Source organism: Phascolarctos cinereus, unplaced genomic scaffold, assembly GCF_003287225.1.
Source record: "Phascolarctos cinereus isolate Bilbo 61053 unplaced genomic scaffold, phaCin_HiC Scaffold_1;HRSCAF=81, whole genome shotgun sequence".
Classification (NCBI taxonomy): domain Eukaryota; kingdom Metazoa; phylum Chordata; class Mammalia; order Diprotodontia; family Phascolarctidae; genus Phascolarctos; species Phascolarctos cinereus.
The window spans coordinates 191,083,870-191,228,048 of record NW_027555514.1 but is presented as its reverse complement, the minus strand read 5'-3'; the positions used below and the strand labels follow the sequence as shown (position 1 = coordinate 191,228,048).

At 38.6% G+C, this 144,179-nt stretch overlaps 2 protein-coding genes and 2 pseudogenes across 2 annotated transcripts in view; 3 read left to right on the top strand and 1 right to left on the bottom strand.

Annotated features, from left to right (window-relative positions):
- Nucleotides 1-1,109, top strand: part of LOC110218775 (putative polypeptide N-acetylgalactosaminyltransferase 8) — an 18,233-nt gene extending 17,124 nt beyond the window's left edge. Inside the window, exons 8-9 of the mRNA XM_078150092.1 lie at nt 298-435; nt 969-1,109. Coding sequence (XP_078006218.1) covers nt 298-435; nt 969-1,109 — 279 coding nt within the window. The remainder of the gene's footprint in view (nt 1-297; nt 436-968) is intronic.
- Nucleotides 1,110-34,041: 32,932 nt separating this feature from the next.
- LOC110218671 (putative polypeptide N-acetylgalactosaminyltransferase 8) lies at nt 34,042-64,400 on the top strand (annotated as a pseudogene).
- Nucleotides 64,401-70,338: 5,938 nt separating this feature from the next.
- LOC110218672 (putative polypeptide N-acetylgalactosaminyltransferase 8) lies at nt 70,339-100,005 on the bottom strand. The gene is given in 11 exon segments (XM_078150089.1): nt 70,339-70,494; nt 72,066-72,233; nt 79,768-79,863; nt 80,370-80,507; nt 82,219-82,294; nt 82,296-82,402; nt 83,493-83,607; nt 84,247-84,444; nt 85,846-86,026; nt 92,320-92,486; nt 99,716-100,005. Coding segments are annotated over 11 exon segments (1,692 nt in total).
- A 15,313-nt stretch (nt 100,006-115,318) lies between these two features.
- Nucleotides 115,319-117,185, top strand: LOC110218739 (calcyclin-binding protein pseudogene; annotated as a pseudogene).
- The last annotated feature ends 26,994 nt before the right edge of the window (nt 117,186-144,179 follow it).

Below are 144,179 nucleotides of genomic sequence, written 5' to 3'. Positions count from 1 at the left end.
TGTAGAAAAACAGGCCTTTTCATTAGTTTAGAGCCACGAAACCTTATGGGCAACATAGAATGATCTCTACACGGCAGATCTAGCAAATATCCATGTCAAGTGAGTTGACAGATTTTGAGAGCTCAAGCTACTGCTGCTCCCCTCTCTCCAGGAAAACTCCAGAATGTGAAGGTTGCCCACACATCCCTGTACAAATACTCATTTGCCCTCAGGAGTGATCATTAATCTTGACAGTGGTCAAGAGGTTATGTATTTGGAGGCACAAGTAGATCCCTGAAACATATTGTTTCTTTGCAGAATCATGGAATAGACTTTGGAGAGGTGTCTTCCAGGATAGAACTCCGCAAGAAACTGAAGTGTAATAGTTTTGAGTGGTACCTCAGAAATATTTATCCAAATCTGATGCCACTTCAGAACATTGTTGGCTATGGAGCTGTGAGTACACAAGGTCCCCAATATACTTTCTTCCTGGGATCCTCTGTCATTTAATTTTTTTCATGATCCACTTTCTTGAGTTTCTTCTCAATTTTTATCACTCTTTTGCCCCCATAACCAGGATTTCCTTCATTTCATAAGAATACCACGCTCATGCATTTTGCCTCATATTTTTACCCTAGACCCCACTTTTTTCTTTTCAATGTCTCAACTGACCAGGCTATTTGTTTAAGAAATACCAATCATCTGGCTTTAAGCATATGTATCTTCCCAAGAATACCTTTAGGGGCTGGTGCTGGGGACAGGTCACTGTTCCCAAGATATGGGAGCCCCAACCAGTGCCACTCTGTTACCTCCTTGTCTCTTTCTCAATAGCTAGAAAATTGTTTCTGGATCCCCACATCTTTGATTACTTTTTAGCTATACTTCATCTTGTGATACTCAACAGTATGAGAAGGCAAACCCTTGACAGATATTATGCACTTCCTTCCTCTGTCTATACTCACCATAAGTGGCATATTTTATTCCTACAGATGAAAAATTCTGTGAATGAAAAGATCTGCATGGACCAGGGAAACATCCAAGGAAACATACCAGCCATGTATAATTGCAATGGGTTCAGACAACAGGTATTCTTCATAGATGGGCATCTCACTACTGGTTGTAACCTATAGCTATGGCTGAGCCATAGCTCAATCCCTTGTAAGTGTTACTGGGTTATTGGGGTTCAGGAGATCTGGAGTTTGGTTTTGGGGGAACATTCAGGGTGAAGGAAATCAATCAATTGGTAAGTATTTATTGTGTCATAATATATATGTATATATACATGTGTGTATACATATACATATAGATATACGTATACATGTATGTGTGTGTATATATATACACACACACACATACTTATATATATAAGTATATATGTGTGTGTATATATATACGTTTACATACACACACACACACACACACACACACACACACACACACACACACATATATATATATATACACACACAAGACAGGTCCTGGGCTAGGTACTGGGGATATAAACATAAAAGTGAGTCAGTTCCTGCCCTCAAGGAGTTTACATGCTACTTGGGAGAGTACAGCAAATGTCAGAAAGTAGCAGTCAGGGAAGGGAGCATTAGTCTAGTCAGTCATAGGCACTATGAGTGGAACTATAGTACAATAGATTATGATCCTCTTTTGAGTGGCAGTGGTAATATTGATTGGATTGTTGTTCCCTAAACAAGAGATGAAAAGTGAGGGAGGGGACAGTATATGTGTACCAATAGGACATATGGTAAAATGTCCATGCTGGCATCTTTTATATCTAGGTGTTTGAGTGTATGGGATGGAGCTTTGTCTGGGGCCAGCAAAATATTACAAATTGATATAAGCATTGATTCAGCCTCAAATCTGGTTCTCTTCTGCCCCAGAGTGAGTTTTAAAGCTCAATATCTGTACTTTAAAAGTAGTGCTTTGTACAAAATAGGCACTTAACAAATGCTTAGTAAATAAAAGAAGCCCCTCTCTAGATTCTCTCAAGAAATGACAGAATGATTTTTTATAGTATTTTATTTTTGCCCCAGTTACATATCAAGAAAATTTTTTAACATTCATTTTTATAAGATTTTGAGTTCCAAATTTTTCTCCCTCCCTCCCCTCTTCTAAAAATGGCAGGCAGTTTGATATAATTTATACATGTACTATCATATGAAAATATTTCCATATTAGTCAGTTGTGACTAACCCACAAGAAAGAATAAAGTAAGTGAAAAAAATGCTTCTGTCTGCATTCAGAGTCCAGTTCTTTATCTGGATACGGATAGCATTTTCATTCATGAGTCCTTTGTACTAGTCTTGGATTGTGGTGTTGCTTAGAAGAGCTGAGTCATTCACAGTTGATCATCACACAGTGTTGCTGATATGGTGTACAATGTTTACCTGGTTGTATTCATTTCACTTTGCATCAATTTGTACAAGTCTTTCCAGAATTTTCTGAAATCTGCCTTTTCATCATTTCTTATTACACAAATTCCATTACATTCATATACCACAGCTTGTTCAGCCATTCCCCAATTGATGGGCAGTCTCTCAATTTCCAATATTTTGCCGCCATGAAAAGGGCTGCTTTAAATATTTTTGCACGCGTAAGTCTTTCTCCCTTTTTTGTGATCTCTTTGGGATACAGACCTGGTGGTGGTATTGCTGGATCAAAGGGTATGCACAGTTTGGTTGCCCTTTGGGCATAGTTCCAAATTACTCTCCAGATGGTTGGATCCACAACTCCACCAACAGTATATCAGTGTCCCAATTTTTTCATATCCTCTCCAATATTTGTCATATTTTTTTTGTCATATTAGCTAATCTGACAGGTGTGAGGTGGTATCTCAGATTTGTTTTAATTTGCATTTCTCTAATCAAAAGTACTTTAGATCACTTCCTCATAGGCTTATATATAGCTCTGATTTCTTCATCTGAAACTATCTGTTCATATACTTTGACCATTTATCAATTGGGGAATGACTTGTATTTTTATAAATTTGGCTCAATTCTCTATATATTTGAGAAATAAGGTCTTTATCAGAGACACTTGCTGAAAAGATTGTTTCCCAGCTTTCTACTTCCTTGCTAATATTGGTTGCATTTGTTTTATTTGTACAAAAGCTTTTAAATTTACTATAATCAAAATTATATATTTTACATTTTGTAATGCTTTCTATTTCTTGTTTGGCCATGAATTCTTCTCCTCCCCATAGTTCTGATGGTAGACTATTCCTTGCTCTTCTAATTTGCTTATGGTGTCATCTTTACATCTAAACCATTTTGACCTTATCTTGGTATAAAGTGTGAGATGTTGGTCTATACCCAGTTTATGTCTTATTGTTTTCCAGCTTTCCCAACAGTTTTTGTCAAATAGTGAGTTCTTGTCCCAAAAGCTGGGGTCTTTGGATTTATAAAACACTAGTTTACTATGGTCATTGACTATTGTATCTTGTGTACCTAATCTATTCCACTGATCTACCACTCTATTTCTTAGCCAGTACCAGATAGTTTTGATGACTACTGCTTTATAATATAGTTGGAGATCTGGTTTTGCTAGGCTACTTCCTTTTCATTTTTTTTCATTAACTCACTTAATATTCTTGGCCTTTTGTTCTTCCAGATGAATTTTGTTGTTATTTTTTCTAGCTCTGTAAAAATTTTTTTTGGTAGTTTGATTGGTATGGCACTGAATAGATAAATTAGTTTAGGCAAAATTGTTATTTTTATTATATTGGCTCAGCCTACCCATGAGAAATTGATATTTTCCAAATTATTTAGATCTGACTTTGTGTGAAAAGTGTTTTGTAATAGTGTTCATGTAGTTGATATATATTTGATTTTTTGTGTTTGATATTTGACATTTGATAATTGTGTTCGTATTGGATTTGTCTTGGCTGGTAGATTCCTAAGTATTTTATATTGCTTTCAGTTATTTTAAGTGGAATTTCTCTTTCTATCTCTCGCTGCTGGGCTTTATTGGTCATATAAAGAAATGCTGATGATTTATGTGGGTTTATCTTATATCCTGCAACTTTGCTACAGTTGTTAATCATTTCAAGTACTTTTTTTGGTTGATGCTCTAAGGTTCTCTAAGTGTACCATCATATCATTTACAAAGAGTTTTGTTTCCTCATTATCTATTCTAATTCCTTCAATTTCTTTTTCTTCTCTTATTGCTATAGCTAACATTTCTAGTACTATGTTGAATAATAATGGTGATAATGGGCATCCTTGCTTCACCCCTGATCTTATTGGGAAAGTTGCTAGCTTATGTTCATTCCAGATAATGCTTGCTGATAGTTTTAGATTGATGCTGCTTATCATTTTAAGGAATAATCTCTTTATTCCTATGTTCTCTAGTGTTTTTAATAAGAATGGTTACTGTATTTTGTCAAAAGCTTTTCAGCATCTATTGAGATAATGATAGGTTTTCTATTGTTTTTGTTATTGATATGGTCAATTATATTGGCAGTTTTCCTAATGTTGAACCAACTCTGCATTCCTGGTATAAATCCCACCAGGTCATAGTGTATAATCCTTGTGATATATTGCTGTAATTGCCTTGTGAGTATTTTGTTCAAAATTTTTGCATTGATATTGATTAGGGAAATTGGTCTATAATTTCCTGTCTCTGTTTTAGCTCTTCCTAGTTTAGGTATCAGCACCATGTTTGTGTAAAAGGAATTTGGTAGGGCTCTTTCTTCATCTATTTTTTGAAATAGTTTATATAGTATTGGAATTAATTGTTCTTTAAATATTTGGTAGAATTCACTCTGCAACCCATCTGGCCTTGGGGATTTTTTCCTAGGGAGTTCATTAATGGCTTGTTCAATTTCTTTTTCTAAGATGAGGTTATTTAGGCATTTTATTTCCAGATCTGTTAATCTAGGTAATTTATATTTTTGTAAATATTCATCCATTTTGCTCATGCTTATTGGCATACAATTGGGCAAAAATATTTCCTAATGGTTGCTTTAATTTCTTCTTCATTGGTGGTGATTTCGCCCTTTTCATATTTGATATTGGATATTTGGTTTTCTTCTTTCTTTCTTTTTTTAAATCAAATTAAGTGATGGCTTATTTATCTTGGTTTTTTTTCCCCCATAAAATTGGCTCCTAGATTTTGGTGCTCGTTTGGGAATTTTTAATTCATTCTTTTTCTAGTTTTTTTAAGTTGCTTGCCCAATTCGTTGATCTGTTCTTTTCAATTTTGTTGATATAAGAACTTAGAGAAATAAAATTTCCCCTAAGTACTGCTTTGACTGCATCCCTGGAGAATGCCTGTTTTCCTTGGGCTGTGCTGAAGCACTTGGAGATCCGGCTGCTGGAGGGTGCCTGCCCACCTGAGGCAATGCTAAAACACATGGAGGTCTGGCTTATTTTCTTGTCTCACTGTTTCCCAGGGACTAGGTGGTGGTTCCTGGAGCTGGTGTCTGCTGGTTCCTCTGGCTATGCTAAGGCACATAGGGGAAGGGAGTCCTGGTGTTGATGTTTGCCTGCACCTCCACACTAGGGCTCAGGATCTCCCACTGGTTTGCTCAGGTGCTTCCTGTTCTGGACTGTGTTCATCTTTTACCTGAATGAGATGGACCTTTATTGCCAATCCTCCAACCTAGACTAAAAGACTGCTCCACCCCATCTTTCTGCTGGTGCTGCTGTTCCAGGATTTGTTCTGGGGTTCTATTTTATGATTGTTTGGAGATGAATATTGGAGAGCTACAGTAATTTGCTGCTTTTTCCTGTCATGGCTCCCAGAAATCCATCCCATAGAATGATTTTGTCAGGTCCATGGTGGAATGAAATGTGAACTAAAGGTTAGTGGCAATGACTCCATGTCAGTGAAATATGAAAATATAGGGGAGTGAAGTTGGAACAAGCTGGGGTAGCCAATTGGGCCAGTAACTTGGCCAGTTCTCTCCTCAGACTCCTCATCTCTTCATCCAATCAATGTAAGTACTAGCATTCAACATTAGTCACATTTCACTTTCCCTATATCATTACAGTGGTTGCCATCTAGATATCTATGAATTCATCCAAATCCTTTCTTCTCCTCTTGTCAATTCCTTATACTTCTCACTCCTATTTCTCCTTCTTCCTTCTTGCCTTCCGTAAGAGGTGGGAAGATGAAGTCAAGTCCTTTCTGTCTAGAGAAGCATACAGGCCAAGAGAAGTGAGAAAGCAAGAATGTGAGTGTGAGCACAAGGTTTCCAAAGAGATTGAAAGGGTGCAAATCAAGAACACAGATGGAAGGAGTTATCAAAGTTGAAGTCATGTAGCTAGGACCTCATGCTCAGATCTCTATACTTCCAATTTCATCATGTTTAGCTTAAGGAATATTTTATTCTTTCCTATTAGAGTTGTTGGAACTCTGGTGTAGTAAGAAGGCTCAGACCCCTTTCACAGGTTTACTCTTTTCTGGGGGAATCAGCTGGGACTCAATGGTATAAAGTAGACTGTGAAAGGAGCCCAGGATGGAATGGGCAAATGCATTGTAGTTCCCTAAGAGTAACCACTGAATCATTTATCCAGATTGGGTGCATTTTATTGAAGGGTAAATGTCTAGTAGTATCTATCCTCTGTTTCTTTTCAGTTTATATACTACCACTTAACTGGAGAACTCTATGTTGGACAGCTATACGCAGAAACGTATTCAAGTGATCTATGCCTGGCAGACCCTGGAGAAGGATGGAGGCCAGAATTAGTGGCATGCCAAAAAGCAACAGTGAAAAAGTTGAACATGTATTGGGATTTTAAGCAGGTAATTCGTTTTACTGATGAGGACACTGAGGCAAACAGGGTTACATGACTTGCCCGGAGTCACACATCTAGTAAGTGTTGGAGGCCAGACTCAGAAAGATGAGTCTCCCTGACTCCAGGCCTGGTGCTCTATCCACTGTGCCACCTAGCTGCCCCAGTTGCCTAAGTATAGATAAATTTAATCCAACAAACAAATTGTACACTATTTAGTGCTCCCTTCTCAAGTATTTTAGCCCCTAGCTCACTATTTTCCTCTCTTCTCCAACTCCTGACCTTATACTAAAGGATTCCAATATTTATGTTGATGCTCTTTGAAACTCCCTAACCTCCCAGTTCCTCAGTCTCTCCAAATCCTATGACCTGTTCTTATGCTCCACCTCAAATACACAGATAAGCACATCTTGGATCTCAATTACTCACACGTGTTCCAATAATTTGGACAATTCTTTGAACAAAAACTCTGACATTTCTCCATTCTCTCCATTCTATCTCTCCCTGTGCTTCACTCTCCTAAACCTGATCAGCACTTTTATTGGTGATTTCACAACCTTCCATCTCTATCCTGACTTCACATTCTTCTCTGTCCCCTAATCTTGACCCAAAAGTGAACCAATTCAAAATCCACACTGTCCTATATTCTTGAATCTCTTGCCCGCCTGTACTATTGCTTCTTATCTGTTGCCAAACCCGAGCCCTGGATTTCTCTGAGCGTCTGTCTTCTCCATCTGTGTAGCTAAATGGAGATGGAAGAAGTAAAAACAAACAAAACAAAACAAAACAAAACCCAACTATGCTGATTGCATCAACTTCATTTATGCTAACTTCAATCAGGCAACACCAAACTGCAGAAAGGCAACCTTTTTATTTCTCCCTAATTTATTCCCTGTATCACTCTACACAGAAGTTATTCAAAACCTTTTCTTCTTTCCTCAAATCTCCCCCCACTTCCTCAATCCTTGTTTTTTCATGTAAGGACTGTATCTTTTACTTTTGTAAGGGGGCACCCCTTCCAAATGTGGACCTACCTGCTGCATTTGACAAAGAACTCTTTTCTTTTCAATCTATACTTTCTCATCATTTCCCATAAGTTTAATTATCATCTCTGTATAGATGACTCACAGATCTATCTGTAAAACTCTAGTCTTTCTTCATTCCCACATCACTGGCTGTCTGTTGGATATCTCAGAAGAGATATCCTCTCAATATCTCAAATTCAGCATATTCAAAACTGAACATTATTTTGCCCCTCAAACCATCCCTTCTTCCCAGCCTCGATATTTCTGTTGAAGGCTGGGCTCATCATTTTTCCAGTCTTTCAGCTTCATAACCCCTACATTCCATCACCCCACATAGACAGTCAGTTGCCAGATTGTAACATTTCTACCTCCATAGCATTTTGCATCTGAACCATCCTCTCTAATCAATGATCACCTTAGTTTAGGCCCTCATCACCGTTCACCTAGACGATTGAAACATCCTACTAAATGATCTTCATGCCTCAAGTTTACTCCCCTATATGGCTTTCAACATAATTTCTCTTAATTGCAGAACTGCCCATGTCACTCTCATATTCAATCTTGAGCAGTTACCTCTAGGATAAAATATAAACTCTTCTCCTGAGTTCTTAAGGCATTTCACAGCCTGATTCTAACCTATCTTTCTCATATCTATATCTAAACACACACAAACACACATATAAATATATAGACACATATATATCCCCTTCTTATACTCTGCAGTACTTCCAAGGTGACCTTTTCTCTATTTCTAGCACGTTGTCTTTCATCACCAATCTGTATGCCTTTGTAATAGCTGTCCTCCATATCTGTAATATTGTTTTTCCTCTTCTTTCTTCAAGGGCTCAGGTGCCACCTTCTACATGATGCCTTTCCTGATCCCAGCAACTTATCCCCTTCTTCCCTTCTCCTCTATCTATCTAATATTTAATTACTTTGTATTTCTTCTATTTATGCTTATTCTGTATATAATTATACATGTGTATACACTATAACAAACTTATTTATAATGCAACAAACATATACACATGTGTGAAAAATGTATACATATACATTTAAATGGAGAAGACAACAAATACATACACAAACACAGATATTTATTGCTTCATTTGAATGTAAGCTCCTTGATAAGAATAATTTCATTCTTTGTATTTGTATCCGTGGTGCCTAGCAGAGTGCCTAGAATATGATGGGCAGTTAATAAATGCTTTTTGATTGATTGGAATCTTACTATGTTGGACCCATTGTGTTAGGCAAGGTGGGTATAAAGGTAAGAAGTTTTCTGTGTCTTCAAGAACCTATTATTTATGAGAGAAGAAAAAACCACAATCAACTGTAGGATAGGATTATAAGTTTATTGATTTAGAGATAAAAGGGAGTTCAGAGACCATCTAGTTTAATGCTATTGAGAGGGTACTGGGCTTGGAATCTGGAAGACTCATCTTCATGTGTTCAAATCCAGCTTCAGACACTTACTAGCTGTGTGACCCTGAGTAAAATCATTTAACCCTATTTGCCTCAATTCTTCATGTGTAAAAATGAGCTGGAGAAGGAAATGGCAAACTATTCCAGGGTCTTTGCCAAGAAAACCCCAAATGGTGTCATGAAGGGTTGGGCATGACGTAAAAATGACTAAACAACAAAGTTTAACACCTTCATTCTACAGATGTGGCAACTAAGGTTCAGTGAAATGATACAAATTGTCCAAGGTTGTCAGATCTTATGGTTCCTATCTTTCCAACATCTTTCATGTACATCTCTTTCTCTCTATTCATACAGCCACAACCTTAGTTCAGGCCCTCATCACCTCTCTCCTATACTACTGCAATCTAACAAATCTCCTCCCCTCAAATCTCTCCTTATGCTAAGATATTCACACTCAGTTGCCAAGGTGATTTTTCTTAAGTATAGATCTGAGCATGTGACTCTTTTCCTAAATGAACTTCAATGAATTCCTATTACATCCAGTATCCAATTCACATTCCTTCCTGGTGTAGTGAATTGTCTTGGACTTGGAGTCAAGAAAACCTGAATTCAAATCCAGCCTCATACTCTTACTAGCTGTGTGACCCAGAGCAAGTCAATTAACCTCTGTTACCTCAGTTTCCTCAACTTTAAAATGGGGGTAATAATAGCACCTACCATACAGAGTTGTTGTGAGGATTAAATGAGATAGTATTTGGGAAGCATTCAACACAGTGCCTGGCACATAGTAGGAGCTATATAAATGTTTATTCCCTTCTCCCTTTCCCCTCTTTGACATTTAAAGCTCTTCACAATTGGACCTCTTCCTACCTTTCCAGGCTTCTCACACTACGACCCCTTCCACGCATTCCATGATCCAGTTACACTTGCCTATTTACAATTCCTCCAACACAATATTCCATCCATTTCTCATCTCTGTACTTTTGCCCTGACTGTTCCTCATGCTTGAAATGTCCTCCTCCCTCACCTTTGTCTCTTACTTTCCCTGGCTTCCTTAGAGTATAAGCTCCAACCCCACCTTCTGCAGGAGTCCTTCCCTAGTTCCCCCAACTATTAGTGCCTTCCCCTCCGAGATTCCCTTCATCTACCCTCTCTTTATCTTGTATTATCTAGCTATTTATATGTTATATCTCTCATTAGAATGTCTGCTCCTTGACAGGACGGACTATCTTTTGTCTTTTGTTATATCTCCAGTGCTTAATGAAGCACATAATAAGCACTAAATAAAGGTTTGTTGACTGACTAAACTATATGGGGAATCAGGACATCTTCAAGAAGAGTCTTTTCAGCCTCCGTCAGAGGATTATGGGTAGAATGTTGGGTAGAATCAGAGAGGCTGCTTTTCTTAAGATTCAGAAACAAGATGGGTTAATGTTATAATTTGAGGTCAGCACTTCTCTCCCCTCCACCCCTTTGGAACATCTATACACTAGAAGTTTGTGATTTCTAGTCTGGAAGACTAGAGACTCACAGTGGAGTCTCACTGTGAACTGGAGACTCACAGTGAATGTATTGGTGAATTTGTTTACCTTCTATTTGAATCTCCTCTAAGGTAACATGTGAGAGTCTCTTATGAGCGCAGTTCTAGCCATAGCAGTGACCACGGATATGGGAAAGGGAGAGTTGGAGATACCAGCACATGAAGACTGGGCTATTTCAATGTTATTGCCTCTTGTCTCTTCTTATCCAGGGAGCCTCGATCACCAACAGGGACACCAATCGGTGCTTAGAAGTCAGTAAACGTTCCTCAGGTTCCCATATCCTTGTTCTCCAGAAATGCACTGGACAAAGATGGACTATCCAACATACTATCAGAAATTGGGGGGTCTCAAATGCCCTCAGTAAAAAAGGAACTGGCAGGTAACAACATGAGGGACCCTGGATCTGTGGATACATAGCCCTACAATTGAGAAGACTGTCTGCTTTCAAACTTTGTTCTGAGAAAGATGTCATCTTATATACGTGAATAAAAGTGCTGACACCAGCATAATGTAAAATGAATGTCGTGGTGGTAAATAGGATATGAATATGGAAGAAGTGCAGTTTAGGATGGGATTAGGGAAGAAGAGTGAGGGGGGAGGGTCAAGAAGATGCAACTGTGCTTTGTTTTCATATCAGTCCAAACAACACCATTACAATCCATTCCACAGATCATTAGAAATTGGTTGAAATGTAACATCTTGAAAGATTATTGCTTTGATTGGGGAAGTGGCGCTATCAAAGAAGAGTGTAAAAGCTACTCTCTGGGTTCTACTAGGATTATTGGGTTCACATATGCTATAGTTGCTCTGTCTGTTTTCTTTATGCCTTCTCTTGGCCCACATACTTAGACTCCTGGGTCAGTCTTTGTTCCTTGTGAAAGATTGAGTCCTTTTACTTTCTTTGTCAGAAATCAAGGAGATCCCTGAGGAAATATCGGTGTTTCTCCTGGTTTCAGCAAACTTTAAATTCGGTAGCCCTCCTCTCCTTTTTATGGAAATGTATATTAGTCTTATGGGAAGTAGAAAGTTTTTAGGTCTATTTCTGATGCAACAAAAAATTTTCAAGTAACTAAAATTCTCTCAAAGTAGAATGGACTGCATTGGGAGGGGGTGGGTTTCTCTTTATTAGAGATGCTGTCAAGCAAAGGCTGGGCAATGGCCTGTCATGTATGTTATAAAGTGGATTCTTTCTTATTCAGATATCGGTTAAATATGATAGCATCTGGGGTCCTTTGCAATCTCAGAATTCTGTTATTCTGCTTGGCTTTCATAGCTTTCACCAAACATAGATATTCAGCTGATGGCATCTACCTGATTTCTAGGCATTCTAGTTTCCAGGAAAAATGTAATTGGCCTCTCTAAGTTTGATCTTGGAACACCCATACCAAAACCTTAAAAGGATTGTGTCAGAAAATAGACTTTCTTCTGTTCCCTTCCCCATTCCTATTCTCAAAGAAAGATCAAAGCCTGTACATCTGCAACAATGGTTGATATGAAAATCTGCTCTTCAATTAAGTGTAAATGCTTCTTTCCCCCTGAGGACAAGGATGATACTGTAAATATAAATGATCCAATGTACTATCAGAATGAATAGCATACTTTTGCCCTTGTGAAATTTAGAGGAGAAGAAGGCAGATGAAAAGGGAATGCTTTTTAGGAAATTCTCTCCAAGAGAATCAAGGTTAAGTAAAGAGTGTTGCTATGCCTTTAGAACTCAAAAGTTCTCTGCTTCTCTTTTTTTTATTTGGTGTCAATTTATTTATTCCCATAATTCTTTCAGAACACCCCTCCTCGTCTTGGTCAAATTCAGGGGTTACTGAAACAGAGTCCAAAGAATCAGAAAAAATTTAGATGTTCTTAAGGTTTAGGCTACAGGAATCAGTAGACTCACAAAAAATGAAGTCATCCTGAGGTTTAGTGAAGAAGGTATTTCTATGATCCTATAAACTTTATCTCCTGGTGGCCTTTCTTCACTGGTAGTAACATGACTATATGCTCAGATATGCACCAGCCATCACACCTCCTCTCTCTATCACATCTGTTACCACCTCCCATGACTTAGCCCTTCAGCAAACTTAGGGAGCCCAGGACATTTTAGCACTCCAAAGATGTCTTTATCAGCAAATGGTGTCTAGGGGAGGGGAAGGGAAAGGAAGAGAGTAAATGTTTATATAATGCCTACCACGTGCCAGGTGCTGTGCTTTATACTGCGATTTAAAAATACCATCTCATTTGATCTTCACATGTGGCAACTCTGTGACATAGGTGCTGTTATTGTCCCCATTTTACAGTTGAGGAAACTGAGGCAAGCATGTCAAATGTCTTACCTGGGGCTGGACAGTAACTTGATACCTAGAGGATACAACTACTGACATGCTACATGATTCTAGGTAAATTACCCCTCAGTTTTGTGCTTCATCTTTTTCACTTGGCCAATTATAATAGAAAGAATGACAACTCATATTTACATAGTTCTATAAAGTTTGCAAAACAGTTCACAAATATCTCATTTTGTCCTCGCAACAACTCTAGGGAGGCAAATGCTAATTATTACCCCCACTTTATAAATGAGTAAACTGAGGCAAATAGAAGTCAAGTAACTTGCCCAAGGTCACACAGCTAATAAGGCCTGGATTTGAATCTTACTGACTCTAGATCCAGGGCCAAGATAGTTAAGTGCATGGAACTTCTCAGAGAAAGGCCCTATGGACACAATTTTTTTTCTTGCAGCTTTTAGTACCCTCCCACTGAAGAGTTGTGTCTAATAATTTTAATTCTGAGGAGTCTAGAATTCAGTATTGTTCTCCCATAAGTAGCAATTCCTAAGGAAAAAGGGTTGGGATGAGAATATATGCTATCGGAGAAGGTATTTTGAGATCTCTTAGGGAATTGTTATCAATCCAGAGACTTGATTGACTCCTGTTCCCCTGGGGATCTTCCTGGTCATCTAAGGGCATAAAAAAATCTCACCAGGTGGAGTTGGTGCTTCTAGGATTTAGTGGGTGCTTGAGACCACACAAGTAGCTATATCTTGCCTTCATGACATGCTGTCCAGACATATTTCCATAAGGACGTGAGTGAGACCTTGTACCTACCAAAGCTATAAGGACCAATGCATCCTTTTAGAATATACTTGCTGGGTTAGGGCAAAACTCTTCAAGGATTGAGGAGTGCCTCCTTTCATCCCAAAATCAAACCTGAACTACGAGAGATGCTGGCATTAGGCCCAGCTCTTATACTCCTATGCCTTCTCTGGGAGATTTGACTCTGGGTTAGTGGAAATACTGGGTTTATTAGATGACAAATCTATCTTTACTACCACTGCAGCTTCTCACTAAATTCTGACTTTTATAAAGCTTTCAAATTGCTTTATTCTTTTTTTTTTTTTTTGGCTAGGCAATGGGGTTAAGTGATGTTCCCAAGTGTCCGAGGTCGGTTTTGAACTCAGGTTCTCCTGACTCCAGGGCTGGTGCTCTATCCACTGCGCCACTAGAGCTTTCACATTGGCAGGAAACTTGTGGGATGTTATACCTAGCCTGAGGGGAATGTGTTGTGGCAAACAACAGCAGGAATAGGCTCTAAGAAGAACATTCTATTGAATTAGGAACATTCTAGAGGTGGAGAAAGACAAGGAGCTTTGGGTTTGGCTCCTGGAACATGGTACTGGTGCCAACCTGGGGGCATGCTGGCAGGACTGTATTACAACAACTAGAAGTAATAGCCTAAAGTATCCTGAGTATCCCCTAAAGCATCCCATCTTCACCTCACTGGAATATGAGGGATTATTACACACTGGCAACTGGGTTACTGTCATTACCAGTGAACCACCAGTTTCCATGAAGTTTTTGAGGGAAGACTACTGAAGCAAGGGGGAATCAAGGGCAGCTTTTGGGAATTGGTACCCATATGATACTAATGGCATGCTGTGAGTAGGACTGAATTGAAATCCTAGGCACTGCCCGAGCCAACTTTTATAGTTAGCGCTGAACAATACTGGATCAATCTCTATTCTGGTGGCTGAGTGCAGTCAGTCACTTTCATCTAGGGAACAGTTAAGTGTACCTTCACCATTCTTCCCTGATGCTACCTAATACTGACACAATCTAGTGGGCTGAGACTTAAAAGTGGCCCCATTTTCTAAGGTTACTGATGTCTACCACTGTGTTAATAACATAATTTGACCAAGCCAGATGAGGTCACAGTGGCAGAGGTTCTAGGTGGGATAATGGACCATAAGACGGAAAAAGGAGGAGAGATCAGCCCTAAGAAAATTCAGGACCCAGACTGCCCAGTCAAGTTTGAAGAAATAGAGTAGATGGGGTGAACCCAAATAATTCCAGACACAGTCCAGAACAAAGCCTATACCTTGTTCTATACACACACACACACACACACACACACACACACACACACACACACACACGTATATATATATATGCTTCTATATAGTCTAAAAGAAAAGCCTCTGCCTTTTTGGATTCCAAGTTTCAAAGAACCAACATTTCCCATGTGTGCGTCTTGATGGCCCATATTTACTGAGTTATCTGTAAATCTGCCTCTTTCAAGCAGGACCTAGAACATGCTTTAGCCTTGTAAGACTTAAATTGGTCCACTAAGGGCTGCCAGCAGTTTCTCTCCTTGGGTCTTTATGATAAGACTTGGTGAGATCCAGGTTTTTTGAGTTCTGTCCGTGTAGATGAGGCTAAGTGAAGCCTTTGGCAAAAGTGGCCATGCCAAACAACTATTAGTATTCTGGAGCTGAAAGCTCCCCCAAAGCAACTGTTGACTAAATGTCTCTGGAAAAGCAGTTGCTCATCTGTTAATTGGGCCCTAGTCACTACCAAATTGATGATGGAGGGTCTTATCATCACCCTTTACCCTTTGCCCAGTGTTGCCTATTAAGTGTTGGGTGGTGCAAGATGGTACTTCTAACGAGATGGGTAGGGCCCAGGAGGTCTCTATTGTGGTTTTTTTTTTTGGGGGGGGGAGTAAGGCAATCAGGGTTAAGTGACTTGCCCAGGGTCACACAGCTAGTAAGTGTCAAGTGTCTGAAGCTGGATTTGAACTCAGGTCCTCCTGACTCCAGGGGCGGTGGCTATCCACTGCCCCACCTAGCTGCCCCAGAGGCCTCTATTATTAAACAGGATGGGCATATTCAAAAACTTGCTCATCCAGGACCATCAGACATTAGTGACCTTCACAAACAGTTTGTGATTTTACCAGAGACTAAGGCCTTCAGTTCTAGCTGATTCCTGGCCTGTGGCTTTGGATCTATCTGACTGTTCTGGGGTCACAAGAATCAGGACTAGACAACCAAGGGCTCTCCCTTTTGATATAAATTTATTTATTTTTAGTTTTCAACATTCACTTCCACAAGTTTTTGAGCTCCAAATTTTCACCCCATCTCACCCCTCCCCCTACCCCAAGATGGCATGCATTCTGAATATCCCTTCCCCTAGTTTGTCCTCTCTTCTATCTCTCCCCCCTTCTCTTATCTCCTTCCCCTTCTATTTTCCTGTAGGGCAGGATAGACTTCTGTACCCCATTTCCTGTATTTCTTATTTCCCAGTAGCATGTAAAAACATTTTTTTAAAACATGTTTTTAAAACTTTAGGTTTCAAATTTTCTCCCTTCCTCCCTCCCCACCCACCCTCATTGAAAAGGCAAGCAACTCAATATAGGTTGTACATGTGCAGTTATGCAAAACATGTCCATAGTAGACATGTTGTGAAAAACTAACTCTATTTCCCTTAATCCTGTCCTGCCTTCCCATTTATTCTATTCTTTCATCGACCCTGTCCCTCCTCAGAAGTATTTACTTCTGATTACCCCCTTTCCCAATCTGCCCTCCTTTCTAATCATCCCTCTGCTCTCTTGTCCCCTTCTCCCCCTATTTTCCTGTAGGGTAATACAGATTTCCATACCCAATTGAATGTGTTTGTTATTCCCTCCTTAAGCCAAATCCTATGAGAATAAGATACACTCATTCCCTCTCACCTTCCCCCGTTTCCCCTCCAGTGTAAGAGACTTTTCTGTTTTCTTTTTGTGTGAGATAATTTACACCATTCTACCTCTCCCTTTCTTCTTCTCCTCGTATAATCCTCTCTCATCCCTTAATTTTTTTCTCCAGATATGACTCCTTAATCTTCAACTCACCCTGTGCCCTCTATCTATCTATCTATCTATCTATCTATCTATCTATCTATCTATCTATCTATCTATCTACCTATCTATCCATCTATCTATACACATACATATAATTTTTCCAAGGTGGTATGATAAGGGGCAAGGTGTTTGCTCCTTTCCTCGCCTGTTATGAGGCAACCTTTAAGTAATGTGGTCTTTTGGCAGCCTATCTACTGCTTTCTTTTTAAAAATTAATTTATTTTTAGCGTTTGTTAAATTGAAATTGACATATTCTAAGTTTTCTAAAAAAAGACTAATGGAATGTTTTTCACTGAGTTATTTAAAAAAAGTTAGTTTAGATGAAAACTAATCTTCAGATGAAAATGTAAAAATCAAAAGCCTGTGTTTTGTTCAGTCATTTCAGACTCTCTGTGACCCCATTTGGGGTTTTCTTGGCAAAGTTTTACAGATGAGGAACTAAGGCAAATAGGACTAAGTGGGCACACAGCTAGTAAGTATCTGAGTCCAGATTTGAACTCAGGTCCTTCTGACTCCAAGGCCAGGGCTCTACCCACTGCACCACCTAGCTCCCCTCACCTTTCAGGTGTGAACAGTTTGGTTGCTGAATGGGGCAGAAAAAGACCATATGCATGAGGAAAAACAATCTAATGCAATTGTGAAGAACCACAATCTCTCAGATAAAATATTAAGGCGAGACACAGACTGTTCTAAGGACCAGGTAGAGAACTGCTTCCCACATAAATGTAATGAAAAGACCTGTTTGTAGGCAGAGTAATGACTGATGTAATGATTATTGCAGGACATTATGGTCCATCACATTTGCATGTATTTCCAGGGTTTTAAAAAGTATGACTCACAAAACTACAAATCAAATAACTGTTTGGGGGCTATGTTGAGCTCATACCAGGCAGAGAAGTGGATGACTTGAGTTTTACCTTATCAGATAAGAGGGGTTACTAGGCAACAAGAAACTCTCATCAGAAGAACCAGAAGCTGATCAGAAGCCAGAAAAGAACACTGAGAGAAACTATAGGAAGAGGTAGACAGAAGAAGAAGCAGGAAAATAAACTGAGCAGAGGAGGAGTTACAAGAACCTGGGGACAGAGGACACAGAAGGCTTCTAGTTGAGACAGCAGTACCTTCTGCTGCTTTGCTGGGAACCTGCTAATTGGAAGAGAGATGTCAGTTTGCTGACTGACTGGAGTAGATGCTGGAAGCTCTTTGGAGAGAACTGAGTGGTATTGTTTGAGCTCATTGCCCTCTGGTGCCACCTAAAGTTTGAGAAGGGAAGGCTGTAAGGGATACATGGGTTTCCTTCTCTGTTTTGAGAGGGGAAAAAAAGGTGAAATGACAAACTTTGCATCTGTTTGATGAGAACTATGCTTTTCTGTGAGAGGCAGCTTGGAGATGATTGAACAGAAGAGATTCTCCCGCTATTTTCAGATCTAAGGAGCTTGGCAGTTTTCTGGCTTAAGGGAACTGCTTGTCACTACAATAATGTAGTATTTCCTGTTGAGTGGCTATAAGGTAAAAGTCCTCATCATGACTTCACTGGCTCAGGAGCATGAGAATAATGGCTTTGTCCAGTAGAAAAGCAATGAGGACCAGAAGGAGAACAGCTAGCAGAGAAGGGTTTCATATGATATAGATTGTTTCTGAAGTGATGAAGGTCATCAAGGTCTGCAGTCTAGAGCTGTGAGTTGCTCCAGGCAAGTGTGTTTTCCCACTCATGTGCTTCCTTGCTGGGTTTGTGTAAGTGTTTGTACATTCTCCCACACAGACACTGTGCATATTGGTTTGGAGAATGTAAACCTGGTTTATGGGTGCACCTGCAAAATCCTGTTCCTTTTTCTCCCTGGACACCAGGCATGTCCCCCCTACACTTTTTTTTCATATTTAAATGCTTTCCTTGGTTTCTGCTTATAATTTCTCCTGCTTTTGCCTTATATTAACTCACTAAGATTCCTAATTTTGCTTTCTAAGTAAATATGATTATTATTGCTTTTGTCTTATTATTTAGTAAATGTTTTATGTTCAAGAATTAATAGTGTGATGGCAGCTGACTTTGTACAAACAAATCACATGGATAGAAGCTCAGGAGCTACAGGACAAGGAATAGATGAATATCCTTTAACACTAGGCTTACTCCCTAGGGTAAGGACTCTTGAGAGTTTGGAGTTGTAATGTGTAGCATACCTCTTTCTGGGAAAGCTAGACCTGCCAGTGTAAGTGCAGATTAAGTGAATGAGTAACTTTAGAGAACAAGATGGGGATCTGCACTATGATCAGGCAACATTGTTGGGGCTTATTTGAGATTTATTGGGGTGCCTTTTGCATTGTCAGGTACCTGCTAGAGAGATTTTTCCATTCAGAATTTTTAGAGACCTGAGTGTCACAGGGATGCAATAGAGAAAATAATTTACAAATTTTTAAAAAAGTTTTTCTTGTTATTTTCCTGTCATGTAAGTCAAAAACATTTTCTGTGACATAATTTTGATCACTTGAATATTTAAGTACTAGCACTATTGACTTACAATACGCATTAACTACATTCCCGTGATCTATTCTACTTCACCTTAGCTATACACAGAGACTTACCATTATCCACAAGTGTTCCATTTCCATGAGATCTGAAATGCTTTTATTTTAATTTCATCTTGTATCATTCCATATTTCTCTGTGTCTTATGAGCTCTGACCTTGTTCTTCATTTTCCTCGTGACCTCCTTTTCCCCTATCCTTTAGTTCTTTTCCAGGTTATCATACCTTTACTGACTATACTCTTTTCCCTTCTTAACTTGACCACTTGGTGAACCAACTCAACTCTGTACTATCTTCCAACCTTCATTCCTTTTTCCTTTGTCTAATTACCTATAATGCCTTGCCAAGTCCCAGTTCTAAATTATTTCTGTCCTCCTTCTCCTTCGATCCATTCACATGTTAAAGGAAGTCATGAAAGCTTCCTGATTGGGTCCACTATGCATTTATTTAATCTAATCTTAATTGGGTCCTTACTGTAACAAGTCAATTCTTTTATACATCCCCAATTGGTTTTCTATTCCATTCTTTATATAGAGTGTTCCAAACATTCTCCTCTTTTCTCAAGCTTCTTATGGCATCCCTTTCTTTCATCTTCTCCATTAGGGCTACCCTTCTCCTTTCTCTTTGCTTTTATTGATATAATCATGTGGTTTGGGTTGTTTTTTTAAAAAATATGATTGATTCATTATATTGTTTTGTTAGTATTGAACCACTCTCACATCTCTGGTTGAAATGCACCCTAATCATAATGAATATTTTTGTAGTCTTATTTTGCTAGCATATTTTGAAAACTTTTTAATTGAAGGTGATTAGTGCTATAGATTTAGAGATCTATTTCTTTCCTTTATCTTTCTGGGGTTTATGCATTAGGACCATATTTATCTCATATGAGAAATTTTGTAGGGTGGTTTCTTTCTCAGTAATTGAGAATAATTTGTGAACTACAGCCATTAATTGTTTTTTAAACACTGGGTAGAATTTGGCATTAAGTTTGTCTGGACCAGGTTTTCTTTTCTGTGCCCCACTTCTTCCCATCCCCTTTGATAGTTCTTTTAGCTCTATTTTAATTTTGTTTTCTGGAATTGCACTATTCAAGATCTCTATTTCATATTCTATTAATTAATTAATTAATTAATTTTTTTAGGTGATTGGGGTTAAGTGACTTGCCCAGGGTCACACAGCTGGTAAGTGTCAAGTGTTTGATCTGAGGCCAAATTTGAACTCAGGTCCTCCTGACTTTGGGGCCGGTGCTCTATCCACTGCACCACCTAGCTGTCCCAATGTTCTGTTAATTTAGATATTCTATTTTTTCATAGATAATCTTTTATCTTTTGTTATTTTTATTAAATTTTATGGTATTTTCAACTCTGTGTAAGCAGACTAATAACAACCATGGTGATCATATGTTGATCTTTTACAGATGTCTTAAGAAGAAATATCCTTCTCAATTTCCAACTGTCAGTATCATTCTCACAATTGTGAATGATGTAACGTCAACTATCCAATGTGCGATCACCAGCATCATTTACTGGACTGCTTCTCACTTGCTAAAGCAACTCATTCTGGTAGATGACTTTAGCTCAAAGGGTGAGTGGTTTGCTCTTGAATGTGGGGAAGTGGGTTGGTTTTGTTTCCTGTTTGAGAGTTGTGTAAATCTTACATAGAGATTCATTGATACTTTTAGTCTACACTGCTTTTAGTCTTATGGGAAACTTGGAAAGGACCCAGAGAAGAGCCACAAACGTGATGAAGGGCTAGAATTTATGAAGGAGTGGGGAAATTTATTCTGGAAAAGAGAAAGATAAGTGATGAGTTTTCAAAACATCTGTTTATAATTTTCAAAGGTTCTGGCTCTAAGAATGGGTCTTTGAAGCTCTCTAGAGAAAAAAGGACATAGGTCAAAACATCAAGTATTTATGCTAGATATAAAAGAAAAACTTCTTGACAGTAAGAGATAGTTAAGCATGAGTGACTGAGGGAGGCTCTGCAATCTCCTGTCCTGGAATCTTAAAAGATTAACTAACTTTTTTTTTTTTGGTTCTAGTTAGCTGGTGGTATAGATTAAAGACAGATGACATGCCAAGGTCTTTTTTACCCTATCATTCAACAACTGAAAATGTCAAATCCTTGTCCTACAGACCAGTACCTACACTCTCATTCTACTCTCGGTAATCACGTGCCATAATTAAAGACTTATTCATGCTACTTCTCTATGATCCCACCTCCAGAGAAAATCAGAGAGAAGAGAATATAAAGGAAAAATAGAATTTTTCATCTTATAAAGACCTATTTTCTGATTCCCATTAGCTTTTCACCATCTAAACTGCAGGAATAAAGGGAAGAGTGGCTGATAATGTGATCTAAGGTAAGAATTTTTAAGATGGTAGAGTGTGGCAAAAGATTCATGGAGACAGGAATTTCTGCAAGTGTTCCTCCAGCAGATCTAAGGGAGACAAAGGAGAAAAGGAAATAAAACAACATTTACTTTATTAGATGGCATGTTCACCTCTGTGTCATTTTAATTTTTAACATGGACACCTTTGCATGGGCACAGAAGAAGACACTCTTACCCTTTCCTTGACTGGCACGTTAGGGAGATGAAATCAACTTCCTCTTTTAGCAGGGACCTTAACAAGCAGAACCACATCCAGAGTAGGATGGCCATGATGGAGAAAGGCCTCGAAACAATGTTATTTAGGATAAGTTGAAACTACTGGAGATGTTTAAGTTGGAGGAGGAAGACTTATAGGTAGAAGTGGTGGTGATGGTGAGGAGAGATTAAAAATATTTAAGTGTTTGAGTTGTCTCTGGGATGAAAAGTTAAATTTGTGTTCCTTAGCCCCAGGGGCAAGGTATGAACAATGACTAAAATTTGCAAAGGTAGATTTAAGTTCCATGTAAAGCTGCGCAAAAGTATTCCTAGCAGTAAGGGACTCTCTCTCACTAGAAATCTTTACGCAAAGGTTGTATGACCACTCATTGGGGGTGTTTGGATTCATGTTCTGGGTAGATAAGAAGGTTGATAGCTTCTTAGGTTCCTTTCTATTCTGTTATTTCTAAGATTTTTTAAAAAACTCATTGTACTCAGAATAATTGGGACTGATGTTGTGTTAAATCTAGTAATAGAATTTTAAGTCCAAAATGTGCATTTTGGATGAAAAGTCATTACTTGTTGATGAATTTTCCACAAAGGTGGTTATACCAGCTTGGACCATCACCCCAAAAACTTCATTTACAAGATCCTGACTTGTGAATGTCCTTTCGTTCAGCACAATGCCTTCACTTTCCACTTGTTACCTTTACAGATAATAAGGAGATAAGGAGTTCAGCAGGACATTCAGGTAGCTACATCTAGCAGGCAGTTGGAAATAGACTACTGATGTTCTGGGAGAATTTGGAGGTATAGATGTAGATTTGAGGGTAATTTCAAAATTCAGACCCTTTATCTCAGTCATATATAGTTAGCAAGTGATTTCCCGAGTCCATGAATGTCAGCTGAATAAGCTCCATGGTCTGGTCTCTTAAGCAATTCAACCTTTGCTATACAAGTTTATGTAAACCTACATAACTTGTACCACCCAGCTCCTTAGCTACTCTATCAGAAAGGAAACCATAGAACTATGCTAACTGGATTTACTCCAAATTTAAGCTCAACAGGACTGTCACTGTTAGATGCCAATCTCTTTCTTCATCTCTTGTTGTACACTGCATTCCTCAAAATGAGAATTTCAAACTTTCTCTCCTCTCTTCAAGCTCCCAATTTCATTACCTTCCCTCTTAACTCTCAGATGTGGCAGCTTTTTAGCTTTACTAATGTAACTGGAACTGTTATTTTTATTTCTTCCCAAAGCATGGTAACAACTCACCCTCCTACAGTGACTCTTGTGGGAAGAAATCATGACTAATTTATGGAGGAGACTCACATGGACCAAGAGATAATTGGAGAGAAAATGTGATATTTTGATAAAAACTTATGCTCACAGAAAATGCAGAAGTATATTTGATCTTGGCAGTAATAGGGAGCCAATGAAGTTTATTGAGTAGTGTGTGATATGATCAGCTCTGAGCTTTAAGGAATATCACTTTGTCACCTGATGAACTGGAGTGGAAAGAGACTTGAAATAGGGAGGTCAACCAGAAGGCTATTGCAATAACACAGGCATGAAATGGTATGGATCTCAACCAAGTTGACAACTGTAAGTGCCTAAAAGGGGAGATATATGAGAAATGTTATGATGGTAGAAATGACAAGACTTTGCAATAGATTGGATATGTGGGATGAATGAGAGTGAAGAATGAAGAATGACACTAAGCTTATCAGCCTGAGTGACTGGCAATGTGGTTCCCTGGGTGATAATAGGGAAGTTTGGGAGAGACGAGAGCTCTGGTGGGTGGGGTGGGAAGGGAAGAGATAGTGAGGTTTTTTTTGAACATGTTGCATTTGAGATATAGTTCCAGTTCTCTAGATCTAGATGTCCAATAGGCAGCTGGTGGTGGGAGACTGTAGGTCAACAAAAGAGTTTGTATTTGACCCTCAAGGAAATCAGAAGTCTTCATTAATCATTTATCAAGCAGTGAGACGACAGAATCACTGAGTTTGAGAAGTGGAAAAGATCTCAGTGGCTTTAGAATCCAACAGATACAGGAAAAAATCTCCATGGTAACATACTGTACCATGCTTGGATCAACCAGCTTGGTTAGACCTATGCTTTAGGAGTATCATTTTGGAAGTAGTATGAAAGATAAATTGTGGAGAACCAAACTTTGAAATAGAGAGACCAATGAAAAGACTATTGCTATAGTTCAGAAAAGAGACGATGATGCCTAATTTAAAGTGGTGGCTGTGTGAATAGAGAGAAGGAGGTTCATATAGGTGACGTTGTAGACCACACTTAGCAAATGATTGTGTCGATCAATGAAATAAACATTTACTCAGTGCTTATTCTATGAGTGGTCTACATAGCAATAAATGAAACCATAGGAACTGGTGAGGTCGCCTAGAGAAAACGTAGAGAGAAAAAGAGCCCAAACACTCTTGGCCTTGATCCCCAGTTATGGGAGGGAATATGGATGATGATTCATTAAATTAGACTGAGGAGGAGCAGTGATATTGGCAAGAGGAGAGCCAAGAGAGAGCAGTGTTGTAAAAATCCAGAAAGGAGAGATTATCCAAGAAGGTGGTGAAGAGTGTCAAGTGATACAGAGAGGTCAAGAGGGATGAATATGGACAAAATGCCAGAAATATATGGAATCATCTGATGGGTTTCTAGTGACAAGAGCCCCAACAATGGAATAGTAGTTTAATTATGGTAACTGGTGGGGAAGAGCCTTTTTATGTGGACTACTCTTCTTTCTCTATAGGTACACATGAAATAGCTATACTGATGAACTGACACACACTTATTGAAACCTAGAAAGAAAACACAGGGAATATGAAAACTCATGTGTCTAGGGTAACTCACAACCCTAGACTGCAGGCTTCAATGTTACTGCTCCATTCAGGGACAGCTATACTGCATGAAAATACTTCTCTGTTCACTGCTTTCTTGTTGAGCCTCATTACTCTTAGAAAATTCTCCTTTCTTGAACATAGCCTTTCTAGGCTTTCCATTAACTATCACCTTTAAAAGGAAATTTGAAAGTGTTAACTAATCAATTCTCTTTAACGCAGAAAATCACAAAGCTCATCTTTTCTATTTCTGAGCTATGCAGACCAGACCAGCAAGTTTTTCCCTCACCCTGAGTAGCACGGTTCTAACTCACTAGGACAATAAGAGTCACAAAGAATCCTTTTTTTCCCCCTTTAACTCCTGGTGGTGCTAAAGGACAATACTTCTTACTTTCAAATATGGGGGAGATGATACTTATGTCCCCTCTGAACTGTACCGTCAGGGTTCATAGAGGGACTCCGATTAGACAAGGCCAGGAAGTAGTCCTGTTATGTCTCAATGATTTTAAGAAAATGGAAAGAGAGGCGAAGAGGGATATATTTCACTTAACAGGGAAATAGGAAGGAAAGAGGGAAAAAGGGGAAGGAGAAATTAGAGGGAGAGTAGATTAAGGGAAGGGTTACTTCTAAGCGAAACAAACTGTAAAGATACACGAAAGTATTTAAAACTCCTTTTTGAGGTGGAGAAGAAAGAGAATGAGGATGTGCCCATAAAGTGGAGAATGGGAAACTTAACCTATTACATGCCAGCTGAACTCTGAGCTAAGTCCAGAGACAAAGAACCATGACTTAAGCAGGACAAAATCAATCACTTGTAAATAGTATCAATAAGAAAATGATACAGCATCAATTTTAATCTTCTCAATATATTTCCTGAGTTCTGACTTAGCAGCCAATTATGGAAGCTTAGGGTTGCCAGGAAGGACAATTTGATCATACTCAGGGTGAGGCTGGTGTGTTATAGGAGGAAAAGCACCTGCTATAAAATTATCATGAAAACTGGTTTGCTAGCACTTTTTAGATCTCATATTAAATTACCCTGATACAGTTATGACTGATCTGTTCTTCTCCACCAACCTATGTTCAGAGTAGTATAAAAGGAAGTCTCCTTTCTCAAAAGTGAATCCTCATTATGAAGCCATCAGATGAAAAACCAAATTACTCTTGTAGATGTACAATGATCCCCATGACTGATTGCATGGGGTACAATTTGATCTCACCCTAGAACAGAGAATGCAGTGCTCTCAGTAACAAAGCATGAAGAAACAACTGTTTCAGAAAAGCAATGAACCAGCACCATGGAAAAAAAAAAACCAAAGCAGAAGCAAACTAGGCCTTCTGCATTTCTCCCAGTCTCTTATAAAATATGAGTTTTATGATCTTAGGGGCTTAACACTGTTAATGGGAAAGTCTCTATTCTCTCTATCCCTTGATCTGTCTCTGCTTTTCTGTCTGTCTATACCTGTCTTTGTCTATCTCTGTTTCTATCTCTGTTTTTCTTGATTTCTTTGTTTCTGCCTCTATCCAATTACATAAAGCAGATATGTAATCATCATATTTTCTGAACCCCCAATTTGGGAACCCTTGGTCTGACAAAGGACATTCATTTTTCAAAGCCTTGTTAAAATAATACCTTCTTTCTTTGAAATGAGGAGTTGTATGGTTGCTATAAGTTTAGCGTGTTCTGTGGTAGATAAGACAAGTTCAGTCTGGTTCCAGTATTTCACCTCTAGGGGTAGGATTTAGTGCTCTGAGCAAGAACTTAAATCTTCACAATTGAATATTCTTATAATCCTTCCAATTCCAGGAAGATGATAGAAAGGCAGGAAAAGAAAAATGAAAGAAAAAAAAAACAGGTGCTGCTTGCTGAGGAAACTTCCGACTTGGCTTAAATCCATAAGCTGAGTCACATGTGGAAGTGATATTAAGAAGTTTTGTTCCTTCTCCCTCCTTCAATTGACTAGATTGTGATTTCAGAAAGTGTTAAGGAATCAATTTGCAAATGATGCCGATTCTGGGAGGGCAGGGAACATGCCTTTCTCATCTCTAATCCATACACATGTGTTCAACACTGTGCTAGGTGCTGGGAGTAGATACAAGAGATACTAATCCTTGTCCTTGAAAACCTTTCTTGACAGCGGTAGGATGATGCAATTTGGGGTTGCTGGGCACCCTGAAATGTCAGGGTACGGGGTGGCTCCCACTTGGGATGAATTCACGCACTCAAACTTTCTTCTAATCAAAGTGGCAAAGTTTATTGTAACACCAACAGTTTAGGCAAGATTCCTAGGGAATCTGCAGCTTAATGGGGTTGAGACTGATGCTTAAATACAAAAAAGGACAGTGAAAGGATCTGGATGGGATTAAGTTAGATGCAGTCTCTATTGATTATTACTCTGTTGCATTCTCTACTGGATGCTAATCCAATGTAATATCATTGATTGCCTCTAGCTTCTTGCTCATCTGAAATCCTTGGCTATTTCTTCTTTGAAGAAGAGTGCTTATTGCCATGTTTTCTTAGCTTACAGCCTATAGACTTTCTCCACCTTTTTGATATGAAGCAGAAAATCTCAGCTCTAGAATCAGCAAAAAATCTTGTCTTGTTCGTGCAGAGACTTGGCTATTCAAGTTACTCCAGTGGTGCCAAGCTTTTTAGAACAATGAATAGCATCCTCCCAACTAGGCTACAGTAGCATTTAGCTTCTCTGGAAATGGTCCCTTTTCAGAGATCACCAGGTTGGAGGGGCTCTCACTCCATGTAGGTGGATCTTTTAATTCCTTAGGTGAACAGGAAGTTGTGTTAAAAGAGGCAGGGGCCAATCAAGTCCCATGGAAAACTTTGTTGACATTTAGGGGAAACTAATCTTTACTGGGAGAAAACAGGGGAATCCTGGTTCACATGGAGAAAGACAAAAATACTGTTCCTGCCCTCAAACAACTCATGTTCAAATCATGGAGACAGCATTTAAATAACTAGATATATCCAAGCTATATACAGAGCAGATGGAAAGTAATCTCTGAAAAAAGACAACTAGGTGATGCAGTGGATAGAGTGCTGGGCCTGAAGTCAAGAAAACCCATTTTCCTGACTTCAAATCTGGCCTCAGACACTCATTAGCTGGATGGTCCTAGGCATGTCACTTAACCCTGTTTGCCTCAGTTTCCTCATTTGTAAAATGAGCTAGAGAAGGAAATGTGGCAAACTATTCCAGTATCTTTGCCAAGAAAACACCCAAAAGGACCACAAAGAGTCAGAAAAAAATGACTGAACAGCAGCAATCTCTGAAGGGAGGCACCAGTAGGAAATGAAAGCGTTAGGAGAAAGAAATTGAGTTTGGTTGAGTTTATGATGTCTCCAGGACATCCAGTTTGAAATATCCAATAGGCAATTGGAGATTCAGCATGAAAGTTCAATGGAGTAACTGGGGCTGGACATATAGATCTGGGAGTCTTCTGCAAAGAGATCATAGTTAAATCTGAGGGAGCTAGTGAGATTTCCAAGAAACAGCATATAGAGGGAGAAGAGAAGACCCGAGGCAGAATTTTGGGGAATACCCACAGGTAGGGTCATGATGTAAGTGATGAACCAGTGAAGAACTAGAAGATAAAGGAGTACTCATTGCTTGTGGAATGGCCGAACAAATTGTGGTATATGAGCATATGGAATATTAGTTTCCTGAAAGAAATAATGAAAGAAGCTATTTCAAGGAATCCTGAGTAATATGAGCAGATGTAGATTGAAGTGAGCAGAACCAGCAAAATAATTTGTATAAGAACAAGAACATTATAAAGGAAAAAAAACACACCTCTGAAAGACTTCAGAACTCTGATCCATGCAATGAGAAATCATGTCTCCAGAGGACTTGTGATGAAGCATGTTACCCAAAACAGAGAGGTGAAGGATTTAAGGGACAGAAAAAACTGAAATTTTGGACAGTGACCACATTTTGCTTGACTATGCTTATTTGTTATGCGATAGTTTTTTAAAAAACTTATTTTGCTCTTCTTAATAGAGGGAGTGGTAGGGTAGGGCAGAAGAAAGAAAGAATTATCAACAGTGATGCCAAAAAAAGAGGGTCATTGAAACATTTTTAAAAATATACAGAAGAGAAAAAAAAATAGTTCAGAAAGAAGCACAGAAAAGTACATGGTTTTGAGAGTAACACGTTGAATTTATTACATACATACATATATACACATATGTATACATATATGTATATATACATATATGTGTACATATATAGCATGTAGCATGGAATGGAGAGTCATCCTTTCATACATAATCCTTTTGTGTTTTGCTACGTAAAATAATAATAATAACAATTAGCATTTATATAGTCACTACAGTGTGCCAGGCATTGTGCTAAACTCTTCACAAATTTGGTCTAATTTGATCCTAACAAAAACCCTGGGAGATAGGTGCTGTTATTATCACCCCATTTTATGATAAGGAAGTTGAATAAAACAGAGGTTAAATGACTTGCTCAGGGTCTCATAGCTAGTAAGAATTTGAGATGAGATTTAAATTCAGGCCTTTCTGACTCCAGGCCCAGTACTCTCTCTACTGTAACACCTAGCTGTCTTTATGTATACTAAAATGTTCTTGGGGGTGGGGGGGAGCAGGGAGTTGTACTTAAGTTCAGATTTTTAAAAATTTAGAAAGATTGAAGCAAAAAAAAAAGAGAGATGTGTGAAGTACTTTCACTTGAAAAGGGGGAATTGAGGCAGGTCATATAAGTTTTATTTACCCCATTTGATAGATAAGTAATTGACGTTCATAGAGGTTAATTGATGACTGACCCATGGTCACACAGCCACAACTCAAAACTGTCTTTGAAAAAATAGACAAAGATTTACAAATGAATGTTCTAAATTTAAAACAAACATGCAAATCTAAGTTTGAGGACGATGTTCTTAAGAGTAGAGCAACAATTAATTCTGCTTATCAAGGAGATCAAGGAAAACTGTCTGACAGTTATGTGCTCAAGACATAAAATTCAGTGATCCTGACCTAGTAATGTCTGGGAAAAGTTTATCAAAACAAAAAGAAACGGAGCTATCCCTCTCCCCCAATATATCCTCAAAGTAAAATAAAAGGAAGCCTCCCTCCCTTCCCCAAGGTGAAATCTCATAGTCAAGCCATCAGCTTAATCAGAGTTTTTATCCTAGTATGTGTGTATTACAGACCTCTTTGGCAGGCTGGGGAAGCCCAAGGAGTCCTTCTTAGAATAATGTTTCTAAATGCAGATACAGATAAAGCCCATTACATAATTTTTTAATTATATAAAAAATAAAGTTATAAAATACTTTTTTAAAAAAGCTCATAGATCTCAGTTCAAGAAGTCCTCCTGCTCCAGAGTCACACGGATCTTCACGTTGCATCATGCACCATTTACTCTCCCTCTGAGAACATGTAATCCCGCAAGGAGAACAAAGTGAGCAGTGTCCTCAGTGACAAAAACATCAAGAAGCTGCTCTTTTTTCAGAAAATCAATGAACCAGCAAGGACTGTAAGAAATGTAAACAAGTCAGGCCTTCAGTATCCTTCCCCATCCTGTCCCCCAATCTTTACTCATGAAATTATTTTTTGGAATCTACCAAAATCCTATATTCTTTCTACTAAGGACATCCAGAGCTACTGAGCAACATCCTTGTTACCCCCTGTAACTGCCTTAGTTTACAAATTAATAACCTGGGTTGCTTGTGGAAGCAAATATTTATCATTATGTGTGTGTGTGTAGTTTCCTGCAGGAATTTGCTGGATATAGAATTCTACCTAAATTGCTTGAACTGTGATTCTAGAAAGCTTTGTGAAATCTGTCTTTGCACAAGAATGCCATTCCTGGAGGGCAGTAAAATTAACTTTCAGATTGACTGTGATAAGTCCTGGGCAACCAATAAACCAGGTGTTTGCTTGGAGTCAAAAGACATTGCTTTGAGATAGTTCAAAAGAAAACAAAGCAAAACAAGAAAACAGAAGATGATTCATTTTTGCTTTGATTGTCCAGCTTTTTAGTGCTTTCTCCGGGCTGCTACCATGCTTCTTTCAGGGTAAGGTAATAGACACTTCTGGCCCTTGTACTTGTACTCAGGTGTCCCTGAAGAGCAAGAAAAGGAAAAGGGAAAGTGAGGACAGCAGTCTGGATAGATCAGGAACATTTTTTTTGTGGGGGTAGGAGGAAAAGGAAATACCAATTGTGCTAGATGGGAGGAGGATTTTGAATACAAGGGCATAGAATTGGTCCTGTAGACAATTATGTGGAGCCTTTGATGTAATGAATGATAAGAGGTTTTATGACTTATCCTTAGAATGGGAATGTTTAGTGTGAAGCAAGAGGAGGTATGGGGGAAAAGTAGGTCAGGCTTGAGATTGGCACCTGGGTATATTTATCTCAAGTTGAAGATTCCCTCTATTAGATCCTACTGCTCTTTCACAATTGGGTAATGAAATGGTGAAGATTAAGAGCATGTTGGAGAGGAACAATTTAATTATAGTGATCTTCTGCAAGTTTATCCTTTAGTTGGTCATGCTCCATTTATCCCCACTGACTCCAGGAGAGATCTGAAGGAACAGGATGCATGTTCCTGTCATCTACCTAAGGGGCTCCCTCCAGGAAGGTCTTTTTCTAGATCCTTTTCTTTCTCTATCCCCCCCATCCCTCCCCTGTATCCACAATACCCAGACCTGACATTCCCTGATAGAGGTACATTGCCATGTATTCAACTAACCAATCATGAAGCCATTCCCTTGGATGCAGATTAATTTATTTCCCAAAGGTCTACAAGTTTTAATGGGCTGGCTTATAAGTGTTTGAAAGTTTGTCCCAGCACATTCTAAAGGCTTAGCACAGCCCATAGGAAAAGCTGAACTGTATCAGGCACTCTCTGAACAGGAAACACTTGTTTCCTTGGGGAATCATAGTGCTGCACCTGAGAAGTCAAGATCATTGTGGAAACTTCCCTGGGGATGATCCTCATCTCTTTCTGAACCCTCCTCAAAGGACCATAGAACTGAACCAGTAGGAGCAGATGGATAGAAGATAGATGGTGCCAACTATAAGATTCCCAAGGACTTTCTCCAAAAGGCTAGTTCTGGTCTTGGCCATTCAAGTTGTTCTAGTAATTTTTATCAAGGGAATCCTCCACAAAGTAAAGGCAAAAAGGCGTCATGGAGAGCAGAAAGCCTTGTCTCCTTCTTTACAGGATGATTCAACAAGTTAGTCTTTTGGAGAGATGACTGTTTATGATCTAGGTAAGACTGCACATGGACTCTTTGGAATCGTAATCTGTGGGGAAGGGCTTCACAGGTCAAATCTTGGAATTGGGGTGGGGAACTTTCCACTTGCAAACAAAAATGTATATTTATGTTTCAGTTGTGTAATAAAAATCATTTTTCAAATGTCCCCAAGCCTGATGGAGAAGCCAGGATCCTTATCTAACTGGTGACCATGTGCCCATCCAAAGTCTGTCAGTCTATATCACATGTGCACAACAAATCTCCTACACATGATGAAAGATAAGGGAATGGATGAAAAAGTTGCTAAAATGGCCAGGAGAAGGTGTAGGAGGCTTCATTCAAGTGATTTAAAAATGGCAGCTGAGATTAGGAGAGTAAAATTTAGTACAGCAGAGGGCAGAAAAAAATCCCCATTAAAAATAAAATGTGCAATGAACATTTAGGTCACTACTAGTAGTTCTGGCAACTACTAACTAGAAATGAGCTCCATATGGGCAGGGTGGTCCTTTATTTAATTTTTGTATCTTCCTCAACACTTAGCATAGCATTCTACATGAAATAGAGGCCTATTCAATTTTTGTTGAGGTTGTTTAAGAAATATGAGGAAAATTGGAGATGGGGACATGAAGGTGAGAGACAATGTGTTCCAATATATGGAGAGCTGGCCTTGCAGTCAGAAAGACCTGGGCTCAAGTCCTGCCTCGAACACATTGTGTGACTCTGGGCAAGATACAAAACTTCCCAGTTCCCTAGGAAACTCTTTAAAAATCTAAATTATAGATGTATTTCCTCCCTGGCACCATTCCTTGTACCAGTGAAATGTCAGATCAGGCTCAAATATATATGAAAATGAAATGGAATATCCAACCATTCCATGGTTGCAGAGAGGAAAGAAACCCTGAGGACAGAAGAGTAGTTAGCAGAATTGGTACCGCCATGGTGGGGCCATAGGAGACAACAGTATGGCAGCAGTGTCAGCAACAACAGAAGCAAAGCAAAATGTTAAAAACAAAACAAAACTAAACTAAACTAAGACAGGAGCAGGAGTCAATGGATCTTCTTATAGATTAGGTCATATTTTGATAGAATGTAAACTCCTTTACGGTAGACACTTACACTCTTGTCTTTGTATGCCCAAAATGTAGTATAGTGACTAGAACACGGTGAATGTTTGCTGATTGATTGATTAATTATAAAAACATAGGGTTTCAGAGCTGGAAGGACCTTATATCTAATGCACTATTTTTCCTTCTGCTTGTATTCTTCCCAGGTGGTCTGTCTCTTGTTGACATTCCAGAGTTGCTCTGTCTCCTGGGGGTGTCATCTAACTCTAGGAGTAGGCAACATAGACAAGGTGCAGAATGTGACCAATACAAGAGACTGGGTCAAAACCATTTCTCTAATGCTGTAGTTGAGTCCTTTTCCCAGTAGGTCTAATAGACAGTCATGGTCTCTGAAAAGGCTCTCCACAAATGTTTTCCCCAATGGTGTGACCTAATGCTAGAATTTCCAGCATTAGATGTTTATTTCTTTGGGTTAAACCATGTTATCACCTGACTTTCCCCTTAAAATTCAAACATCCCTAGGTATGGAAACATATTGAGTCTTTCACTGGCACTAGCAACTTAGAGTGAATTTGATTAACTGATCAGAACTAGTGAGGAACCTAAGTCCTGAAAGTATGAGACACTTGACAAGTAATGTTTAATGGAAGGAGTGGGAATAATGCCCCCAGTGCATGGATGCTGTGCAGCAGGTATATCAGAGGGTCTACTCTAGCCTGTTCTTCTGTAGTATTTTGCATTTTCTGAGACTAAGATGTCTGAATCCCAGAAGTGAGAGTCTTTGAGAAACTGGGCTGGATAGGCAGAAGTGTACAGATGATTGGAGTTTGCTTGAAACATTCTCTTTGTATTTCCTCAGGTTTAGATAATTTTACAAGACGCTCCATGATGCAACAGCAGATGGGGCAGGCAGAGGTTATCATCAGGCAACCGATAAAGCTGCAGGATGGAGGGAATCATGTCCAGTCATTGGAACCCAAGGCTGGAAAGAAGGCACAACTCAAGGTCCTCAGCAAACTCTACCCAGACTCAGCACTTTTCCATAACTGGGGTGAAGACCTGTCAGAGTCCCAGCAGACTGAGGCTCAGAGCCTCTTCATGAAGTTTGGTTACAATGTTTACCTGAGTGACCAGTTGCCTCTCAATCGCTCTTTCAAAGATGGTTGCAATCCCAGGTGAAGCTGGATTTACATAAGTCTATTCATGCTGAAAGTGCTTCCATTTAAGGTCACACAATTTTAAGAGTGCAGAGTTGGGGGGATAGATAGGGAGAAAATGGTGTAAAGAATGAACTGAGGGAAGTTAAGGCTGGAAGGAAGGCATTATAGTAGCATGATGAAATCTAGAAGGAGAAGTAGTGGTTTTCTCTCCATTTTACACATGAGGAAATTGAGCCTTGGAGGGATTAAATGGCCATAAAAATACAGACAGTGGATGGAGAATTCATAGACCTATAGGATCATTACAGCTGGAATGGACCTTAGATATTATCTATTCCAACCCCTTTATTTTACACATGAGGAAATAGAGGCACAGACCATTAAGTGAATTACCTGAGGTAACACAGTACCCTAATAATCCATCTCATAGTCTACTCAAATTTCTCAAATTCTCTTTCCAGGTCCCCTTCAACATATGACCAACTTTAAAGAATGTTCTTTTCCTTTCTTTCTTTCCCTTCCTTTACCTTTCAGAATCCCTCTGTCCTATCCACATTTTTTCCCTATTACTGAGCATTCTTTTATGTTCCCAGTTCTGTGAGACACTGTGGAAAATACAGAAGAAGATCTTAGAATCAAAGTAGAAAATCAGAAAATGAAATAACTGCATAAAACCATAAACTACACAATTTACAATTTATTTAAAAAGTTGTAGTCATTAAGTTTAGTGAAATAACAAAACATTTTATTTCCTTCTATATTCTCTGTATCTTCTCAGATTTTTCATTATTTAAAAACTTTTTTATAGAGTTGTAAATTGTTCTAATACACTCTCTGCTTGGGCATGACTTCCTGTCCTCCTTTATTTCTAAGTATTCTTCATAGAGGCAGCTAGGACCTGTAGTCCAGAAGATCAGAGTTAAAATTTGGCCTCAGGCATTTACTAGCTGTGTAACTTCAGGCAAGTCACTTAACCTCTCGTTGCCTCAGTTTCCTCATCTGTAAAATGGAGATAATAATACCACCTACCTCCAAGGATTGTTGGGAGGAATCAAACAAGATAATAATTAGAAAGTGCTTAGCACAGTGCCTGCCATGTAAGTGCTATGTAGATGTTGGTTATTAATCACTTTTTTTTTTTGCATCACACTTATATTCCATTGTATTTGTAGCCCACAATTTGTTTAGCTGTTTCCTAAACACTGACTACATCCACTCTTTGGAGCACTGGAGTATAAGGTTAATGGATGGTCAGAAAAACTGGTAGCCAGGAAACAGAAAGTCAGTTAGCATATATACAATACTGCATCAGATGCTTGAAATGATTGCCTAAAAATGGAAAAAAAAATTTTTTAAAAAAATTTTAAAATTCAAAGTAGTATGATCTGGAGAGAGGTATGGTCACTGTTTTCCTGGTCTGAGCTCTGGTCTTTACCCAGGAAGGCCCCTGCTCCTCTTCAGCTGCAAGTGCTGGTGCTCCTCTCTGCTTTGGAACCTTGACCAGGTACCCTGCTCTCTTGCCATTGACCACAGGTGCTCCTCTCCTCTGGGAAACTGCATATGCACAGTAGAGTTGCCAATCAGAGCTAGCTGTGCCCAGTACCAGCAAAGGGTCCCCTGTAATCTCCTTCAGGCCACTTGTCTGACTCCTTTACTGTCTCTGGGTAAAGAATGAAAAATCATTTACTAAGTGCTTATTATTTGCAAAACACTGTGCTAAGTTAAAAGAATACAACAAATAAAAATATAAAACAATTCCTGCTCCCCAAGGGCTGACCTTCTCATTATGGAAGACAACACATAAAGATTTCAGATGTTAGATAGAAAGGTCCCATGGTTTATGTGAATGTGTGTGTGTGTGTGTGTGTATGTATCCATGAGCATGTGTGTGTGCACACATATCTATCTATCTATCTATCTATCTAGAAAAGCTCTATAGGTGGTCAATCCTATTGCATGTCATAATGTGCATAATAAACACTTTTCATACACTTTACCTGTGCGGATGGTCAGGCTAAAATATTTCACGTGGATATGGATCATTTCAGTAGCATCATCAGTGCTCTGGGATTTGATGTAAATATAACAGTATCATCCACCAATGGGACATCTAAACTAGCCTGATGCTTATAATTAGAAGTTTGCTAAATGAAGTTATATATGTTATAGCTTTCAAGGAATCTTGAACAGTTCTGGATAGAAGACACTTTGTGGGAAGAGAACTTTTAAAACACCATTTTGCTTTACTGAATAAAATATTTTTAAAAAAACCGTCATCAAATATTAAGCATGGTAAGTTCTTGAATTTTGTACATCTTTGGAGCCCAGACGTCCACATCACTTCCTAGATGTCTTTTCACTGTAGCTCAACTCCCTCATTATCTCCATTTCACAAAGATGCTTAAATTCTAGCACTGAGTGCTTCAGTTCTGATGGGAGAGTGATTTCACCTTATCTTGCTGGGGCCCAGACCTTCATGCCACTTCCTTGAAGTCCTTCTGGAGATGCCTCCACTCACGTAGCCCCTTCTTCACATTGGTGAGTTCTTGCCCAGAACTTCCACTTGAGGAAATGCCCCAGCCATCCATAGCTCATTTCTCTCATGGCTACTCTCTTGACTCCACAGACTTTTCCACTTCACCACACCCTGCCCCCCTGCTTTTTAGCTCTTTTTTATGTGTTGACTTCCCCCATTAGAATGTAAGTTTCTTGAGGGCAGGATCTACCTCACTTGCTTGTACTTGTATTCCCAAAGATTAGCACAGTGTCTGGAACATAATAAGTGACAAATAAATATTCTATCTATCTATCCTATCTATCTAATCTACTGCAGAATAATGCTTATGAAAGGCTGCCTTTTCTCCACCTATAATTCTCACCCAGGATGGGTAAATGCTATGATATATGAATAGATGATTCTCATTAAAATTTTCTATAGATGGGAAAGAAGACACATATGTCAGTAGTTACTGGTGTTGCCTTGGTCACTTTTTTAGTGTTAATTTTGTCCAAGATTTTTTATTCTCTTTTGATATTGTCCCTACCTTCAGATACCATATAGACATATATCCACACATTTATGCCTACCTATATACATACATATCCATTGCTCATAGACCTATCTATTCCTTAGAGTCAGAAAAACATGGATACAAGGCTTGTCTCTAATGTACATTGATTGTGTGACCCTAAGACTATAGATAGATAGATAGACATATGGATAGATAGAAAGAATTGTGAATACGAATGCTGTGATGAATTTGTATAGAGATTTTCCTCAGAGGGAATTTCCTCTAACTGTGAAAGTAGATATCTAGAATACACATACACACACATGCCAGAGCACAAGTTCAGAATTTCATGAGCTTTCTCCTATTATATATTTGGTTTTTACTCATTTCCTGCCTTTTACTGATGAAAATATTCCTCCTTTGTACAACAGAGACAAATTTATTATTCTATTTTCCCCTAGTTTTAAAAATGGTTTTGAAAAGTATGTGTATGTAACTAGTTGAGTAGTGGTTATCTGGCAGGGGTGATTAAGGCATTCCAGACAGAGGGATGGGCTAAGTGACTTTGGAGGATATAGCCTAAACCATACAATAATAATTCATTGATCATCATTATTGATAGTTTGTTCTCTTCAAGGTGTCTTGAGAAGATATATCCCCACCAACTTCCAACTGTCAGTGTCATTCTCATAATTATGAATGAAGCCATGTCACTTCTACAATGGGCCATCAACAGAATTATCCATCAGACTCCTGCCCATCTGCTGAAAGAGCTCATCCTGGTAGATGACTTTAGCTCAGATGGTGAGTTGAATACTGGGAAGAGATTTTGTTTCTGGTTTGGAAGTTATGCAAGTCTTACAGAGGGATTTACTAACTTTATTGGGTCTAAACTAGTTTGATTCAAAATTTGAAAGGGTATAGAAAAGAGCCACATATATGACAAAGGGATTAGAGTGTGTGACTTATAAGAAAAAAGTAAAGGAATAAAGGAACTGCGGGCTGGAGAATAAAAGGATTAGGTTGGTAAGAGTTTTCACCCAGGAATCTAGTGACACTTTCAAAGATCCTGATTGAAAGGATAATCTAGGCCCAGTTCTCTAGCTCCAGTGGGGACAAAGCAAGCCACAGACACAAGAATTGAGGCCAGGGATAAGGATTTTTTGACAGGGAGAGATGTTAAACACTGGAATGTATGTGTGGGAGAGGCTGTATAATCTGAGATTACCTAATGCCATTCCCAGCCAGTTCCCCTAATATCTTAAGGATGGTTTCTTTTTAATAATTAGACATTAGAATGTTGAGAATAGGGAAGAATGAATTGTTGCTAAAGGACATAATCTGACACAGAAGCTCCTGGTTGACCCATCAGTCTCTGTGAGTAAGGATCAGTGCTCCTTGCAAAAGACAAGGTGTTCCAGATTTCTTTAGTGGACTTCTGCAAAACCATAGGGCAATTCAAATGGAGGTCTATAGGAGGAATACACTAGCTTCAAAAGAAACCAAACAAATCAGATGAACTTCAAACACAAAAGGGGATTAAACAATTGGAACTGAGGTTAACCGTAACCAAACCCCAAGATCCTAGTCAAGCCCTTCAGATATCACGTGTAGCCCTGGGGAAGCCTCCTTGAGGCCCTGACTCTGGTTCAAGTGGAGGCCAGATTCATCATAGGGGCAGCATGACTGGAAAGAAGGAAATCGGGCAATCTCTGTCTCTGTCTCTCTGTTTCTGTTTCTGTCTCTGTCTCTGTCTCTGTCTTATTTTTCCTCACAACAGGGAAGAACTTCTTAAACTCAACATGTTTGAAACTGAATTCATTATCTTTCCTCCCAAATCCCTGCTCCTTCCAAACTGCCCTATTATTCTTAAGGACACCACAACCCTCCCAGTTACATAGGCTTAAAATCTGGGTGTCAGCCTCAACTCTTCACTCTTTCTCAACCCCACCCCATATCCAGTTAATTGCCAAGTCCCATTGATTTTACCTTTGCAACATCTCTCATGTATGCTCCTTTTTCTCCTCTGACACTGCCATCAGCCTGGACCAGTCCCTTATCACCTCACACCTGGCCTATTGCAATAGCCTGCTGGTTGGTCTCCCTGCCTGATTCTCCCGACTCTAGTTCATCCTCCTCTCAGCTGTCAAATTGACCTTCCTAAAATACAGATCTGACCATATCACACACCCCTCAATACATTCCATTGGTTCCCTATCTCCACCAAGATCAAATATAAAATCCTCTGTTTGGCATTCAAAGTCTTTCAAAACTGCACCCCACCCCAATCCCACCTTACCAATCTTCTTTTATCTTACACCACCCCATGTACTCTTTAATCCAGTAGCACTGGCCTCTTTTCTGTTCCAGGAACAGGACACTCCATCTCCATGTATTGATTCCACAGTTAATATATGTCATAGGTGGGACTTGAACACAAGGCTCCCTGGCTTAAAGGCCATCTTTATAGCTCAGCCCTTGCTTTTCCCAAATCCACTCTCATGTAAGAGAGGTCCCTTCTACTAAGTTTTCCCACTGTGCCCTCTGGAAGTCTCATTCTTTTATAAATATTTCACTTTCAACCTTGATATATTCCCTTTGACAAATTATCTTTATCCATTATATGGATTGGCAGAAGGAATAAGAGGTTCCCTCCCCTCCCTGACAGGTGCCCTTCAGGTGTCATAAACAAAGGTTTATCCTGTGTAATTCACAAAGATGATTGGGGGCCTCATCAGATTGATAAGAGTCTCTCCTGATCAACTCCTCTTACAATGGTGTTGTTTCACCAGCTGTTTCTTAGGTTGAATTCTACCATGAGTGACTACCATGTATGGATCTGTCCTGCTTCTGAAATATAAACCAGAAAACAACGCACATTTGAGTCCAGTTCCTTTCAGACATACTTCAGCACAAATGGACCAAATAGAAGGAGGTGTAAGTTATATGTACACATATTGCTTTGGAAGAATCTAGAGGTATCTAAACTGGAGGACAATGGTGCATGTGCCCCTTTGTTAAGGTGGAAATGGGCATAGAAATTGTAACAAGGGAGATTCACCTTATAACTTAATACCCTGGGAATTTGTTGAACATTCAATAAGGACATCTCTACCCATATTTACAAAGTACATATTAATTGTTGTTGTTGTTCAGTTATTTTTTTAGTGGTGTCCAACTCTTTGTGACACTGTTTGAGGTTTTCTTGTCAAGGACACTGGAATAGTTTGTCATTTCCTTCTCCAGCTCATTTTACAGATGAGGAACTAAAGCAAACAGAGTTAAATGACTAGCCCAGAGTCACATGGCTGGTAAGTGTCTGAGGCCAGAGTTGAACTCAGAAAGATGAGTCTTCCTGACTCCAGGCCCAGTGCTCCATCCACTGCACCACCTAGCTGCTGTATTATATTGAATGCCACATCAATAAAAATTGTGCTTTGTTGCTAGATGAACTAAAGGAAAATTTGGGTAAACAGATCCAGGTTTACAACCTCAAGTATCCCAAGCTGCTGAAGCTGATTCATCACACGAAGAGGAAGGGGCTTACTCAGGCCCCGTATCTCTGGCTACAAAGCTGCTAAAGCAGATGTGGTCATTATCTTAGATGCTCATGTTGAAGTGAATGTTGGTTGGTAAGACTCCACATATTGGTTATATATCTGGGGAAGGGGAATAAGAAAATGATGTACCTTTTCATGGGTCCCTAGAGGGATAAGGTAGAGACGGGCAAAGATGGTGTCAAATCTTAGACATGGGGAAGCTCAAAAGGAAGAAGATCCTTTTGTCTCTGGGAGTAGGTATAGTGTAATGCAAAGGCCTTCCTAATATCTCTAGCATATGCTCCCTTTTTTCTTTTGATTCCACCACCACAGGTCCTCACCACCTCACTCCTAGACTATTGCAATAACCTTCTGGTTGATCACCTTCCTTTAAGTCCCTCCTCACTCCACTCAGTCAAATTAATTTACCTGGAGTGAACATGTGACCTTCCTTTCCCCTCCCCTCCTTATGCAATAAACTTCAGTGGCTCCCTGTCACCTAGGATTCAAACGTGGCCCCTTCTGACCAATTTAAGCTGTATATATCCTAATTATACATAGCTGGTTTTGTGTCATTTTTTCACATTAGTCTGTGAGCTCCTTGAGAGCAGGGATTGACTTTTGTCTTTCTTTGTATCATTAGGGCTTTGCACAGTGCCTAGTACAGTGTAGGCACTGAATAAATGCTTACTGATTGATTGATTGCCTAGACTATTCTAATACTTCAGATTGAAATAGAGAGGGTTTTTTTTGGGGGGGGGTTTGTTGTGGTTTATTTTTTGGTTAGGCAATGGGGTTAAGTGACTTGCCCAGGGTCGCACAGCTAGTAAGTGTTATGTGTCTGGGGCTGGATTTGAACTCAGGTCCTCCTGAATCCAGGGCCAGTGCTCTATCCACTGTGCCACCTAGCTGCCCCAAAATAGAGAGTTTTGAAAAGGACAAAAAGACTCATGTCACAAAACTTGAGATTTATTATAGGCAGCTAGGTGGCCCAGTGACATGGGATCATTGAACCTGGAGTCTGGAAGTCCTAAATTCAAATTCCCTCTTGGACACTTACTAGCTGTGTGATTGTGGACAACTCACTTAGCTTCTATCAGCCTCTGCTTCTTTCTCTGTAAAATGAAGGTGACAACGGCAACCACCTCACAGAACAGGTATGTGATTTTGTTTCTACCTCCACAGCATCCCTTACATCTGGCCCCTTATCTCTAGTTACATAGCTACCACCCTTGTTCAGGCCCTACCCCTTCTACCCTGGACTATGGCAATTTTAAAAATTGTTCTCCTTGCCTCAAGGTTTTCCCCACTCAAAATCTTTCCTCTTTAGCTTCTGAAATGATTTTCCTAAATCACAGGTCTAATTACGTCCTCCTCTACTCAGTAGAATTCAATGATTCCTCTAGTATCTAATATAAACTCCTCTAGTTGAGGAGTTCTATTCCCTTATTATTTTGCTTTTTATTCACTTCCCCATCTGACCTTTCTAGTCTTATACATTCACACATTCTATGGTCCAACCAAATTGGTCTTCTTACTGTTCTTTATACATACCACTCCTCTGTTTCCATGCTCTGGCTGCACCCCATACTTAGAACACACTCCATCCTCACCTCTCTCTTAGAATCTTTAGTTTCCTAAAAGAACGAGCTTAAGTGCTGCCTTCCACATGAAACCTTTCCTGATCTCCCCTCCATCTGTTAATATCTTTCTGCAATTTATATTGCATGTATATATTGCTACTTCCCCAACTTCAACTAAAATTGGTGGCCTAGGTCCCCTGAGAGCAATGACTACTTGTCATCTCAGGATTCTATAATCAAGTAACTCCAAAGATTGTGGGGATTCTAATGCTATCACTCATGAGCTTACACTGCTGTTCTCCTAACTGATTATCAGCCATAATGAATTAAATTTTAGAAATATTATGCAAAGCAAGTATAAAAGGGATAGGTACAAAAAGAATCCTCCCCAAACTCTGGAGTACACTTTCCCACAAATACACACTGAATAATAATCGTAATAACAATGATGATGATGATAGCTATTATATTTACATAGCACTTTAAAGTTGCAAAATGCTTTAGAAATATTATCTCTTTTTTCTTCCCAACAACCCTAGGAGGTAGGTACTATAATTATCCCCATTTTACAGATAAGGAAACTGAAGCAGATAGAAGTTAAGTAACTTGTCTAGAGTTACACAGCTAATAGAAGTATGAGACTGGATTTAAACTGAAGTCTTCTAACTCCAGTGCTCTATTCACTGTCCCCCCAAGTTACTCTAAATGCAAAGAGTAGTCACAAGCCTAATGTACAATACTCAGGCACAGAGTACACAATATATGTATGGCCAAAGGATAAATGCATAATTAAGGATTACTGGAAGTTTTTTTTAGAGTGCATAGGTGGTCTTCTTTTCAAATGCAAGAGGATATTGCTCTTATCTTCAGTAAGTCTCCCTCTGCTCCTGGCTAGATTTGTTACTGGTCCAGTTTCTGATGACATGGTCATGGGAAGGATGCTACCCCAGGCTATCAAATGGAGTTGATAGTCTTAACATTATGAACATTCTTTTATTCCTATTACTAAATTAAACTAGAACCTTTCACCCAAGAATGACTCAGAATTCCTTGGGTTGTCTTTAAATCAATCTGCCTTCCTGATCCCCTAGAACATAATCTGATTTTTGAGGGATGCTTAATGTTGGGGTAGAGTGATTTCCAACTACAAGCTGGTTTTGATATAAATCCATCATTCTGCCCTAGTCACTCTGGAGGTTCCAGAGTCACCCTAAAATTTCAACTGTTAATGTCTCACCATCCAGTAGAACTGTAACTAGCAATTTTGGTACCCTGAGCCTAGTCTCAAAGAAACTTTTGAATATAAATTTAGTTGGGTGGAGAGACCCTGAGAAATATAGCCAGTCGACGGGGAAAGACAGTAAGATACCACAAGTTTGTTGCTGGAAAAGACGCTGCTGAATTTCAGGGAAATAGAGGCCAGGCTGGGGAGAAATTCTCCTGGGGGATGGTTGCCGGAGGAAGGAATTATGTTATCTGGTAGCTTCTTATTTTAACTAGTCAGTCTTGCTAACTGCTTAGCTAATTTGTTTCTATGCTGCTGAAGTAGTGTGAATTATGATGGACCCTCTAAATTTTAGTGCCTTGGGCCAATCATCTCATCCTAGTTAAATCTCTGTTTAGCATTACATGGCGGGAAAAAGTAGAAAAGTTGGTGGTAAAGGGAAATATTTGGTATATATTACCCTAGATCTCACTAGCATTGTCTTAACATAGTCTGGCATGCTTATGCTGTCTTTCCATGGTGGAGCCCATCTTAGCAAGGATCCAGGAAGACCGCACTGTGATTGTGTCTCCCATGTTTAGCAAAATTCATTTTGACACCTTGGAAGTGGAACATTATCCCTTAGCCTCTATTGGATTTGACTGGGCCCTCTGGTGACTCTACAATCCTGTGCCAAAAAGCTGGTTTAAATTGAAGGATGATACTGCACCAGTGAAGTAAGTCTGGAGAACTTGCAACTGTCATTTATAGTCTCAGAGACTTTAATTTTTTTCAACTTAGAAACAAGTAAGGCTATTTCTAAGTTGTAAGGATCAGCTGGGACTTTTCTTCTGAATCAGACAGAAGTTGCTGGGTTTACACAGTATGGGACACAGTACAGTTTTTGGCAATCTATATAACGAAGCAAAAATGTCACAGGATACAAAGAGCCATCAAATGCTGATTAGGGTTCCGCTCTCTGTTTTGGGGGAAAACTGACCCTAAATTAATGTATTCCTCTTTAAATGTCTTGATGAAGACTTTTTAAAAAAAAAAAGTCTTGATGGAGATCAAGACATAGGTCTTGATGGAGACTTTTAAACTGAGAGGACATCTTTAAGATAAATAGTCCTTTGCTCTTGCCCTCCTTCATTCCTGTTTCCCAGTTATTTTGCTTTTTATCAATTAACAAACATTCGTGTCCTGTCCCGTGCACACTGCTCTCCCCCAATGGAAAAAAAAGCAAAACAAACTCCTGTAACAAATAAGCAGAGACAAAAGCTCCTATATTAGCCATGTCAAAAACAAAAACAAATAAAAATATGTCTCATTCTGCATTCTGAGTCCACTGCATCTCCACAGTGACTTGTGAGTTATAGTTAAAAAATGCCAGCATGGCATTATTGTGTCTAGCTTTTCTTTCTTCTTATCCTCCTCCTTCTCCTCCTCATCCTTCTCCTCCTCTTTTCCTCCTACTTCTCCTTCTTTTCCTCCTCCTCTTTCTCTTCCTCCTCCTCCTTCTCTTTTTCTTTCTTCTCCTCTTCCCTTTCTACATGCAGACCCCACCTCTACTCCTTGAATCTCCATATCCATGCTCTGAAACTTCCCATTTCCTGCTGTGTGTATCTGCAGGAGTCCTTCCATCATGGGCATCTTCGCTGCAGACAGACTGTTCCTGAAAGAGATTGGGTCCCTCAATAAAGGAATGCAAGTCTATGGAGGAGAAAATGTGGAACTAGGCTTGAGGGTAAATTTTTGGTCTTTTTCTTGTGCAAGTCATGAGTAAAAACAGTTCTGGAATAATTTTGTACCACTAGATCTCTTTTGCTTAAGGTTAAGAAAGGTAAATGCTCAAATTATCAGGTAGCTGAGAAAAGCTTTGGGAAGGAGTAGGACACAGAACTCTTTGGCTAGATTTTTCATGGAATATAACATTCTAACCATCATTGGATGCTGGGGAATGACTGAAGTGAAACTCAACAGATGGTTGCCATTTTGTTCCTCTACCTCTCTCCCACCAAGAAATGTGTAGATTCTATACGATACACTGAGAGTTTTCCAAAAAGACCTGAGATTTACCACCAATTAAACCTGGCAGACCCAAAGTAGTGACATCTGACAATGCTGAAGCCTACTTAGAGAGAAAAGGTTGAAGTAAAGAGGACCCATGAGGACAAAGGAAGATCTGCTATATTTTAATATATGATGGTTGACCTGTGTCTTATTATTCTAGCAGTAAACACATTTTATTGATGTCTAACATAGTATGGAAAATTCCCAGGGATGGGAGTCAGGGGGTCAGATTTTTAATGCTTGACTCCTACACCAACTAGCTATATAACAATGACAACATTACCCCACCAAAGGGTGGTTTCCCTTCTCCCATCTAGATGCACATCTAGCATACAGTCAGTTCAAGAGCACACAGTGAAGTGTTTTTTATGAAGTACAAACTTGGGGTGTGAATACAGTTTGGATAAAGCATAACTTTTAATTACTCAGGTGTCCTGGGCAGTTTTAAGGCATTTGAAAATTCCTCTAGGAGATTTATTTTGTTAGTTCCATTTTCAAGTTCACATGTGTCTTTTCTAAATCATAACCCTTGGGATTTTGGTTCTTGCTAATCCACAGTGCTTCCACATTTCAATTTATATCTAAACTATTATTTTTAATATGCCATAGAAAAAAAGAGTACTGGACAGGAAAAACACTGGTTTTGTTATGATTTTGATCATAGACAGCACTTTATATATAAAATAAAGGGCTTGGACTAGGTGGTTTCTAAGCTTCCTTTCAGGTCTAACATTCTCTGATATTCTGTATTTTCAATGAAACTCTATGGTTAGCCTCCTTGTAGCCTCTTGAAAAACTAGGTCTTGTCCTATCTGGTGCCCACATTCAGCCCACTTGGCATCTGATGGAAAATAGTATTTTGGCAGTCTTCTGCCCTCCCAAGATTACGGCCACATACTTAACATTTTGATTTACAAATACACCACAGTCCTTTGTCGGGTATGCCTCTCAATTCATAATGAAAGTATTGGGAAAGAAGTATTTCTGCCACAGTGGATTTATTCTTTCCTGATCTATGAAATGGGAGAGTCATACTTGATCTTCTTCCCTCACAAGGGTGTATGAGAATAAAGCAAGAAATTTCTTTTTAAGTGAATTCCAAATGTTATCATTATTGCTATTATATGAGGAAGATTAGTCTCGAATTTGTGAATTGATGATTTTCTTTAGGCTAGCAAAAAGGGAAGAAATGATCATAGGATCATAAGACAAGGTATCAATATTACATATTCCAAGGAATCTTTAATAATTTTGATACATACAAGGGAAACACCTGATTGGAGGAGATGCATTAAAGTGGCATTTTGCTTTACCAAATCAAAAATTATTTGTGGTCAACAAGGCACACAGTAGGCTCTTCTATCCTCTCTATCTTTTAATTAGTTTTGTGATTGTGAATATGGAATGTTGCTTGAGAAAGTCTGCCTCTTTACTTCTAATACTCTTGCTAAGGATACCTTCAATGTGTGTATAGACTATTCTATTATCATACAAAAGTAGTTGATGACACTCTCTTGGTTGTCTTTTTTTTTCTTTTTAGAAAAACAAAACTATGCTTTTATTTGCCATTCATAAAAACAATGGAAAAAGACAGAAACATACAGATGAAATTCAGAAGATGCTAAATACACTAAATTGTATTTCGTAAAGTAAAGAGCATCTGCCTTTCTGAATAGTTTTATTCACTTTTTAGTAGCCTTTAGAGTACAATAAAGCCAAATGATCAATATTTGCCATTTTCATGTCCCACATAGATACAAAGTTAAAATTTGACACAGACTCCACCATTTTTAACATTAAAAAATTATAACTTAAAAAGTAAAAATTGATGAGAAATATTTTTAAAGGTGCAAAATACATTAATTTATGACTGCAACTTGGATTCCACGTGTTGATAATGACTAAGAGGGCATATTCTTAAAGTGCAGCACAAAGCCCATTGGTAATTCTCATAAATTTTACATGTCTAGATGCAAGAGATGATTTTCTCAAAACTTAACACCATTACTATAAAGCAAAAAGCTATTTATAGTACAGGTCTTTATTTGTTAGTGGAGCTTAAATAAAAACTTACAGGAAAAAGTCTTTATTAGTCACTAAAAAGACATCCTCATCTTGTTAAGACTGCTTTTTTAAAGGGTCATCTCAAAACAAGACTGATATAATTCAAAAATAATTTTTTAAAAATAGATATAATTAAAAAATAATTTTCAAAAATTTAAAAATGGTTGTTTTTTCACAGTACAGTGGTTATTGATTTTTCCACATCATTTGTATCTTTATCTCCTTTAGATGTCTTGCAAATTGATCTTTCCACATTCTCAAAACTACATTGATTCCAGGATAGAACTCTGCTGTGTACATTGGATCTAGTTCAACTACTTTTTTCTTATTCTTATTCTTTTCCTTGTTACTTTCATATTATCTTAAGCACATCTAGGGAGGTGATGTTACAATCTAAACGTGCTGGCTTTTGTTGTTGTTCAGTCATTTTTCAGTCACGTCCGATTCTTTGTGACCCCATTTTGGGGTTTTCTTGGCAGAGATAGTGGAGTGGTTTGCCACACTTTCCTTAACAGTGAAAAGTTTGTTACAAAAATCATTATATGTCTTTCCTTTGCCTTTTTGTTACCTCTTGCTAGTTTTATTCTTAAATACTTCTTGAATAACGTTGCTGAGTTTGGTCTCTTGCCAAGCTTTCTTTATACTGATTATTCTTCCACTGTTTCTTCCATTAAATGAGAAACATACATACAATGTATTATGATCTTTCACCATACTTATAATCTTCTATTGTGCAATGTATAAGGAAACTGAATGATTCTAGTGAAGTGTGATGAAAGTTTGCATGTTTTGCCATTTTCTTCTTACAGGTTGAAAATTTTCTCCAATTTGATTTTGTGTAAAACATAGAACTTGGAATCAAGAACCTGAGATACTTTTTTTCCCCCTGGAGCAATAAGTAACCTTCTTATTGTATAACCTGTATTCAGTGATCTACTTGAAGATGTTCATTGACAGAGAACTCAATAATCCTTGAATAGAGCCCTAAATTCTACTTTTGAGTCACTCAATAAGTTTTTACTTAAGTTGAATTGAAATATGTATTTCTGTAACTTCCAATTAGCTTTCCCTCCAGGACCAAGCTAAACATGTCTAATTCCTTTTCCATATAACTTTCCCTCAAACAGTTAAGTGAAATACTGCTATTATGTGCCCCCTGCCCTTACTCCAGTCTTCTTCTTTCAAGGCAATACATTTTCAATCAAACTGAACTGAAAAAATTCATTAAGCAGCAATTATATGCAAGGGAGGGTGCTAGATCATTGTTTAAAAAAAAACAACTTGATTCAATGACTTTATATTCTAGATCAATTGACTACATTCATTAGTTGCCTATCTCATGCCAGGGACTGTGCTAAGTATGGAGAATACAAAGACAAAGATGAAACAGTGCTTGCCTTAAAGAAGTATACATTTCAGGGCAGCTAGTGACACACTGGATAGTGCAGTGGCCCTGGAGTTAGGAGGACTTGAGTTCGAATCTGACCTTAGATACTTACTAGATGTGTGACCCTGGGCAAGTCATTTAACCCTGATTGCTGTACCAAAAAAAAAAAAAGTATACATTTCAAAGATACAGACAACATATGCACATATAAGCATATATAACACATATTATATGCATTATATAGATGCATTGTTTATGAATATGTAATATAAATAATAAATGCATGTAATATAAATAAATACATGGGGAAAAACACTAAGTAGCTAAGGTGATCAGAAAAGGTTTCATACATGGTGTGGTCTCTGAGGTGAACTTTGAAAGGCACTAGGAATTCAAAAAGGCAGACCTGAGTAGGAGTTTCAGGCCTGGGGGGCCAGTCTAAATAAAAGTATGGAGATGAGAGATGGAGTGTTGCATATGAGGAGCCCCAAGAAGGACAATTTGCATTGATTAAGGAGTGTATTAAGGGGAATAATGCAAAGTAAGACTGGAAAGACAGGCTGGAGCCAGATTGTGAAGGACTTTAAGTGCCAAACAGAAATTTCTATTTTATCTTAAAGGTGATAGGAAAGTTACCAGAATTGACTGAGCAAGGGAGTGTTACTGGTAGCACTTTGCTTTGGCAATATCATTTGGCAGTGAGGTAGATAGGTTAAAGAGGAGAAAGACTTGAGGTACGAAGAATACTTAGGAGGCTATTGAAATAATGGTCCAAGCAAGAATTGATGAGGGCCTAAATTAGAATGGTGGCCATGAAAGTAGAGAGAAGGGGATAGACGTGAGATTTGTCATGGACGTAGAATCTATAAAACTTCCCAACCAATTGGATATGTTGAGTAAGAGAGAATGAGTAGTCAAGGATGACTATGAATCTGTGAACCTGAATGACTACATCGATGATTGTGCCCACAACAGAAAGAGGAAAGTTCAGAAAAGGAGTGGGTTTCTGGGAAAGAAAATGACTTCTTTTGGAACATGTTGAATTTGAGATGTATATGGAGCATTTGTTTGAAATGTCCAATGATGAAGGACTTGGGTTTTGGAGAAAGATTAGGGCTTTGGATATATAAATCCAAAAAATTGCATAGTGATATTAATTAAGCCTGAGAGTTGAGAGAGTTATGAAGTGAGAGAGTATAGAAAAAGAAGAAAAGGAGAAACAGAACAGAATCTTGGGGGACACCCAGAGTTAGGCAGCATGCTATGGATAATAATAATTCTAATGATAACAACTATAATAATAATAGCTAACATGGCATTTTAAGGTTTACAAAGTACTTTGTTCCATTTACTCCTATTTCATAGTTGGAAAAAGCTGAGGCTAAAAGAGGTTGAGGAAGACTTGCCCAGGGTCATACACCTAGTAAGTGTCTGAGGCAATATTTAAGCTCAGGTCTTCATGATTCCTGGTCCAGCACTCTATCTACTCCATCCCCTAGTTGCCTAAACAAGCAAAAGAAATAGGAATAGTCAAATGGATAGGAGAAGAACCCAGATAGAATGGTATCATGTACAAAGTGAAATGAGAAGAACCGGTAGAACATTGTTCACATTAATAGCATATTATACTGTGAAGAACTGTGAATGACTTGACTTTTCTCAGCAATACAATGATCCAAGACAGTCCTAAAGGACTCACGATGCTATCTGCCTCCAGAGAAAGGACTGATGTTGTCTGAATACAGACTGAAGCATACTATCTTTCTTCCTTCCTTCCTTCCTTCATTTTTTCTTTCCTTCCTTCTTTCTTTCCTTCTTTAAGTCTTCTTGCACAAAATAACTAATATGGAATGTTTTACATGATTGCACACGTATAACCTGTATCAGATTGCTTGCCATCTCAGGGAGAAGGGAGGGGAGAAGGAGGGATAGAATTTGGAACTCAAAACTTAAAAGAAATGCTAAAATTGTTTTTACATGTAATTGGGGGGGAAATACAATATTATTTAAAAAAAAGAATGGTATCATGAAAACACAGTAGGAAGAGAGACTATAGAAAAGTAGATGATTGTCAACAGCGTCAGATACTGCAGAGGATGAAGATAAGACCATAGAATTTGACAATTAAGAGATCATTGGTAACTCTGAAGAGAACAGTTTCAGTTACAACTTGCGCATAGAAAAATAAAACGTAAGGAAAGCGGAGAGAGAGAGAGAGAGAGAGAGAGAGAAGAGAGAGAGAGAGAGAGAGAGAGAATTAAATATTAGATATTTGCATCAATTCTGTGAGTCACTTCTTTCAATGAATCCTTATATAACATGGTTTTGAGTTCCCACATTATCCTGGTTTGCCCTCCACTGGATACATACCAGCTTTTCAATTTCCTTTCTAAAATATTTCACCCAGAGCTGGTTATAATACTTATGAAGTGGCCTTAAAGCACAGTTGGAGCTCTCATATCTTTCACTCTGGACTCTACTATTATGGTGATGCAAAATTATATTGATTTTTGGGTTGCCACGTTACACTAGGCATATACTAAGCAGAAAGGTGGTGCAGTGGATAGCGCAGTGGGCCTGGAGTTAAGAAGATCTGAGTTCAGGTCCAGCTTCAGACACTTACTAGCTGTGTGACTCTGGGAAAATCACTTAACATCTGTTTGCCTCAGCTTCCCCCATCTGTAAAATGGGGATAATAATAGCACTTACCTCCCAGGATAGTTCTGAGGCTCAAATGAGATTATAATTGTAAAGTGCTTAGTACAGTGCCTGACACATAGTAAATGCCGTATAAATGTTTGCTATTATTACACTATTGATTCACATTAATTTCAAAGTTCACTAGGTAACTTTGGGTCTTTTTTCCCCCTTCACATTGCCATGTTTCATTTATTCAGTACTTAGACAATTGATCTTTGAAACCAAGTGAGGGACTTTATCTTGATTTTATTACAGGTGATAGAAACTTCTTTCTACTTCCAACTTTGACTTCTTTCATGATGAAATCATCTTAGTGGAAACCATCTGAGATAGAAGATCTAAGAAATCACCAATTTTTCACATTCTAATTAAAACATTGGGGCTGATATATTCTATAAATGTCTTCCATTCACACCCTCTGCCTGGATGGGTAAAAATCTCTTTCCCTGCATTCTTTTCCCCATCTGCTTCCTCAGGGACCATAGAGCAACCTGAATCTGAACGGGAATCCTTATTACAATATCCCTGAGAAGCAGTCGCTCAGCCTCTTCTTGGAGACCTTTGTTGAAGGAGAGAACTCATTATGTCCAAAACAACTCATTCCAATGTTTGATAGTGTTAATGGTGAGGATGATTTTCCTTTCATCAAGTTTTTTTTTTAATTTCTCTTCATCTTCTATTCATCGTTCATAGTTCAGCCCTCTGAAGCCAAACAGAGTGAGTCCCTTTCATACTACAACAGCCCTTCAAATACTTCAACACGGCACTTATGTTCTCTCAGTGTCCGCCTACATATTTCTAGTTTTTTTTCCAAAATATTCTTTGCATGGCACAGTCTTAAATCTCTTTATTTTTCATAAGGGCCATTCCTCTGGAAGTACTGTTTTGTAAATTTCCTTCCTAAAATCTAGCATTCAGAACTATATAAAATCATCCAGATTTGAGTTTGCTGAGAGATTATTAACTCTCTTGTTCTGTATACTCTATGTCTCGTAATATAGGGGGTTTTTTGGCTGTCATTATATTTATTGATATAATTAGCTGACCCCAATCTTATACTTGTGAAGCTGATTTTTTTGAATCAAAGGGGAGGAATTTATAGTTATCTTTTTAAAATGGAATCTTATTAAATTTAGCTCATTGCTCGAGTCCAATCAAATGTTTTTGATCTTGACTTTGTCAGTCAGTGTATTCACTATTATGCTAAGCTTTGAATCATCTGCAGATCTGAAAGGCATGTCATCTATGTGCAAAACACTTTGTAAACCTTAAGGTGTTATATGTTATTCCTTAATTATTATCACTCATTAAAGTCATTGATCAAAATGACATGGCAAAGGACAGATTCCTGAGAGATTCACCTAAGTCTTCATATTTAAAAGAAAAAAACTGAGGCCATTTTCAGAGAGTTTCTTCCTGTCCCCTCCTCTTAGAGACAGCTAGGTTAAAGCACTGAGACTGGAACCAGGAAGACTTGAGTTCAAATCCAGCCTCAGCCACTTTCTAGTTGTGTTACTTGAGACAAGTCATTTGACCTTTGTCTGCCTAGTTTCCTTGGCTATAAAACAGGGAAAATGATAGCATCTATCTCCCAGAGTTGTTATGAGTATCAAATGAGATAATATTTATAAAGGGTTTAGCATAGTACTTGGTACATAATAGGCCCTTAATAAACATTTATTTCCTTCCTTCCTCCCCCTCTTACATCACTCAAGTACTTTTTCTATCTCCTTCTTTACCCCTGTCTCATACGAAGAAGTGGCCCTTCTCCTTGCCAAGCCTAACCGCTCTGCGTGGACAAGTGATTCCATTGCATCCCATCTTCTCCAGCAGATTGCCCTCTCTATCGTTCCTACTCTCTCACTAATCTTCGATCTCATCCTATCTATGTATTACTTTCCTACTGCCTACGCACTCCACCATCCTCAAAAAAACCCCCTTAATTGTTTTCCTTCTGTTCCTGCTATCTTACCTTTTTGTGTTTAAACTCCTTGAGAAGGCCATCTGTAATTGGTGCCTCTATTTCCTTTCCTCTCACTCTCTTATTTCTCTGCAGTCTGTTTTCTGACCTCATCATTCAGGCTCTCTTCAAAGTTATGAGCCTGGCACATACCAGTTGCTTATTGACTGATTCCATGATAGCCATCCTTCCAAGCTGACATTGACTCATTAATGACTGCTTTTGAGGACTAGTCATTCAACCAGTTCTCAAAATCCACCTTATTGTACTGCCATCTAGCTCCCACTTCTCTACCTTGTACCTAAAATGGCAGGAGAGAGTCTTTCTCAAAAGCTTGTGCTAAAATTTTAAGTAAGCTATGTCTCCATAATTCCCTTGATCTACCCTTAATCTACTAGGTTACCCTGGTAAACCTGCTAAAAAAGGAATTGAGGTAAGGCAGTTCAATAGACTTTTGCGATGGACATCAGAGCAAGATAGAGGAATTCATGTTTTTTTTAAATGGTACTGAAATGGGTCTTAAAGATGATTCATTATGAGACAAATTTGTGTGTGTGTGTGCGTGCGTATTTTTTTTTTCTTTAATGCAGGTGTGGCAGTGTGGAGAAAAGATTGAGATCCTTCCCTGTTCCCAGATTGTTCACCTGGAGAGAGCCTTCAAACCCTATGCTTGAAATGTAGGGCAATTCATGAGACGCAATGCTCTTCGTGTGGCTGAAGTCTGGTTGGATAATTATAAACCTATGGTTTACTATTACTGGAATCTGCCTGTGGAGGTTTGTTACAAACTGCAAGGTAGAAAATGAAAAGAGAGGGGTGGGTAATAGAAGGAAAAAGATAAAAATGTAGTAGCTCAGTCCCAAGTCAAACTCACTTTCCCACAGATTTCCAAACCTCCAACCTGTATCAACAACACCATGGGGGAAGTCAGGGATTCTTTGCTCTGAGCAAAATTCTTTGCTCTGAGTTCTGAGCAGGCATGACACATAGAGAAACTCAAATGACAATGGGTTTTGTTCATCCACCCCTTAATATAGCCTGTATCCCTAAAATCACATACCTTGAAAGTTACAACAAAAACAAAACAGAACAAAACAGTTTAGCTATAAAAAACAACAGCAATGAAAAACTAAATTCAAGTTTGATGCAAGCCAGATACAAAAAAGGAAACATTCTACATTCAGACTTATACAGAACCCATCCACAATATCAACCTGGTGTCAACATGTGGACTTGAAACTGGTATCACCAGGGATGACTCTGACTTAATCATGGGTGTCATATTCAGTGATGATAGAATTTTGGAGTAATCTTGGATTGGAGAAGATGGAAGGGAGTGTAGATAGGGAGCTAGAAACCTGACTAAGTAGCTGGGAAACTGTAGGGGGCTAGTGTATACCTTTGTGTGTGTGTGTATGTGTGTTTGTGTATGTGTAGTGGTGGTGGTGATGGTGATAAAATGCTCAGAAAGAATTAGGCTTTGCTTTAGATTTAAAATCATCAGGTGATTATCTTTTCCTTACTAGCCTAAGAATAAATATGTAATAATTAGCACATGTTGTTTGCAATTTGTGGTTTTATAATCAGCTGAAGGGCTATGGTCTTTCATGAAAGATGGGGACAGCATGGGATAACTTCTGTTAAAAGGCCTGACAAATGACCATGATGCTGGTTGTCCAGGCAGTTGTTCAGATTGGGGGGCCCAGAGCACTGCTACTCGCTCCTTTTAGGAAAACCAAAGGCTGTGAAGGTTACCCACAGGACACTGCACTTATCCATTTGTCATGGAACAATTGTCTACTTGTCATGTGAATTGTCTTAGGCTGGGGACAAGAGAGTTACAGATTTTGAGATTTGAAAGTTCTGAAAGAAAAGATGACGCCTTTGCAGAACCATGGAATAGACTATGGAGACGTATCTTCCAGAAAGAAACTCAGGAAGAAACTGAATTGTCGAAGTTTTGACTGGTACCTCAAAAATGTTTATCCATCTCTGAAGCCGATGCAAAATATTGTCGGTTATGGAACAGTAAGTACCATATTTATGGATGCTCTGAGACACATTAAAACAAGCTCAGTTCTACCTCCAAGATGCCTATATCAGTTAGTTCAGGGTTTCTGAAATTCCTTATGGTCAGGATTTCTATTTGCTATCCAGTGCTACTCATCTGGTTTCATTCCTGGATTTCCCAGGTTTGAGACAGGTAAATGGTGAAATGGACTTGGAGACGGGATGAACTGAGTTTAAATTTTGTCTAAGTATTAAGACCCTGAGCAAGTCACTCACCTGTCTCAGGCTGTTTCTTCATCTGCAAAATAGGAATAATAATAGCATCAACCTCAGAGGACTGTTGTGAGCATGAAATGAGGTAGCATAGGTGAAGTGTTTTGCCAGCCTTTAAAGTACTATGTAAATCATTGTTTCACCTTTAATTTTGTATGCTTCTTGATCCATAGTCATTGTTTTCTTTCCTTTATAAGGTAGCTAGATCCCTTCATTTTCCCTCATGTTTCCCATCCCATTACCAGATTTTCAGAACCAGAGCTATTCTCAGCTAACTTAAGAAAGTGGCTTCACGCGTGTACACTTTTCCAGAAGCTACTTTAGCGCCCTTTAGGAGGCATCTCCTGAAGATTACAGCTGTCTTGCCCTCTGGAATATTTGTCTCATTCCCAGTGCTTAGGAAATAATTGGCAGGCCCCAAATCTTTTCTTCCTGTTAGCTGAAGTGTGGTGTCAGTACTGAATGTAGAGTCTAAGGAACAACTTTGCTTTTTACCAAGCTGTGTGATATTAAGGCAAGTCACAACTTCTCCCAGGCCTCTGTAAAATGAAGCTATAGCACAAAATAATCTGTCAAGTTCCTACCAGGGTTAAATCTATCACCCTTTAAGATGAGAATGCATATTAACAATAAGAAGCCAAATCCTGGCCAGGTATGGATGATGAGCCTACTTTCTCAGTCTCCGTTTCCCAGGAATATTTTGTGTGTGTTTGCTCCTCCAGATGAAAAATGCTGTGGATGAGATGATCTGCATTGATCAGGGACCTGTCTCAGGAAAAACTCCGATCATGCATACTTGCCATGGGTATGAATCACAGGTATGGTCCCAAAGTAGACATTTCCACCCTGCCACCTCCCACCCCTCATATCCAAAATAAATCTTCTAATGCCTTGGCCTCTTCTAATTTTTGTTAGGTTTTGGATTCAAGACCTGATGGAGAACTAGGGGAAGCTGGGCAGGGGGAAAGAGGGAAATGTGTTAGAGTTTAAGCCAACACCAGAACTTGAAACAAATCTCTTCCTTACTTTTACTCTGGATCTGGCCATTAAAGGTTCTCTTTCTGATTCACAGGGTAAAGAGTTGAGAAACTTGGGGTGAGGGATAGGATTATATTGGAGAGAGATTAGGGATTCAGGGAGTAATACTGAGACAAGCTCAAAAAGACACATAGACCGACTTCTTAGCCAGATCTCTTCTGGACACCCAGTTTTCTATAAATTGAAATTTGTAGAACATTTATTAAGGTCCTGCTAATGTCACCTCCCTCCACCACCAAAAAACTTGTATTTATTTCATGGAACTGCATAACACAGTGGCTAGACAGTGGAATTGAACATATAATAGAAAGAAGCCTAGGAAAACTTGGATTCAAGTCTTGTCTCAGATACATGTTGGCTGTGTGACCCTGGGCAGGTTACTTAACCTTTTTGTGATCTAGGCAATTCTTTGAGGTTCTAAATGCATATTTGTACTGGTATAAGGAGTTTCTTTAGAACAATAAAATCACAGGCTCTATGCCATTTTCCCATTATAATAGATATGGGATATGTTTTCATTAATATGGTTGCTGTCTATTCTCAAAGAGGACCAAAATAACATCACTATGTTGGGGTCAAGATACGGTGTGTCTGACTGTGGCTGATCAGACCAATATGAGCTCAGAAAGCTTCACCACAGGTCAGGCACAAATAGTCCCAATGAACACTCATTAACGTCGGTCTCCTGGAAGAAGAAACTTCTCTTATTGAAATAAGCCAGTATCTTCTCTTTAACTTAACCTTAGAGAGTTGCCCAAAGCAATAAAAGGTTAAATGATTCTCCCATAGTCCCTCAGCCAGTAGGAGTCAAAGGCAGGACTTGAACATGATTCTTCCTGGCTCCAAGGCCAGTACAGCAATGCCTCTGTATATTAGTTATATCTTTTACATACTCTATATGTTCCACACACCCTCTCCACTCCCACAAATGTAAGTTCCTTGAAGGCAGTTATTGGTTCAATTTTAACTTTAATATCTTCAGTGCCTAGGATGTGCTTGACACATAGTAGGTCCTTAATAAATGTTTGTTGACTGATTGAATGCTTGATAGAAGGCACCACGGTAGAGACAAATGAGAGCTAGGCAAAGTGAGGAGGAAGAATTGGCATTAGTGTTAGGCGTTGCAGGAGGGAAAGACTTCATGAAATGGAAATGGATGAACCTATTCCTAGGAGGCAGGACAGAGTGAGCAAAGGTGTGGAGATGAAAAAAGAAGAGTGAGAACTTGAGATGTACCGTCTACCAAATTAACTGTGATCCTGTAATCACCAAATTAGATAATCATTTCTCAGTCGTCATCTTTCTTGTCCCCTCTGGAGCTTTTGATGTGATGTCCTCCCTGGAGTTTTCTGGATGACGCTTTCTTGATTCCTCTGCAGTCTCAGTCCCCTTTGTTGGTTCATCAGCTAGAGTAGACCACCTAACTGTAGGTGTCCCCCAAGATTCCATACTGGACCCCCTTCTCTTCTCTTCTCTTCTCTTCTCTTCTCTTCTCTTCTCTTCTCTTCTCTTCTCTTCTCTTCTCTTCTCTTCTCTTCTCTTCTCGTCTCGTCTCGTCTCGTCTCGTCTCGTCTCGTCTCGTCTCGTCTCGTCTCGTCTCGACTCTTCTCTTCTCTTCTCTTCTCTTCTCTTCTCTTCTCTTCTCTTCTCTTCTCTTCTCTTCTCTTCTCTTCTCTTCTCTTCTTTCACTTGGTGACCTCCTTAGCTCCCATGAATCTAATTACTATCTCTCTGCAGATGACTCTTGATTCTATGTACTCAGCCCTAGTTTCTTTCCTGATCTCCAGTCCTGGATCACCAGTTTCCTATTAGACATTTCAAAATTGTGTGTCCTTAGTCATTTCAGATTCAACGTGTTCAAAACAAAGCCTATTGTCTATCTCCTCATAACCACACCTCTCTTCCTAATCTCTCTTTTTCTGTGGAGGTCAACTCCATCCTTCTAGGACCCAGGTTTACAACTTCAAAGCATCTTTGGTTCCTTACTCTACTTTACTCAACATATCCAATCAATTAAGAATAAATAAATGAAAAAGCATTTCAAGGATTTAATATGTGCCAAGCATTGTGATAAGTGCTAGAGGTACAAATTAAAAAACAAAATGGTCCCTGCCCTTAACTACCTTACATCTAGTAGGGGAGAGAAAACATACAGGAGAGTGGTCACCAGGAAGAGTGAAGTCACAAGGATGGCGTGTAGCCATAAGACATTTGATTGTTGCTGTACCTTTATAGAAATAGTGGTAGTCTTTTTTCCCTTTTAAAAATATTTTATTTTTCCCTTAATTAAACATTTAAAAAATTTTTAAACATTTTTTTGTTTTGAGTTTCGAATTCTATCCCTCCCTCCCTTCCTTCCTTCCTCTCTCCCTGAGATGGTGAGCAATCTAATATAGGTTATAACATGTGCAATCCTATAAAACAAGAAATAATGGTGGTCTTGAAGAAGTGTTTTCAATTCTACTTCTCTACAACATTTCTCACCCATCACTTTCTCTCTAATAGTCATCACTCTAATTCAATCCCTTAGCTCCTCTTGCCTGGATTATTACCATCACCTCCTAATTTTTCTCCCTGCCTCAAGTCTGTCTCTTCTTCAATCCATCTGCCACACAGTTGCCAGCAATTTTACTAAAGCATAAGTTTGACACATAAACAATAAAACCCACAGGTTCCGTGTTACCTTTAGGATAAAATAAAAAAATAAATACAAATCCCTCTGTTGCCACTTAAGGTCAAGGAGATTTTTCTTTGAATAGAGGAGTGATATGATCATAGCAGTATGTTACAAATACATTATATCCAAGGAGTGGTATGGAGGATGGAGTGGAGAGAGTATAAACTACTGGTTTATCACAGCTAAGAGTCTTATCTAGATAAGAAACAAGGACCTGAAGTAGGCAGATGCAGAGCTAATGGAAAAGAGGGGCAAGTACTCTTATCAAGACAATCTGCAAGACATCCAAGATGAAAAATGCTATCTACTGACACTTGTAACTCTTGAGAACTGTATTGTTATTACACCATGTTAAAGGAGTGTACATAAAGGGGGTGGATATAAGTTGACTTTGATGTAATGATAAAAAAAACCTAATCAAATGAGTTAAATTGATCCAAGTAAGTGGATTAATCTGATCTAAGAAAATGTACTGAGAAAGGAGGAGGCAGACAAGGGTAAATTACATTACAGGAAAAGACACAAAAACCTATTACAGCAGAGGGAAAGAAGGGAGGGAGATGAGCATTGTTTGAACCTTACTCTCATCACATTTGGCTCAAGAAGGGAATAGCATGATCAGTTAGGCATAGAAATCTAACCTGCATTGTAGGCCATCATGGGGAGGGTGGTGGGGAGGAAGGGAGAGAAAAATTTTAAACTCAAAAGCATGTGGAAGTGATTGTTGATAAATCAAAATAAGTTAATTTTTAAAAAATGCTATCTACCTCCAGAGAGAGAACTGATGAACTGAATGCAAATTGAAGCATACCTTTTCCCTCTTTTTTTTGTTTTTCTTGGTTTTTTTCTTGCAACATGGCTAATATGGAAATATATTTTACATCAGTTTACCTGTATAATTGATATTACATTGCTAGCCTTCTCAAGGTGCAGGGGCATGGAGGGAGGGAAGGAGAGAATTTGGAATTCAAGATTCTAAAAAAAATGTATGTTAAAAGTAAATAAATTAATTAAAGGAGAAAAAGCAAAGAGGGGCAAGATTTGAGAGAGATATTTCAGAGGTAGAAATGACAGGACTTGGGTGTCTATGGGTTAGAAGAGGATAATCTTGGATGTCATTATAAGAAATAGAGAAGGTTAGGGAGGACAGTTTTAAGTGGGGAAGATGAGTTTGGTTTTACTTAAGTGCCTTCTCTCTTTTAATTATTTCCTATTTATCCTAGATATAGTTTGTTTGTACATATTTGCTTGCTTATTGTCTCCCCCATTGGATTGTAAGCTCCTTAAGGACAAGGGCTGTCTTTTGCCTCTTTTTGTATCCCTAATGCTCAGCACAGTGCTTAGCATATTTTAGGCTCAGATGTTTATTGATTGACTGAAGTTCTGGTATAATACTTGTGGAAAAATATCCACCAGGCAATTGGAAATCCAGATAAGATTGAGAATAGAGGTACCAGCTTCCACATTATCTATATAGAGATGACAAATAAAGATCATTGGAACAGATGAGACTGTCAAAAAAGACAGTTTAGAGAAAAGAGAGCTTAGGGCAAAATCTTAAAGAATGCTACCAAGACTTCTCTTTTTCAGGCTGAACATTCTCAGTATTTATCTGATACTCATGTAGCAGGATCTCAAGGCCCTCCACCATCCTCTAGACACTCTTCAGATGATCAATGTCCCTCCTAAAATGGGTCATTCAGAAATAAACATGCCTTATCAGAAGTGGCCTGACCAGGGAAAAATACAGGGGAATGATTTACTTCCCTAATTTTGGACACTTCACTTAATTCAATCGAAAATTCCATTGCCTTTTTTGGACCCCAAGTTCAGTGTGAGATTTTTGGTTCATATTGAGCATGTTGTCCACTAAACTCTTCAGGTCTTTTTCAAATGAACTGTCTAGTCAAATTTCTCCCATTTCTCCCATTTCAAAGCCAAGTGCAAGTGCAAATCCTGTTAAATTCCATCTTTTTAGATTTAACCCAATTTTCTAGCCTGTTGAGATATTTGGATCCTGACTATCCTTCAAAGTGGTATTTCTCCCTCTTAACTTGTTTCATCCACACATTTGATAAGCGTGTTAAGTACAACTTTATTCAAGTCATCAATAAGCATGATAAATATCCCAGGGTCAGGCAGAAATTCTAAGAACAGTCCAGCAGAGACTTCTTTGCAATTTGACATCAACTCATTAATAAGTACTCCCTTGTTATGGTCAAAGAAGAAAGAGTGAGAAAAGGAGCATGAATACAAGGATGCCTGGACAATGGGACAGGAACTAGAAAATGCATGGAGAGATGAATCTCAGAGGCAAGTAGGCAGTATCCTTTTCAATCCTGAGACTATGTTTGAAATCATATAGGTGGAATTCACATTCCGGGTACCTAAGTTTTCTGTTTTAGGATAGTTCCCACAGTACAGTGGATAGAGTACTGGACCTGGAGTCAAGAAGATCAGAGTTCATAATCTAGCCTCAGAGACTTACTAACTGTGTGACCCCAGGCAAGTCACTTAACCCTGTTTGCCTAGATTTCCCCAGTTGTAAAAGAGGAATAATAAGATAGAACTTACCTTCCAGAGTTGTTGTGAGAATCAAATGAGGTAATTGTAAAGCATTTAGGACAGTATCTGGCACATTGCAGGCACTGTGTAAATGCTACTGATTATTATTGTTTGTTTATAGTTGTTTGAATCACGTCTCCTCCATTAGATTGTGAGATCCTTGAGGGAGACAACTACCTTTTGTCTTTGTATCCCCATTGCTTAGACATTGTGCCTGGCAAATAATAAGTGATTAAAAATGCTTATTGACTTATTGACTGACTATGTGCCCTTCCTGCCATGTTGCTGCTGAACCTCAGTCAGTGAAGAAAGCGATATGGAGCCCCTTTCATAGAGATTCTCTTCTCAAAGAGTATCAGCTGGGATTTAGTGGAGTAGGAGTGAACAAGGGGTTCCCAGAAATAAGACAAGCAAACAGCGATTTCCCCATGCGCAGAGAGCAATCTGTGGGCTTCCCCTGAGTCAGGTGTCTCCCATCAATGACTCTGTATGCCTCACGGGCTACTTTGTTCCTTTCTAGGTTGTGTTCTACTTTCTGACTGGAGAGCTGTACCTGGGACTGTTATATGATAATTGGTTCTCCAAATATCAGTGCCTTGTGGATCCTGGCCAAAGGCCTGAGCCAGAATTAGCCCTGATGCGACATATAAAGGAATGCATACGCTTTGGAATTTTAAACAGGCAAGTTAATGGGTATTTTAGATTCTTGACTTGAATGTCAGACAGTGTGCTAAGCTTTTTTTTATAAATATTATGTCATTTGGTCCTCACAATAACCCTGGGAGGTAGGTGCTATTATTGTCCCCATTTCACAGTTGAGAAGCTGAGGCAAAGAGAGATTAAGTGACTTGCCCAGGATCACACAAGTATCTGAGGCTGGATTTGAACTCTTGACTCCAGTCCTGGTGTTACATTCACTGCACTACCTAGATACCCCAGAAAACATACTGGACACGATGGTGCAGGGCCTTAGTGGCAACTGCTGGGTATAGAGTGCTGGACCTGGGGTCAGGAACAGCTGAGTTCAAATCTGGCTTCAGACACTTGTGTGACCTAGGCAAGTCACTTAACCTCTATTAGTCTCAGTTTCCTCAACTGTAAAATGAGGATAATAATAGCATCTGCCTTCCAGGATTGTTCTGAGGATCAAATGACATCATATTTACAAAAAGAGCTTAATATAGTACCGAGCCCATAGTAGGCATTATATAAATGCTTATTCCTTCTCCCCCCACCCCCAGCCTTCCTTCAGAGCAGGCTGAAGCTAGTAGATCATTTGAACTCAGGGGTTCTGAACTCCAGTAAGGCTGACGTGGATAGATAGGGTGTCTGCACTATCCAGCACCAATATGGGGATCTTCCAGGAGCTGAAGGCTACTCACCTGCCTGAGGAGGATGGACTAATCTCCTCTAGGCAGGTTGAGCTAATTTACAAATCTACATCATCCTTAGTTATTGTAGGACATTTCATAGAAATCACTCCCTGCTCTTTTCCCATTCAGGGGGCAGCTATCATCAACAGGGACACCAAAAGGTGCCTGGAAATCCAGCAAGATGACATAAGATCCTATACTCTCATCCTCCAGGAGTGTTCAGGGCAAGCGTGGAACATTCAACATGTTGTCAGAGACTGGGACAACTCTCTGTAGTGAAGCTAGCAAGTGACTTGACCCAAGAAAGCCTAAGTTGGTGATACTGGTCCTTGCTGTTGGAGGGACCATGTCAAGGCCTAACAGTGTTCAGAAGGGGGTGTTCATCATAACTATAAACAGGGACAATTTTTGAACATGCAAGTGATAGGAGACAAATGTCATAAATTCAAATAGCTTATACATGAAACTTGGGAGATCCAGTTTAGGAAGAAGTGGGCTTTTTCAAGGGACAGGGGAGAGAATATGGTGACAAGCTGTTTCCACCTTCTCCCAGGAGTAGAATACACCTTGCAGGTATCACTGTTTGAAACTTCTTGAAATAAACGCTATTTGGATGCAAAGTGTTTGTGTCTGTTGGTGGAAGAGGAGGGTAAGGATGACAGTGTAGACATTCATGTCTGGGTCCTACCAATGTTGTTTAGCCAACAATTTCTATACCTGCCTTATTTATTCATTTCTTCCATAACTTCCCTTTCTCATCTTCTCAGAAGGTAATCCAGTCTACTTGTAAAGTTCTATTCCTGTACAGTCAGGAGAAACTGTATTCAGGTGACACCTCTAAGTAAAATTTTCAAAAGGATTTTCTCTGGGTAACAAAGATTCTCTTCCATTTCCTCCTTTATTTTATTTTTGTATTTAAAATTGTTGTAGGTAGAAGTATACCACTTAGATTTTTCAGAATAGAAGGAATTTGAAAGGATCATTCAGTAAATCCTCTCTGCCCAGGGTGGAATACTTAATGCATACCATGCAGGTGAGTATCAGCATGTAGAATTCAGGTCTTCTAATCACCACTTCACCTTTATTCACTAGATCACTCTTTTCTAGCCACTGTCTGGTAAATGCAAAGGCATCATGGCATTGTGGATTGAGTGTTAGGCAGAAACACAAAAAGATCTAGATTGAGTAATAGCTTCCTTTAATTTGTATGTGCCTTAAGCTAGAGCTTATCTAAAAAGTGATAGATTGATCTGAAATCTGTGTTGGTGGAGAGAGTTCTCGAACAAGGAATTGCCCATCACAATGGAACTACAGATCTTTTGAGTATTTTTACTTTCTAGTTAGAGTGTGTAGATTACCTTTGTATCTTTGTATCTTATCTTTGTATCTCTGGTGACTAGCACAGTGCCTGGCCCATAGAAGGCACTTAATAAATGTTTTGTGGTTCAATTATTTTATTGACTAATGAGTAATTACTAAAAATGTGGTTTACTATGGCAGACGTGTGTTGACTAATGTCTATGTGTTTACTACCGTGTAGGCCTGTACCCTTTGGGAACAGGAAATGGTTTCTGTTGTTGAACCTTGAAGCCATTTCTAAGAGGCTTTTTATACTCTCCAGCTGCCACCAGCATCCCTAAATTTGACCCACAAACCAGCCCAAATTTGAATGTCACCTTGACTTTCTAAGTCTGGTGCCTGGGAGATCTTAATTACCTTAATTCAAATCCACATGAAGTTAAGGATTTAAAACCTTGTTAAGGAATTAAGGGAAGACGAATTGAAGTATAACAGGTGAAAGCAAACATAAATAAAAAGAGCACAGAACCACTGACCTGAATAAAAGAATGATAAGCCTGCCCTAGCCCTGGTATATCAGCTCACTGAATTTAAAGCTGGGGGTTGGCTGTCCCTAAAGAAATGAGCCCAGAAGCTGGTAGCAGGGAGAAATACCCATACTATGAGACCAGTGGAGCAATTCAGCAATGACAGTAATGCCTGGCAGTCATCAGGAGGAATGATCAGGATACTCTCTAGGACTAGGAAGTCACCTTGAGATCTTATCTTTTGTTCTGGGTCAAATACGTATGCGTGCTAAGACAGAGATCTTGGGAATGGCTAATTCTTAAGTTAGGTGGTTAGTTGTCTATACCAGAGAGTATGATCTCTCCTTGATGTAAGGGGTATCGTGGAGACCCTCAGAGTAATGACGTACTCTGTGGTTATACCACACCTAAAAGGAGCAGGTCATTCTGTTTGCCTCAGTGTCCTCAACTATAAAATAGGTACGATAATAGCACCTATTACCCAAAGCTATTGGGAGGATCAAATAAGACAATGTTTATAAAGTTCTTAGCACAGTGCCTGGCACACAGTAAGCACCATATAAATGCTAATTATTATTATTGTTGTATTGTTATCATTGTTATATATATATATATATATATATGTATATATATATATATATATATACCCATTCTCTTGGTGGATAGTATATGAATTTCTAACAGAATGCACCCAAGGTTAATGGAAGAATTGTGCATTCTTACTTTTCTTATTCTATTTCATTAAGTGTCTTTATTTTGAATTAATTGTGTACTCTGGCTGAATAGGAAAAAAAAAGTAAACACATAGGCTTTGTAAGCTATGGTTTTGAATGGGTGTGTACCCACAAAATACCTTGAATCTGAGTTAATTTTCTGAGGGGCTGATGCCCCAGACACTGCATTGTCACACACAATCTTGCAATTTTCCAAATGTAATCCAGCTTGGTTCCTCTTCAACTGTGAGCCCAGTTTGTTGTCAATCTGTATTCTCTGCTTCAGATATACATAATGTTGGACAAACTCTCTATGAAGTGTCCATCTGGATCCATATTGAATTTGGGCAATAGACATTTTCTATTGGCTTATCCTGTGATGAACAGAATAGTCCCTTTCCACCACCACCTTCAAAAGAAATAAGTTAAGCTTTACTTATTTTTAATATATAAATGGATACTGGCACCTTTACCCTATCTTTATAGCAGATGTTCCTGTGTCATGTTCAGACATAAGGAATCCTAAAGAAAGAATGGGAGTTCTACAGTATGGTGGGATTGACATGATGTTCTTACTCATTTGATCATTTTCAGGGCATCATAAAGTATTGTAACTTATGTGTGTTCAATTAACTAGCTTTGTAGACTTATTGTCTCATTTTAAAAGAAGTAACCTTCACAAAACAGACAAGTGGCTTAAAAAGATTCCTGTTAAGAAACCATGTGTTACAGATAACTTTAATAATGTGAACACGAAGCCAGCCAGAAAATGGCAGAGCTTACATTTCTTCTATTTCCCCAGCACAAGCTCTTTGTCAGCCACATTACAAGGTACTATAAAAACTAATAACAATTTAATTATATATGAAAAGTCAGCCAAAAAGATAGAAAATTGTCATAATTATTATTTGAAATAAGATTTACATTCAGTATCTTTAACGATGAACTTGACTCTAACTGTATATTGTGTATTAAGGTATTTGCTAATGAGAGCAAATCATTAAAAAATTTAGCTTTTGTTTCTGGAATGACCCACCTCTGAAAGCTGTTGTGAGGATAAATTGATATTTTTAAAGTGCTTTGCAAACCTTAAGGCATTACATATATGCTAGCTGTTATTAGATTATTAGGTAATGATCCATCCAATGTGTTAGGGATCTTCTGGGAATGTATGTTTCTTGGGTGGGGTTCCAATGGAACAATTTTGTGTGTCTGTTATCCTTCATTCCCCCCACTTACAGTTCAATCCAGCAAAACTTCATTAGGTACCTATTGTAAACAAAGTTCTGAGTGCTGAGAATACAAAGACAAAATAAAATACATGCCTTGCTCTCAATGAAGCTACATTCTCCTGGGGGAAACAACATGGATACAAGTAAATAAATACAAATTATATACAAATACTATCACCCTACCTTTTCCAATCTTATATTTCTTCAGTGATGCTCCTTTGAATTGTATTTGAGTAATAGGAAAAACCTTTTTGCACTCCCTATTTTTTAAAAAAAATTATGTTGAAACATATAAATAGCCTTCATTATTCTTGAAAATCTTGATTTAACACTTTGTGATGGAACCATTTGAAGGTCTGGTTCTAACTCCAATTTATTCGAATACTTGATTTTGATGACAGTTGTAGCTAGAGGAGGCTTAATAAAGGTAGATATATACCAAAGGGAAGAAGTATTATTGGCTTCAATTATTAAATCATATATTAACTTTTAAATCCTAACCACCAATTATGCAAAGGTTTTTTTTAAAATTTGGCTAAATAGGTCAGTCGATTTTCTTTGCAAATTTTTCAGAAGGCATTGTAATTTTATGTTTTTAACAAATGGATTCAAAACCCACTGAAACTCTTCATTTGGAAGATCTTTGAGCAATTTTATATTTTTAACAAATGGATCCAAAACCCACTGAAACTTTTTATTTGGAAGATCTTTGAACAGACTCCAAGCAGTACTGGGACAACTCTATCATCTTGATATGATAGTAGAAAGAAATGCCCTTTTATCAGTACAGATTGCAATCCATCCATGGCTCCTCATTATCTGTCATCCCACATATACAACCATTAGCCAAATCTTGCCCCTCCTACCTCCACAATGTTCCTCTCTACCTCTAAAGTCACGTGTATACCACCTTAATTCAGTGCCTTATCACTTCTTGATTCGTCTATTGTAATGACTTAATAATCCTCCTAGTCTCAAGTCTCTTCCCACTCTAATCTGTTTCTCCAGGGAGTTGCCAAAATGATTTTCCTTAAACACAGGTCTGACCATCACTGCCCTACTCAAAACTCCAGAGGCTCCCTATTACCATAAGAATCAAACATAAATTCTTTCCTAGCCTTTACAATCTGGCTCCAACCTCTTTTTAGCCTGAATACATTACTTCTTTTCCCACACTTTATGGTGTAACCAAACTGGTTTTCTTGCTATTCTTCATATGTGACACTTCATTAATCTTCTGTCTCCCTGCATTTTCACTGGCTGGCCCTTTTGCCTGGAAAGCACTCCCCTCATCAGCTCTGCCCAAGTATCACCTTCTATGTGAATACCTTTGTAAGCCTCCCAACTGTTAGTTCCCTTCCTTCATTTCCAGCTACCTTGCATTTATTTTGTTTTTATTCTGTATCTCCTTACATAATGCACTAGTGTTCCCTGTTAAAATATATTTATCGAGAGTAGAGGCTATTTTATTTTTTTAGGGATCTCCCGAATTGCTAGTACTCTTTCCCACAAATTACTTTGTATTTCCTTATCTATATATTTAAAGCCAGGTGGAATGTAAGATTATTGGAGGTAAAAATTATTTTCATTTTTTATGTTTGCATCAAAAGCCAAACCCTGTGCTTTTTACCTAGTATATATTTAATACCTGTGTGCAGAACTGAACTGAATGCTGACATATTCCAGGTTAGATTCTGTTTTAACATCAGGGACCATAAGAAGTAACTCTAGGTGGAGGTGGGGCCTGAGAAAGCTACTTGTCTGGGCACACTTCAGATATGCATATATATATGTTCTGGACTACAAAGCCACTCAAGTACAGAGAGCTGTCCTTTCCATGGCTACTTGGTCATGGTGGAAAATCCCAGTGTGAAGAACTTGGAGAAATGCCAGTGGTTGTTCTAGTCTTCAGATTCACAAACATGGTGCTACATCCCAAAGCCATGTTGTGAGAAATTGGGGCAGGGGTAATAGAACAGTCAGGCTTGGTATATGGTAGATGGCTCAAGGAACAGAAGTCCCTGAGGGCATAATACTTCATAAAGACACGTTTATATCATGGGTGTTCAAGCTGAGGGGAAAAGAAAAGGGAAAAGAAAGAAAAATCTGGAGCAACCCAAATGGTGAAAGTTATCCAAAAGTGTCAGTTTGGTATGTTCATACCTGGCTAACAGAGAAAGTAAGGACAAAACCAAGAGTTCTAAATTAGAAACACATGGGTCCTAAGCATTAGGATAATGGAGAATGCAATGTGGCTCACAACATTCAGCCCCTCACCAGGCAGCATTGGTCATTGGCTCACTTTTTGCCTAAGGTGGAGGGAGGGGACTAATTGCAATTTGTACCTTGTTTTGGGATATTTGTGTAAAATAGGAAAGAAATCAATATCAAAAAATATTCTTTCTCATTTTGCTCAGGAGCCCCCACTCAGGTTGGAGTTTTGAAAATTTTAAATAAACAGAGGATCAGAACCACTGTCTTTTTCTCTTTACATTGCCTTCCTGCCACTGTCCTTCACTGTTTAAATGCTCTCTGTTCATAAATAACGAAAGATGCAAACTGAAACATTGATGATCAATCACTTCTTTATCTAGCTGGCATCTGAACTAGTTAAACATAAATGTAAATAAACTTTAAATGACAGATAAGCTTTGGATTTTGTATATGCTTTCCTGGTGAAAGAAAATGAAGTATAGGCCAAAAAAAATCACCACTTTATCAGTTCAGTCCTACAGACAATTTAGCATTAATTGGACAAGTCTCTCACTCTTGCTTCAGGGGTCCCATCTTAACGTTAACCAAAGGCGTTTGGGATCCCCTGCTTCCTGACAATATGTTGAATGTTCCATGATTGCCCAGTACACTCCTGGAAGACTATGGTATAGGATTCTGAAGGTCCCTTCTTGATCTCCATGCACCTCTTGGTGTTTCTGTTGATGATAGATTCCCCCTGGATAGAAAAAGAGCATAGGCATTAAGACTGAAATACCCTGACCGCCCAGTCTTCTTCCTGCACTACACCCCATTTTTCCTACCCAATAGTTGATCTTTCTGCTTTTCCTTATGCAGAGGCCCATTTCAATTTGGTTAAAAGGAGATCACTGATGATCTTCCAGAGAAACTTCAGTAGGGTGCTAGGTGAAAGAAGGGAGGTGAACAAATTGCTGCTTATTAGGAGATAGAGGAAGTAGGCTAAGTTATTCATTTGAGAAGTTTGTCAATGAAAGGAAGGACAGACTCACTTGGTTGTTGGAAAGGGTGGCTGATAGAGATGAACATACGTAAAGACTGAGGAGAAAGAGTCAGAAGAAAGGAAGTGATTAAAGTTATAGGAGGAGAGAATGAGTCTGAGAAGCAGATCCCTCAGAAGTCAGGATAAGGTGAGACTCAGAATACCGGGGAGCCAACTTTAAATTTTTGAAAGCACATCTTTTTTCTCTAAGAATGCAGAGGGAAATGAAGGCAGATAGATTGCATCAGAGTCGGGTTCAAACATGCCTCTTTGAGGATTATAGATAGGATTAAGGCCAAGGATCTCTTTCCATCCCCAACTCTACCCCCATGCCCATTAAAACATGACTATGACTGGGGAGAGGTGGGACGTACTGTCAGGGTCACTTGCCTTTGAGTGCTTCTTCAATCTGCTGATCCAAATGAAATCCCTTTCTTCCCTTTATATCTGACCAACTGATCCTATCTCCTCTCTTTGAATTTTGGATCTCTGGCTAGCAATCTAGCTCGATAGGATTCTGCCTTCAAAATACTTTTCCTCAACATTTCTTTCTTCCTATTTTTCCCCAAATCCTTTAATATTTGTGAAGTGATTTACACATATTATGCCACTTAAGCCTTACAATAACCTTGTGAGGTAGACATTATCCTTTGTTTTGTCTCCTTATCCCCATTTTACAGATAAGTAAACTGAGATTCAGAAGAGTTAGGTGACCTGTTCATGGCTATATAGCCAGTCTATGCATTAGGGCAAGTTTAGCCAAGTCTTCCTGACTTCAAGTCTAGCTAATCTACTTGCTGACAAATTATTTTCCTTGACAGACAGTGTAGAGTGTAGTTTTAAGATAACAATTTTGGAATCAGAAGACCTGAGTTCAAATTTTAGTTCTGCCCCTTGTGAGCAGTGTGATCTTGGATAAGTTACATGACCTTTCTGAACCAGATTCCAAATCTACAAAATGGAGACAATAACATTTTCTCTACCACTCTCATAGGATTATTGTGAAGAAAGTACTTTGTAAACCTGAAAGGGTTTTTGTATATGTGAGCTACAGTTGCCACTTTGTGGCTAAATTATTGCCTTCTGGTTGTCTGAGCTTTCCAATGCATATTTCATATCATCACCACTAAATCTTCCTGGAATTCCACTTTCAAAATGTCTCTCTGGTGGTCAGAAACTGCCAATGCCTTGGCAAAAAGGGAGTTTAGTCTTATCACACTAAGTCTAAACTCCTAAACCTGACATTCACAAAAATGAATCAGAAAAACATCTCAATAGTTGATACTCACCTGTTTAAAATCCCAAAATACATGCATCCCATTTTCAGCTGTTTCAGAGCATGACAGTAATTTTGGCCTCTCCCCTTCTCCAAGGTCCAACAGGCATAGAAAATATGCACGCCATTTATCATACAACTTCCCCAGATACAGCTGTCCAGTCAGAGAGTAAAACGAAATCTAAATAGGAGCCGAAGAACCTGTCAGAGATAGAGTTCTTAATGACACAACTCCATCCCAGACAAAGCCCACAGACTGTTTCTCTCTCAGAGCTCCAATACTATTTTTCTCCCTCCATTGTGTCAAAATTGCTAAATACCAGTATGAGTCATGAATTTCTAAATGCGCAAGATAATCAACAAGGGAATTTAGCTATGCTGAGACAGGCCACAAAAGTCCTATTCAAATTCCTTGTTGTGGCATAGAATTCTTGAAGGCTATGACAATAGAGCACAAGCTCCAGAAGATTCCACCACAATTTTAGGTATAGTCCCAGCAAGATGGTCCTGTAGTCTGAGAACCACTGCAGTAGCACCATGGAGAGGCATGTTACTGATAGGCTTGTTACTAGGTGACAAATTCTTTGACTCTGACAACCTGTGAAACAAAGAAAAAATACAAAACAGCCCTCTGTCCTGTGGGGCTTATTTCCCGTTCATAATGAGAGGATCAGAGTGACAAGAAAGGGCACATTTTTTAGATCCTTTATAAACACTAACTTATCAATTGGCATTCTGTATGTCAGCTCTTTGTCCAATGACCAATAAGCTACCACTCTACTAAAGCAGCTGAACCATATCAATAAAACCAGAAGAAATAAGGAATTTAATGGAGCTCTTGGTCATCTCCTCTTGCAGAACTCATGATGGAACAAATTCAAAACAGACTGCTAGGGAGATACAGTTTACACCCACCCAAAGCATGATAGAGTAGAACAATTCTACAAATAACTTGACAAGACACTCTAAAATAAGTCATCATACTCATTGATACTGTCTTCAGTACAGAGATGGGCAAAGGGGAGAGTGGTGGAAAGTTTATGTCAGAAAATAAATGTAACACGAGCTCTGGGTTCAAGCTGTCAACCCCCACTTGAACTAGCAAGGCAGATCCAAAGGACAGACCATTCCTCCTTTCTAGGATAATCTCGAAGTTTTTTTTCCTAATACCGTCACTCACAGGTCCCCATCAGGTATGTTTCCCTCCAATATCAAACAACCAGTTAACATCTCCCCAATATCAATTAGCTTTTATGAAGGGATGTTTAACAAAAAGACATAGCAAGAATTAAAGTACAAAGACCTTCCAAACCGGGAGCATTCTCCCTTTTTCACACTCACTTAGTTCCTTGGAAATGTGGGCTCAGACAAAGTGGTGGTTGCAAAATACAAGATCACTTCTGGGGCTAGCCTTGCTGATGGATGGGTTGGTCCCTTTCTTGCAGCACATTCTATCCCCTACATACAGGACCCAAATTTAAAGTGATTGTAATAAAATATTCCACTCTTCCAACTTGGGAGACACTTGGGATTCCCCTGGCCTGGGGAATTCTTTTTTCCCTTCTCAAAGTCCCCACAGAGTTCACTTCCAGATGTGGTAAAATTGATAGAAATATCTCTCCCTTATTTTCAGGAACATGTTTTAGCTGCTGGATCAATTCACTGCTGGGCTTTGTGAAATGAGGCACTCCTCAGGGAAAGAACCTCACCAAGTTTGATAGCTGCCAACAGATTCTGTAACTAACTTCTGTTACTTTGCCTCTGATAGTGCTTCTGATCTTTCAAAGCTTACAAGGTAGTGACTTGGTTCCATTTAATGATGGATTTTCAATAGAGATGGAAGAAACAGTAGTGTCATATATTCATGGCTACATGGTGACCCCTCTTCCTACCCAGTTGCTTACATCAGTTTTTGCCTATATCGCCACCAAGTAAGAGAGAAATTTTGTTTATTCTAGACTTTTATATGCACTCTCAAATCCAGCTCAGCAGCAAATTAAAAGTTTTTTTCCCCATTATACAGTAAGTCAGGAAACAGTAATTACCTGTACATGCTCTGAATTAAGAAAGGAAAGGTACCCTTACTCATGCATTTTCAGAAGCAGTCTCACTCAGCCTCCATAGGAATTGGCAACAGATAGAGCATACTCTAAGGTTTGAGCCCTCATTGGCCTATCCTCGTTACATTAAGAATCAGAATTAAGCAAAAGATATGCAAAGATTGTACATTTCTCAGAAATCTCAGGACAATATATCATTAATGCATTTTTCAAGAAGAGAGTCAGACAATAAATGGGAATAGAAAACATGGGATGTCATGCTAAAAAAATTGAGTTTTTCTATCTGTAATTGATTTTTTTTTGTTTTTAATACACCAAACATGTTTTTCTGAGAGATAACAATTTTTAGATTGCCTCAATAAATTCTGGTTTTAAGGCTTATAGCTTTTCAAAAATAGAAGTTGTAAGTGTTCTTCAAATTTTACTGTTCTTTAATTTTGCTCTAATACTTCCTTTTGGCATTGCTGCATTTCTGTATTGTTTCTACCATTATCTTTTTCAGGGCATCTACTGCTTTATTAAAATTCTCCACTTTCTGTTCTAAGCCATCAATTTACTTCTTAAAATATTCTTTAACAGCTTTGATTTCAATTATATCTTTCTTTATTAAACTTCTCAAGTACTTTCAGTTTTATTTTACTTTGTTTTTGGACCAGACTGTTGATTTAATAGGTATAAGGATCTCCTGCTGAGGAAATGCCTTTTACTAATGCAAGTTGACATTTGCAATGAAATTTACAATCTTAATGAGTTGCCCAAGCATGGGGAGGTAAAAAAGTTCCTTCAGAATCACAGAGCCAGTTTGTGTTAGACATAGTGCTTGAGTCCAGGTCTTCTTCATTCTGAGGTTGGCAGTCTAGCTGCCATATTCCTGGGCTGCTTGCTGTTGTCCCTATTTTATTTCTGGGGATACAGTTGTATCCCCAGATTTCTTCTCCGATTCTTTTAAATTGTAGTATTCATATTTTTTTTCAGGGGGCAGGATGCTGATTTGATTAGATTTATGCCTGATTTTTCTTCAGGGTTTTTTTTTCTAGTGATTCTTTCCTTTTGCTTTTTTTTGTTGTTCTTTTGCTTTATTTGGAAAAGGTTTTTTTTTCTGTTTTTATGTAATGATTGAGAGCTGGACTTAAACACAACTACTCAATCAGCCATCTTCCTAAATCTACATCTTAATTAACTATATAGGATGTCTCAAAAGTCTTAGTGCTTTTTTAAATATTTAAAATAACACTTAGATTTTTGGGACTTAAAGACTGGTTATTAATGTGGGAGTCATTTCAGAATTAACTGGCTGTGTGCAGTCAAGAGATCAATTTGTTCAATCAATGATCAAAATCACTACCAAAGTAGAAAGACAATAATAAGAAGATATTAAGTGTAATTAAAATAACTCCTATTCAATCTACTTACTATTCAAAAATATTTTGGTGCTGTAGAATGGGAAATAGAGAGAGGAAAGGTATTGACATCATCACCATTTTTACCACAAATAGTTTAACTGATTAAGCAGTTCTTATAGGAAGAAGATGGCAAAAATCTCAGAATTCATGCCAGTTAGCAAACACTTGACCCTTCCCCCCACTCCTGATAAGCAGAGAAACCCTATGATGAAGAACAGCAATTTATAATATAAATTAAGCAGCAATGGAAATGGATGTCCCATAGACATCTTAAACTCAATATGTCCAAAACTGTTCTCATTATCTTTCTCCCTTTTTGTTTCCTCCTTCCAAACTTCACTCTTACTATTGAGGGCACCACTATCCTCCCAATCCCATACATAAGAAAGAGAAGAACAGACCAAGTGCACACAAAATAGTTGTATTCTGGAGAAGATACACTTCTGACATCACTAAGAAATTAACTTTTAAGATACCTAGAAGAGAAAATAGCACACAATTGGAGAAATTATTATCAAAACAAGACAGTTGAAAGGGCATATCATTTCCACAAAGTTTTAGGAGAATGAGCTATCACTACATCTAGGGCATCTGATGAAAATATGAGAAAGGGATAGGTCTTCAGAATACATTTTCTACAGCAGATCTCATTTTTGGTTACACAACTGATTGAAAAGTACAGAGAATACCTGACCCTAGATTAATAACCTATTATTTGTTGATTATAAATAAGAATTTCACTTTGTGGAGCAAAACAGAGCCTTGAAGAGTCTTCTACAACAAATGACTAACATGAATAGCATGAGATCACAAAAGATTGCTTGATAGGTGCAACTATAGAGATGATTTTGTTCAATGATTATCTAAGGACCAATATCAAGTGAGGCACAACATAGTTAATCATTTTGTGCAGTGTGGGTAGAAAGATTTGTGCAGTATGGTTAAGTTCTCCAGGTCCTCCTAGATGATGTAACTATGATTGCATGAATTAATCAATAAACACCCGTTAAGAATATATAGTCAATGTTGGAGGAATTGTGGGAAGATGCATTTTTGGTGAAACACAGCAGTTTTGGAAAGTAACTTGGAATTATGCAAATAAAGTGACAAAAATGTCCAAACCCTTTGCTCTAGAGATTACACTAGTTGGTTATTCTCCAAAGAGATCACTAATGAGAATTAAGTCCCCAAATACACTAAAATATTTATAGCTGTATTTTTTAATGATAGAGTTAGAAATAAAGTAGTTGCCTATCACTTAGGAAATGGTTAAAAAATTGTGTTATGTGAATGTAGTAGAATATGTAAGAAATGATGAATGTCATGCATTGAGGCAAACATGGAAAAATCTACATGAAATAATGCAGTGGGCAGTTAAGCAGAGCAAAGAAAACAATATGCATCACTAACAGTGTAAATGGAAAGAACTACAGAAAAAATCAAAAGTGAATGTTGTAAATTGTAAAAAACAAGAATGACTCAATAGAAGAGCTAGAAGGTAGTCCCAATTTACCCCTTTGCAGATGTAGGAGGTCCACAAGTGTTGTGCTTTTCATACACTTTCAGACTTTTTCAATATATTGTTCAGTTATGCAGATTTTTTTCCTCTTCTTTTTCTCTTTTTATTTAATTTTTTAAAACGCTACTTGTTACATGGGGCGGTTCTCTGTGAGTTGGGGAGGGCTCCTGAGAGAAACTTTTGTGATGTAAAAAATAAAAGATATCAACAAAACATATTTTTTTAAAAGAGTATATATGTCAGGCACTATACTAGGTGCAGAAATGTAAAAGTGAGATAGTCCTTGACTTAAGGGGATTACATTCTATTAAGGAGATGTCAAGCAATAACAAGCATTTATTAAGCACCTAATAGATACTGTGCCAAGCACTAGGGATATGAAGGATACAATATATACCCTGAATAGAACTATTGATTTAGAGCTAGAATGACTTAAGACGATATTGAGTCCAACTCCCTCATTTCACAGATGAGGAAATTGAGGTTCGGCTTAAACAATTTGACCACATAGCACAGTGTCTGATAAACATAGGTCTCCCTGATTCCAAGTCTAATGCCCTATTTACTGTCGTGCTGCTATCCTGAAAAAAGACAATAATCTAGACAATCTATGCATGGAAAATGGGTGGAAAATGGCCATTGACCTGGTTAAGCTATGCAAGTAAATATACTGACTGTAAGGTATGGGGTGTTCAGAGACAACTAGCACCTCTGGAGTGAGGGGTTGCCAAGCCATTTCAGGGCTGCTCATCTACCTTTGGTGTCCACCTGTCACTCAACTCTGACCTGTGGCTCCAAGAAGCAGTAGCAGGTATACTGGCTGCATTCTGGTAAAATCATCTCAGCAGACAGGCTAAATCACATTGAGAGTAACCAACAGACCTCAAACCCATCAATGAGTCAAGGGGTGGGGGGAGGGCATCTACCCCAAGCTTGTGAAGACTTTCCCCAGCAGAATGGGCAGATGAGAACAACTTGCTCCACTGGCCATGAAGGTGGCTAAGGCAGGGTCTGTGGAGTGTTCGAGTTTGGTCAGACATTGAAGGCACCACGGTCATCCACTGTATCCTGGGCCATCGCCAGTTGTCCCGACTTTTGTCTTGCCACTGAACTTTAATGACTCAGCTGATGACTTTGTGCAATTCTTTCTCACTTAAATCCAATTCACACACAAATCAAGACATCACCCCATGATGTCATTGGTCCTCTTCAAAAACACAGGACAAACAACAACTGACTATAGAGCTCACACATTAATGCAGACCTTGCGAGTAGACAAGATTATACTTGGGAGGTTGCATGGGGCTTTCAGTAATTCCAAGCTGTTCCTGACTCTTCTTTTTAGCAACTATATGGCAGAAAATCATAGAAAAGCACTATCTTTGAAGAATTCATATTGAGAGTGACCCAAAAGGCCAATATGTTACAACATATAGGCTGCAAATTGATTGCAATATATTTCCAAAGATGACATACTCCAAAGTGGTATAAAAGTTATCAACCAGGAAATGAGGAGCTATTATCCCCTTCAAGAGATAGGGATAACAGAGGACTAGCCTGAATATTGAACTGATAGTTAGAAGATCTAGAAGAAAGGTTCTAGTATGTTGGCAGGTAGCCTATGGTGGATTTGTGGGAGGGCAAAGACAAATATCTCACTGGATGGTAAGGCACAGTTGGGTTGTAAGTCTGTACATAGATCCATTGAGTGTTCAGATGTATTTTTGGGACTAGAAAATATAGCAAGGGCTAGGATGCATTGCTTGGGCTAGAACTAATGATAGCAGTACATGCTGGAAAGAATATAGGTGGTATGGTATAATGGAAAGATCATTGACATAAGAAGACAGGTTGAAATGCTCCCTCAGACATTTATTGGATGCCTTGCCAAGGACAAGTCACTTGGAAAACACTCAGTCCCTTCATCTGCTGAATAGAGAAATGATATGTAACTTATTTTTATTCATAGGACTACAGATTTAGAGCTAGAAGTTATGTTTTGTAAATCTTAAAGTGCTATGTAAATATGATTGTTTTTTTTGAAAAACAAAATGACTCAGCTTCAATTTTGCTTACCAACAAGGAAATGAAACTCAAGGTAAGTAACAAGATGGAAAGATAGAACCTATCTGTCCTTAATGAATTCAAGGCACCTGTGCTAGACAAGTTCTCTCAGCACCTCACATGTACTCTCCCCACATTGTCTGATTTATTGCCAAATATTTTCACTCAATGGAATGATAGTGGCTCCCTGTTCACCCAAATATGATTTCATATTTACCTCTTCCCCATATTAATTTTTATTCTTGTGCTTTATAATGTATATAATTACTAGCATAGTAGTTTCTTGTTTAGTTATTCAGTCATATCTAACTCTTCGTGATTCCATGACCCATAGCATACCAACACTGTCCATGGTTCAACAGGTAGCTCTTACAGCTTGTCTTGATCATACTTGTCAGCTTCTTTACTCTAGCCTTTGAGTCACTCTCCTACCTACACCTCTTTTCCCTCTTGCTCTACTGTGAATGTGAAAGGGAACCCTCCAGCTATGGCTGGTTCCTGAGTGGAGCTGAGAATGGGCTTTGTAAAGGTATTAGCTTCACCCTGAATATCTCCTCTTAGTTCTCCATTCTCCCAGCTCTTCCTCTGTGGGAATGAGAATAAAGGTCATAAGAAGTGGAGGTAGAACAGGCTTTGTCTTATAATCACATATCTACCCAATGAAGATACCTGTGTTTCAGATCCATGGCAGTAAAACATGACTGGATTGGCATCTTGGGGAGGACCTTGGTCAATGCAGAGGTTTTCATTCAAAGAATTTCTCAGCTATTAAAGCAAACACACAGCACTTCTTGTTAAAGGAGACTGAGAAAGGAAGAGAGATGATTTCTGCCCAAGGTTTATCTTCTCACACTGGTAAACATAATATGAGTGCCAGCTAAAAATAAAGAAATTTGGTGTCCTGGGTGGCAATTATTTAATTATAAGTCAAAAATTGGTTCTGGGAAGATGTGAGGGTTTAAGTTTTCTTGAATAGCCTGGTGAGCTGAGTTGGATGTGGGTAGAGAGGGTGAGAAAGGAAGGGAAATTTTTAAAAGCATCTAGGGATCATGTGAGGGGAAGGATACTTGGTATATGAGATAAGGAGATGAAACTTAGGGGAGCATTATGGAAAAGGGGCCTGGGAAATGACCTCCCATGCAAAACAGAATCCTGGCCAGAAAGAATTTCAGGTATATCAGAAGTAAGTCATGGGTATTTCTTGGACATGCAACACTATGAGACCACAGAACCTGCTTTCTTATCATGGCAGCAATGTGGATGGTACATACCACTCCATAGGCAGCAATGTCAGGAATAGGATTCAGAGATGGATAAACATTTTTGAGGTACCAGTCAAAATTTTTGCATTTAAGTTTCTTTCAAAGCTTTTTTCTAGAAGACACATCTCCATAGTTGATTCCATGGTTCTGGAAAAAAGCAAAGTTTTCTTTCATATTCACACACCTCAGAATCTGTAATTTCCTTATTTAGTGCCGGGTTAGGTCACTTGAGAAGGTAACTGGATATGTGTCTCATGCTTTCTAGCTAATCTTTATATTTTTACTTTTCCTGGGAGAGGCAGATTAATAGGCTAGTCTTTAACCCTAGAATCTATACACACCAGCTTAGCATAGTGGACATGTGTCAGGCATGGAGGTCATTCTACACAGCCTTAACTCTTCTTTAAACTTAAACAATTCCTGGGCATTGCCTCAGTTAAATTGAGCCCCGTTAAAGACCTTAGTTTAAAAAGGCCAAGGTCTCTCGCTGCATCCAGGGCCATCTCCAGTCGTCCTGATCTATATCTCACCACTGGACCCAGTTGGCTCCAGAGGAGAAAGTAAGGCTGGTGACTTAGCACAACCCTCCCTTACTTAAATCCAATTCACTTGCATGTCATGTCATCACTTCCCTGATGTCATAGTCCTCTTTGAGAAGGAAGGACAAACAACAATCCTGAACTGATAGCAAAGACTGCTTCCCAGCAGGTCACAGAGAAAGAAAATGGGAAGATTAAGTAAGATTAAAACCTACGTTGTCCAAACACTTTAAAAATCCTAAGGTATTTATCCAGCAACATTACCAAGTCAATTCAGCTTGTTTGTGACATCACAAGGGGGTAAAATAGAATGTCTCTGTAGAGGGGGCAGGTGGGGGAGGTGGGTAGTCCAGTGGATACAACACTGGGCCTGAAGTCATGAAGATCTGATTTCAAATCCCATCTTAGACACTTACTAGTTGTATGACCCTAGGCAAGTCATTTAACCTCTATATGCCTTAGTTTCCTCAACTGCTAAATGCGGATAATAACAGCACTTACCTCCCAGGGTTGTTTTGAGGATAAAATTACCTAATATTTGTAAAGCACTTGTATAGTCCCCAGCACACAATAAATGCTATTTAAATGCTAGCTATTATTATATGGTGAAAACAAGAGATATTATCCTATTGCCTGCTAAGGTAAATGAAGAGATGAATTCTCACATTCAAATCACAGTAAATTAGTAATTGCTCAGGCTAGCCAAGGATCCCTTTCCTATTTAATGCCTTGGAATGACTAGCAAAGCCTAGCTCCTTCCAGGCACTATATTATGAATATTCTCCCTCATACCCCAACCACCACCAAATACATGTTATCCTATCCTATGGTTCCCATCCAACTTCTTTATTTTTAATCACACTCACTTCCAGGTTCCACATTTATCAACTGTCTCATCTTGTGTCTAGGGATCTGCTTTCCCTAGTACTCTGCATATTACTTTTCTCTACGAAGAAACCTTAGCTAGCAGGTTGCCACATGTGATATTTGTACCCAAGTGTAGGGTAACTTATGTTAGTAACAGCTTCAGACACAAATGCTGCCTCTGTGCCATATTTTTCGACCTGACTTTATCACTGTCAAAAATATGTGACTGGATTACAACCTCCCTTGCCAAATGGTTTGTCATGGCTCCTTGTACCATACTCAGAACACAGAATCATTGATTGGTCAATAGTTGGGGGTGGGGGGGGAAGCAGTAATGGTGGAAGGAACTTAACTGGTAACCCTGTGGCTGGGTTTGCATCTTCCCCTTCATCTTTTTATTCCCCCTTCCCTTCTGCTTTTCCTTGCCTAGCTTGAGGCCCTTGACATATTACCTCCAGAGGCATATTCCAAGAGAAGTAGACCATGTATTTGTAGTCATCCATCCAGACTTCAGCACACGAAGAGCATTAATTTCATGAATAACTTCAGATTTGAGGCATAGGGCTTGGTGGCTCGCTCTAGGTGAGCAATCTGGGAGCAGGGTAAGATTTCAATCTTTCCCCCACACTGCCACACCTGCATCCAAGAGAAAACCACATGTCCATGCTACAAAATTCCATTCAATTGACTCACAGGATACATTTTAGCATTAGTTTTGAAAGATGTAAATTTAGTTATCCCACTTCTACCTTCTCCCCCTAAAGTCTACAAAACTACCTTCATTATTCATAAAGTTTCTGAAATCCTAGCTTTTCCATAAAATTTTCTCTCACCACTCAGAAGAGAGGTTGCTGCTTCCCTCTTCCCTGCTTCCCAGAGTACAGAGGTACTCTGAGGAAAAGTATGTAGGAAACATCTTGACTGGGTCCAGAGTCATAGCTAAAATTTTCTCCCATAGTGCTAAGATTAGGGGTTGAGTGAAATAAAAGGAAGAAGTGCTTCCTTGATGCTATGTACTTCTGCACTACTATCCCTGTTCTGGGGACCTCCATCATGCCCCCATAACACCATTTCCCCCCCCCATATGCAAGGTCCCCTGCCTCCTTCTGGAGGTCATCAACCTTGACCAGTCAATAAATATTTATCAAGTGCCTCCTATGTATCAGACTCTGTGTAAGCACTGGACTATTTGTACCAGAACTCAATAAAGGATCCTCTGCTTTGAATCTGCCCCAGAAGCCAAAATTCCTAGGTTTTACCCTTGTTCTGGAGAGAAGGCCATAGAACCATTGAGAACTGTCCAGCTGCTCTGCTTGATTTCAACTCCACCATCTTCATCATGCCTCTCAACACAACAAACTCATCACCAGGAAATTCATCATTGAGATTCCTTCAGCTTTTGTACTTATACCTCATGAGTAGCCTGAGTTGCTTCTGCTCCTCTGATAGGAGGTCTATGGAGCATAAAACTTATCCTAAAGCCTCCCTTGATTGAAGACTAAGAATCCCAGACATCTCTTCATATTGCTTTTCAACTCTACCACCATCATGGTTCCAGATACTCTCTGGGTCCCCATTCCTTTTGGCTTCCTTTTGAGTACTGCCTGTTTCCCAGAATTCCACCCAGTGGCCTGGCAACGCGGGCACTTGAGCCTCACCCTGGAAAGAAGTCCAACCTTGCCCAGTGATTCCCATTACTTAAACTGGAAAGGGAATAAAAATCTACCCGCAGGGCCAGCTCCACATTCTCTCCCCTGTAGATCATCATCCCAGCATCCAGGGACCCAATATTTCTCAAGAACCACCTGTTTGCAGCAAAGATGCCTATGATAGAAGGACTCCTGTAAGAAGACACAGCAGAGAAGTCACTGCCTCCTCTACTGAGGAGTAGAAAGAGATGGGGTTTGGGAGTGGAAGTAGGGAACAGACATGGGACCATAAAATTGTGAAGGGTCGGGAAGGAAGGTTCATCCTGAAGAGACATTCCAGAGATCATTAAAAAATAGAATTTAATTGATCTTTAAAAAAAGACATGAGAGAGGGTGCTACAAATATGAGCTGTTACACTCACTGTCAAAAGAGGTCGCTGTGTTATTAATTTTAGTTAAATATTTTACTTTGTTCTAATCTTTTATGAGAGATTTCTCACATAGTAGGAGTAATCAAAAAATCTTTTTAAAAACTTTAAAAACTTTTGCTTAAACCCCCCACAAAATAAATCAATAAAACTTTAAAAATCGGAAGCATTTAGGTACTAATTCAAGTCAGAAGAATGGATTTTACAAAACCTCTGAAGTACTCTTGTTACCTGAAGAACCAATGGTTTTCTGTTCAGATTGAGTTTGGTATATGAGGTCTCTAATACTAAGCAAATTCTGATGAAAAAGGGAAAAAACCCTAATTGATCATTTCTGCCTCTCATTTGTAAGAATTCAAGTTTCTGAGTGCAGTTTTTCCATTTCCAAGCTTCCCAAACTTACTTCACAGGTGCAGTGTCATCATTCAAGAAATACCAGTCCATTGGCATATAATCAATGAGGCACCAGAGTTCCCAGTCAAAACCAATGGGAGATACTGAATATCGAATCACTTTTAAGGTATCATAAGAAATTCCATCCAACATTGGTGATACAACCACAGTGTGGTCTTCCTGGATCCGAGGTAAGATAGGTTCTGCCCTAGAATAGTGAGAGAGAGAGAGAGAGAGAGAGAGAGAGAGAGAGAGAGAGAGAGAGAGAGAGAGAGAGAGAGAGAAAAGAGAGGGAGAACAGACAGACAGACAGACAGAGACAGACAGACAGACAGAGACAGACAGAGAATATGGAAATGTCAGTAAAGTCCAGCAAAAGGTAAACCAAATGCCTTCCACATTCACTCTCACCTTTTGTGTCTTTTCCCACCAGTGAGTAAAAAGGAATATACTGACCAATTCACAACTACATGTCTAGGTAGCTCAGGAGCTTCTGGGGCAAAACCAATAGTCTGGGTCAGAAACAGGGTATGCCTAGAAAGTCTTCCTCTTCAACACTGAGGGGCAGCAATCTCAGGATGAATCTTGCTCCAGAGATCCAGAGGGATGTGTGGTAGTTCCAGGATAATCTGAAGAGCCCTGAGCTATTCCTGTAGGAATTTACAGTTCAATACAGAGAAACAAAGTATGGACTATGAATATTATCCCTATTTGATAGCCTGGGACAAGGGCAGGAGGAGAGCAAACTTACTGGTACCAGAGGCAGAGGAAAGATTAGGGGCCAGATGTCCTTGTGCTATGGAAAGTATCATGTGGAAGTTATAATCTGGTAAAGATCACTCCCATACTGGATGAAAAGGTTCTCCCATTTCTGTGTCCACATTTTCCAACTGACATGCCTTGGCCAATTGTTTCCCCATGAACTTTTAATCAGGAAGCCTAAGTTGGATTTCTATCTCTAACACATTCTAGCTGTGTAAACACAAACACATTTAATCTTATTCGGCCTCAGTTTCCTCTTTTTATAAGACTATCCTTGTTAAACCTTACAGGATTATCATGAGAAAAGTACTTTGTAAACCATAAAGTGCTATATGTGAGCATGTATCTATCTATCTATCCATCCATATACACATATATATGCATATATGTGTATATATGTATATATATATATGTGTGTGTGTGTGTGTGTGTGTGTGTGTGTGTGTGTGTGTGTGTGTGTGTGTGTGTAGATACAGATATAGATCCTTTACTCCTGAGGACAGGCTTGCTATATAATATTTCAATCTGAAAGAATCTTGAGAGAATTTCACCCAACCTTTTACTTAACAATTGAGAAAAATGATTTCCAGAAAAGTTAGGTTACTCCTAAGGCCACAAGGACAGGTAGTAGCAGATTTAGGAATAAAAGTAAGATCTTTCTTTAAGCCCAGGGCTTTCCACACAACACCATGCTGTCTACCTTGGCTGACCAAAATCCAAGAAAGAAGGGCTCTCTTCTCCTTTGGATTTCCTATTACCTTGTCCATCTCTATTCCTCATTTCTTATGGAGGGTCCAACAACTCACTGCCTTTTTTTCAAGTGGATAACAACTCAATGGAACCTTACCACCCAGTGTTCACTTCCACATGAGCATCCAAAATGGCGACCACATCTGCTGTGGCAGCTTGATAGCCAGACAGGCGGGCCTGAGTAAGCCCTCTTCTCTTGGTATGATGTGTTAGTTTCGGTAGCTTGGGGTACTTCTTGTAAGGCTGGATCTGTTTGTCCAAATCCCTCTTGAGCTCCTCTGCCAATAAAGCATAATTTTTGCTGAATTCTAGGACCAATATTTGATGTGATTCAGAAATTTCCATATTATCAAGTAGCTTTAGATAGACTTCCAGAGTGCAGAGTGTATGTACTCATGATATTAAACCATTAGGCAGTTTCTACTGTTACACACTGACAAAGGGATGACTGTGTTATTATTCTTTGGGGTAATTTACTCTCTTATTATTCAGTTTTTTGGCCCTGAACACATCTGAATGGGTTCAATTTGTATTATATCCCCCTGCCAAATGATTCTTATTTACTCCCGCTTCAAAGGGAGAGAAGTGTGTCCAAGCAGCTTATTTTGGATTTAGATTGGGGGGGGTAGATTATGAGTTGATCTCAGAAACTGGAAATATAGGATCATAAATGAAATCATAGGGTCTTGTTTAGTGACCCTTGTCAGACTCAGGTTCAAATCATGAGAACATTACTGGTAAATCAACTATTTGGTTTACCTGACCCAGGGTAAATCTCTTGACCTCTCTAAGCCCCAGTTCTCTCATTTGTAAAATTGGGGAAATAATAGCAGCTACATATATAAAATACTTTGCAAAATTTGAAGTACTGTATATCTTTAACTGTGACAGGTGAAATCTGAAATAACTGAAGAAACAAAGATTTGAGCTTCCAAGCATATCAATTCCAAGGAAGCACTCCAATTGCATAACAAATTGGGACCACGCCTCCTCAGCTTGGCATTGGACCACAAATACAGGAGGAGACAGATTTTTATATATTAGAAGCAAATAATTAACCAAATATAAACCAGGATACAAGACTGTTGTCATTCAGTCATTTTAGTTCTGTTTGGCTCTTTGTGACCCCATTTGGGATACTTATGGCAGAAATACTGGGGTGGTTTTCCATTTCCTACTCCAGCTCATTTTATAGATGAAAAAACAGAGGCCAACAGTGTTAAGTGACTTGCTCAGGATCACACAGCTAGTAAACGTCTGATGCCAGATTTGAACTCAGGGAGATGAGTCTTCCTGACTTCAGCCCTGGCACTCTATTTACTGCACCACCTAGCTGTCCATAAAATTAAGTAATTTGATTTCTAATTGGCTGAAAGATTAGGGACTTTCCAAGTTAAGAGTGAGGGAAGTGAGCAGGTGAATTCTTCCAGATGTGAAACAGGATGTCACTCAATTCCCACAATCATCAAGCAAGTGAAATTTACAAGAAAATGAAACTTAAGTCTCAAAATGGACTCAGTTTTATAAGATAGAGTCAATTTGTTCACACAATTCTCTCAATTTTCCCCTTTGATTCATGGGGGGAGGGGCCAGCCCTCTCCCCCACGGATCACTTATTTATAAACCAAATTTATAAGGTTTTTAATGTGCTCATGCTCATCCTCAATGTTATGTACCAAGAAAAGACCAGTGGGAAGCATCCTGTTGCATAACTTAGTATAACATCTACCATTAGAGTCTAAGAACAATAATGATAACATTCAAACCTTGTTAAATATACTCTGTAGGTAAACTAAGTCAAGCTACAGATGAAACAGAGCTCACAATGGACTAATTTTGAGAGGGAAGATTTACATGTCACCAATGTAATCAAGAAAACTCAGCAAACATAAATACCATGAAACGAAATAGCAAAGAAATACAATGACGGTCGTCAGTATTAAATGACATCAAGCCTCCTTGTATCCTAGTAACCCACTCCCAATGTCCATTTAACCATTTTATCTTGAGTCCCAGATGTCCCATGTAGTCAGCCAGTCCCTGGAAATACCTTCTCTTGGACATTCTGGAAAAGGCCTCATTCTCATGACAGCTCTGAAGGGAGCTTTGGTTCCTGGTTCCAAATCACTTGTAGAGATTCCTAGATTATTCTTGCTGAAATCTGCTGGTAACAAGACTTAATACAATTTTGGTATAATCTTTTAAATTTGGTCTTCCAAACCTGAAACTCCAGAGAACTTCAGTATTTATAAACCACTTATTGTGGTATATATCTTTACCTAAACCCTATACTTGATATAAGAATCTTTAAGAAACAAACAAACAAAATCAACAAACAAAAAACAATTCATGAGAGCCTATCTTGTAAAATGAATTCTTCTGTCTTTTTTTTTTTAATTTTTTGGCAGTTGGGGTTAAGTGACTTGCCCAGGGTCACACAGCTAGTAAGTGTCAAGTGTTTGGTCTGAGGACAGATGTGAATTCAGGTCCTCCTGACTTCCAGGCCAGTGCTCTATCCACTGTGCCACCTAGCTGCCCCAACCCTTCTGTCTTTTAAAATTACCAGACAAAATCTTAAGGAAGTGAATGTTCAAAACTAAAAATAAATAAAATTTTAAAACATAAAATAAAATTATCAGATACTTTAAAAATGGGAAAATAATTTTCTTTACAATTACAAAACAACTTTTATATGTAAAATATCTAATCCAATTTTGAGAATTTATTATTAAAACACAATCAAAGCTTGAATTTTCATACTAGATACATTAGGGAGTCAATCATATTCATATGTATATAGTTCTTAGAGAAAACAGTTTAATCATGTTGCTTTCTCAAAATTTCCTATTCCATTTAATTAGATGATATTTTACCTTACATCTTTGTCTTATTGGTTTATCTAATTCCCCACTTAAGAAGATATCATCTCTATATTATAATTTGACCACAAATACAGATTAAAATTGTAAGATTATTTTTATGCTTGTATCCTATTATGGTAACTCAGAGATGAGACAATTGTGGGAATTGTGTTAACTAAACAGATTACATCTTATGAAACTTACTCCATTTTGAGACTTAAGTTTCATTTTCCTGTAAATAAGCCCCTAATATTTCCTCCAGTTAGAAATCAGATTACATAATCTTGTATCTTGGTTTATATCCAATAATTGTTTGCTTTTAATGCATAAAAATCTGTCTCCCCTTATATTTGGGGTCCAGTGTCAAGCTGAGGAGGCCTGATCCTGATTTGTAATGCGATTGGCATGCATTGCTTAATGAATCAATATACTCCAAAGCTCAAACCTTTGTTTCCTCAGTTATTTGAAACTTCACCCATCACATAACATTAGTATTATTATTATTGTTCTACAAAGGTGTATTTACTTTGATAATATAGTGAGAATGGAAGTTACAAAGCATTTTCCTTTCTCTCCAACACCTGAGAGAATATGTTCTCTTATGCCACGTCATTCCTTAGGAAGAGTGAGCTAAACTTAAAATCACTTTCTATATAACATTCATATTATCAAGTTCGTTTGTGAATTTAGCATAGCTAGTACACAAATTATTACAGCTCCCTCTTGGCTGCCTTTGATCTATGCTGGGTCAAATAAGTTTGGGGTTTCTTTCCTCATTATCTAGCTTATGGAAAATCTTGGCATAGACTCCACCTTAGCTCCTAACCATTATATTTATTACTCAGCCACCTCTAGGTTCATGGTGCACCATTCTGTCACTCTCATCCTGGAGAGGTGGGAACTGAGGCTTAGCCTCCGGAACAGAAAAAAGATCTCAACAACACTGCTTCTATTCTGGATCCCAGAGGAATGAAGGTCTGGAATTTTACACCCAAGTGAACAACAGTCTTGACATGAGCAAACAGCTCTAATCCTTATCCTCTGGAGGACATCAAGATAAATATGATTCCAATTCTGGTTCCTAGAGGAGGGGACTCACCCCCAGGCAAGAAGTAGCAAGTCTCATTTTCAACACATATAGGGAACAGACTCAAAATTATGAAAATAAGGGCCATTCCCCAAATGATAAATAGTCAAAGGAAAGAAATACAAGCTATCAATAGCCATATGAAAAAAAAAAACTAAGAAAAAAAAAGGAAAACAACAAATGTGGGAGGGGCTATGGGAAAAGAGGCACATTGATGCAGAGTTGGTGGAGCTGTTAATTGGTTCAGCTATTTTGGAAAGCAACTTAAAACTATATCTAAAAAGGTACTAAACAGTGCATACCCTTTGACTCAGCAAAAACACTGCCAGACTTATATCCCAAAGAGATCAAAGAAAGAGAAAAATGACCCATATGTACAAAAATATTTATAGCAGGCTCTTTTCATAGTTGCAAAGAATTGGAAATTAAGAGGGTATCCATTATTTAAAGGATGACAGAACATGGCATGTAAATGTAGTAGAATGCTATTATGTGGCAAGAAATGAAGAAAGTTTTAAAGAATCTGGAGAAGATTCAAATGAACTAATGTACAGTGAAATGAGCAGAATGAGAATAAGTATTTCTACTATAACATCAATATTATCAAAAACATTTCTGAAAGACTTAAGAATTCTGATCAACAGACTGATCAATCATTATTCCAGAGGAGCTCTGTCAATGGAACAAGGAGAGAGTCCCTACTAAGGCAAATAAATCGTCTTTTAACATTCAACATCTAGATGCACATGTGAATACTCTGTGAGTCTTCAAGAATTGTGCCCCAAATGATATTAAACATTGTAAAGTTAAACATTTGTTGAATTCGCTTCAATTTATATTTGAGAGTGATTGTAAACCCCATGCCCACATCTGTGATAATCTTTGGCCCTCCCTAAAGACTTTTTTCATTTTGGGATAGAAGTTTAATGAATGGGCTGCTTGGGACTTTTTATATGGCATTTAGGAAACTCTTAATAATTGTGCTACGTGGATTTTGTTGACAAGTTTCAGCGAAAAGTATTTAGGGTGGCCCTTGAAAGTAAAATACTTGAGCCTCCCCGGAGCTCAAAGAAATTTCCAGAATTGGAGATACAGGTGGAATGTGCCAAAGTAATCTAAATTAATTTGCTGAGAAGAGTGATGGGGGTGGGGAGGATTGGGACACTACCTCACTGTAAAAGGAGCTTATACTTGATCCAAAACTATAATTCCTTTGGGACACCCAGAAGAGTGGGTGCTAGTGAAGACCCCTGCTTCATTTCCATGTCCCAGCAGAAATAATGACTGCTCCTACGTGGCAGCTGCAACATATGTACTGGCCTAGAAGATTTTCTGGTCTTTTCTTCTGCTTTGTTTCTTTTTCTCTACGCACAGGTGATAAAACAGTGATCTTGAGGTAGATGTTGTTAGTTTTGGTGGCAGTGACCATGGATCCCAACATAGGGGTTCAGCCACAATGATCAGGCACCAAGGGGAGCAACGTGAGCTAGCCTCTGGTGGAATGAGTACTGTTGAGGTTGACAGGGGAATGAGTCCTTTGCAGGGTACAGAGGCATGACAGTGGGCCATGGCAGGCCCCAAGTAGCCCTATGCTAACTGTGTTCTTGGACTGATTGCTGCTGGTAGAGAACCCAATGGTCAATAGACAACACCTTCTCAGGAAGGCTTGAAAGATCAAGGGATAGAATTACTAGGGAGATTAAACTAGCTATCCAGCTCTCTTGGAAGAAGCAGAGAGTTCTTCAGTAGCAACTAAAAAAAAGAAAAATATTTGATATGCCTAGCTCCTTTTCATGGGACTCCCTGGAAGTAGTGAAATTACTATGACCAACTTGGCCCCAGAGGAGAAGAAATGAGAAATCACTTTCTGTGCTTCCTTTACAGATACAGAGAACTGTGGGTATGGAAGGCTACATATAACATCAGACTTTTTCAGTGTGTTGATTAGTTTTGCTGAACTGTGTTTTTTCCCCTTTGTTGTCTTTGTTATGTTATTGTTGTCGTGCTGTTGTTTCAGTTGTGTCTGACTCTTCGTGATCGCATTTGGGTCTCTTTTTTTTTTTTTGGCAAAGATACTGAAATGGTTTGCCAATTCCTTCTCTAGCACATTTTGCAGATAAAGAAACTGAGGCAAATAGAGTTAAGTGACTTGCCCAGGGACACACAGCTAGTAAATGTCTGAAGCTAGATTTGAACTCAAGTCTTTCTGAAGCCAGGGCCAGAGCTCTATTCGCTGTGCTACCTAGCTTAAGAGATGGCTTTCACAAAGGAGTAGGAATGCAGCTGATGTAAAAATGGGAATGTGGTTGATGTAAAAACAAAAGACATTAATAAAAATTTATTTTTAACTGCCATCTGAAAATTTTTATTAACCCTTTACCCTTCAACCCTTTCTCTTCTCCAGGCCAAATTAACCCAGTTCCGTTGTGCCTTACTCATTGGCCTTATTTCCCATCTCTTTCAACATGTGTAAGACTCTTCTCTGGATCCCTTCCATGTTTTCTCTTTCCCCTGTGTAGGCTAAAAGTATTTGTAAATTCCATTTTAAGGCTGTTTTAAGTTCTAAACGAGAACCAAAACCCCTTCCCAGCATTCATGTGGATACCTTAACCAAGCTACTTACCATTTGAACTAAAGTCATCTACTAGGATGAGCTCTTTAAGCAAGTGAGAAGGGGTCTTATCGATGATACTGATGATGGCTCTATGTATAACAGACATAGCTTCATTCATCAATGTAAGAATGACACTGAGGGTTGGGAGTTTGTGAGGATATTGCTTCTGAAGACATCTGTGAAAATTACATTATTATTAGTAATTAAAAAGTTGATGAGGAACTTTTAAAACTTATCTAGCCTTACCTCTAGGCATGACTTTGCAAAACCTTAATTGGACCAGGGTGGCATCCTACCCAAAATCAAAGCCCATCAGAGGACAGAGAAATCATCATTTGTTTATTCGAATGACAACCATTGAGTTTTTCTATATGCCTAGCTTAAACCCCTTCTGCTGCAATAAAATCTTCTTCCATTTGTATTATCTTCGTGGGATATTTTCCTTTGGTGTCACACAGATCCCTCAAACTCTACAAGACCACCCAAACCAAATGCACATCCTTACTGCACCCCACCCCTCCCTCAAACTGCACTCCCCTACAGAACTGGGCTCCCTTTCCCAGCTTCTGCAGTCAAGGGCACTGCCATTCTCTCATTTTCTAGATTTGAAATCTTATTGTTGTTTCTATTGCTTGCCATTACTTTATCCCATATAACCAGTCAATAAATCCAGATTATTTTTTCTCCAATCTGCTCTTTCCACATCCTTCGTGTTCAACTTTAGACAAAGCCTTCATTATTTCATACCCGGGGGGCAACTAGGTAGCTCAGAGGTTTGTGCTTCAGGCCTGGAGTCAGGAAGACTCATCTTCCTGAGCTCAAATCTGGCCTCAGACACTTACTAGCTGTGTGATCCTGGGCAAATCACTCAACCATGTTGGCCTCAATTTCCTCATCTATAAAATGAGCTGGATAAGGAAATGGCAAACCACTCCAATATCTTTGCCAAGAAAACCCCAAATGGGGTCACGAAGAGTCAGACACAACTAAAAAAGTGACTGAATAACAACTTCATACCTGGAGTCCTGAAATGATTGCCTTAGGTCTCTTCTCAATCACTTGCAAGGTCCACTGCTTTGTTATGTTACCTCACTGATCAAAGGCCCACTCAAGCTATCCACTGCTTGGAAGACCATATCGAAACTCCTTAGCCTGGAAATTGAAGACCTGTATGTCCCTATTTTATCCAAATGTATTTCCTAAAATCTCTTTGAATCAACCTGTTCTTTTCCCAACAAGGCCAATCTTACTACTTACTCTATCTGCCCCTAAAGCTTTGCCCAAGCTGTTTTGAATGCCCCTTCCCTTTTTTCCTCTGCCTACCACACTCCATCAGATCCATCATGGAGAGCCCTAACCCTGCATCAGCTCCTGCTGATCTCTTTCTTCTCTGATCTTCTACATGCACTTATGTCTATTCAATGAGACTTTATCATAATAATGCTATCTAGCATGCTATCTAACCTTAAGGTTTAGAAAGTGCTGTACAGGCGTTTTATCCTGACAACAACCCTGAGACATAGATGCTAATATTATCTCCATTTTATAGTTGAAGAAACTTAGGCAGACAGAGGTTAAGAGATTTGTTCAGCATCATACACCTAGTAAGTGTCTAAGGTGGATTTGAATAAAGGTCTCTTGATTCTGGGCATTGTGGCAGGCTATTTCTATCATTTGCCATTTTTGATGCTGATCATATTGGTTCTGGTTTGTATCTTTTTTCATCAGTCTTTTGCAACTCTGTGAAGGTTGGTAATGTTCCTTATGCTTCTTTGATATCCCCTAGTGGCCTATAAAAGTTCTGAGTAAAAACAGACATCAGTCAAAGTCTGATGAATTGAATTAAGATGAAGAATAGCCTATTACCATCCTACTTAATGACATTCAACACTAGAGGGGTCTCTCTCAGCATTTTTCTCTTTAGGCTAAATAGCCCCATAACCTTTCCATAAAGATTCCCCCCTCCATCTTCTTAGCTAAAAAGCTTTGGACCCTTTCGCCTTATTTTTGCCCTGGACCAGTTTCACAATAGTTGGGGTTTTTTTTAATTCCTTCTCCATCCTCTCCTGTCTACCTTCTTCTCTTTCAGTTTATATGACCTTAAGTTTTTTGTGAATAGGATTTTTTTTTACTCTTTACATTGGTATCCCTAGTGCTGGCACTTAGTAATTGTTGGATAAATTCTTGTTGAATGATTGATTGATGGATGAATTCTTTTCCTACCTGTATGACTGCTCCTTCTTAGTCTTCTTGGTTGGATCGTGACCCAAGTTCCAGCCTTCTTACTGTGGCTGTATCCCTTCAGCTAAGTCCTGGACCCTTGTCTCTTATCTCCTTAGAACTCCCTATCATGATGACCTCATCCACTCCCTTGAATTCAGTTATCAACTTAATACAGAAAACTCCCAGATCTCTTCTGAGTTACAGTCCTGCATTTCGTGTAAATACTTATTATTCATTTTGAACTGAGTGCCATATAGACATCTCAGTCTCGATACAGTAATCAATGTCTTTCCTCATCTCCTTAAATACTGGTGCCTCTTTCTCTTCTCATTACCATGTATTTATTTTTTCTATATTTTATATACACTTATATTTGTAAGGGCTCTTTCCCCCAATAGAATGTAGCCTCCTTAAGGACAGGGGCTGTTGTCATTTTATCTTCGTATTCCTGATACCTAAAACAGAATTTGATAAATATTTGTGGGTTGATTGCATACCTTTAAAGCTTGTATCATACAATCTGCAAATATGTTTCATTTCCTCAGTAGGTAGATTCTAAGTTTTTTGAAGGTTATTTTTAAATCTTTGAATCCTAAGGGACTAGAATAGTGCCTTAAAAGTAATCATTTAATAAAGGTTTGTTAAATTTAAGTAAATTGAATTGAATGATCTGTATCCTATTTTTAAAAAACACATATGAAGTACATTTGTTGACATGATCAATGTGGGATTTTTTTTGTTAATGATGCATACTTGTCAGAAGAGATTTGTTTTATTTTTCTTTTTTCCCCTTGGGGGAGCAGTGGGAAGAAGATAATTTTTTGTTCATTAAAGATAATTTAAAAAGTAAAATATATTTAAGGAACATTTCATTATGGGAAAAAAATAAATCAATTTTTAAGTTTGTTTATTTATTTATTTACTTACTTACTTATTTATTTTATTTATATGTCATTGATTTTTTTCTCTGTTGTGTGGATCAGAGAGGAAAAAAAGGCAACCTTCCCTTACATGTAAGTTAGATAGACCTGAAGTCAAGAAGACTTGAGTTAAAATCTGGCCTCTGATACTAATTATCTGTGCGACCCTGGGCAAATCATTTAATGTGACTTAAAGTCACTTATCTGCCTCAGTTTCCTCAACTGTAAAATGGGAATACCTTAACACCTACTTCCTAGGGATATTTTGAGTATCAAATGAGATAATATTTGTAAAGCACTAAAAAGAGTGCCTGTCATATAGTGAGTGCTTAATAAATGCTTATTTCCTGCCTTCCTTAAAAAAGGTTCCAATTACTTTCAGGAAGCAGTAAGCAGTCAGGCCCTAAGTATCTGAAACTAGCAGAAGAGGGGAGTTCTTTTTCTTTTGATACCCCTGGAATCTTTCTTGTAGCATCATATTATGCTAAAGGACAGAAGCAAAGGCACAGAGGCGAAATAAAGAGGAGTAAAAATATTGTAGAGAGATTATATCTAACATACATGAAATAGCCTACACTAATCTGATTTCTTAGAGAAGAGGGTATTAGTGATCCAATGTTGTCTGCAAAGACTGCCTAGTAGTCTGCCATCTTTAAAATTTGCCTAATTATCTGTAGTTCCTCCAAGATTAGGCCTGAGTTACTTATGCTAGTGTCATCATCCATCATCATCATCATCATCTTCATCAAATTTCCATAGTAATTTATAGTTTGCAAATGCTTTCCTCATGACAACCTTGAGAGGCACATAGCCAAGTATTATTAACCATATTTTACAGACGAGGCTGCTGAAACTCAGAGAAGTGAATGATGTCAGTCATACAGCTAGTATGTGAGAGAGCAAAGCCTCAAGCACTGTGCTAGGTCCTGAGCATACAAGTGTAACAACAAGACAGACTCAACCCTTAAGATGCTGACATTCTACCAGGGTGATGCAATATGTTCACAGATAAGTAAATACAAGATACATATAACATACATACACAGACACATATGTATACATACACATTAGTAATTTGAGGTATGTGTAAAATTAACGATGCGGGGAGGGAGGGAATCAAGAAGGTCTTTTGAAGGAGTTAACACATAAGTTGGGTCCTGAAGGCATCTAGGAGTTCCAAGAGTCAGAGGTGAGGAGGGGGAACAGTTCCAGATAAAGTATAGGGAGCCAAGATGATGGAGTAAAGGGGGTATTCTAGTCAAACTCTCCCAGCATTCCCCTCTTAACTTTAAAATAATGCATCAAATAGAATTCTAAAGCAGAATAACCAAAAAAAGAGTAAATAATTTTTCCTCAGGACAACTTAGGAGATCAGAAGGAAAGACTTATGGCACTGAGGTGGGGGCTGGCCAGGAGCATAGCAGGGTTGCAACACCAGCTATGGGCCCTGGAGGCAGTGGCAGCAGCAGCAGAACTAGGAGCTCTCACTGCCCAGAGATGGTAAGGGGATTGAACACCTGGTCAGAAAGAGATTCCAGGGGACCCTTGGAATGAGGGAGTCAGAGAACAAATCATAGAAATAATAATAATTCCATTAAAGGTAATGACAACAATGAGACAATACACCAAAATTTGTGGGATAATGCTGAAAAAAGTACCAAAGAACAAATTCATATCTCTCAATGCTTATGAGAAACAGCAGATCAATGAATTGGGCATGCAACAACAACAACAAAAACTAGGGAAAAATAATTTAAATTCCCAATTAAACACCAAAATAGAAATCCTAAAAATCAAAGAAGAGATTAATAAAATTGGAAATAACAAAAAATCAAACTTTTGAATAGGAGCTGGCCTTATGAAAAAAATTAAATAGATAAACCATGGATTAATTTTATTTTTAAAAAAAGAAAGAAGAAAATCAATGACAAGTATCAAAAATGAAAAGGGTAAATGTACCACCAATGAAGATGAAATTAAAGCTACTATTAGCCAACTATATGCCAATAAAACTGACAATCTAAATAAAATCAGTGAATATTTACAAAAATATAAATTGCCCAGAATAACAGAAGAGTAAATAGAATAATAAATAACTTTATCTTAGAAAAAGAAATTGAACATGCCATAAATGAACTCCCTAAGAAAAAGAAAATCCTCACACATAGAGGGATTTACAAGCGAATTTTACCAAATATTTAAAGAACAATTAATTCCAATAATATATAAACCATTTGAAAAAATAGGCAAAGAAGGAGTTCCACCAAATTCTTTCTATGACCCAAATATGGTTTTGATACATAAACCAGTGAAATCGAAGAGAGAGAGAGAGAAAGAGAAAGAGTGAGAGAGAGAGAGAGAGAGGAGCTATAGATCAATTTCCCCAATGAATATTGGTGTAAAAAAATTAAATAAAAAGCTAGCAAATAATATTAAAAGACACTATAACTAGGTGAGATGTATACCACGAATCCAGGGTTGGTTCAATATTGGGAAAACTATAAGTGACCATATCAATAACAAAAACAACAAAATCATATAATTATATCAATAGTTGCATGAAAAAGTTTTTGAAAAAATAACAACACCCATTAAAAAACTACTAGAAAACCTAAGACCAAATGGAGCTTTTCTTAAAATGATAGGTAGTTTCTATCTAAAACCAGCAGCAATCATTATCTGTAATGGGGATAAGCTAGAAGCCTTCCCAATAAGATCAGAAGTGAAACTTCCCATTATCATCACTATTATCCAATATTGTACTAGGAATGCTAGCTATAGCAATAAGAGAAGAAAAAGAAGTTGAAGGAATAAAGAATAAAGAAACAATAAAGAAACAAAACTACTGTTCTTTGTAGATGATATGATAGTATACTTAGAGAACCCTAGAGAATCAACTAAAACAACGAATAACTTTAGCAAAGTTGCAGGATATAAAATAAACCCTCACAAATCGTCAACATTTCTATATATTACCAACAAAGTCCAGCAGGAAGAGTTAGAAAGAAAAAATCCATTTAAAATAACTGCAGACAAGTCTACCCACCAAGACAAGGCTAAGGACTAGGTGAACACAATTACAAAACACTTCTCACACAAATAAAGAAGATCTCTGGGACTTTACCCAGGCTATTCAGTACTATTCTCACCTCCATTTTGAATCTGTAGCTTCCTTCAAAGTTCAGACTTCTCTTATTACCTCCATATGCCTTCCCTAATTACTTCCCTCATCGTCAAATTGCTTCACATTTACTTTGTATATATTTTGTAGTTACTTATATGTGAGCATTTTGTTTATCCCCTAAAAAATATAAGTTCTTTGAGGTCAGAGTCTATTTCATTGTTATCTTTGTGTTTACAGCATTTAATGCAGTACTTGGCACATAGTAGGTCCTTCATAATTGATTGTTTGTCAAAATTTGCAAGTTCCCTCACCACATTAGTGGGACAAAAGATTTCACTATTAATACTGAAAAATGATGAAGCCAAATCAGGGGATGTTGGATGAAGCCCCTGACTATTTGAAGCATGTTTTTAACTTTCACTAGTCTGACCCTGTGAAGTATTCTATTTTTTCTTATGACTGGGAAAAATGAAAAATATATATAGCACTTATAAATTCAATCTGTATCACTTACTATTTACTTATTTGTGTGTTCCCTTGACAATATTTCCTCCTTGCCTGGTGTTTCTCTAATTCAGCCATTAAGTCTTTGAGGTCAAGGTATTTTTCATGTGCCTTGCATAGTGCTGGGTGTTGTAGAGTCATATTTGTGAACCAAAGGAAGGAGGGAAATAAGGAAAGGGCAGAAGAGAGGAAATAAAAAAGAATAAAGGACAAATACAGAGATATTTGGATGGAGGATTTGGGAGAGAATAGTACATAATCTGGGTCCTGAGTGACCTCCAGTAATTTACTTGGTGTTCAGCGAAGAAGCAATCTCTAAATTCCATTTTGGTTCTGAGAGCTCTAAGGATCTATAAATTTTCTGTCCAGCCTCCTTTTGCTATGTACTCTAGAATAATCTTGTAATCATTCTGCATCAGTTTCATAATGCATGAAATGAAGAAAAATTCTGCTCGGCCTTCCTGAGTTCATTGTCCAGCCCTTCAAAACCATTTTTCCACTTTAGCACTTTCATCCCCTTTAGCACTTTCTCAGAGGTACAACTTTTAATCAAACAAAAAACCCCTCTGGACTTCTTAACATCTTACCCTACTTACTTAACCTCTTTGTTAGAACAACCCCACTCCTATTGTACCTGCGGCTTCGAAGGTCTTTAATAGAGCGGTTGAGAGGCAGCCGGTCACTCAGGTACACATTGTAGCCAAACTGGATGAAGAGGTCATGGGCCAGCATCTGTTGGGATTCAGTCAAATCTTCACCCCAACATTGGAAAAGAACTGAGTCTGGGAAAAGTTTTCTTGGTGGCTTGTGCTCTGTTTCCTTCTGAGTCCTGTTTTCTGATGCTCTAGGGGCCTGCTTCCCTTCATCTTCTGGTCTTCCTGATGCCTTGGTAACAGCCTCTGCCTCCTTCATCTCTTTTTGCATCCTGGTGTGCTTCATGGAATCCTCTGCACATGGGATGTGGGGTGGAGTAGGGAAAGAAGGACGGTTGGAAAAAATGTACATATTTCAAGCAACTCTGATCACACAGACATTTCTATATATCTGAATTTTTCTGAGGCTCCCAAGAGTCCAGGATTAGAAAATGGTTCACACATGCCTTCCTTCTCTGGATAGAATATGTGGTCCAGGAGCATTGCTCTCCTTAAGGCAGGGTGGTAAGTAGGGGTCCAAGGGTGACCTCCCCCTCCTTCCAATCTACAAGAAGTTCTTAGAGAGATTTTAGAGGGTTCGTGAACTTGGATGAGGGGGAGTAATTACATTTTTATATTTAATCAGTTTTCTTTGTAATTATGATTTTTATTTTATATGGTTTAAAAATGATTTTGTGTAACCCATAGGCCAAACAGGTATGTATGCAGCTAGGCGGTGTAGGGGATAGAATGCTAGGTCCAAAAAGAGCTCAAGAAGTTGTTGTTGTTCAGTCATTTCAGGCATATCCAACTCTTTTGTACCCCAGTTGAGCTTTTTTTTTTTGGCAAAGATACGGAGTGGTTTGCTATTTCCTTCTCCAGCTCATTTTTTACAGATGAAGAAACTGAGGCAAACAGGCTTAAGTGACTTGCCCAGGGTCACGCAACTAAGGCTGGATTTGAACTCAGGTCCTCCTGACTCCAATCCACTGTACTGCCTAGAACCCAAGAAGATTTGAGTTCAAATCCAGCCTCAGACACTTACTAGCTGTGTGATCCTTGGCAGGTTACTTCAGCTCTGCCTGCCTCAATTTTCTCAACCATAAAATGGTGATTACAATAGCACCTACCTCCCAAGGTTCTTACGAGGCTCCGAATGAGATAATACTTGTCAAGTTCTTAGCAGAGTGCCTGGCACATAGTAGGTGCTTAATAAATGTTTATTTCCTTCCCCAAAGAATTCCTCCTCTAGGACCATTAAACTTTATCTGTCCTGTGTCCTTCCTTTTAAGTCTGTAGAGCTATTTAGCTGTGATATGACAGACTAATATGGATGAGTTGGTACCTTTTTAGTTTTCTATGTCTCCTTTTCTACCGCTTTGCTGTTGTTATTTAGTCTTTTTTCAGTCAAGTCTGACTCCTCATAACCTTATTTGGGGTTTTCTTGGCAAAGAAAGTGAGGGGGTTTGCATTTCCTTCTCTAGCTCATTTTACAGATGAGGAAGCCAAGGCAAACACGGTTAAGTGACTTGCCTAAGGTCACACAGCTAGGAAGTGTCTGAGGCTGGATTTGAACTTAGGAAGATGAGTATTCCTGACCCAGGCCCAGTACTCTAATCACTGTGCAACCTAGCTGCCCTTTCTACTGCTACTTCTTATTTTACCTGGAATGTCAATTCAATCCATTTAGACAAATATTCATTAAGAACTTACTCTAGGCAATGAATACACTGTATCTGCGGCTGGGGATACAAAAGTAGAAAATGATGCCATCCTGGCAAAAGAGTTTATATTCTAATAGAGAGATAAAATGTGGACACAAAGAATTATACCATTTAGAAAGACAGCGTGGTATAGTAGCAGGAATGTTGGACTCAGTAAAGACATGGGTTCAAATCTTGTCTCTAACACTAACTAGCAGTAATACCAAGGATGAGCCATTTAAACTGTAAGCCTCAGTATCCTCATCTATAAAATAGCAATAAAAATACCTATAGTACCTATCTCACAGCATTGTGAGGATCAGAGAAGATAATGTGTAAAAAAACCCAACAAAACTTTATAAACTTTAAAGTGCTGTAGAAATGCCAGTCAGCTGTTATTGGGGAGTAGTGGATAGTGTTGAACTTGGGATCAGGACGACCCGGTTTCAAATCCTGCCTCTGGCATATGTGACCTAGCTGTGTGACCATAGAACCGAAAGGAAAAACAAAACAAAACTTTTATTGACTACATATGAAGCACTGTACAAAGCCCTGCCAACTGCTTTTCTTTTGACCTCGAGACAGTGCCTACTCTCAGGGAACTCACATTCTAATTGGAGACAACAAAACATAAAAGGGGGAAGGGGTCATGTTCATGGTTGGTTTGTGGCTGTCACTTACAAAGAACCTCTAATGTACAGACTATGTACTGGCAGGTCCCACTGATGAAATTGCTTGTCTAGCTCGTTAGCCTCTCAACATAAAATGTTACTACTATTATTCTACAAGCTAGAAAATTATGTACACAAGAGAATTCAAATAGACTGGCCTGAGTAGTTCAGAGAGGGAGGAATCACCTGTATTTTGGTGGGTCAAGGAAAGGACCTCTCAGTCGGGCCTTCAAGAAAGAGAAGAATTTCAGTGGATAGAAATGAGAGTGGATCCTGGGCCTGTTTAGCAATTGGGACATTTGCAAAATCACCTAGCCCAAAGAGCAAAGTGTAAGATCAGGATAGTTACGATTCCAAGCACAGAACCCTAATATCAAGGGAAGCCTGAGGTTCTGGAGATTATGGGCAAGGGAAAGTATTGGGTGTAAGTCTCTGATAATTAGTAAGATTATATAGTCAGTAGTATGAGGATTAGATTAACATTGAGAGGGAAGCCTGAAGATGGTAGATTAACCAAAAGGAATGTATCTCTGATGGCTATATTTGAGATAAAATAGTTTGCAAATCTTACCAAAAAAAAAGAACATTAGAAATGTTAGTTATCATTATCTACATCATCATCATCATCATTTTTTGTCAAGAGCACCATTGGTAGATACCAAGAGAAATGTTTTTTAGAGAGGGATGGAGATGGAGAGCAAATTTATGTTTGTCTTCCCAACACTGGTGTAGTTTAATGTGTGTTCCACCTATGAGCAATGCCACCCAAGACTATAGAGAGCTATTGAACTGGAATTAGCCATCTCCCAGGCCACTGTTCTTCTTTCTGCCATTGTGGCCAACATCTCATGCTCATTGAAAATAAAGAGGAATCACTATCAGCAGCTGGCAACCTAGAAACCAGGCCAAATGCTGAGATTTAGAAAGAGACCAGAACATAGGACAGCATTAGTGCAAAAAAAAAGTAGAAAGGGTTCTAGAAGGGATGATCCTTCCAGGCCTAACATTCTGCGGAGACCCTAGTTCCTGTTCCCAGTACTATCTTTTGTCCCAACCACCACTGTCTCCTACCTTCTCAGCCTCCAGCTTTTCCCAAGTTGCACTGCTCTCCATCTGTACCCCAATGTGTTACCTGTCCCCTCTACCTTGGGGAAGATGGTCACTTTAATGTGACTGACATTCCTCTTTTCTTCATTTAAGAACCTACTGTGTGCAAAGTTCATAGGAGAGATAAAAAGACTAAATACTCCTAGTTCCTTTAAGAATTTTTGTGGTAACATTTTAAGCTTGCTGATTTTTATTGCCCTCTACTCCTTCCTGCTCTGGGGCTTTTTGTTATACTCCCAAGCCCAGATTCCACTGGAAACTCTATCCAAACTTTAAATTCCCCCTTGTTCATTTTAGGCACCTTTTGCTCCATGTGCTGTTTTCTCTAAGTTAAGGATTTACCTGTATATTTGACTGTGGTACATATGTGAAGGAAAGGGCTGGTACATGTTTGATACAGACAAAAGATCAGCTCCTGGCTGCAAGGGAGGAAAGTATCCAATCTTCCCTCTTTGGGCTTCAGGACATTTAAAATGCTTATAATTTAAAAAATGAGGAGTGATAATGCATCTTTGAACACATTTTTTAAAGTCTCCATTTCTCCAATTCCTCATTCCCCTGAATTTAAACCATAATTGTAGACATGTTAGACATACTTTGCATAGCCCTTTCAAGTGCACTGTGCTTCTATGGGGACCAAGTGATATAAACTTACCAAGATTATTCGAAGTCATTTTCCAAGGAGATTGATAAATTCCTTCATTGTCTGACACAGAAGGAGACAAAGCATTCTCCCCCTGGGATCTTTCCATATTGATCTTTTGGATGATACCAATGATAAAAAGCACCAGGATGACCAAGAAAGCAAAGAGCTGAGCCATCCCTTTGGAGAAGACCATTGGGATCCTTCTGCCTTGCACCATCTTTTCACCTCTTCTGCTGGTCTAAATCTCTAATCATTTAGGGAGGGATCAGAAAGGACTATGAGTCATGCCAAGGTAAACTTCAGCAAAGATCTAATGCCAGTTGCTTCAGAATGAAATATGAAGAAATCAGGTATTTCCTGCTTAAGGAAGCTCTATGAGATAGCCAAGCTTTTCCTAGAGGCAGTGTGAAGTTTTTAGAACACTATGGGGCAGATTTCCAAGCACTGCTGGGTCAGTCAGGCACACTTTGTGGGGCTTTACAAATCAGATTAAGAAAAGTAGATAGCCTTATGGCTGATTGGTTGAAGTTTTCTTTGACCTTGGCAAGAAAGTACAAAATGTAACACTAGAGGGTATGTCAGATCTCATTTCTGTGGGTACAAAATGAGAAAGTAGGGTAAGAAAAGGATTTCCCAGGAGCCCATCTTACTCCATAGGTGCCTGTCACCTGGCTCTCAGGATCCTTTCTACCTACAGTTATCAGGGATGAAACGAAGTTTGGCCCACCAAAGGATGCTTATGGGGAAGGAGGCTGCTCGTGCTTCCAGAGAATTTCTTTGATTTGACAATGTCCCTCAGTATGCTCTTTACCTTTATCATAACTGATGTAAGTATTATCTAAAGTATATAAACTTGAATTCTAGGGAAAAACTCCTGGGTTGTAGTTTGAGTTCAGAGCTGTCATCCCGTACTTCTTTTTATCCTACATTTTCCTCACACTTCATGTGTGGCTTTGGACCAGTTCTTGAACCTCTTGATGTCATCACATAAGTTTCATTTCTTCATAGCAAAAACTCATAACTGTTCTCCACTGAGTATAGGAAAAATCTTTAGCTTGGCATTTGAAACTCTCTGCTATCTGTCCCTAAAAGCCATAATGAACCTGCCTGGTCGGCCCAAATTCTTCTTGTCATTTCCCCTTCTTGACAGTCAGTGACATCTTGATACAATGCTATTGCTTTATAACATCAAAAAGTCAAATATGATCCTAATGTACCCAAAGAGGGTACATTAAGAGAGGTATAGCTTCCATAACTAAAATGCTGATTGTCCCTCTGTATTTTGTCAGGCTCATGTGAGACTTCATTTAGAATATTGTGTTCATTTCTGGACAGTTTCAGAAGGACATTGGAGAATGTCCAGAGAAAGTAAAACTTGATGGTTAAGGGATTTGAGTTCATAACATATGAGAGTTTCTTGAAGGAACTGGGCATGTTTAGCTTGGAGAAGAGAAATCTTAGGATAGATATGATAATGTCTTTAAGTATTTAAAGGCCATCATGTGGGAGAAGGATTAGACTTGTCCTAAAGGGCAGAACAATGGGGCATGAGTACAAGTTGCAAAGAGACAAATTTACACTTAAATTTAAGGCAAATATTCTAATAATTAGAGCTATTCCAAAGTAGAATAGCTTCCCTTAAGAGGTGGCATTTAGGGATGACCTAAGTAAAGGAGGGAAGATCTCCTTCAAGGTGTTCAAGCAGAAGATGGATGACCATTCATTGGGTATGTCATTAGTGATGATTCCTTCTATGTGTAAGGAAATTAACTAGGCAAATCATTCAAGCTACCCCACCTTGCTTAAAGTAAGTTATAAGTCCTAAGCCCTGATAACTTAACTGAGAACAACTGAATCAATCGATCAGATGTAGGTGTATACAAGGCCTGGACAACCTCTTGAATCAACCAAAGACTTTTTAGCTGTCTGTGACTGGAAATATGTTCTCAATGGTTGAGAAACTTGGTAATGACTTGTTGGCCCTTTATAAAACCATAGAACTAGCTGGATCCTGAGATTTAGAGTACTTGGTAATGGAGAGGAGGGAGGGTTACATCCAAATACTTGAGAAGGAATAGATAGAACGGATTGTCAAGGAGAGGAGCAGAATCCCAGGCCTCAGAACTTTCATTCTTAATCTCCTTCCCCTGCATTGACTAGAGGAGGCCTAGTGAATTTACGAGTTATGGAGGATTTTGGGCTTCCTATCTTCCAACTGATATCCTAGAAATGTCCTTGGAATAGCTGAGAGAAGAGTCTGTAATGAGAATCAAGATTCAATATTGTACAAATGAAGCCTACATCATATCCAAATGGAATGTCTTGAGGACTCTAGCAAAAGGACTTCCAAGTGCTGTGAGTTATCCTTTACCACATGTGTTATGTTTAAGTTCACTTTCCCTCACACTCTCTAAGTATAGTGGGAGAGTGTGTCCTAGGCTTTTTTCTTTTCTGGAAGAGGGAGGATGTTTTGTACCAATTATTCTTCATCCCCTTATTGAAAACCTCTTTCTAAAAGCTTATCGACTCTGACCAACAGCAACCAACAGTCATGGGGATGAGTACACTGGTAGGGGCTCATGAACTATGCAGATTTAGAAAAACAACTACCTGATCCCTCAATGCTATACTTAGAGCCTTGAGGGGATGTAGGAGCTATTATCTGGAGACTCAACCTATCAGTATGAGTGAAGAATATGTACTATACAAGTATGGGTTGGACTAGGTAACTGCCAAAGTCTATTCCAACTCTCAAATTCTGTGATTATTTTCTTGTTAAATATTAATTAATTTATTTATTTTTAGTTTTCAACATTCACTTCCATAAGATTTTGAGTTCCAAATTTTTCCCCTTCTTCCCCTTGCCCCACCCCAAAATGACATACAATCTGATATAGGCTCTACATATATATTCATAATAAACATATTTTCACATTAGTCATATTGTAAAGAAGAATTAAAACCAATAGGAGAAACCATGAGAAAGAAGAAACAACAACAACAATAAAAAGAGAGCAAATAGTATGCTTTGATCTACATTCAGACTACATAGTTCTTTTTCTGGATGTGGATAGCATTTTCCATCATGAGTCTTTTGGAGTTGTTTTAGATCATTGCAGATAAGTTTATCAAAGTTATTCATCACACAATGTTGCTGTTACTGAGTATAATATTCTCCTGGTTTTGGTCACTTCACTCAGCATCATGTTCATGTAAGTCTTTCCAGGTTTTTCTGAAGTCTGCCTACTCATCATTTCTTATGGAACAACAGTATTCCATTACATTCATATACCGCAACTCATTCAGCCATTCCCCAACTGATGAGCATCCCCTCAATTTCCAATTCTTGGCCACCGCAAAAAGACCTGTTATAAATATTTTTGTACATGTGGGTCCTTTTCCCATTTTTATGATCTCTTTGGGATACATACCTAAAAGTGGTACTGCTGGGTCAAAAGGTATGCACAGTTTTATAGCCTTTCGGCCATAGTTCCAAATTGCTCTCCAGAATGGTTGGATCATTTCACAACTCCATCAACAATGCATCAGTGTTCTAATCAAATTCTGTGATTCTTTGAAGTGCATTGTAGTCAACATGTAGAAGGTATATGAAACTGGAGGAACAAAGTAAAAAGAGTTCAGCTGTTTTTTGTTTTCCAAATGTAGGTCTTTCTGGGTAGTTCTCTGAACATTATTCAGTGAAAACTGAGATTAAAGTTCCCTGGCCACAAGGAACTGGCATTTTCTGCCAACATTAGTTTTGTAACACTTATTGGTATAACAATACAGCCAGTCGAGGGGAAAAGAAAAATGTCCCTTAGTATTTAGCTTACTTTATAGATTTGTAAGCAAGGCCAAAAGTTTATGTATTAATGGCCAAACAATTAGTTGTATCATTTTTCTTTTCTTACTTTCTTATTTCTTTCCTAGGCTGATAAGAGGGAAGAATATTCAATTAAATTATGTTTATATATATTTTTTGTTTATCCCTAGTGCTTAGCACAATGCTTGTATTATGTTGTGTGATGTTGCAGGTGTTTAATAAATGTTTATTAGATTGGAATGTATTGTTTTAAAAGTGCTGCTAACAAACATGGTGTGCCCTTCTTGGAGAAAAAATATTGGAAGTAGATGTAATCATGGAGGTATTTTTTCCAGCATGGAAAACACCAGGTTTGGAAAGACGTTGGTAAATAAGAGATCTGTCCATTAATCTCCTCTCTCCCTTCCCTCCAAGTTTATGTACACAAGTTACATATGATTTTGGCACCCAATGCCTGGCATTAAAAGGGGCCCAAAGATTTGGCTTGCTTGTATTTCTCATTTTGCTGGTTCATTATTTTTCTAAGACAGCAGTTTCTTATTACTTTGTCACTGACTGCACTACTAACTCTGTTCTCAATGTGGATTATGTATTCTTAGTATCAGAGCAAATTGTGCTTGTGCAAAGTTAGTCATGTGGACCTCTGTGATGCTCCTGGGTTATTTATTTATTTTGTCTAGTAGATTAGTAATGAGCATTTACCTTGGTGGAGATTGATTCATTTTAGAATTAGGAGAGGACAATTCAGGGTGTTCTCAATGTTTAGTTTGTGTTACAGTAGACTAATTTCTTCTATAATGTACTCTAGATTCAAATGTATTGACTCCGATACCAGTAATGGGCAAGTCACATTACTTCTCAGGTCTTCTGTAGAATGGGGATAATAAAGCCTCTATTACTATTATGGTGGCTAAATAATTAAAGGGTTTTTAGACTGAAAACAAATTAAAGCCATGTGAGTAGATAGAAAAGGATAGATACAAAGGATCTTATGAGTGTAGAATCAATAGGACTTGCCAGTATTTGGCTATGGGAAGTGAAGGAGAGGGAAGAATGAAGAATGACTGGAGTTCGGTAATCTGGGTGACTAGAAGGGTGATGGCAACCTCAAAAGAAGTAGGGAAATTAAGAAGAGGGGTGGGTTTGGGAGCAAAAGATAATGAGCTCTATCTGGGAGTATGTTGAGTGTATGGTGATGCAGGGAATTTATAGATCTGGGAGTCATCAGTAAATACATGACAACCAAGTCCCTAGGTATTGATGAAATCATTAAGAAAGAAAACAGAGAAAGATAAAAAGACGGTCTAGGACCAAACCTTTTGGTATATCCATGACTGGGGGATGAGTAATAGAGCAAAGGAGATTGAGAAGGAATGGTCAAAGAGGTCATGTAAAAGATAGTAATGTCTGAATATCTCAAAACCCAGATAGAGTATTTTGAGGAGGAGAGTAGTCAAAGTGTCCACTGTTACAGACAGTTCAAGAAGAATGAGGACTAAGAAGAAGCCATTTATTTGGTAATTAAGAGGTCTCATAACTTTGGAGAAAATAATTTCAGTTGAGTGATGAGGTTGGAAGGCAGACTGAAGGAGGCTAAAAAGAGAGGAAATAAAGTAGAGGGAACAAAGCAGTACATGCCTTTTTCTAGGAGTCTGGATATAAAGAGCTATCTTGGGAACAGAGAGAAATGAGTCCAATTAAGATTTCCCAGAGATACCATGGGAGGCAAAATGGTGCAGTGGAGATAATAAGAGACCAACTTGGGAAAGTCATTTAACCTTTCTCTGACTCTGTTTCCTCATCTGTAAAATGAAGGGTTTGTACCAGATGGTTTTCTAAGGTTCATTTCAGTTCTAAATCTATTATGCTATGCTTCTGTAACACTACGAAAGAGAGGAAGAATATGACAGTTAAAGGGAATCAAGAGGTTTTTATTTATTTATTTTTTTAAGAATGAGGGAGTCAAGAATGTTTGCAGGAGGCAAGGAATGAGCCTGTAGATAAGAAGATATCAAAGACACTAGAGTTGGGGGGGGGAGGTGATTGCAGGAGCCAACCTGTCAGAGGAGATAGCAGGGAATTAGATTAAGGGCAGAAGTAGAGGGGTTTAGCTAAAGAGAAAGATGTGGATGCATAGGGAAGTCATCAAATAAATTTCTTTCTTAAGACATGTAGAGAGGATGCAAGCAAGGCCAGGTAACAATGAGTAAGTATAAAAGTATTATTTGGCTCTGTAAGAATATTTTCAGAATCATGGAATGGCAGAATATCAGAGTTGGAAGAGACCTCAGGGGCCATCTGGATCAACTTGTACCTGAAAAAAACAAGTCTTCTTTTAACATATTTAAGAATTGGCCATTGAGTCTTTCCCAGAAATCTCCAATGAGAGGCAGCCAATCATTTCCTGAAGAATCCGATTTCACTTCTCACTTTTGGTTGGCTCGAATTTTAGGAAGTTTTCTCCTGATATCAAGCCTAAATTCCCTTTGCAACTTCTACCCATGATTCCTAGTTCTACCTTTTGGGGCCAAACATAAATAAATCTAAATCTCCCTTACAGTCGATGGTCTTTCAAATACTTGAAAACTGTTATCCTACACCCCACCCCCCCCCACACACACACAGACCTCCCAGTCCTCTGTTTAATCAAGCTTTATATTGACTGAACTCAAGATATGTCATTGTTTTGGTTGTCTTCTTCTGGATGCATTATAGTTTATCAATTTTATTCTTAAAATATGGCACCCAGAACTGGGCATAAATATAGAAATGTGGTCTAACTAGGGTAGAGTACAGTGGGACTGTCACCACATTATTCCCCAAAATCTATGCCTTTCTTGCAAAGCCTGAAATGGCATTTGTTTTCTTGGATACCATATTACTAAATAAAGCTTAAAATGAGTTACAGATGGCAAGGAATTTTAAGGACAACAACAACAAAAAGAGTTTGTTAAAAAAAAACCCAACACTACAGTTTAAAAGAAATTAAAAAAAAAAAAAAAGAAATTGTCAGAAGAAATGGCTAATACTCTAACAGAATCAACTAGCACTCCAAAAATGAGAATGGTCATACTGAAGAAACACTAGAAATGGTTGAGAAGCTTAATTAAAATAATTAAAGATAAATATGAGGAGGAAAATTGGAATTCTTAAAGGAGAGCTCAAGAAGACAAATTGATAGTATAATACATATCAGGAAAATGAGGCCCCAGAAATGCTGCATGACTTACTTAAAGACATACAGTTAGAAAGTAACATAATCAGGATTCAACCTTAAGTCCTTTGACCCCAAAGGCACTCTACACTTTTCACTACAGCCCTATCTATACCATGCTGACTCTATCTAGCTTAGGCATAAAAGTGATGTACAATAAGAATACAATCATATTTATATAACTCTTTAGAGTTACAAAAAAAAATACTTTCCTCACATTGCTTGGGATGGCTAGTACAAGGGTTTACTATCATTGTTTTGTACATGAGCGTATTGAGGCTCTTGGGGTGACGTTATTTATCTATGTTCCCTGCCATAAAGGCAGAGATGCTCTATCCATGACTATACCATATGGCTTAGCTGCTAAAACATAATGAAAACAGTGAGAATGAACAGAAATGCACCTTTGCTCTATCACATGTTCAAACTCTTTTTTTTTTTTTAGTAAATATTCATTACCAAGCCATCAATCCCAAAACAAAATAACCATGGAGACTTGTACGGATCATTGTGTGAACACTGTTTGCTTTCCTGATGAGAACAGAATGAGCAGTAACACCAGTGAAAAAGCATTAAGGGGATGCTGTCATCTGGCAGCATACAATATGTTACAAAAATAATAATAAGCTTTGATTCAAATGTCCTATTGCTTAGAATACTCCATGAAGGTATTATCAAAAAACAAACAAAAATCAAGAATGTATCTGGCCAAAGATTTTACTAGCAGCATTATATACAATTACAAAAAAGCTAGAAATAGTCTGAATGTATGAATGAATAGTTAAATACATTTTGGTCATGGAATATGATAATTGCCATTAAGATCGACAAGTAAGAGAAAATATTAAGAAATCTAGAGTAAACTTGAAGAATAATACAATGTGCAATAATTACGCAACAATAGAAAAAGCTGAACCAAAAGGATAAGGAACACACTAAGCATGGCCACATGAGATTAAAGTGAAGGAGAATGGGGAAAGAATACTGATGACTTGAAGGGAGTGACTTAAAAATTATAATGTCTTACAAATTGAAAAGAATTCATTTAAATGTAAATAGTAATAAAGTAAGTTACATTATCTTCATGTTGTATTATTAAGCTGGTAGTAAATCCCTCTTTTTAAAATGAGAGAATCATTTCAGAATCAACCAATCAATAAACATGCATTATGTTCATACTATGTACCAAGCACTGTGTTAGGCACTGGAAATACAAATATCAAAGAGAGACTGTTCCTGCCGTCAAGTATCATTCATTCAGGAGGACAATTGAAGTATTAGTACCACAAGAAAAACAAGGCAACTGTGTCCTTCGCTTCCTCTGTTTAATATTCAGGGAAAAGGTGTCAAAAGTAAGTTCCAATCTAAGTACAAGACCATGTAGGAAAGAGAAAAAGGGAAAAATCAGTGAGCAAATCTTTTCTTTACCAATAGGATTCCAATTATAGAATCACAGAATTGCGAAGTTTCAATGTCACTTGGAGGCCATTTGCTCCAACACAATCTTTGCTTAAAGTCCTCTGGTGTTGGATGACCCTACCTACCGAGACATCTAATTCCACTTTTGCGTGGCTCTACTTATTAGGAGGTTTTTCTTACATCAAGTCTAAATTTGTACTGCCACAAATATTATCGATCATTCCTACTTCTATCTTCTGGAGTTATGAAAAATGAGTCATTCTTCCCCATCCAAGTATCCTTCAAATACTTGAAAACAGCTAATCACATGATCCCCATGTATTCTTTTCACTGCCAAACTTCCCTAGTTCCTTTGACTCATTTTTTTTTAAATGGCAACAGCATTAGACCTCTTATTATATGATGTTTCCTGTTCTGGGTATGTTTCATCTTTTCAATACCTTCTCCAAGAAGTAATGCTCATAATTCAACAGCACTCCAAATGTGGTTTGATCAAGTAAGAATACCAGGAACTATTGTCTTCATTTCTCTGAACCCCATGTTTCTTTTAATCCTGCTGACTTACATAACATTTGTCTTTTTACTTGCTACATAAAACTGATTATTATGGGGGGGGAGAAATTAAGTAATCAAAAGATCATCAATAACTACTGGTCCAAACTACTGCTTTCACATCTCTATAAAATTTATTAGAGGTAGGAATAAGGACTGGGACCCATTCAATTGGGAGTTTCTAGGGGAGGAAACTCCCTCTACTAGTGTAGTTTGGTACCTTCTGTGTAACTTGTAGTCTTAGGCAGTTGCCCAGAGCGTTAAGAGGTTAAGTGACTCACCCAGAGTCACTCAGCTGGTATGTTTCAGAGGCAGTACTAGGTCTTCCTTTCTAGCTTTTTAGCCCCTTTGGCACACTGCCTCATAGAAATCCTATATGAGATATGGAAATAAAATGGCAGGCTTTCCCAAATGATATTCTATAGTAAACAATATATTTATAGTCATAGAACTGACTGAAAGAACATAAGATCCCATTGTGCTTAATGTTTGTTGACTATAAAAAAGCATTTTATCTGTAAAGTAAAATGTTACCTTAGAACAAGTGTTCTTAACCTTTTCTGTGTCATAGATCCCTTTGGCAGTCTTAGGAAGTCTATGGATCCAATCTGGGAATAGTTTTCTTAAATGTATAAAATAAAATATATAGGGTTACAAAGGAAACCAATTATATTGAAATGAAGCACTCAAAATGTATTTTTTTTTGAAAGGGCAAACACCCCAGTTTAAGATACCTTGCCTTAAAGGATTTCCTTCAATAAGATGTCTCCCTGAATATGTTAATATCATATAAGATTTCTTGAAAGATGGAACAATAGATGTTAACATTGCTTTAGAACCCTTTGAATTTCAAGAGTGAAGCATGTCACCAAAGTTGTTTGCCACTGTCTTAGAAAATGTCCAATGTAGAACCCAAAATGGAAAATGAATTCCCTATAGTTAGCTCTCTAAATGTTACATTTGTAGGTGATAACTTTACCCATTGCATTAAACTCCATAATATTTTAGAGTCTACTAAGAAAGATCCTTAATAACTTAAAAGAGTTTAGTCTAATTATTAAGACAGGAAAAGCCATGTAGATGAGAAATATGTTTTATGCAGTTGGAAAGAAATCAGTAGAGTCTGTCTTTGGTACATATATCTTGGACTAACAATACAAATGGAAAATGAGCTGGATCTGAAATTCAATAAAATGAGGACAGTAGGATTGGTTGTTTTTGAGAAACTGTGAAGTGTTTATATTTTAGTTTTTAATTACATATTTATATATTTCATTAAATTTTCCCCAATTCCATTAAAATTTTTAACATTCATTTAAAAATATTTTGAGTTTCAATTATCTCCCTCCTTCTCCCCCTTCTCCCACTCACTGAGAAGGCAAGCAACATGACATCAATTGTACATGCGAAGTCATGCAAAACATAATTCCATATTAGCCACATTGCAAAAAGATACACAAAAAAGTCAAGAAAAACAAAGTGAAAATAGTGTGCTTCAATCTTCACTTAGAGTTCTTCAGTTCTCTCTCTGGAGAAAGATTGCATTTTTCATCATAAGTCTTTGGAATTTTCTCGACCCTTGTCAAGTAGTAGTACTTCCAAGGTAGTGTGATCCAGGGAGAGGTGTGATCACTGCTTTCTTGGTCTGGGCTCTGGACTTTACCAAAGAAGAGCATGTTCTCCCTTCCTGCCCCAAGTCCTAGTACTCCTCTTGGCCCTACAACTTTGACCAGGCTCCCTGCTCTCATATAGCTTCAAGTGTTAGCACTATGCTTTGCCTTGGAATTTTGACCAAAGCTCCAGCTCCCTTGTGACTGATCACAAACACTTCTCCCCACCCTGGAAACCATAACCCAGAACTGCTTATGAGCAATAGGCTGATCCTGCATGGGATCTGGATAGGCCCCTAGCTCAGCGTCACAGATCTCTCCTGCTGACCTCCTAAGTTGTCTTAGTCTGGGAAAATGTCTCCCTCTGACCTTTTGTTGGCTCTGCCACTCCAAAATTTGTTTTAAGGGGTTATTTTAAAGTATTTTGGAGGGCAATGTTGGGAATGTTCAGCTAGGTGGCTGCCTGTACTCTGCCATCTTGGCTTTTCCTATGAAGGGTTTTTATGACCCCATTTGATTCAATAGGACAAATTGCTTCTTTACAGGCTCTTTTACAGCAAATCTGCCACCCATACGTCAAAATCATTTAAGATTCATTGGAAGGAAGGCAGCTGGGTGGCCCCGTGGACAGAGCACCAGCCCTGGAGGCAGAAGGACCTGAAGTGGGGAGAGGGGGGGGATGAAGGGACGTGTGAGGCTCTGCAGGGGCTAGTCACGCCTGTCTGTCCTCGCGCAGGCGTCCTAGAGGACTGCCCGAGAAAGCCCAACCCGTGCGCAGGCACCGCTGAGGGCATTGGCACGTGACAGTCGAGTCTGCGCTCTGGAGGCGGCAGCGGAAGCCTCCTTCTAAGCCCCGCCTTTGCGATGCCCGGTGGGATCCCGAGCCTCCTCTCTGCGGGATCGCAGCTTCGGTCATTCCTGGCGATGGCGGCAGCCCTGGAGGAGCTACGGAAAGAAAGCGATGGAGCTGGAAAGGCCGCTAGGCGAATAGTCCGTGATGTTGTAACAGCAGAAGAGCTCAAATTAGAGCCAGAAATCAAGCGCAAGACGAAGCAGAAGGGTCGGGAGGAAGGAGAAACTGCTGATAACGAGAAGCCGGCGGCCCTGGTTGCCCCCATTTCAGTTGGGTACACGGTGAAAATCAGCAGTTATGGATGGGATCAATCAGCTCAATAATCGAAAATCCACGTCACCTTAAAGGGTTCACCAAGTCCCTACTGAGAATGCACAGGTGCAGGTCACCCAGAGGTCATTTGAATTTCTTGTAAAGAATCTTAATGGGCAAAGCTACTCTATGACCATCAACCACCTTTTGAAGCCCATCTCAGTATAAGGTGGTTTAAGAAAGAACAAGACTGGTATAATTCTTGTATTTTGAAAAAAGAAGCTGGAACAGAAATGTGATTACCTGACCCAAGTGGAGAAAGAATGCAAAGAGAAAAAAAAAATCTTCCTTTGATAATGACATAGATCCCAGTGAGGGGTGGATGAATGTTTTGAAGAAAATTTATGAAGCTGGAGATGATGAAATAATGAGAACTATTAAGGCTGGGTAGAGTCAAGGGAGAAACAAACCAAAGAAGAGAGGGAATTTTGAGGCCAAAAACAGTCCTTTCAGCCAGATGTAGAAATGCCGTTTCCAATACAGAACTGCTGCTGAGTTGCACAGATGCATTTGACAAGTATACTGTTTACACAGCCTTCTTCCAAGCAAAGATGGAAGAGTAAACTCTTTCCATTTCATGCTGGAGGATTTATTTAAAAGAAAATGTACTTATTTTAAAACAATCAAAAAGAATGAAAACAACAAATAATATCAGGGACTTTGGTTGATTATAAAGAAGCATTTCCTAACAGTCATAATTTTCCAACATTGCAACAGTGACTAGCAAATGCTATACAATCTTCCCGTCGTGGGTCTTTAAAACACAGGATTATTCTTCTGTCCATGGATGAGGTGCATTCTGGCTCAGTGACAGGGGGTTGGACAAAATGATGGGTCAGGGTTTCTTGTACCCTATCGTTCTAGGACATAGTCACATGCTAAATGATTGACCTGCCCTCTAATTCTACTTTCCATAGCACCAAGAGCAGAAATTATCAGCATACTTCACTTCTACGTAGACTTCAATGAAAACGAAAGAAAACTCTTTAATATAATATTTTAGATGTTCTTGCTTGCTAATGTCTTTTTTTTTCTATGCACAGTGGAGCCTCAGTGGAGTGAAAGATTGATTTCATTATCTGTAAAATGAGACTAAACTGGCTGACCTGGGAAGTCTTTTCCAACTCTAAATCTATAATCCCATGATTGACCCTGTAGATCCAAATCCAAAGTTCTATGTCTTGCTACCGCTGTTGCCTGGAAAGACTCCTTAGAAAAGGCATGAAATGCAGTCGTGGTAGCAGTATGGTGTACTGGAAAGAGCACTGGATTGGAAAGTAAGAAACTCTTAAATTAGATTCCCTTTTCTGTTAGGTGGCTACTAGCTAGTGCAGTAGATAGACTACCCCTGGACTTTTGAGGTCAGGGGGGCCTCAAGTCACTGAGACCTGAGTTCAAATGTGACCTTAGGCACTAACTGTGTGACCCTAGGCAAGTCAATTAACCTATTTGTCTTGGTTTTCTCATCTGTAAAATGGCAGATCATAATAACACCTATCTCCCAGGGTTGTTGTGAAAATAAAATGAGATAATATTTATAAAGCACTTTGTAAATCATAAAGTTCCACATAAATGCTAACTATTATTATTATTATTATTATTATTACCCTTTAAAGAGCTGTAAAATACAAAGAAGGGCTTGTAAATTACTAATACATTACTTTTTAACTCTTCTTCAGGGTCCCCAAGGATGAAGAATGCATTAAATTAAGCAAACACATTAGTACAAATCATTTATACAATTAATTATATTAGTTAAAATTATAAATCAATTAAAATTATAAATGGTATCCATTTATAAGAAATGCCTTTTAAATAGCAACTAGAGTCTTATGTGTTCAGAAATATAATAAAACACATTGATAGGCCTTATCGCTGCTGAACCTTACCAGTTCAGCAGTCCTTCACAGGCCAAAACAGCTCAAAGGTTAAAGATTTTGCATCTCAAGTTCTGGGCTATTCTCACTGCAGGCCATGTGAATTTTCCCACCTCCTGAGATAGGAAACAGCCAAGATCTTTCCACTTGGTTACAATGTAGGGGCAGGTGGGTAGACTCAACCGGTACTAAACCAACTTAATTGATAGGGGAAGAGAGGGTAGCAATTTCATGTGCATATTATTGTCAGAACTGAATTATCCTGACAAAGAATGTGGGCACTGGTTCCTTGGTTGCCATGGTGTAATAAAGGAGGGTTTTTTGAAACTTTGCCTCATTTAGTAGCTTAATATCCTGGGAATTCTCCAGCCATGCATAAATTTCTGGATGTCATTGAATTTTGCACCAAGGAACTGTTGCAAAGATTGCGTTTGATTGGCAGGTGAATTAAAAGGCAAGTTAGGCAAGCAGATGGAGCTTTATGCCCTTGAGTACCCCAGGCTACTGAAGTTGATACGTCACACCAAAAGGAAAGGGATTGCTGGGGCTTGAATCTCAGGCTGGCAAGTTGCCACATCAGATGTGATCCTCATCTTGGATGCTCAAATTGGAGTGAATATATTGGGTGGTAAGACTCCATGGGGTTGTTGTTCATTTTGGAAAGTGGAATAGCTAGAGGTTAGACTAATTCTTGAATTCATAGGGATAAGAAGAAGGGTGAGAGGCAGCTCCAGGTGTCAGATAAATTAAATCCCAAAGAATCAGGAGATAGATTTGTTTGTGGGAGTTTGATCAGCCAAGTAAGTACTGAATTACTATGTAGAGGAAATATATCATATATAAAGTATGTGGTAGCATAAAAATAATGTAGTTTATAGTAGAGAAAGCATTAGTCTGGGATTCTGGAAACTTTGTACTTTTGAACTTAGGCTCAACCTCATGTTGGGGATGAGGGTTTTTTTCAGGAACACCCTGGTTCTGACCCTGATTTCTGGCCTCTTCCTAGACCCCCCCAAAGGCTCTAAAACCACTCTGCAGTTTTCCTTGAAGATTTAGGGGTGAGAGTAGGCCTGGTAGACCACACAGGAGAATCGAAGAAAAGCAAAGAGACAATGATGTACAATATTTAGTGCACATGTACAAACCTCACCAACACTTCTTTTCATGATAAAAAATTTACACATTGTCTTTATAGGGCAGAACCCATCTTAACCCAGATCCAGGAAGACCATACTGTGATCATATCACCCATGCTTGACAACATTCATTTCAATAGCTTCAAGGTTATTCCACGGCAACTGCCTGTCTATGGTTTTAACTGGTTTCTGTTATGTTGCTATGACCCTTTGCCACAAGATGGGCTTGCCCTGAAAGATGACACTGCACCAGTTAAGTAAGTGGGGAAATCTGCAAAGGAAAAAGCCACTTGTGGCCTTGGAAACCATGACTTTTGCATTTGAGAGGATGAAATTATCAATACAAGTTTAATTTCTCTTCCTTATCACATGGGATATAATAGATCATCTTTGATTTTACTGGTATATAGCTTCACCATTACAGATGCCCCAAAGAGTTCATCATCACTTGACGGCCAAAGTTAAGGGGATAAGGCTCTCTGCCTGTAGCTAGGCTGATTTTCGTATGGCAGATACACAATCTCTTATAATTTCTTTTTCAGTTTTTTTCAGCTTTAGCTTCCCTGACATAATGTTGGAGTACCCAGGGCCATGACCATACCAGAATGAACCATCAGAGTAGAATGTTAATAGAGTATTGAGTGAGAGGGCAGCTAGGTGGCGCAGTAGATAGAGCACCAGCCCTGAAGTCAGGAGGACCTGAGTTCAAATCTGTCCTCAGACCAAACACTTGACACTTGCTAGCTGTGTGACCCTGGGCAAGTCACTTAACCCCAATTGCCTTTAAAAAAAAAAAGAATTAATAGAGTATTGAGCACATCATACATTGAGCAAAATCTAAATAACAAAACTATTTCTCAGGCTACAGTTTGAGCTTATTCCCCTACCTCTGCTTAGGATTGAACATAAATTCTTCTGTAGTATCATTAAAGATTTTGAGGGTATATATTTCAGACCAGACCTTCTTGGCTCTTTCCTTTTTTTAATTTTATTTTTAATTTATAGAACAAAACAAGCATGTCCATAACATAGTACAATAAAAAAGATAATTGCGCATGAAACTGCAAATCTACTATGCACAACTGGCTATTCTTTTCAAATATGCAACAAAATTATCATGTAAATTTTTTCCTTCCCTCCCCCCTGCCCTAGAGATGGCTATCATTAGACACAAATGGATATACATTTATGTGTAAAATTATTCTATACATACTTCTATTTATCAATTCTTTCTCTAGATGCAGATAGCATCTTTCTTCATATATGCCATATAGTTGATTTGGGTATTTATAATAGTCAAAATAACTTATTAATTCAAAATCATTCCTAAAACAATATTGTTGTTACTGTGTATAATGTTCTCTTGGTTCTGCTCCTTTTGCTCTTCATTATTTCATGCAAGTCCTTCCATGTTTTTCTGAAATCATTGAGCTCATCATTTCTTATAGCACAGTAGCATTCCATCACAATTGTATACCACAACTTGTTCAGCCGTTTCCCAATTGATGGGCATCCCTGCAATTTCCAGTTCTTTGCCACCACAAAGAGAGCTGCTATAAACATTTTAGAGCATAGAAGTTCTTTTCCTTTTTCCCTAATTATCTTCAAAATACACAAAATAGTGGTATTGATGGATCAAAGGGTATAGGCATGATGCCAGATTGCTCTCCAAAGTGGTTGGATCAGTTCACAACTCTGCCAACAATGAATTAGTGTTCCAATTTTTCCACATTACCTCCAACATTTGTCATTTCCCCCTTCTATCATTTTAGCCAGTCTGATAGGTGTAAAATAATACCTCAAGGTTGTTTTAATCTGCATTTCTCTAATCATTAATGATTTAGAGCATTTTTTCATGATTATAAATTGTTTTGATTTCTGAATTGGAAAACTGCCTGTTCATATACTTTGACCATTTATCAACTGGGAATGACTCATATTCTTATTGATTTACCAAAGTTTTTTTTTTAATATATTTTAGATGTGAGACCTTTATCTGATAAATTGTCTATAAAAATTTTTCCCCCACTTTTCTGCTTTCCTTCTGATCTTGGCTATAATTTTTTTATTTGTACAAAGTCTTTTTAACTTAATGTAATCAAAATTATCCATTTTATACCTAACCTTGCTCTTTACTGCTTGTTTATTCATAAATTATTCACCTATCCATGAGTCTGATGAGTAATATGTTCCATTTTCTAATTTTCTTGTAAAATCCTTCTTTATATCTAGGCCATGTATCCCTCTTGACTTTATCTTGGTAAATGGTGTAAGATATTGGTCTATGCCCAGTTTCTGCCATATTGCTTTCCACTTTTCCCAACAATTTTCACCAAATAATGAATTGTTATCTCAAAATCTTAAGTCTTTACCCTTGTCAAATACAAGGTTATTATGTTTACTTGCTGCTGTAAATTGTATGTCTACTCTCTTCCATTGATATGCCTTTCTATTCCTTAGCCAGTACCAGATAGTTTAGATAATTACTGCCTTACAGTATAGTTTAAGATCTGGTACTGCTACACCTCCTCCCTTTGCCTCTTTTTTCCATTATTTCTTTCTGAAATTCACTGGACAAGATTGGGCTTCCTCTGCTTAGAAATGTCAGGTCTTTTGCCAGGTAACAGGGCAGAACATAGAGAGATGGGGAAGAGGAAGGACAGCTTGGACAGGCTTTCTGGGATTGCTTGTCTCCACTAGCGACCTTGCTGCTATTAACACTAGGGGGTGTGCTTCATAGCGGCAGTCACTCATGTCACATTTAAGCCAGCCACCAGGTGGTGCTCAAAGCTTGCTGTGCCAACTCACAACTGCACAAGTACACGAAGTAAATGTCAGTCCCACTGTCTCCCTAATTTTCTGTTCTATTATTTTCTGCGTTCTTTTGTTTTTTTGTTTTTTTTGCTTTTTGGTGAGGCAATCATGGTTAAGTGACTTGCCCGGGGTCACACAGCTAGCAAGTATCAAGTGTCTTAGGTTGGATTTGAACTCAGGTCCTCCTGACTCCAAGGCCAGAGCTCTATCCACTGCCCCACCTAGCTGCCCCGATATTTTCTGCATTCTTAACTGGGGTTATGGAAAGTGTAATAATCATAAGATCATAGACCTTATCTGTAAGGGACCTTAGAGGTCTTCTCATCCCACCTTTTCATTTTAAAAATAAGGAAATTGAGGTCCGGAAAATGTAAGTGATTTATCCAAGATCACACAAGGGAGGAAGGGGAAGAGAATAAGTATATATATGTATATGTGTGAATGTATGTGTGTGTGTGTACTTAGACACATACATATACATACACATGTGTGTATACATATATAATAGGTATATGTATATACACATACATACATACATACATACATACTCCATATTCCCTTTCCCTCTCTCCTTTGCACCTTGTATGATTTTGGATAAATCACTTAAACTTCCTGGGTTGCAGTTGCCATATATATAATATAAATATATTATAGACTACGCTGTGAATAAATATATAATATGTAAGCATGTTGTGTATATATGTATATGTGTATATATGTGTGTGTGTGTGTGTATATATATACATATATATACATATATATGTATATATATATACACACACACACACACACACACATCCATATGTATGTATGTGGAGAGAGAGAGAGATAAGAAAATAAAATGTGGAGCTCAGCCTGAGAGTACATTTATGAGGGTATGAATATATTATGTGTATGTGTGTATGTGTTATTGAGGACCCTAAGTCAAACAAAGGTTGACTTGCCCAGACTCACATAAATAGGAAGTGTCTGAAGAATAAGAGACAAAGTAGTAAGTGATAAAGCTGAGATTTTAACCTAGGTCCTCTGACTCACTTGTATCTTTAAAGTGCGTAACTCTTTTTTGAAAAATTTATTTTAGTTTTCAACATTCACTTCCAAAAGATTTTGAGTTCCAGATTTTCTTCCCATCTTGTCCTTCTCCCCACCCCAAGGTGGCATGCATTCTGAATACCCCTTCTCCTAATCTGTCCTCCCTTCTATCTCTCTCTTCCTTCTCTTATCCCCTTCTCCTTCAATTTTTCTGTAGAGCAGGATAGATTTCTATACACCATCTCCTGTATATTTTATTTCCCAGTTGCATGTGAAAACAATTTTTTTAACTTTTGTTTTTAAAACTTTGGGTTTCAAATTTTCTCCCTCCCCTCCCTCCCCACCCACCCTCATTGAGAAGGCAAGCAACTCGATACAGGTTATACATGTGTAGTCATGTAAAACACTTCCATAGTAGGCATGTTTGAAAAACTAAGTATAATTCCCTTAATCCTATCCTGGCCCCCATTTATTCTATTCTCTCTTTTGACCCTGTCCCTCCTCAGAAGTATTTGCTTCTGATTACACCCTCCCCCAATCTGCCCTCCCTTCTATCATCCTCCTGCTCTCTTGTCTCCCCCCACCCCCATTTTCCTGTAAGGTAAGATAGATTTCCATACGCAACTGAGCGTGTATGTTATGCTCTCCTTAAGCCAAATCCAATGAGAATAAGATTCATTCATTCACTCTCACCTTCCCCCATTTCTTTTCCACTGTAAAAGCCTTTTTTTGTCTGTTTATGTAAGATAATTTACCCCATTCTACCTCTTTCTCTCTCCTTTCTCCCAGTGTAGTCCTCTGTCACTCCTTTAAAATTCATAACTCTTTTGAAGCCTGTTTGCCCACCCACTTATATCTCAATTTCCTTGCTTCTATATTTAGCAAATCTCCAAAGAACTCACTCAAATGGCACATGGGCTAAAATAAAATTAGAATGATTTTACAGATGTGAAAACTGAGGCAAAGAGAGTTAAGTGACTTTCCCAGGGTCACCCAGCTAGTAAGTGTCTGAGACCAGATTTTAACCCAGGAAAATGAGTCTTCCTGACTTCAGGCCTGGCACTCTATCCACTGTACCACCTAGCTGCCCTTGGGCATGCTAGGCCAGCATTGTCCTCCTAGGCCTCTGATGTAGCCACCTTCTTTCTTTGCATTTCCTTCTGGTGTGTAACCAAATGGCTGGAAGTCTGAGGAAACATCAGCTGCTCATAATTATAATGGTCATCAACAAGCCTTTATTAGATTCTTACTATGTGCCAGACATTGTGGCATGGGGATACAAAGATACCATGGGGATACAAAGAAAGGCAAAAACACTCTCTGCCCTCAGAAAGCTTACTCTCTAATGGAGATGACAACCTGCAAAGAACTATGAAGGAGTTAATTTCATAGTCAGGACTGGAAAAGACCTTTTGAAGAAGGTAGGATTTGAGCTGAGTTTCCAAAACATCCAGGAACACAAGGAAACAGGTGAGGAGGAAGAGTGTTCCAGGTATGGGGAGGGTACTCAATGAAAGAGAGGCAGGAGGAGGAGGAGAAGAAGAGTACAAAATCTCATGTTGCTGATTACAAAGCACTTGAAGGGTATTAACTAAGTAAGAAGAATGGAAAAGTGAGAATGAGACAGGTTGTGAAGGGCTTTAAAAGCCAAAGTGAGGATTTGATATTTGATCTTGGGGGTAATAGGGAGCCATGGAATTTATTGAGTAGGGGTGTAGAGGGCTGGCCCTGGCTTCCTTTCTGGACTGCTGTCTTAGATTCCTGCATCTTATTCCACTGGCACAGTCACATGGCAAAAGAGAGGGAACAAGCATTTATTAAGTGCCTACTATGTACCAGGTATTTTACAATTTGATTTCATCTTTACAACAACCCTGGGAAAGAGATACAGTTATGACCTCCATTTTACAGTTGAGGAAACTGAAGCGAACCAAGGTTAACTGATTTGCTCAGGGTCACACAGCTAGTGTGCCTAGATATCTCAGTGGATAGAGCACTGGGCCTGTAATCAGGAAGACCTGAATTCAAATCTGGCCTCACATACCTACTAGCGGTGTGACCTTGGGCAAGTCACTTAACCTCTGTTTGCCTTAATCCACCAGAGAAGGAAATGGCAAAGCGAAACAGTATCTTTGCCAAGAAAACTCCATGGACAATATGGTCCACTTGAAGAGTCAGACATGAATGAACAGCTGAACAGCAGTACAGCTATTGTCTGAGGCTGGATTTGAACTCAGGTCTTCCTGACTTCAGGACTAGCAGTCTATCCACTTTACCTGAAAGAAAGAAAGAAAGAAAGAAAGAAAGAAAGAAAGAAAGAAAGAAAGAAAGAAAGAAAGAAGAAAGAAAGAAAGAAAAAAAGAAAGAAAGAAAGAAAGAAAGAAAGAAAGAAAGAAAGAAAGAAGAAAGAAAAAGAAAAGAAAAGAGAAAAAGAAAAAAGCAAATACTAGATTGAAGCCCAGAAGACTATGAGCTGAAAAATGCTATGCCTGCCCTCTTAAAAGTCCCACCAGTGACTTCTGTCAGCAGTCCTTTTTAGGAGTCCTGACCCTTTTCATTCAGCTCACCACCAACTCATTGTCACCTAAAAAGCCAGTCCAATGGAGGGGGAAGATGAGTACAAATGTAGAGCAACAAAGTGGTTTGTCAGGACAGGGTCTGAGATTTCGCTGATAGAAGGAACTCTCAGGTGAAGAAATTCCCTGTACAAAGCAGCTCATCTCCTTCACTGCACTATATGGTCTGGAGCACTTCAAAGATTAAATCACCCAAGCAGCACGTGTCCAGGCAGGACTTGCTCTATCCGCAGCACCGCTTAGCTGCCCCCGATTCCATTGCATTCTTCTGCTTCTTCCCCCACCTAGATATTCTACAAGTTGGCTTTCCATTTCTCCCTTCTTTGATTTTGTTTAAGTAGTGCCGACACCTATAATGCCCTCCTTTCTGACCTCCATCTCCTAGAATCTTTAGCTTCCTTTAAGCTCAGGTCAGGGGCCACCTCCTCTGAGAGATCTTCTCACAATTGTTAGTTTTGTCTTGCATCTGTATAGGAACTTAAATGTCTGCAGGGCAGGGACTGCCTCATTTTTGTCTTTGTCCGCAAGTGCCTGTCATATGTCTTATGCATAAGTATTTGATTATTAAAATTCTTCAAGGGTTATTTTTCTTGGACTGACAACTGGCCTTTCTGGGATTCAGTTTCCTCATTTGTAAAATAGAAAAATTCCAAATCCTATAATCCTGTAAGCTACTTGGCAACTGAGTGGCACAGTGGGTAAAAGTTTTGGACTTGGAGTCTGGAAGACCTGAATTCAAATATGGCTTCAGACACTCATAAGTTATGCAATCCTGGGCAAGTCAAGTTGTTCAGCCTTAATTTTCTCCTTTGTAGAATGAGGATAATAATAACATCCACCTTATAGGGTTGTTGTGAAGATCAAATGGGATAACATATGAACATTGGTTTGCAAACCTTAAAAGCACTATAAAATGCCAGTTATATTCATTTGAGACCTGAGTTCAGTGACTTGGCGTTACCTCAGTTTTTCCCCTTTGAGAAGAATAATGGCTCATTTTCACAAACTACTTTATCCTTTTCAAAGCTTGTCCATCCATTGTGTCCTATTCTTCTTGCACCAACTCCAAGAGGAAGGTAGGACACATACAGGTCTTTTTACCAATGAAGAAAATGAGGCACAAGGAAATAGCATAACTAAGAATAAAACCAAAAGCTCCCTAACTCCATGTCCTTGCTTTATAAATGGAAAGTTTCCCTGTTTGTGCATGACTGGGAAGAAAAATAAGAATGATAATAGTTAAGATTTAAGGCTCAAATACTCTAATGGATCTCATTGTTATGGGTATTTCCTCCAATAATAAATCCATTTAAACTTACTTGACCCCGGTGTGGGGGTACGGTGTGGGGGGGAGGATAACTTGTCCCTGTTCTCCTGAGTTCACCCAGTATGTGGGGTCCACTCAGCATGTGGGGCTTTACATTCTCTCTCTTGGCATTTCAAAGATACCAAGAGACACAAGAACTGTGTCCTCCTTATTATCTCTTACTCTTGCCATGTCCATATTCCATGTCTTGCGAGTCCATATTCTTTTTCTATCAGCCTTTCTCTGATAGCTTTCTTTATTACAATTTTTCTTTTTATTTCTTCATTCATTATGTATGGAAACCTATTCATACTCACCATGCACCTTACCATTGCTCAGTCAGGGATGCTCATTTTTAATTCTTCAGAGACTTAATTATTTGACATTTTGTAGCCAATCAACACCACTTGTAGAATTTTGATATTTACCAAGATGGGCCTTTGCTTCCAGAGAAGGTTGGAGCTTTGGAATTTTCCAAAGGCAATCCAGCCTGCTCTCCTCCTCCTCCTGTTTAATTCTGAACCCAGTTTATCCATTTCTAGCATCTTTTTTGGAAACATATAGTAATAGAGAAGCTCTTATGATATACATCTATCTCCTGCATGTCATAATCTGAACCATTGGCCCTCTTCATCTACTTGGCTTGTCATGTAAGGATGACCAAATTCTTTTTAACTGGTGATAAACCCCTTCCAGGAGGCTCTGAAATATCTTGAAGCTTAACACAAGTAGCATGATATCATTGGCAAAAAGAGCACCTGGAGGAATTTCACTGTACATAGAGAGTTCTTCAAACTGTAATCTAAGATGGAACTCGATGACAATAGCAAATAGCTTTGGTAATTATTTGTCACCTTCTGTTATGGCTTGCATTAAGCTCAATATTAGTGATATTAATGATCAAAAGGTCATCAAAGAAGATTATCTCTCTTGTTATATCCTTCAAGGAATCTTGAATAATCTTTCATGTATAGATGAGATTCAGCTTGATGGAAGATTCACTTTGCTATGTTGGATAACAGTCTTTTCTGTAAACAGCAAGTAACAAGCATAGTGAGATCTTGTATTATTTATGTCTTTTAGTATGATGGTAATATATCACTTGTGTAAGCCCACTCATTCCGTACTAATATTATCATCAATGATGCAATCAATGCACATAGCCAATTTTCTTGAAAATTTTATATAAATTGGTAAGGTAGGTGGGTAGTTGATATTTTTGGAGTCTTCTTTTTTCATTATTAGTAAAAACTAAGATTTCTTCTGAGTCTTTAGTATTATTCAGATACTGTGTGAGCCAATCTTTCACAATTATGTCATCTCCAATGTAACTCTCCTCTATGCACACTTGAGCTACTACTGCTTGTCCTGTCTTTGCTCTCTTTAATGGAATTTTTTGCCGTAATCAATTTACAAGCATGTATTAAACTCATGTTATATTCTAGGCACTGTGCTAAGTGCTGAGAATATAAAGACAAAAATGGAAACCATTCCTGCTCTCAAGCAAATCCAGGACTGTAACTTTGAATCCAGTTATGATAGCTTTAGTATCCTTAGTGGGAAAATGTTTGTTAGAAACATTTTTGAAGGTCTCTTCCATCTTTCACCTGTCTGTGTCTCCCTTCCATTTTTGTCTTCAAATACCTTTTGGGTGACCTTGCTTAATAGGGTCTCTTGGCTGATTCTTTTTAAACTAATTTTATCCACTGTGGCTTCTCTCTGTTTTATGAGGCTATACTGTTCATACTTTCCCCTCACCTTTCTCTCTGAGATAGATAATTGAATTCATATTTTAAACTAATGTTACCCTTCACTGCTATATCTCTCTGATTGGCAAATAAGTAAAATCCCTAATGAATAAAGTGCTTTTATAAGGGGGTGTGTGTGTGTGTGTGTGTGTGTGTGTGTGTGTGTGTCCTTATGGCTTTTGATTTACATTGGTTAAACTTCTGAATGAAATTATTATAATCTGGGTCTATGTACTTTCTTTCACATATCACCAATTATTTATTTAAATAGATGGAAACAATTCTTTTAATTACACACCATATCTTTTTCTCATTTTTCCTCATTTCTTACTTCTGTTCCTACTTTGTAGTAATTTGATCTTTGTTCTAAAAACTGAGTAGTCTGTACACCTGATTCAGCAAGGATTCCCACGTCAGTAACGAGCCTTTTCTTGCCAGTCAAAACATAATCAACAGCTTTTGTTTTTCAGTGCTTACCATATCTAGTATCTGAATTCATTTCTTGAAGAAAACAGTCATAATGTGTAGACATGAGAATTCTCAGAGACGTATTTGACTTCTTTCATTTTGTAATCCTGCCTTAAATTTTTCTAATATGTTTCTGACCATCCTCATCTACTCCACCTTTGTTTTGGAGTCATGAAGTATCCAAGCGCGTGTGCTGATTTAGTTTGGAGGGTCTCATCAAGTCTTTGTAGAAGTGATTCCTCATCTCCCACAAGGGATGTTGGAGTAGGAACAGCAATTATTTCCATTGTGGATTTTTCACAAATACTTCTCATGAGCACTGCAACATGAGGATAGAAAATGTAAGATGAGATATTTCTTTTTAGCCTTCAGATGTATGATAAAGCCAACCCTGCAAATTCCTTTATTGGCTTCTCCAAGAAGAACCTATAAGCCTTCCTTCCATTTAGCTGTGACTTCTTCCTTCTGGTTTTGTTTAAAGCAAGAATATCAAGATTCACACCTTATACTTGAACAGTAGGTCCATTTGGTGATTGCTGGACAAGGAGCTCACATTTAGAATATTAACAGCTAAGTTAATGTTTGCAAATGGCCAAAAAATTGTGTGATTCTTAGTATCCTTTGCTCCCTTTTCTGCCAGTGTACAGAATGTAAGTGGGCCTCAATAGACTGAGAACCATTTTGTGTTTTTCCTTATTACATGAATTGAGAATTTGTCTACAGTGGCCAGAGTGTTGGTCATGGCTGATCCTCATAAAGCAGACTTACTCTGTTGCCAGAATCACACATGAAGCCTTTCTAGGATGGTAGAACCTGCCAGATCTTGTGGTTTTCCAACATAGTCTTTCAGAACTCAACTTTATCTCCATTCTGCAATGAGGCAACCAAATAGGACGTTTAAATAATACTTTAAAGTTAGCAGAGCACTTCATTTATGTAAGAGTGCTGATGCAATTCCCTCATATGGAAGAGGCTGGGGAGACTCCTTCTGGAAAGGCATGGTTATGTATAATGGAAGTACCTTGAAAGGTTAAATTCTATAGTTAGTACGAGTCTGATAGCCAGATGATGTGCCTCTCTGATTGGCTATGAAGTTGGAAATGGGGTTCATTCAAAAAGACACCAGACTTTTAGTGCAGAGTCTTTCCATGCTTGCTGGCATTGGAGAAGGAAGATGAGATACCAAGGGCCTCCTGGTAGGAGAGAGACCTTGGGTTCTGTCACCTAAAGTTAGCATGAAGCTGAGCACGTAGCCCTGCTGTTACTTCTGTCTGTGTTGTGTCCATTCTTTCCTGGTATCAGGTGAAGTAAATTGGTGATGGTTATGATCTTATAACCTCCAGAAGTCAAGAAAGGAGATCTGGGTTTTGCATCCAACCAGTCTAGCACTAATTTCCTGAGGAACAACTTTTGGGACCCAGTGGTAGCTGAGGGAGGACTTATCCAGCAGCAATGCTACATTTGACAGAACTGGTGGGACCAATGCTAAATAGAAACTTGAATCTGAACCATGTCTCCCCAGAGAATTTGTATTTCTGTTCTTTTACTTTGTTAAAGTAGATATCCATTTGTAAATGCTAATCAATCTTTTTTTTTTGCTTTTTAAAAAAAAAAATTTATTCCTACATTTGCTTTAAGATGTACATAACATTAGTACAGTAACAAGTTCATATTACAAATAAATTTCTATAAATTATAAATTACACAAAAATATATAGAAATAACATAAATAGTAAATCATTTTTACACTTATGGGGGTATTCAAAATGTTTATGCTGCTAGAAGCATGTGGTCAAAAGAGTCTGGAGATCGTTGGTCTAGATGGTAAAATATAAACCTCTTAGTTTGGCATTCAAGGCTGTCTGCAATCTGGCTTCTACCTACCTTTTTAGCCATAACTTACACACCTCCCCCCCATACACTCTGTTCCAGCCAAACTTTGATGCTAGCTTTTTCCCAATCTCATCCTGCCCTCTTCCATCTGAATACCTTTGCATATGCCATCTGTATCCCATATCTTATGTGGATTTCACCCACCCCCATCCCACCTCCACCTACTGAAATCCTAACCTTCCTTCAAAGCCAACTCAGTTCCATGCTACATGAAGCCTTCCTTAATCCCCCCACGCTAGAGGTGTTCTCTCCCTCTGACTTTCATACCTTTCTGTATCTCCTTCTTGCTAGTTATTTTTGCACTAGAAGATAAACTCCTTGACAAATGAGTTGTCTGATTTCATTTTGTTTCCAACAATTAGCATAGAGCCTAGTGGGTAATAGGTACTTTTAAGTAGTTTCAAGAATGAATGAATGAGGAGCAGCTAGGTGGCGCAGTGGATAGAGCTCCAGCCTTGGAGTCAGGAGGACCTAAGTTGAAATCTGACCTCAAACACGCTGTGTCACCCTGGGCAAGTCACTGAACTCCAATTGCCTGAGAAAAAGAAAGGGGGGGGGGGGTGAACCTGTCTTCTTCAAGTGTCCTGTGACCTTTACCTTCATAGAAGTTCTTCCTTTTGTCTAATGCTAATCAATCTTAAGTGATTTAACTGGGGAGTTGAATGGAACTGGCTGTTAAGAGTGTAGCCACAACACCAAAATGGAGGCTTAAACCTATAGCACTAGACACGATGTGTTCCTGACCCCTCAGAAGTACCCCTAGAACCCTGAGGAGGAGATATAGCTAATCACATTCTGTGAAAGTGAGACCAGAGCAATTGCTATACTTATAACAACGTCATGAAGGAGTTATAGTAAGTATTGCTATCTCTATTTTATCAATTAAGAAAGTGAAACTTGGAGAGATTATAACTTACCTAGATTCACCCATTTACTAAGTTTTAGAACCAGGATGCAAACCCAGCTATTGAAACCACCAGACTGGTCCTTCTTCTACTATATCATGCTGGCTCTCAGAGGTGTAATAACAGTGTGAGGATGAAAGAGGTCATGCTGTTAATTAAGGCATTAAGCAAAGGAAGAATAGCAGTAGCCACACTGCCTTGAAAAGGAAGCAAGAGGCAGTGGAGAACAATGACCTAGAAGTCAGAAAGCTTGGATTGTAGTCTACTCACTAGCCCTAATACCAGAAGCAAAGGCTCTTACCCTTGCTCAGCCTCAACTTCCTCATCTAGAGAACTGAGACGGTGATAACGTTGACTCTACCTTCTTCACAAGCTTTCTGTGGCAGTCAAATGTGATCATGAGTGTGAAAGAGCTTTGAACGTCACAGAGACTATTCCAGTGCCACAGCCAAAAGAAAATAAGAGGCAGTATGCCAGAGTGTAAAGAGTCATAAGCTAGAGCTCAGAAGGCCTGGATCCCAGTCCCACCTCTGTAAAGGATTATCTTGGGCAAATACTTAAAGATTAAAAAATAAAATGAGAATGAAACACAGAGAAAGTAAATGGTTTGCCCGAGATAATAATGATACCAGAACCACTTCTCACTGTTCAGTCAGACCCTATTTGGGGGTAAAGATAGTGGAATGGTTTGCCATTTCCTTATCCAGTTCATTTTACAAATGAGGAAAGAGAGGCAAACAGGGTTAAATGACTCACCCAAAGTCACACAGCAAGTGTCTAAGGCTGGATTTGAAATCAGGTCTTTGTGACTTCAGGCCCACAACTCTATACGCTGTGCCGCCTCGCTGCTTAGGTACTTTACGAATATTATTTCATTTTTATCTTCACAACAACTCTGGAGGGTAGGTGCTATTAGTGTGCTCATTTTACAGATGAGGAAACTAAGGCCAACAAAGATTAAGTGACTTGCCCAAGGTCACACAGCTAGTAATTGTCTGAGGTTACATTTGAACTCAGGGCTTCCTCTTGCCAGGCCCACCACTATTCACTGCTCTACCTACTTGCTCACAGAAGCTTTCCTGGTAAAATGGTCTAATCTTTTTTTATATCTATAGCCTTCTCCAATATGCAAAATAACCCAACAATATTTGAAACTACATATTATAAAAATAAATATTAAAATAATTTATCCACAAAAAAAATATCACCAAGATACTTTTGTAGGAAAGGGAAGCTGACTTGTCAAGAGGGATGACTGTTCAAAGACAGATCTTTTCGACTTATCAAAGTAATCTGTAAAGGGAAATGTAAGGAACACTAGTCTAGAACAGGGCTTGGCAACATTTACATCCTACCTCATTCACTCTAATGTAAGCTTTCTTATGCCAACAATAACAACCTATCCCAATGTTTTTTGTGAATCATGAAATATCTGGGAAAAGAAATATAATTGCATATTTGTATTCTGTTGACTGTGTAGACAATTGGAAGCTGAAAAAATGCATGTGGCTTCCAGCATTTACTGTGTGCCAGACAGGAGGACAGAGACAGGTGATAGACTTTTTTTTTAAGCCAACTTTCAATTTTTAGAAAACCTATGTTTTCCTAAATAGAGAAAAGAATGAAGAAGCTTAGAATGTCATAATGGTTTAGCTGGAAGTTGAACCTTGGGATGGATGCTTAGAGAAGAGAATTAATACTTTTCATCCTCTTCTCTCCTCCTCCTCCACAATATCTTTCCCTCTCCCAACCCCTCTCCCAATCTAAAATTCTGGGAAGGAGGATAATATAATAGACTTCTCTAATCAGGAGGGAAGATTTCCTAGCAAAAGTGAGTTTTCAAGATTTTTACTTGCAGGAAGAGTATGTTAGGCATGTAACTTAGACAAATATCTGGAGGCAGATGTATGGCTGTATTTATGTTTTGAAAAATAGTACAAAATGTGGCTTATATTTGTTATATTCACTTGACCACTTCTAGGACCAATCATGTGCTATTTTCTTGAACACAGGTGTGGCAGTGTGGAGGAAAGATTGAGGTCTTACCCTGTTCCTGAATTGTTCACTAAGAACAAGCCCACAAGCCCTATGGTCTAGAGCTGGGATTGGCCATAAAATGCAATGCTCTTCAGGTGGGTGAAGTGTGGATGGATGAGTACAAATCCATGGTCTACTTCTTTTGGAATCTGCCTCTAGAAGTTTGTTGGGGACTTCAGAAAAGGAGGGGACAAAGAGAATGGAAGGAGGATCAAAGAGCATACAGGAAAAAGTGGGAACCCAGCCCTGACCACAGAATTACCTGGCAATCTCCTTTTACTGAGACCCACATCAATGAATTTCATGTATGAGGCTAGGGATGCTGAGCCCTCCAAAGGGTCTTTGTGACAGAGAGACCATTGAAATTTGGTCATGTGTGCAAGAAGGTAATTAGCAACAATGCTCATGTTCATGTTTGAAGTTGCTAAAATTATGCTTGCCCTATGCTAGCATGGATGTGGAGCCCTGAGATAGGCTCACTCACCCTTCTTGCCAAGATGCCTTCACAGAAGAAAGTGAAAGCACATTCAGGGCACAAGGGCATTCAGGGCACATTCCTGGTCAGAAGAGGCAACTCTGAAAAGATCTAGAAGAGAGAATCTCCAAACTGAGCTAAGATAGGGAAACTAGGAATCCCACTAAATAATAGGGCACCCTTTGGTGGGTTTAATGAGAGGGTATGTTGGAGCCAGCTTTAAACAGCTTGGAGAGCCAATTGTTGAATTTTCAGGGTGAGCATTTTTACCCCAGAAATTGGCAATTGCTATAAATCAGGGCTTGATTTGTTTTGTTGATTTCTGGACTTAAGAAAGTGTTAATAAAGCTAATTAAACTTATAAGTGAGTATATGCACATTTTCCACTCAAGGAGCCTAGTTGTTAACCATTTACCAGCTCACCCCTGTATTAACTCTATAATTACTTGAGCTCAGTAGAGGGCAGTTGGTTGCTTGTTGTCTCTTGTTCCCAAAGAGGACCAAAATGTTATCCTTGTGTAGGGGTCAAGATGCAGTGTATCCGACTGTGACTGATCAGAAAGTTCTACCACAGGTTAAGTACAAATAGTCCATACGAACCTTTGGAGTGGAGATGTCTCGAAATCTGCCCATTTTGAGCTACTGAAATTCTGCTTTGCTCATAGAGCACAAAGCTTTCTTTCATGCAGGCACACCATGCTGGGTGGTTCTGCACTAGTGTCTCCCATGTCTCATAATCAATTCCAGAGTTCTTCCTTGTATTGCTTCTTGGTGTGGTCATGCCATGTGAACAATTACCTTGTGTGAATGCTCTGTAAAATAGTCTTTTAGGCAGACATACATATAGGCTCAGGAAATGAAATCATCACCAGCCTGGAGGCCTGATGACTACAGGCTAATAATAATAATAATAATAATAATAATAATAATAGCTGGCATTTACGTAGTGCTTTCAGGTTTGCAAAATGCTATATAGCCTTCATCTCATTTGAGCTTTACAACACCCCTGGTTTGTCTGGTGTGAAATGGATATTAAAGTTTCCAAAAGGGATAGATTACATTAAGCTCTTAATTATAAGAGAATCCTTTGCAAGGTATCACTAATGTACTAGAATTAGTTCAGGGTTTAAATACAGGATATGAGAATTCAGCTATTCAGTTACACCATAATATAAAAGGATGATGAAAAAATAAGATCCCATCTTCCCTGACTCATCCTTTTTCTCTGTTCTCCCTCTCTCCTTTTTTTTATGCCACAGAAAGAATTTTGCTGTTAAGCAACAAAGATTCCAGTCTTGTCCAATCTTAATCATTTTTTTGACATATAGGGAAGCAAACAGTGTCTTCAGTTGGGGAGCTCAAGACTTTAATGGAGGTCTAGGGCACCATGAAATGCTTCTACAAAGCAGGTCTCAGAAATGCTGTTGTTGCCAGAACACTGGGCTGAGGTGTCAAGGGCCCAGTCCGCAAATTCTCCCTTCCACTCTGCCTCCCCCCACCAATCCCAAGGGAAACCAGAGAATGTGAAAATTATACACAAGACACTAGACAAATATCAACTTGTCCTCTGAAGTAATCTCAAAAATGTTTATCCCCCTCTGAAGCCAATTCACAACACTGTTGGCGGTGGAAGAGTGAGTACTATGCTCATGGCTTCTATGACATATGAAATAGCCCCTCTCTCCCACCCTACTGCTCCTCCAGGGATCACACAGTGTAAAGCTCTGTTTGCCCTAAATCCATTTGGGTATTGGATTCTACTTCTAGAGCCTGCTTGTCCTATGTGGCTTCCCTAGGTTTTCCCTTCTGTGCCATAACCAAAGTTTCTTTTCTTTCCAAGATATCCAGGCCTCTTGTATTTCTCCAGTCCTGCTTTATCCTACTTCTTCCCATTCTTTCACCCATTCCAGTTTTCTCCTCCACAACTCCTCCAACCCATGTTCCATTCTCTTGAGAATTTTGGCTGCCTAAGATGGTTAAATCTGACTTCCCTGACCTCAAGCACGTGGAAACACCTTTAGGGCCTAGAAGCGGGGACAGACATCTTGGAATAAATAAGATTTTGGAGCAACAACATGATATCACACTATTCTATTCATCTCCTTCACAAGGATTCGAATAGATCACCTGAGGCCCCAAATTCCATTTCCTTTTAGCAGGCCTCCACTTTATGATACTAAGGTGGCAAATGTTTGGGAGGTATGATGGGCCTGCTTCTTTTGCCTCCTCTCACTAGAGAGGAGTGCCTTTTCTAGTGCCCTTTCTCTTCTAGATGTAGAACTTCTGCAAATGAAGATATCTGCACTGGCAAGGGACTTTTTTCAGCAAATACCCCAGTCATGAAAAATTGCAATGAGTATAGATCACAGGTATAATCTGTGAATGATCTTGCTCTAACAAGGGTATTCTGCCCATTGTAATTTTTGTTAGGCCTTAGAGTTAGCACTACCGTGTGTGGAGCTGGGGAAATAGTTTATGTTAAAGGGATGTGTGATGGGAAGGAAACACCTAAAATTGGAAAAAAAGCTAATTTTTAATCTCAGTCTGGTACTAGATTAAATCATGGGGGTGGGGGTGGTGAGTGAGGTAGTATAGGAATAATATTATAAAATGTGAGCATTAGGATTAATACACGATATAATGATCAGCTGATTTCTTCCTGTTCCCCAGTTCTCTTATCCAGTAAAGGGGGCCAGTCTTTCATTTCAACCATTGAATAGGGTTCAGTCAACAACTGAAAAATCAGGAATTGAGAATCCAACATCTTCATTCATCTTTTATAACAGAACCCTTGCTCTTCTTCCTTCTTCAAATTGACTATCAGTAATGGGTTCACTCCCAGATTTCTTCCCTAGAAAATGGGAAAACTTTTTTCTCTAGAGTGGGGAAAGTCAGAGAAAAGGGAGTGGGGGCAGAGAATGAATATGAACAAAAGACCCCTCAAGAGATGGAAAGTTATATGGAACCTAACAGAAGGGATTAACCTATGAGGAAAGTAAAGGAGAAATAATTTTAAAATTATTGGACTACCTGAAAGTCATGATCAAAAAGAAAAGGATCGGGGCAGCTAGGTGGTGCAGTGGATAGAGCACCGGCCCTGAAGTCAGGAGAACCTGAGTTCAAATCCAGCCTCAGGCCAAACACTTGACACTTACTAGCTGTGTGACCCTGGGCAAGTCACTTAATCCCAATTGCCTAAAAAAAGAAAAAAAAACCAAACCAAATGAAAAGGATCTAGACACCATCTTCCAGGAAGTTGTCAAGGAAAACTGCCCTGATATTCTAGAACCAGAGATAAAATAGAAATTGAAAGAATCCACCGATCACCTCCTGAAAGAGATCCCAGAATGAAAACTCCCAAGAATATTATAGCCAAATTCCAGAGTTCCCAGGTTAAGGAAAATATTGCAAGAAGCCAGAAAAACCAATTCAAGTATGGTGGAGCCATAGTCAGAATAACACAAGATTTAGCAGCTTCTATATTAAAGGATCAGAGGACTTGCAATATAATATTCCAGAGAACAGTGGAGCTAGAATTACAACCAAGAATCACCTCCCAGCAAAACATATATATATATATATGGATATAATCCTTCAGGGGGAAAAATGGACATTCAATAAGGCAGAGAACTTTCAAGCACTCTTGATGAAAAGACCAGAGCTGAATAGAAAATTTGACTTTCAAATATAAGACTCAAGAGAAATATAAAAAGGCAAACAGAAAAGGGAAACCATAAGGGACTTAATAAGGTTAAACTGTTTACATTCCTACATAGAAAGATGATATTTGGAACTCATAAGACCTTTCTCATTATTAGGGTAGTTAGAAGGAGTATATATAGACAGAGGACACAGGTGGGAGTTGAATATGAGGGGATGATATCTAAAAAATAAAATTTAGGGGTGAGAAGAATGTACTGGGAGAAAGAGAAAGGGAGAGGTAGAATGAGGTAAATTGTCTCACCTAAAAGAGGCAAGAAAAAGCTTTTAAAGTGGTGGGGAAGAGGGGGGGAGGTGAGGGGGAGTGAGTGAACCCTACTCTCATCAAAATTGGCTGGGATAACATACACACTCAATTGGGCATAGAAATCTATCTTACTCTACAGGGAAGTAGGAGGGGAAGGGGATAAGAGAAGGGGGGTTGATAGAAGGGAGGGCAGATTGGGGGAGGGGGTAGTCAGAAGCAAAACACTTTTGAGGAGGGACAGTGTGAAAGAAGAGAGAGAGAATAGAATAAATGGGGGGGAAGGATAGGATGGAGGGAAATACAATTAGCAATAGTAACTGTAAATAAATTTTTGAAGCAAGTTTCTCTGATAAATGCCTCATTTCTCAAACATATAGAGAACTGAGTCAAATTTATAAAAATAAGAGCCATTCCCCAATTGACAAATGATCAAAAGATATGATCAGTTTTCAGATAAAGTAATCAAGGCTATCTATAGCCATATGAAAAAATACCTTAATTCACTATCAATTGGAGAAATGCAAATTTAAAATTCTGAGGTACTACCTCATACTTTTTGGATTGGCTAATAGGACCACAAAGGTAAATGACAAGTGTTGGAGGAGATGTGGGAAAATGAGATATTAATGCACTATTGATGGAGTTGTGAACTGATTCAGCCATTCTGTAGAACAATTTGGAACTATGCCCAAAAGGCTATAAAACCATACTTTTTGACCTAGCAATACCACTACTAGATCTGTATCCCAAAACAGATTTAAAAAAAATGAAAAGGACCTATATGTATGAAAATATTTATAGAAGCTCTTTTTTGGGGTTAAAAAATTAAAAATTGAGGGGATGCCATCAATTAGGGAATGGCTGAACAAGTTGTGATATGTGATTATGGTGGAATACTATTGTATTATAAGAAGTAATGATCAGGATGCTCTCAGAAAAACTTGCATGGGCTGATGCAAAGTGAAATGTACTATGTACAAAGTAACAGCAATATTGTGCAATGATCAGCTGTGAATGACTTAGCTATTCTCAGTAATACAATGATTCAAGACAACTCTGAAGGACTTATGATGAAAAACACTATCCATCTCCAGAGAAAGAACCGTTGGTGTCTGAATACAAATTGAAGCATACTTTTAGGATTGTCTTTATTTTTCTTGAGTTTATTTTTTCTTGTCTATGTTTTCTTTTACAACATGGCTATTATGGATATGTTTTGCATGACTATACATGTATAACCTATATCGAACTGCTTGTCTTCTCAATGGGGGTGGGAGTGGTGGGGGGAGGAAGGGAGAGAATTTGGAGCTCAAAGCTTTAAAAACAAATGTTAAAATTGTTTTTACATGTAATTAGGGGAAAATAAAATGCTAAATATAAAAACAAGACATAACAAAGCAAAAATCTGGTCCATGAACTCCAAGATTTCTTATGGGGTTTCAGTGATCAAAATTTAAATTCCTTGAGGAAAAGCACCTGCAGGTAAGGGTATGATATCCTTTGTGGATAAATAGAAAGAAGAAAGTAAAGAAGGTAGGAAGGAAGAAATAAAGAAAAAAGAAAAAGTAGATTTGAATCCCATTTCTACCATTTACTGTCTCTGTAACCTTAAACAATTCACTTAATCTGTCTGGGCCACAGTTTCATTATCTTAAGTTTGAGCTATATATCTCTAAACTTCTTTATATGGTAGAGATTCAGTGGAACGTCAACTATACAAAGGAATCTAAGATAGTGGAGAAGATAGCATTGAAGAAGCTGAATATAAAGTTCAGAGTAGATAGAGCAGAGTGAACTGAATAGGACAGTGTGAGCTAAGGAACTGATGACTTGAGAGGGAGTTCACTAAGTTAGAGATCTTGGTGAGGGTATGACTATGCTGGTAAGTAGCTTGATAGGAATCAATATTGAGATCCCCTAAATCCAGGATTAGAAGGAACCATGAGGAGTTTATATTTGATCCTGGAGGTCATAGGGGGCCACTGGAGTTTTTGAATGGAGGGATGCATTTTAGGAAAATAAATTTGACAGTTGAGTAGAGGATATATTGGAGTGGGGAAAGATTTGAAGTAGAGAGATTGTTGTTACTCATGCTTTGTTCTTGAAGAGGACCAACAGCATCATGAAGGTGATGTCATGACTTGTGAGTGAATTGGGTTTAAGTGAGGCAGAGCTGTGCAAAACCATCAGCCTCACTCTCTTCTCCAGAGTCATTGGAGTACAGCTGCAAGACGAGTCAAGATGAATGGCAATAGCCCAGCAGCAGGGAGACCAACCAGAAAGCTATCTCAATAGTCCAGGCAAGAGGTTCTGAGGTGCTGAAGCAGCGTAGTTGTAGTGTCAGAGAAGAGAAGGGGGCTTACATGAAAGATGTTGCCCATTGGAACTCTCTTGTACCTCGTAGAATCCATTGGGAGGTGACAAACTTGCCATTTGAATTTGGTTTTTCATATGGCTGTTTCCCTAAATTAGTATTGTTCTATAGTGAGAGGGGGGAATCTCTACTTGCCCTTATTCTCAGAACAAGCCTTCAAATCAAGGCATATTTCTCCTGCTGTAGATACATAGACCAACTGGCTACCAAGATCCCAAACACTTACTCCTTTCTCTCTTTGACTCTCTTTCCCTTCTCCTACCTCTCTGTTCAGACAAGTTTTCAGACACTTTTTTCCTTTCCTTCCCACTCTCCTCATTATTTCCAGGTTCCTCTTCTAAGCTTTGAGAACAGTTCTCTCTCTGTTTTCACAACAAACTGACTCCTGTTAGGCAATCATTAACTTCCTCTTTCTTCTTCTAGTGGACAATCTCTGACTCCTGAAAAGTCCTTTTTCTCAGGGACAAGGGAGAGGGGGGCACATATTAGAGCACCATAACCAGGAGATCACATTTTGTTTCCAGTGGAATGAAGAGAATTAAAGAAAACAGATTAAGTCCACTGAAAGAAGAAGGTGGGGGAAGTTGGGGAGGAGAGAAAGGGAGATTAGGAGGTAGATATCTAAAGATTCTTAGGCACTTAAATGGATATGGGATCTTATCATTGGGGTATTCTCTCCAATGAAAGAGATCACAGTTCATCCACCCTTTCTCACCCTCTGGGATTCTTGTCCATGTTCTCCAGAACTCCTCTGCAGGGTTCTACCCAGTTGGAAACCTTCCTCCAGTTCTCTTAACATGGTGTAGATACTGAAGCAAAGTCTGCCCATTGGTTATTCCTCACTCTTGCTAAATGACTAGCCCATCTCCTTTGCTGGCCACATACACCTCTCTGAGGCTGTCCTTGGTACCACTTCTGTACAATTCTTGGTTGGTAATATGTTATGGTCTACTCATGATCACCATATATGCCTCTCCATCGCTCTTTGGAAGATACCCAACTCTATTCCATGACCCACAGGCATTCAGCATTACAAGAAGAATATTGATAGTAAAAAGTGGCATCATGAAAACACTGTAGTCTAAAAATGAACAAATAAACATATATACATGTATATACATGCATCAAATAAGAGCACGGCATGCCCACTGACTATAGACAGGGACATACATAAACATGCACGTAAGTAACGTATTGAGGCCTTGTCCTCTGCATTGTATATGGAACTCGGTCCCTAGGGACCTCTTTCTTTCTGTTGCTGAGCCTGGGGAGCAGGTCCCTAATTTCATGCTACCAATATGCTTTATGCAGACACTGAAGAAAATGGACCAAGATTCCAGAGCATGGTCACACTGCAGTCCTGTCTCAGAGCTGTCCAAGATTTAGAACTGTTTCTCTCCTTATCCCTCCAAAAGATCTGACTGAGAAATGGAGAGGGATCTAGGTCCCCTGAGATAGGTGTCCTTAACTAACTGCTGGCAGTCTGTGAGGCCTTTAGACCCCTTCTCAGTCAGCTATCATTTATTAAATGGCTCCATTGTGTCAAATGCTATGTGAAGTGCTCAGAATAATGTTTTTAAATGCACAAAAGTAAAATGCATTGGATTATAAAGGAGACCGATGAAATTCAAGCACAGTTATCAAGTTTTTGTTTTCATTGTTGTTCACATGTTAAGAACCCTATGGTTGTTTCCATGAAATGGAATAGGATGGTTAATTAGGGCAATGTCATAGCCTGCTCTTCCTTCTTTCCTATTCTCTCTCCCCAACCCATCTTTAGAAACCATGTCATCATTGTTCTTATGTGTGATAAGTGCTAGAGCCCTCTGAAGGGTTAAAGGCCAAGAAAATCTCCATGGCTCCTGATCACTTGCAGTTTCCAGAGAACCCAGACATCGCCACTCTGTTTCCCTCACTGAAGAGTACAAAAAGTACATATAGGTTATCCTATAGGGAACCAGACAAAATGTCATTTTCTGCAGGAGGTAATGCTACTTCCTTCTCTCTATACCAGTAATTTCCAGGCTGTTAGGGTTGATAAGCCTTATGAGAAATCAGTCTTCACCAGGTCACTCATCATGAGGTGCCTGAGGCTGAGAGGAAGACTATGATGGTTCAGGCAGAGTTAAGGAGAATCCTTACCAATCTGGAGATAACAAAATCAGATTATCGTATAGCATAAGGGTTACCAACCTTTACCCCTTGGAATGTGAAAGGCTAGAGAAGACAATGCAGGAGAAATTAACTTCATCTTTTTTCCTACATGCATAAACATAATCTTCAGAATTAATTTCCTTTTATATTGAATAGGAAGTATGAAAGGGTTATTGGAAGCCAGGGGGTTCAGGGACTAAAAAAGTTTAGGAATTCCTGATATAGTGGGGAAAGCACTAGTTTTGAAATCAGAGAACCTGAGTTCAAATCCTGGCTCTGCTACTTACCACCTCTGAGACCATTGGCAAATCACTTCAACTCTGTAAAATGATTGGATCGCACCCACTAAGGCTCCTTTTATCTCTAAATATTATAAGCCAACATATTTCTGGTCTTCTCTCTGGGGCATCAGTTAAAAAAAGGTCAGCAAAACATTTGCCACATGTGATGAAGACATCTGAGTCTCTTCCTAAGTGACTTCTTAGTAGTTATTTTGTCTTCTCCAGGAATGGCTCTAGCCACAGCAGAAAGAACAAGAAAATAATGGAAAAGATGGACTCTGGGGGTAAGAAGATCAGGCAGAAAAGTGATTTCAACCCTTTTGTTTTTGTTCTTTTCATATCCAGGGGAGCACCTATCAGCAACAGTGCTATTAATATCAGGAGAGATAGCTCAGGTTGCCATAGCCTCATTCTCCAGAAGAACAAACAGAGAAGACCAACATGTCATCAGAGACTGGAGGTTCCCAGCAGGCTACAGTTAGAATCAAGCAAAGCAAGTAACTTGAACCAAGAAGACTTAGATCTGGGTGGATGGATTCCTGGATTTGTAGGGGGCCTCCAACTCCAACCGTACTTGGGAGCTCATTATGACCTTAAATAAGAATGAATTTCTGATAGAAAATAAACACTATAGAATCAAATGGAATACGGATATGAGGAAGTACAGCTTTGGAAATAAAAAGCTATAAAACAGAAGGGTGAAGCTGTAAGGATACATGGGGACAGAGTGGGGAGGTCCCCCATATCTCATCAGCAATCAGAGTTATATTCCAAGTATGATTGTTAGAAATTCCTTGAAAGAAACAGCTTTGTGTTTTGTTTTGTTGCTGGTAAAATGTAAGTGTTTATCCTTAGGAGGTTAGGGAGAAAGGAAGCAATGGGCTTCTGGACTTTCATCAATGGGCTCGTCACACCCGCCTTGGTCTGCCCAGATAGTCCCCAGTTGACTTTGTTCTGTTCTGTGTTCCACGAAGATGTTGGGTCCTCCAACAGGCAGTACTTGGTGATGAGGAGGACGCAACTATATTAGTGGGTGAGTTGATAAGGAATAAAGATGGAAATGCTCAAAGACCTAGAGTCAAAGACCTGGAGGAGCCATAAAGTTACACTGTCTGATGGGACACTGAGGATCAGTTACTTCAGCCACCAGGCAAGTAAAAGCATGGCTTTACCTCATGGTAGCCAATCACATTTCTCAGGTGGCAAAAATTTTCTTCTTCTTCCCCCTCCTTTCTATTTTATGCATGAAATGTCTTCAAAAAGCTATACCACTGAATCTTGATTCAATACCAAAGGATTCTAGAAAGATCATTCAGCTCCTAAAACATTTATTAATCACCTACTTTATGCAAGAATCTGTGTGAAGTGTTTGAGGATATAGAGATAAATAAAATAGGTTTTCTGCCCTAAGTATGCCTACAGTTGTCAAGTAGGAGAGATGTCATGTACACAAGTAGGGATGTAAGGATGAGTTCAAAGTTTAAAAGTCTTTGCTATCACATATACATATAAA